This window comes from Carassius carassius, chromosome 35 (assembly GCF_963082965.1).
Source record: "Carassius carassius chromosome 35, fCarCar2.1, whole genome shotgun sequence".
Classification (NCBI taxonomy): Eukaryota; Metazoa; Chordata; class Actinopteri; order Cypriniformes; family Cyprinidae; genus Carassius; species Carassius carassius.
Window position 1 is genome coordinate 12,447,320 of NC_081789.1, and position 120,087 is coordinate 12,567,406.

A 120,087-nucleotide genomic window follows, 5' to 3' on the forward strand; every position below is an offset into this window, starting at 1 on the left:
ACAAACTAATACAGTGGGAGAACACTGACAAATTTGAAACTCTGAAAAATTCTTTGCGCAACATCGTACATTTTTTTTTTTCAGCTCTGAAGAAGGAAATCTCAAAAACAACAATGTTTGCAGAGATATTTTTATTTTTTTACATTTTGCAAGCTTGCAAATCTTATTTTTCGATCTTGCAAAACTTTTTTTTGTAAGATTTAGAGTTTTCGAACATTTAGTTTCAACCTTTCAGAACTTTATTTTCAGTTTTAAATCATGGCAGGATTTAAATCCCATAGGTGGAATGATGTTTCGCTAAAAGCCGTATTCCAGAGAAGCCTCAACACGGATCTCCAGGCAGAGCTCGTATGTAAAGGAGAAAATTAATTGTTTACTGACTTCGTCACGCTTGCAATCAAGATGGATAATTTGATGAGACAGACTCCGTGAGGAAGGTATGTGAAGGAGATACCGCCTGTTATCCTGACTGTAATTAAAACGCCCGAAGAACCCATGCAAGTCAACATTTTGGTAAATATGGAACACTTGTCGATCCCAAATAACCAATCCTTCAAACTTCCTCTTACCTTAAAAACTGAAGAACTGTCCATCTCATTGACAGCAATGATCAACTACGGAGCAGCATTAAATCTCATTCATGAAGATATCGTCAAGAAGTATAACTTACCTGTCCAACCATGTAACCCACCCATTAAGATCAAGGCCATCAACGACACAGCAATCGAAACTGGCATAATTCAACAAACTTAGACTTTTCACCAGGAGTCCATATCTTTCTATGTTGTTAATTCTCCTAAGCACTAAGTCATCCTCGGATTCCCATGGCTGTCCATACACGACCCTGTCCTGTCCTGGCATCAGGGTGAGTTGACCAAGTGGTAAGCTTTCTGTGAAAATAACTGTTTCTCGTCAGTGCCCCAGCCTTGCTGTATCACTAGTGTTGAAAGCCCTTCAAGCACCAAGACTGTCAATATTCCCCCGTTACGATGACCTAGCAGAGGTATTTAGCAAAACTAAGGCAACACAACTACCACCTCATCGTCCCTGGGACTGTAATATTGATTTACTGCCCAATGCCATGCCTCCCAAGAGTCATGTATATCCCCTGTCTCGTACAGAATCCCAGGCCATGGAGGATTATATTGAGGAGGCCCTAAGTTCTGGACTCATCCGACCTTCCACTTCTCCAGCTGCAGCAGAAAAGGATGGAGGACTCAGGCCCTGTATTGATTATCGGGGATTAAACAACGTCACAATAAAATTCCGCTACCCTTTACCATTGGTCCCTTCAGCTTTGGAACAGCTCCGTGAAGCAAGGATTTACACCAAATTAGACTTACGAAGTGCATACAACCTCATTCGCATCAAGGAGGGCGACGAGTGGAAGACTGCCTTCCTCACCACTAGAGGGCACTATGAGTATCAGGTCATGCTGTATGGACTTGCCAACGCACCTGCTGTCTTCCAGTCTTTCATAAACGAGATCTTCCGGGACCTGCTTAACCAGTATGTAATTGCTTACATTGATGACATTCTCATCTACTCCAAGTCTGAGGCAGAACACGTTAACCATGTCAAGACTGTCCTCACTCGGCTCCTGAAAAATCACCTGTACGTCAAGGCAGAGAAATGTGAGTTTCACGTCGAGCAGACATCATTCCTGGGTGGAGTGAGGAGGCTAGTCAAGCATTCAATGTCTTAAAAGTTAAATTTACCACGGCTCCTATCCTCAAGCATCCAACTTACCATTCATCGTGGAAGTAGATGCCTCGGACTCAGGCATTGGGGCCGTACTCTCTCAGCGCCATGGTCAACCGGGTAAACTGTACCCTTGTGCTTTATTTTCCAGGAAGTTAACGGCAGCCGAACAAAACTATGATGTAGGGAATAAAGAACTCCTGTCTATGAAAGCAGTACATTAAAGGTGCAAAATGACTCAACCCTCGCCAAGCTCGATGGTCCCTCTTCTTCACTCGCTTCCAATTCTCAGTTGGACTTATCGCCCAGGAAGTAAAAACAGTAAGGCAGATGCTCTATCCAGGGAGTATGATCTCCTCATTGACAACAAAACCCCAGAATACATTCTTCCCCCATCAGTAATCATTGCCCCAATTACTTGGGATATCATGGAGGAGATTCAACGGGAACAGATCCAAGATCCAGCTCCTACCAACTGCCCTCCTAACCTCCATTACGTTCCACAAAGTCTGCGCCCCAGAGTCATTCAGTGGGTCCACTCCTCAGTCAGCTCCGGCCACCCAGGTATCTCTCGCACTCTACACCTGGTACGTAACTCATTCTGGTGGCCTTCAATGTCCAAGGACGTCACTAATCACGTCAAAGCTTGTCAGATTTGTGCTCAATCTAAGACCCCCAAGGAATTACCCTCTGGACTCCTACAACCTCTGCCCATTCCACAACGTCCCTGGTCTCATCTCTCAATAGACTTTGTTACCGATTTACCGCTGTCCCAGGGTTTCACGACAATCCTTGTTATCATTGACAGATTCTCCAAGTCCTGCCGGTTAGTCCCCTTGAAAGGAGTCCCCACCGCCATGGAGACGGCACAGGCTATGTTCCACCACGTGTTAAGGAATTATGGAATCCCGGAGGATATAGTCAGTGACAGAGGTACCCAGTTTGCATCCCAAGTATGGAGAGCTTTCTGCAAACAGCTGGATATACACGTCAGTCTCACTTCTGGTTATTATCCCCAAGCCAATGGTCAGATGGAACGCTTGAATCAGGAACTAGGCAGATACCTACGGTCCTATTGCAGCAGAGAACAGCATTGATGGTCAGAATTCCTCCCCTGGGCAGAGTATGCACAGAACTCACTGACTCATTCGTCAACAGGCCTAACCCCTTTCCAGTGTGTCCTTGGATACCCACCTCCTATGTTCCCGTGGTCTGGCGAACCATCATCAGTCCCCGCTGTGGATGACTGGAGTCGTCGTAGCGAGAGGGTGTGGGACAGTGCTCACCTCCGCCTACAACGAGCTGTCAGAGTACAGGAACTCCAGGCTAACAAGCAACGTCGACCACATCCATCCTACCAACCAGGACAACGGGTCTGGCTCTCAACACGGGATCTCAAGTTGCGGCTACCAAGCAGGAAGCTCAGTCCAAGGTACGTTGGCCCTTTCAAAATTCTACGAAGAATCAATGAAGTCACGTACCAATTAGAGCTTCCTGCTAACTACCGTATCTCTCCCTCCTTCCATGTCTCACTGCTGAAACCGGTCCACACGGATACTGACCCCAATCATGAGGCTCAAGAGCCACCACCGCCACTGGACATTGATGGAGCACCGGCCTACATGGTCAAGGAATTACTGGACTCGAGAAGGAGAGGGGGTCAGCTCCAATATTTTGTGGACTGGGAGGGCTATGGACCTGAGGAGAGGTCATGGGTAGCCGCCAGCGAGATTCTGGATCTGTCTCTCACAGAGGACTTCCATCGAGCCAGACCCGATCTACCAGCGCAACGATCATGGGGACGTACGCGCCGAGTGCCAGGAGGCACTCCTAGGAAGGGGGATTCTGTAACGCCACACCAACCCAACAGAGGGAGCCCTCATCGGAGTATTGACTGTTCACCACTCCCTCTGCTTCTACAGTCATTTCCTGTTTGGAACTATTTAACATGTGCTAGCATGTCACTTCACTGCGAAGTATTGCCAGTTAACCTGCCTTACCAAGCGTTTTCCTTGTGAGTATTCTGACTGCCTGTTTGATCACGATTCTGCTTGTTATCTCGTTCACGTCTCTTGGATTGCCCCTTTGGATATATTGCTTGATTGGACTGATGTTTGTGTTTGACCTGTTCGCCTGCCTACTCGTCTCTGCCTACTGGATAACCCCTGTGTATGTTGAAAGATCGGACTGCCCTTACGGTACTTACACATTGCCTGGTAACACGACTCTGTTTGTACGATCTTCCTTTAATAAACTCCTGCAAATGGATTCACATTCTTCCTCAGCCTCTTCGTTACAATTAGGTACAAAGTATCTGTGTTTCACAGCTGAGTAACCACACTAAAACACAAGCCATGTTGCTTTTAAAAAAACAACAGGTATATGTTTTCATTATTAGCAGAGTTTGCCAGGTCACACATTTTTGTATTTATTTTACTTGTACTTATTTAACATGCATGTAAATAGTGTATGTGTGTAGTGTTGAGCTTGGACAGATCTGTCACACAATGCCACTTCCCCTCCTCTTACAGCTTGTCTTGTGCAGATTATCCTTGCTCACGACCGCTTACACAAATCTCTGTCCTGTGTGTGTGTGTGTGTGTGTGTGTGTTGGGGGGTGGAAATGAGTGCTGCACAAATATCACAAACCAAAACATGGATGTCGGGAAAGTTAGATGACAATGACCTCATCAACACTGGAACAATTAAAAAAAGACTGCCTCCCTATTTTGCCTTATTAGGAATGAATTCAAAATTTAAAAACAAATATTTGATGTTCTGCACCAAATGGCACAATTTTCCAGCAAACATGCATTTAAATGAATTTACAGCTGTCTCTCTTTAGATTTATTGAAAATATAAAATGTTTTCCCTACACAAGAAAACTGCAGGGAAAAAAGCCCCACAGTCTGTTGTAACTTGAAAAACTCACAAGATCACTTCAGTCAAGCCTTCCTAAGGGTGTTTATTAGCGGTTTTGTAATAAAGTTTTTGCAAGTTAGAGTGTGGGGATTTCTTTTAAAGTTTTCTTCTAAGGCCTGCAGAAAGTCCTTGACTGAAAGCTTTTTGCAATAAAGTTGTGGCTAGGCCGGATTCATGAAAATCTTAAGGAACAAGTTAAGAAGTTCTTATTCTGAGTTCTTAAATTTCCAAATTCTAAGTCTGTAAGAACATTCTAAAGTGCAATTCTTGGTAAGTTGGAATACAAAACATTCTTAAATGTATTATTAAATAAAAAAAAAGGGGTCATTTTTAAGTTTCTTGAATCTGGCCCCAGGTACTTTTTGTATACACCTCCAATTTTGGCTGTTCTTTAAAAACATTTAATAACATTTCTTCATATAAAAATTCTTAAAAACTGGTCAATGCAGGAGAGCTGAACAAGAGTTATGTCATATATAAAATACGTTGCTTTTGACCTGTATCTTTTGTTTCTGCCCTGCTTCAAACATAACTTGTTGTCATGTTCCTCTCTAAGAGTTAAATGAATTAAGTGCCTGCGGTTCTACCAGGGCTACAGAAGAACAAGTCAGGGAAGAGAACCTCCACTTCATCAATTATTCAATGTTCTTTTTTCATAAATCTCACATGAACTGTACTTTCCTACTTACAGAGAAAAATACCTTAAGAGGTTCTGGGAATTAGTGGGACATCAACCCACAAAGCGACAGAGCGGCACCACTTTTTAAAGATGCAAATGAACATCAATGCACAACTTGACAATACTGTCTTGTTCTCTCTCTCATATCCACATAAAAGCTGAGCTAAGGCGAGCAGACACTGCTGACTGTTCAGCTGGACTGAAATATCTTCTCAGCTCATCAGCATTTGTATGTCATCATTAATATGCTGTCACTTCCTTCTTTCCTCTTATTGAATAATGCTGCCTTTTTGCATGGGAGATGCCTGGTTTTCTGACACACTCGTGGTCATACTTTTGTGGCTGACTTTATGTGTGTATGGGTGTGTTTGAGTGCACAATAGGCTATATTAAAGATTAATGGCTTAAATATATGACTGTAAGTCAACTAGAAAAATCGCCCTAACAGGTACAGTACTACATGCAAACTCAAACAGTAGGCCTAAGTAATGAAATCGATGTTCATTCAGTGAAGGATTCATCAAGACTGACTCTAATTTACGGGTTTGTGAGTTTTCTGAATGATTAAAAAGAACAGTATTCTGTTATATCTTCTATATGTATGTACAGTATGTTTTTGCATGCAGCCCACAAGGCCAACTCAATATGTGCTGCCTTCCCATTATTCTACAGTATACATTGTATTTTTTTCCATCTCATCACATTTAATTCAGACAGCAAAATCAGATTCAAAACTCAAGTAAAATATGGTTTTCTTTTGCACGCTGCTGCTGAAGATCTATGCATGCAAATATAAAGATTTATATGTTTTATTAAGAATTAAGGACTTAATGAGTCCTGAGACAAAGCTTTGCACGGTATGACATTTTATTATTTTCAAAGTTTCTCTCTCGCTCTCTCTTGCTGTGTTTGATTGTATATGTGTTACAGTAGTCACAGATCAGGGCTGTGAGGCTGCCGAGTCATGCCAGATAATTTCAAAGAAGGCTGCCTTGTAGTCACGTGTCTGTGTGTAAAATCACATTCATTAGCACCCAGTGAGTCCACTGAAGTGAAATGATGGCAGTGCATGTATGTCTTCTCCAAGTTATTCCTGTCTGTTTAAATTCCCTCACACACCATGCTTTACACACACATAGTAAATATAACCACTGGCTTGCTTAAAGGATGAAGTGCATGCTCAATGATGCTGACAGTTGAAGATGAAGATGAATATAAAACACACACGCATCAGCTTTTATGTTCTAGACACAATGTTCAAAATCTCAGCAATTAACATTAGCATTGTTTACAATAACAACAATACAGACAATTAATAGATTGTAAAAGTAAAAGATAATCATGTCATGGTCATAAACCTACCATTTCAAATATATACGCTTCACTGCTCTGACATTTAAATGTCCCTACAAATGTACACCATGTGGGTCGCTCACATCATCACGTGTTCTATACTCTCCAGGCCACATGTCCAACAAAACTAGTCTACATTTATTTTAAGTTTAGCAATGTCGGTTTGTCAGTTACTTGGTTTCTATTTCTGTTTGCTGGATAGCTTCGCCCACAGTGAGATCTCATTGGTCCAAAATTCTGCTCCATATAGCTGAATGTTAAACATTGAATATGTTCTTGTTGTGTTATTTCACTTAGCATCTTCACCTTTATTGTACATAATATTCTTGCTAGTATGCTTTTATGTCAGGTGTGTCCAAAATTAGTCATGGAGGATCACTGTCCTGAATTTAGCTCCAATTTTCCCTAATCTTCCCTAATCTAAAGTGTTACCCAAACCTCATTTCCATTCATACAGATTGATTTCACATTGCATTATTTTCTTTAAACATACAATTGCAGTGAATGCTTTTAAGGTGCCATGTTAAGTTAAAAGCCATTAAACTTTTAATATAAAGTTTTAGTTGTTTAGTTAGTTGAAAAATACTTGCCTATACAAACATTGTTTTTTTTTAATTATTTTAACATTTGGTAAAACTTTATTGTAGTGTGTTCTTGTTCTACATTTTAGATGTACCTACTATTATAATAACAAAAGATTATACATAATTACATGCAAGTACACCTAAGCCAAAACCTAACCCTAACTAATAACAATAAGTACATGTAGTTAATTTTTTACAAAATACTAAATTATTAATAAAAAAAATACACAGAAATATAAAAAATATTGTTATAATATTAAATCAAGAGGTCGTATGAACAAATATTTGTAATGTTACTTTTATTATTTGAAGATGAAGATCCATACTGTCCCATTTCTTCCTGCTCAGCACTTAAGCATGTTTAAACATTTCCATTAAAAGACTCATTTTAAAAACTGGTAAAACGTTTTATCATGTCAGTGCATTTTCTTCTTCTATCAATTAAACAAAACAAAAACTAGTCTCCCAAATGTAATTTTTTTGGTTCTTACAGGGTTCTGGAACCCCGACCCCCCCTTAATAAGAATGCTTCTGCATCACATGCATACTGATTTTGTTCCTCCTCTTTCTCCTATATCATTTTCCATCACCTTTCACTTTCCTGTCTAATAAAAGTCTAAAACGGTTGATCCTAATTCCCATCAGTGAGTTCTTAGCCTCAGCATTCAAAGCCTCACTTGTCCTTTATTACACCATTTCCAAATTCTCCTCCATCATTCTGAAATAAGAGACTGATGGCTGCTCAGATGGCCTCCCTTGGGCAGCAGAAGAGAACACTGAAGGAAAAATGGATGTGGGAAGGCTGAGAGAGGATCCCGGCTGCCAGTGTCTTCATGGCTCCAGAGCTCAGCTGCAGGGCCCTACAAAACTGAATTGTATTTCTCAGCTGTGATAAAGGGCTCTAAACTTCTGATTTGATACTGTGCTGAAATGGATGATTAGTGCATGAATTTACCACCCAATAGGCATGAAGTACACACTTCTGATAAAGGGCTTGACATCTTATTTGAAGTACACACTGCAGCGTAAAGGAGCTCGAATGAGATCTGCCCTAAGGCAGGGGCTACGCAGCGACTAAAGTACAGTAAAGGCTGTCAGTGTAGCCGCAGGCTCTGTGAAGATGAAGAACAATCACAAGGCACAAGACTACACACACTGTTACATTTATTCAATACTACACTTAAAAAAAAAAAAGTTGCAAATAAAGATTACAGGTGGACTTTTTACTTTAAGAAACTATTTACTATTTCAGTCAATCCAATTATTCATGTTTAATTCAATGTGACAATTTCTTTGTAATTATTTGTTAAATGTACAAGCAATTCAGAGAGTCTCATTACTGCCAAGTGCCACAGAGATGCACCAATCAGTAAAACATTCATTATTGATGGCCATGCCTGCAGGCAACCAGCTGAACGCTCAGATAGACAGATAGAGAGACAGCCGGACAGGCAGATAGATACTGTAGATAGATGTACCTACATAGATAGACCCCCCCCCACACACACACACACACACACATGTACATTTATGAAAGAAAAAAAAGGATTAATTTACTCAAGCAGATGGCCATTCATGTGGTGCATTACAAATAATAAACAAATGAAATATTTAAAGGGTTAGTTTACCGGAGAATGAAAATTCGTCCATCCTCTGCTCACTCTCGAGGCATCCTAGGTGTATGTGACTTTCCTCTTTCAGGATAATCCAACCGAAGTTATATTAAAAAATGTCCTTGCTCTTCCAAGCCTTTCAATGGGGCTAAGCGATTGTTTGCTGTCAACTGTTCAGAAGACGTGAAATAAAGTGCACTCATCTGTAATAAAACATCCCTCACACGGCTCCGGGGCGTGAATAAAGGCCTCCTGTAGCGAATCCATGTACTTTTGTAAGATAAATATCCAGATTTCAAACATAATAAATACTTTTTTTTCTAACATCTGCTGACTGTTGGGAACTGGAAGACGTGCAGGCGGATGTTGTAGTTCATCAGTGCTCCGTGGTTAGTGACGAGTGCGGAAAGAGAACAAAACAAACGCTGGTCACGAATTAGAAGCACAAAAAGAGGTTTGTAAAGAAAAACGTCGGAGGATTTCGAAATAAGCCAAGAGGAGACTGGTTTTCCTTTGCTAAAGTAAGGAAACTCTGTTTCCTTTGCTCCTACATTTCCTAGAGGTGCGCACATGACGCATACATCTTCCGGTTCCCAACATTCAGCAAAAGTGAGAAAAAAAGCGTTTAATACATTTGAAATCTGGATGATTATCTTACAAAAATGCATGGATTCACTACAGAGGGCCTTTATTCACCCCCCGAAACCATGTGAGGGATGTTTTAATACAGATGTGCGCACATTATTTCACGTCTTCTGAACTGTTGACAACAAACACCCGCTTACCCTCATTGAAAGGCTTGGACGCGCAAGGACAATTTTTTATATAACTTTGATTGGATTATTATGAAAGAGGAAAGTCACATACATCTAGGATGCCTCGAGGGTGAGCAGAAGATGGACGAATCTTCATTCTCGAGTGAACTTACCCTTTAAGCATTTTTCAGTATGAAGTATAAGTCAGTTCTATAGAGCTGAACTGGCCACCTATTACCACTCATACTGAATAAGAGGGGAAATATTTGATTAATGCTCAGTGTGTTTTGGCTGACAGATGAAGTGATGAGGAGAAAGAGTGTGACAGTCAGCCTGGCAGCTACAGATATGCAAGCAGCCTAATAATGAAGAATATGCAGCAGTGTGGACCGAGGACGTAGAAGAATCTCTCTCTCGTACACAAACACACACAGCTCTATGATTTGAATAAAATGACTGTTGAGTATAAATAGGTACCTAATGTAAGGGAGCAGCCAACAGTCTCCATTAGGAAAAGACTTAGATGTCTATGTCTATTTAGACTAAATGTCTTAATAAAAATGTACAAATGCAAAATGATTTGTGTGAGGGTCATGTTTAGGGTTAGGTCATAAAAAATAAATATTGTTGCTGGAAACAATGAAACGCTTTTTTGTCAACCTGTCACATATTTTATTTATTAACTTCTTCATTTTCTTTTTTTGACTTCCATTTCTATTACAAAGTAGAATCTTAATAATGAACCATCCATACTGAATACACATAATAATAAGAAATGAAACCAATGAAATCTTAAACATAAAAATTTATTCTTAAATCCACACATTTATAGAGCTAAAATCGTATTCCAGACTCAAAGACGTTTCACTAAGAACATGCCACATACTTCATTAATACTTTATGTGTGTGTGTGTGTGTGTGTGTATTTTATATTATATATAAATAAACTCATGGGAGTTTTAGATTTTTGGTCACAAAGAATATTTTGCCTCAAAAATTATATTGTATCATTAATACATTGACTTGTTAAATACAAATATTCTCTTTAAATATAAGGTCACTCATTCATTATATAAAAAAGAAATGTACATGAAAAATGTCATGCATTTTTATACATATACATATTTATTTAATAGTAGGATATGGTAATGTAAACAGGTTTTTAATACAGGGTTTTTATCTATTAATTTTCCTATAGTTACAAACATTGTTTTACAGTGAGTGTTGCACTAAGATGTGTCAATATAAAACGAAAGGATTACAGAACACAAGCAGTTCTATGTACTTCACCTTCACGTAAACCTTTCCGCGCGGCTGTCATGCAGTTACACCACATGACGTCATAACTGCATGAGTCCTATACAATTAATGAAAACAAAGAGAACGATTTATTTATTATGACGCGTTTTGCCTTTGCACTTGCATTTAATGGCGCGTAATAACTTCTCCGTTTCCACATCCCTATATCTTTAATCTCCAAAAGCGTAGACATATAAAACACTTTAAAGTCAATCTGTGTAACACACATTACACTCATAAGGTTCTCCCGTTCTACTTCTAAAATTCAACGATGAGACTGAAACAGTCTCACAATCAACAGTTCACTGACGCTCCTTATGGTCACTTGAGTACGGTCCAAATTCCCCGCAGCCGTAGGATCGATTGCAGTGACATGTTGAGAATTAAACCGATTCCCACCAGATAAAACAGTGAGAGATGAGAAAATAACACATAATGACACCACTGACACATGCTTTCATCTACGCACTGGAAATCATCGTTGTAGCCTGCGTCCAAACCAGTGCGCGAGCTGAGCAACGTACACACACCGCTTCCAACATGAAACTAAGCTGTCAATTACATGCACGCTCCTTACCTCGAGAGTTTCACCGCGCAGAAAAATACAGTACTTTCGGGAAAACAGCTTGTTAAAAACATTAAATCCGTGAGCGTGCAGGTTGAGTGGATCTCAGCGGTGGACTCTGATGGGGTCTCGCAGTACTGTGAACGGAATTAAAGCCCGGGCTGCGGTGGATAGGAGGTCCCCCTACTATGGCGAGTGGTTCGTGCCACGGATTACCTGCTGAAGGAGACAATCGTGTACTTTTAATGTGTGAGACACGTGACAGACACGTGATAAGTACGTCGCCTCAACAGAGCGACGCTGCATTAGACAGTAATAAAGATGAACACGTTTATTTATAATCCAGTAATATAATAAGTAATATCTTAAAGGGGTCATATGATACGATTTAAATTTTTCCTCTCTCTTTGGAGTGTTACAAGCTCTCTGTGAATAAAGAAGATCTGTAAAGTTGCAAAGACTAAAGTCTCAAATCCACTCCCACAGCTCATTCTAACGCCCTCACCTGTCTACTTCACAATGTGGGAAGATTTGCATAACACCACCCAAATGTTGCAAAGAAAGGAGGTGTAACTTTGATTCTTGCTGTAGTATTGTTGCTGTCTCCGCTACTGTTGTGGAGATGCTGTGTGTTTCATTGTGAAAGCGAAAATCCTTTGCAAGGACAGTCTGGCGCATCCGGTAAGTGTGTTTTTTTATATTTAAAGAATTTGCCACTGATGATTCAAGTGCGAGTTTTGAGCAGTGTAGAGTGCTTGTTGTTTGTCGTTTCTCCAGACATTGTTTTATATTTACACAGCATGATACGCAATGAATAAGACAGTATAAGTCATTATAATCAGTAGTTATGTCCCACTGGATGCAACGAATGCCTCGTTTGTAATGGGTTTTATCATTTTTGTCTTGTTGCGCAGATTAAGGGGATTTCCATCACGCGCTTGAGGTATTCAGCCAATCACAATGCACTGGATAGCTGGCCAAACAGCATACACCTCGCTTTTCAGAACAATGAGCTTTGTAAAAATCGATGGGCTTCAGAAGGAAGGACATAGAGGAGCAACAATAATGTACATTATGTGGAAAATACCGCATTAACACACTGCATTACACAAAATACACACTATAATGTTCTTTTTAGCAACGTCATATGACCACTTTAAGTATATTTAGATGCTTATAGTCTTGTATTTTATTTTACTTTTAAAGGGATGTATTTGTATTTTACTTAAAGGGATAAGGGTTCTCCAAAATCGAAAACTTTAAAACCAAGTGATCACTGAGTAATCATTTACTCATCTTCATATTGTTCCAAACCTGTTTGATTTTCTTTCTTTTGTGAAACATAAAAGTTATCAAACATAAAAGTTAGACTTTTCCTATTATGCAAGTGTCATGTCCCTCAAAGATATGATTTTTGGCTTCCTTGTGATAAGCACTATAAGCACTGGCTAATTTCACTGAACTTTACAAAAACTATCAACACTAATAATATTTATAATACATATCATATATTTATCCATATATGATAAGTATTATTTATTTTTGTTTTCTTCTCGTGCAAAAAGTATTCTCTTGCCTTCAAAACGTTATGGTTGAACCACTGACGGCAGATGGAATATTCTGACGATGCTTTTCATACTTTTCTGGAACTTTCTTATTAAAAAAAGGTTTATTTTACTTGGCAGTCTATGGGACAGTCACAAGCCTCCCGGTTTTCATCCAATATATCTTAAATTGTGTTCTGAAGACAGAAACAACATGTTTGAAACAACATGGGGGTAAGTGATTAATAACAAAATTTTTGGGGTGAAGTATCCTTTTTAACCTTATAACCACACAGCAGAACTGTTGAAATGTGTGGTTTTGTATAACTTTAATTTGCTAATCATTCAGAGTATGATATGCCTGCTGTTGGCCCTGATTGAAGTAATGAAAGGTGTTAAATTGATTGCACACACATGCATGAAGGGCTCAAAAGCATGCACACAATGGTTTAAATAACAATCTAGCCATTAAAATGTATGAAATATAACAGCATTCAGTCATGTGTGCCAAGACATTTGAATGCTACTGTTTGTATTTGTCCCTTTCACATTCCTGTTGGACTTTCTTTTGTACACACACACATAGAAATGTGTGAGGCCACTTCATCATCATTATGAGTGTGTCAAGCTGGCTGGCCAGGGTGGGTGTAGTGGTGGCCAGGCTGATTTAAGGGGCGACTGGGGACACAAGAAACATCTTTCCTGGGGGAGATGATAAATGAGCTTGCCTCATTTTTGAAAAAAGACAGAAAAGTGCAAAATTCACCATCAAGCACAGCAAAAGATTTACTAAAAGTATTGTAATGTATCACAATTCTTATATACTTCTTTTGATATCATTTATCATTTAGGTATAAATATTTTTACTGCACTTTAAATTTATTTTTTAATGTAACCATTAATTTTACAGACATTTCTCTTAACTCTAAAAAACAATGCAATGACGTATGAAATGCTAAATACTGTAAAACACCTGTAAAAAAAGAAGAATTCCTTCAAATTATACAGTATATTTTGCCCTATTTGTACAGATTTGTTTAGAGTGTATGCAAAAAGAAAAAAAAATTAAAGGAACACTTGAATCAAACATCTAGGCATGTTCCTAATGAGATGTACAGGAGTATCTCCTGTCAGATCTGGATCAGGGCATCACTGAGTTTTACTGAGCCTGGATAGTCTTGTTGGCTTCGGATGCTCTGTTACATAATATCCCGAGGTGCTCAATTGGATTTATGTCTGGAGGATGTAAGGGCCAGTCAATGGCATCAATGCCTTCATCATCCAGAAACTGGCTAGTCACTCTGGCTACATTAGGCCAGGTATTGCCATGCACCAGGAGGAACCCAGGGCCCTGCACCAGTGGTAATGTCTGACAATGGTTTGGAGGATCACTAAAAAGGTACCATTTTTAGGTATAGCAGTAAAGAGCAGGTGAAGGTCTGTGAGACTCTCCAAAAATATTCCTCTCAGTACCATCACTGACCCAACGCCAAACTGCTCATGCTGGATGATGATGCAGGCAGCATAACATTCCCCACGGCATTTCCAGACTCTTTCATGTCTGTCACATGTGCTCACTGTGAACCTCCTCTCATCCGTGAAGAGAACGGAGCACCAATGGCAGACCTGTCAATTCTAGCATTCTCTGCCAAATGCCAATCGAGCTGGATGGTACTGGGTTGTGAGCACAGGTCCCAATATGGGATGTTGGGCCCTCATGCCACTCTCATGGAGTCTGTTTCTGACATCTTGAAATATACCGGTCCTGCTGCTGGGTTTTTGCCCTTCTACGGTCTTGTCCACCTCTCCTTGTATAATGGTGCATCTCCTGGTATCTCCTCCATGCTCTTGAAAGTGTGCCTGGAGTACTAGTGAGAAGTACCCTAGTACTGATAAGTAGTGAGAAAGACCCTAACACAACAACAACAACAACAAAAAACTAGAGACAAATCAGTCAGGAAGGATGAGTAGAGAGCAACTGACTGTGGCGACAACTTGCACAAACTTTTTTTTTCCTCTCCACTACAAGTTTAGTTGCTTTCTTTTACACACAAAACAAGTTAACCTGATTCACAATCTTCATAAATGGACAGAATTATATCCTTGAATTCCTAAGGATAACTAACAAGTGACTAACAAGTGTTCCCTAATTTTATTTTTCAGTGTATTTTAGGTATGTTACTATGCTGCAATAACCATTTGTGAGCCCGGACCATAAAACCAGTCTTAAGTCACTGTAAACAGCATGTTGCATGAAGATATTTTGTTAATAGATATTAAGATATTATAAGATATTTTGTTAATAGATATATAAGATATTATTAAAGATATTAAGTTTACTACTGTATGAATATCATTTGGAAAACTTTAAAGGCGGTTTTCTTAATATTTAGATTTTTTTTTTTTTGCACCCTCAGATTCCTGATTTTCAAATATTCAAATATTTCACATTTTTTATTAAGACATATGAATTGATCAACTGGAGTCATGTGGATTACTTGTGGATTATTGCGATGTATAAACTGTTTAAACTCTAATTCTGACGGCATCCATTCACTACAGAGGATCCATTTGTGAGCAAGCGATGCAATACAAAATTTCTCTAGATCTGTTCTGATGAAGAAACAAACTCATCTACATTTTGGATAGCCTGAGAGTGAGTGAATGTTCAGCAAATTTTTATTTTTCAGCAATGTTTCTGTGTCAGCTCTCTTCGGCAAGAAATCAGAACAATTATTTAATTTCTCTAATAACAACACTGAAAATAACAAATATGACGCTTATAAAGCCTGGAAGTGATGTACTGCAAGAATCGGGGGGGGTTAAATGCATTTTTATTTTTTATGTATTTCTTTCAAGCAAAACATTTTTTTTTAATTCTTTTCCTTGTGTAACCGAAGCTGAAGGCAGTAATGCAGTAAACAGAGAAATAAGAAGGGCTGTATAATGTCTAATGGCACCGATTGAGCATGGTGCATTTTAAATATTAGGACTGACAGTTGACTGGCCATCCTGTGAATGAGAGACAGTGGCTCAATCACAGACCTTCTCCTTGGTCTGTTCTCCACATAGACAACCATTGTGTAATTGGTGAATGTGTGTGTGCACTGTGCGCTATATCCTCCTTATTATGCTTATTATGTCTATAATTGCTTTAACGGTGTGACCAATAGATGTTGAATCCATTCATCTGCCTGTCCACTTGAGGTCATTTTAATCTGACATTCTGCCCCTTGTCGACCAACAGTAACAATTTTATGTGAGATGCTAAAGATTCCATAAATCAAACAATATTATTTTTATATTAGTTTCTATACGTGTTTTTGCTGAGTATCATATATGCTCATCTGGTGGAGGTAGTGTTATGCTCTGGGCAGTGTTCTGCTGGTAAACCTTGGGTCCTGGCATTCATGACTTCTTTATTTAGACATCACCTAAAGATTGCTGCAGACGACATACACCCCTTCATGGCAATGGTGTTTCCTGATGGAAGCGGACTTTTGGAAGTGGCGTTAATTCATAATTTAAATAAATTAGTTATAGACATTATTTTGGCAATATGAGTCAACTTGCTTTTCATTCATGTAGTCTAGTACAAAGACAGCCAACGAGGAACTGTTCTGTCTGACATTAGAGGGCGCTGTTGTATTTGTTATGGGCTCCTCTAGCTCGAATAGATTTTGTTTCTCTTCTTTCTTTTTTTTCTTTTCTTTTCTTTTTTTTTTTTTTTTTTTTTTTTTTGTTGCAGCGTTTACTTCAGTTCCATGATTCTCTTTCTGATTTCCTGAAATTTTTAGTTTTAGACACGATAACAATGATAGGTTGACCCCTTAATGCTTAAGTTGAAACCTTAATGCTAGGATCACCTTAAATAGATTTAAACTATAATAAAGCAAATCCAAGACAGCTGCAAATAGTACATCTTTCTATCAGATTATTAATTATTTATTTATTTGTATTTTTTTAAAGGGGAATGCTGAGTAGATCAATAGCCTATGCAATATTACTTGCAAACTGTTAATAATAGGCTATAATGTGTGTTGCGCATTATAAGAACTTTACACTTAAAGGGACAGTTCACCTAAAATGAAAATTCTGTCATCATTTATTCCCCCTCAAGTTGTTCCAAACCTATGAATTTCTTTCTTCTGCTGAATATAAATGAATATAGTTTGAAGAATGTTGGTAACCAAACAGTTGCAAGCGTCATTGACTTCCATAGTAATGGAAAGTGTTTTTTAAAAAGTTTTCTTTTCTTTTATTTGTAAACTATACCTTTAGGCAAAAAGTCGTGGACCGCTCTGTGGATGGCTTTCATTTTGATAGACCCTTTTTGTAATTGTATTATAGTAGCAGTGAACTTTAACCCTAAAGCAAAGAGTAAGAAATCCATCTCAGCAACAAAGCAAAATCTTCCACGAAATTCAGAAGGTAAAGAAAAAAAGTAACAAAAACTTTGATTCACATATGTTCATAAAGCAAAAAAATAATGAAACAAAATACAACCAAACTAGCCAAGGTAAATAAGTGAAAACAATGCCATCTAGTGGCTGTTAGGTTTAAACTAAACAACTAAAAGTTCCTTCTTTAAACAAACAGCAAATATGCAAATGTTCATAATGTTTACAGTTACTAATTTTATTTATATCTAAATATGTACAAATAACAATAATACTGCACATTATAGTAAATGAAGGTCCAATGTATGTTATGATTTGATTTATAACATTTATTTACAAGTGCATAAACGTATTGCATAGCTGAAATTTATATTGTCAGGCAGATTATGAAGCTTTACTAAAAAAAAAAAAGATATTTAATCCATTAGTTATGTCAGCGTGTATTGCGAAGTGAATGTAGAGGATGAGATCATTTGAATGTATTGAAAAGTGATATTTATCTATTTATGTAAAATAACCACATGCAATCTTCCAGTGAGTCCCCTATGTTTCTCCTGAGCTCTTCTCTTAATATCTATACATTTCTGAACTCTTTTTTTTTGTTTAGTTTGTTTGTTTCCCAGTTTCTTTTCCTTTCTCAATCACGAAGTCTATATGTCTTAAAGAGGATTTGAATGTTGATTTTAATGCATCTTCAGCATACTGTTTTTTTTTTTTTTTCTTCAACAGGGACTACACCATGAGAAATCTTTGGCCCACCAGCATCCAGCATAGTGACAGTTCTCCTGACAGATAGTGTAGTGAAGTTCGCCTGAGTTGTCAAGTGCCCTCATGATGCATCTATTTTGACTTTTGCTTTGTAGGTTCATCAAATGCATATTCAAAGTTCTTTGTTCTGCTCTTCTCTGAAATCTCCCCACAACCTTTAAGCTGTTTTTGCTTGCTCCAGTTTTTTTGAGGTCTGCCAGCACAATTCTGGAGTCCTGCATCCAGTGGTTTTCGGGCTCTAAGCACACCTTCAGTCATATAAGCTTTATGGGTTTATTCCATTCAGATAATCAAAACTGCACAAAGCTTTCAGTTCCACGATCCCAGGATGCTTTGTAACTCTCTCTGTCTTCCTCATCAAAGTTCACACTTTGACAGTTGTTCAATTTGAAATAAATTGATGAAGGTGGCCTTCTCTGTTCCTGTTTCTTTTTTTTTTCCTTTTCTTGTCCAATTCATTCTTTTATCAGTAATTCTCCTTAACTTAAGACTGTTGTGTTGAGTACATATTTAGTATTGGGTGCTTTTTTTGATTTACTGTTTTTAAGAACTTCACCCTGTAGTTCTTCCACTGGTGGGTCACAGTCTTCCTTCCCGCATAAATGATCTTTTCATTATATTCTGTAACCTTTTAAATACTGATAGACATTAGTATTTCCAGAGGGCAGAAACTGTCATGCACTAGTGCTACATTTACACATTTCACTAATTTAAAAATAAAGGTTTTTATTGTCATCTATGCTTCCATGAAGGACATTTAACATTCATGGAAACTTTCCATCGCACAAAAGGTTCCTTATAGTGGAATGACCAATGAAGTTTTATATATATATATATGTGTGTGTGTGTGTGTGTGTGTGTGTGTGTGTGTGTGTTATGTACCTGCAAGCTCAAGTTGAAAACAACAAATCACTGTAGAAGTTATATACAAAGTTGTGTTGATGAGTTTGCACTTTGCAGGCTTGTTTAGTAAAAAGAAAAAACACAGCAAACACTGAAATTAAAAATTTGGGACATATACATTGTAGGGGTTGAACTACTTCTGAAAAACGCAACATAATCAAATGTAAACTTTAACTTTAACAACAGACGTCAGTGAAGAAAATTTCTAAGACCCACTCTTATATATGTTTCCTACACCGACCAAATTAAAAACACTCAGGACAAGATCAATAACTCATCATTAGATTTACAGGAAAGCCCAACTTATGAAAATCATATGAATTATAAAAAAAGCTTGGGGTTTTGTTTGTGTAATATTTTCTATTTTTTATTTTGTAGCACACAATGAGAAGGTTTTATATAAGAGGACAGATCATATTTATTAACAAAATGTCAAATCCTTTATTAATAGTGGCACTTGCCAAGTAAGTTAACATTATTCGTCTTAGTATTACTCTTTGACAAAACTGGCATTGAAGAAAAATAAGAAATACACACTGAATAGCAGGTGTTTAATCTTCAATAAAATATCTGAAGATCTTCAAATATATTTTGGATGTGTGGGCTTTTTTGTTTTATTCATTCAATTTATTTATTTGTTTTCCTGTATTTCGCTAGTACTAATGTTAATGTAGAAAATACACAGATGCAAAATTCACATAATTCACAAGGAATTGTTTTTGTTGTTGTTGTTTTCTGTAGCGGCACACAATAAGAGAAAAATATGGAGAGGACAGTTACGTGAGACATCTTTAGAACAAAACATCCAATCATAGATCTTTGAAAATAATAACAGGGAGGGACCCTTTTCATATTTACAGGGCTCTAGCATCCTGGCAAACCCACAGATGGTGAGCAGTTTGAAGAATGGATGAAAATTCTAAATTAACTTAAAGGTATATTTCACCCCAAAATTAAAATTCTGTCATCGTTTACTCTCTCCTTAAGTTGTTTCAAACCTGTATGAATTCCAAAAGTAGATATTTGGAACAATATTGGTAACCACACAGTTTTTGGACCCCACTGACTTATAGTATTATTATTTTTAATACAATGGAATATTCAAACAATATACAATGTCCCATTACTCACACTTTAAAATGTACATATTTTATTGTGCATTTATCTGTAATCAGAATATGACAGAAGTGGCAGAATGTGCATATCAGTTTTAAGACAAATATAATGTTTAAACCTTTAAAAATATATATTTGTTGATCATATTTGACAGTAATGGCACTTATTTATCTTATGTGTGCTGTTAAGTTATTGGTAGGTGTCCCTGGCCTTAATAAATAAATAAATGAATGAATAAATAATGTAATGAATTAATTAATAAAAAGCAATCCTTAAAAGAGGCAAATACAAATTAAAGACTCATTTTGAAATGTTCCAGTTTTTAATAAAACGGTTATCTTTTTTTTTATTTTAACAGTTGTAAGGCATCATGCATGAAAAAGGCATACAAAAGCATATGTACCTCCTTCCTAAATAAAAGGTTGAATTACGTTGTGCAGATTAAAAATATAATTCATTACAAATATATGGAAGAGCTGACAGTCAATCCAAATAAAAGGATCTTATGGCGAAACACAACCTGCTCTCACAGTGTTTCATTGTAAACATGAATTCAGCCAAATTAAGAAACATTAGTTCATGCTTCGACATTAAGGAGGTTTATCAAAAAGCATGCAACGGAGTAGTAATATGATTTTCACAATGTCAACATCCCTTAAACACAGAGTGAGAGTGAAATTACAATTCTTTCAATAATGGTTAAGATCATAAAGAAATATGATATGACTACTAACAGACAAACAGACAGACAGACAGACAGACAGAATAAAGAGTCATGAAGATCCCGTCCCCGTGTCGTCCTGTAGAGGATAGTGTTGACTAGTCTCTGCTGCAGACCGCACGGGGAGGGACATTTGGTGTTTGGCACAGGAGAGTGCAGGCGTGCTTGTGCTGTGCTGTGCTATACCACGTTGAAGACCATTGAGAGATACTGCTCGTATGACACCTGGATCCAGCCGTCCTGATCTGTGTCATATCGCCGGAACACGTCAGTTAACCTCTGTTCAAAAGAAAATACACAATCAGTATTAGCTGTAAATCACTTCATAATGATTGACCTTTCCAAACCCATAGACTTTTGTTCATAAGTTGAACACTATTCAGGTCACGCTTTAACATTTAATTACAATGAATGGGAACTTAAGATTTTTAACTTCAGTAAAGACAAAAGCACCATGAAAATATAGAAATAAAAATGTATATGTGTCATTTATGTGTCACAGTTAAGCAATTTATTACAAATCTTCTGAAGTCCAATTATAGCTTTATTAGGAACAGGTCAAAATGTAGGTTTATTCGCTGAAAATCTTCGCCTCCAGTAAACTGAACCACTATAACTGGAACACTAAATCAGTGAGCTTAATTCAAGAACCAGCTCAGAACGATTCATGAACAAATGGTCTGTAATCTGTAACCAAGTAAAAATAATTTTACCCCAAAACCCTTTTTCAGTTATGCACAAAAGCTATTTCAGTTTGCAGTAAAAACATAGTGGGCCCTATTTTAACAATCTAAGTGCATGGTCTAAACAGGTGCCAATTCTCTTAATGAGTAATGGGTGTTTTTTGGGAGTAACATGCAATAAACAGGGTTTCCACCACTGATGTAATATAGAATATATAGATCAGTGATTTCCACTCCAATTTCCAAATCTCTCAGTAGATTTCTGTAGAGCTTCTAGAAATGCTTCTAAATGGTGTAATTACTTAGTTTGTCCAGCAGAGCACGTGTTTGTTGTTCACCACATTACAGTTATCAATGTATGTATATATTCGGTTTATGTATATACTGTATTCTATATACAGTATCAATAAAAAGTTGACACTTGAATGGGAAGTGTGTCCAAACTTTTGACTATACTGTACTCTTATTCAATTCAATTCAATTTAAATTTATTTGTATAGCGCTTTTTACAATACAAATCGTTACAAAGCAACTTTACAGAAAATTATGTTTCTACAATATTTAGTAATAGCTTATAAGTGGTGACTGTCAGTTTGTGCACGTATGAAAGGATTTGTAGAAAAATTAATACAAGATGTAGTCAGCCAGATGATGAACATTATTAATAATTAATAATTATTATATGATGCAGTCACACTTGTAGCAATATTAGTTGGTTCTGTTGTTGATTCAGGGTTAGCATCATCTCTTATATAGCTTACACATAAAGAATATCGGCATCTATAAATATTTTTATTTTTTCATGGGTTTTTTTCATTGATATTTTTGCTAGAAACATACAAGAGAACATACAGAGACCTTAAATTATATATATATATATATATATATATATATATTTATATATATAAACAGACTTTTGCATGAAAACAAGAAACTTTTTTGTGCCCTCAAGAAACTATTCACATGTACATGGGAATTTTTTTAATGCTTACACGATTTCTAGTTTTATATAACTCATTTCCTTTGTGCATCACTGCCATCTTGCCATAAATAAAGTAATAGCATGGATGCACATAAATTTATAGAGATCTACTTGCTCAAAAATTGGCTTTCCTTATAGTAGCACCTCTAATATCAAGGCCTAATGTCCAATTTAACCTCTGCTGCGGTGGAAAATCCATGAAACGAAATGGGCTGATGGCATAATATTGTGTCTAGTTCAAGAGTCTATAAAAAAAAATTGTTTTATAAAAAAACAAAAAAGGGGTTCAAAATGTGGCTTAGGGCACTATGTCATATTTCAAGGCCTTAGGTCTCTTTAATGCATATTCTATGGTGGCCAAAAAAACACTGCAGAATGGGCTGATGACACAATAGGTGCTAAGTGTAATGGTTTCTTGTGCACATAAAAGTCTGTATATTTTTTATTTTTGCAGATGTCCTTGAGATATTGTGAGATGAAACCCAAAATGCAAAATGAAAAAATGCACTTTGCACCAAGTACACCAGTCGAGTTTGACTCTAAAGAATCACTAAAGAATCACTAAACAGCTGCCACTTTTTATATGATAAATGTATTTTCATTAAATTGTAAAATTTCTATTATGAAAAAATACTAACACGTTCTTTAAATAACGAAGAAAAAATATTGCGCCAGACTTTAGACCAGGTTTGAGTTGGTCTATGGCGCAGTCTATTTTCAGTTCCTCAAATTAGCAACACGCCAAACAATGCGCCTGCCCCGGCCTGAACACACCTCTTTTTTAGACCAGCACGTCCAAGGGTGCACAAATGGGCACAAATGCATTCGCTAATTAAACAACACGGTGCAGGACGGGTTAAATGAGAACTGTGTCGGGCTGAAACTAGCAAAAACACTTGCACCGCTCCTTGCTCCACATTGCGCCGGGTGTCAATTCCAACTATGCTATGTTGTGCCAAAAAGCAAAAAAAAAAAAAAAAGATTAGAAATTGCTGTTATCAGTTGTATAGTTTCTTTTCGCTTCCTTTCCCCTCACTCATAAGCAGATGCTCTCCAGGAGCAAGGTTGGAGATCCCTGGTCTGATGAAGTCTGAAGACAAGTGGTCACAAGAGATGCATTTAAAATGCATGTTATGATCTTTTTTTTTACATTCCCCTATTGTATAGTTGTATCTACATTTTATATTTTTATCTCGATTTTTAGGCTTTAATGTTAATGTTATCTTTGTGCACCGGGGGTCTGAGAGTAACGCAATTTCAATTCTCTGTATGTATGTACTGTACATGTGGAAGAATTGACAATAAAGCAGACTTGAACTTGAATGTGAAATTGGTGAAGCCTATGATTGGATCTCTGAAAACGCATGCCTTTTTGTGCTATCGGAAACTTCCCACTTCTGAAGTTTTAATTATGAATTTTTCATGTTCAAGTGTTTTGTTTTCGGTATGAACAGAAATAATGGTGGACAGCCTATTAATTTTTACATCTTCCCTGGTGACATTTTATTAAAGCCAAAAGGTGTAGATTAGAAGATACTTAGCCAATATCCTACGGATTTTAGATATAATATAGCATCCCAATTATTTGTAGCCATACAAATAATGATTCCTAAATTTATTTCAAATAAATGAAATTTTTGCTATTCGAACCGAATCTCAAAACACACTTGTAACCAATCAGCAGTAAGGGGCGTGTCTTGTAATGGTAGAAAGAAGAAGCGAGTGCTCAATTAGAGTGCACAGGAGGGATATTAGCAGTTCGACCATAGATAGAGAGATGGCAGATAATAAAAAAAAAGGGAAATTAAAAAGAAGGGTGATAATCAAATATCGGAGCAGCTTGCCAGTGGTGGAAATAACTCATGGAACAGGAAGGCCCTGCATCGGACTCCGAGGTTCTGTAGTTTTTCTTTTTGATAGGTGAGTGACGTTGATTTTGGTTTATCTGTGTTGGCTTATCTATGAATATGCTTGTGTGTCATCGTCATTATGTCAGGGTTGTGTACGTAAGTGTGGGGCGGAGATATCAAAATCCTGTTGGGGTATGGGCATGTTTTTCAAGCCCCTTTCACACTGCCATTCCGGAAAATACACGGGTAATATGTGCCGGCAATTGTTCCCGGGTCGCTAGATTTTGCACTTTCACAATGCCAGTGATTACCCGGAAAATGTGCGTACATTCACACACAACCCGTAAAGGTCCCATAAAGACACGTGACATCAGGGCGTGACGTGTAATGTACAAGTCAAAAACGCTAGGCACGTTAACTTTCAATTAAGCTGGTGAACGATCTCAATCCAGGGACTTGTTTGCTTTCACACAGAAGGCGACCCGGCAATGTTCCGGCAAATTTCCGGGTCCAACGTGCAGTGTGAAAGGGGTTTTATATACATCAATAAACATGACTGTAATGACAGAAGAAAGCAATGCAGAAAAACTATTAAAACTTTACAGTTCTACTGTATTATTTAAGCTTGACAGCCCCAGTATTTACTTTCTTTATATTAAAAAGAGTTGCCAGGGCATTGAAAATTCTCCTTTTTTGTTCCACAGAAGAAAGAAAATTATCGGATTGGAACAACCCAATGAATACCGGCCGATTTCTGGGTGAAATATCCCTTTACAGAAATTGCAAATGTTGCATCTAATGTAGATCATTACCTGTAGTACAATACAGCACTGAATGAAGTCATCAAAAGCCACTTGGCTCCTCTTCTGACGGTCAAATTTCTCTATCAGTGTGTTGTAGAACTGATCTGAAAGACGATAACCTGTGCAAAGAGAGAAGCATTTGAAGTTCAGTGTTTTCCTCAAGGGTAACGTTAATATTTTTCCATCAGTGGTTCCTTCAGTTTATTTGTCCTTCCTCTAATTGGTTTTGTGCATCAGTGCCCCTGCCTCTCATTCCTGCAGGACTTTCTTTAAACACCTCACCAAAGGCATCTATCACCTCTGGCTTTCCATTTGTAGCAGTCAATAAGCAAGCATTACAAACTCACCAAAGCCGGTAAGAGCCTGTTTGAGCTCGTTCTTGTCGATAAACCCTGAGTTGTCCCTGTCGAAGGTGCGGAAGATGTTCTGCCAGTCTGTGATGTACTTCCAAACGCCGGCAAATTCATTGAAGTTAACCCCGCCTTTGTTCTCCCGATCAAACATAGCTGAAAAGAAAGAATTGTGGGAAGCTTTGGTCACATCTAATCCTCAAATTCACACTTAATTGACATTTTATTGATGCTTGGATTTATTGTGTTACTTAGTATTATAAAGTGACTGGTCTATCAAAAACATGTATAATGTTAACAAAGATTGACGATGTTTGAGATGGTCAAAAACTTTTGAAAATCTATAGTTCACAATTGATAAGTCATTTTGGTCATGTGTATCCACCTGAAATGAGCCGAAAGTGATCACCTTATACTGGAGTTAGGAATCATTACACTTAGTCAATTATTATTGACTAAATTTCTCAAGAAAAGCTCTGCAGATTTCCACGTTCTGAGCTACTTTTCAGGCAGATGACAGCTACATTTTTTCCAGTTTGAGCTGAAACAACTGAACCTTTCTTAGCTAAGTGTGCTAATAGGAAACATTGCAGGTTGTCATGGAGCTCACAAACAAACAGAGGATAATGGGACATGGGAGGTTTTTGTGAATGCAAGAAAATAACAATACTCACATATAATTGATCTGACAGTCACAGGGTTGAAAGGTGTCCATGTACCTTCGGATGATACAAAAACAGATAACGATATAAAATTAAATGATTAAAACATCAAGCAGAAGCTTGACTCATATGCCATCATTCCTGCAAGCAAAATGTTGTTATGTCATGTTTCAGTTAAAAACCAACATGAAATGATCTCCGCAAAGCATTTAATGCATTTCTGCAGTGTGACATATATTAGCAAAATAGAATTTTCAATGAAATAATGAAGAACAGAAATTGATTTTAGATATTAAATACATAAAATCTAAATTTTTCATGTTTGTGTCACTAAAAGTAAATCTTTTTCTAATATTTCCATTTATTAGGTAGATGTTTGCCAGTGCTTGATTATTTTTGGTAGGCTGTTAAAACAGACTTTTTCCACTGTGTGCGGTCTCTGACATCAATGGAGCTTTGGAATGCTTTTTTTTTTTGAGGTTTTATTAATTCACTTTTTTTTATATATATAATTTATATACATTATGTGACATTCTATATGAATGAATGATCGTGATAGTGTAATATAATAGTGGTTAGATTAACAAACAAAGAGCACTGCTCAAACTTTAATGGGCCTCTGTTGCACAAATAAGAATTTAGAGTTACTTTATTAAGGATGTTACAGTGCATTTAAATATATTTAATTAAACACATGCACTTACTAGGGTTCGAGTTAAGATAAGGGTTAGTTGGCTTAGGATTACATTTATTACTATATTATGTACATGTAATGTGTAACAACGACACTGAAAAATACACAGTGTAAAAATGTGTCACTATAATATCAATTAACAACGTGTACTTACTATGGTTTTAAGTTAAGAGTTGCTTTGCATTAGTTACTTGTAATGATGCATAATTACCCTTATTACTATTGTAGATACATGTAACAAGTATAACAAGGAACCAGGGTTACCAAAAGGTCCTGCACCTTTTGAAAGCACAATTTAACAAAAAAAAGTTATGAACAAACTCTTAAGAATAAAACGCACTGAGCAGTCATACACAGTAAAACCAGCAAAACTAGTATTTCATATCATTTTAAGAGAGCCAGAGGTAACAACACAGCAGTATAGATTGTATTTTTTCCTTCTTTGTGGCATTATGGTCATAACACGAGGTAGTAAAAAAGACATTTCAGGTACGCTTCAATAGACACCCTTCTCTGACCTTGAGGAACACACTTTATAGTCTAAATAGGTCATTCTCTCATTCCAGCTCAGTGAACCCTCCTTTTCTGCTTTGGCTGATATAACACCATCATTTGTTTGAGCGGGCTTATCTTAGCACACCTACAACACACAGTGGGCACATTGGGGGAAACAACATCAGAAGACACAGGACTGAAACGTACAGCTGTGAAATAAAGCCATTCTTCTTAGCAATGCTGAGTCACGGCCTGACACACACTCACAGAGAGAGAGGAAGGACTTGCACTGGTGATGTAGAATCAGGGAGTAATCACGATGCTCCTCTAGTTGGTGGGATGGGGATAGTCTAGCTCCAGGAAGCAGGAAGAACAGAATGGGAAAAAAAAAAACATTTGTAATGTTTTTTAAAAAGGAGTGCGTTCCTGCCAAACAAGACCACCAAGGTCACCCTGACCTTATTAGATAGGCTGTTGGAAATAGAGTGAATAACGTGGTGCCATCTTAGAGAGAGAACGGCTGCTAGTGGCAAGGACTGGAGAGGAGGCGGGTCTGAATTCAGGCACAAAGACGCCCCTATGTGCTGCACACTGGCTCCTGTCACAGCACTGCCTACTCCGGGAGGAATCATGGAAAAACAGCAACATTCACATCACTCCACTAGACAAGTACACAGCAGTCTGCCGCATACAACAACACTGCACATGTTAACACAAGGACTTCTTTTTATATCATATTCGAGAGTCAAACACAGCTGATAAAACAGCATTTTATGTTATCCGTTATGAGACTAAGCTTGAAAAAGGTACTATATTAACCTAAATCCAAATTTGTGCTACCCCTGCAAGCGGTGAGAGAATTATAAAAAAAAATTAAAAATAAATAAATACTGGATGTAAATATTTCTTACAGGTCACAAGACCGTATTTTGTATAAAAAGTAACTTTTTTTTTTTTTACAGAAGTTAATACTTTCATTCAGCAAAGGCTTATTAGACTGCTCAAAAGTGACATTTATGTGATACAGATATTTATAATGTTCTTTTGAACTTTCTATTTATCAAAGAGTTCTTTAAAAAAAGAATCAGGATCAGTTTCCACAGTTTTAATCACGACAACAGATTCAAACATTAACAAGAGATATTTCTTGAGCAGCAAATCAGCATTCGGGGGAAGTAGTGGCCTGATGATTATAGATTTGGACCCATACTCCAAAGGTTGTGGGTTCGAGTCTCGGGCCGGCAGGAATTGTAGCTGGGGGAAATGTACAGCGCTCTCTCCACCTTCAATACCATGACTCAGAAACCCCCCAACTGCTCCCCGGGCGCCGCAGCATGCCCACTGCTCCAGGTGTGTGTTCACGGTGAGTGTGTGTGCACTTAAGATGGGATAAATGCAGAGCATGAATCGTGAGTATGGGTCACCTCACTTTCATTTCATTCTTTTATATTAGAATGATTTCTGAAGGATCATGTGACACTAAGACAGGAGTAATGGTTGCTGAAAATTCAGCTTTTCTCTAACTGAAATAAGTGACATTTTAAAATATATTCCAATAGAAAACGGTTATTTTAAATTATAACAATATTAAACAATATTACAGTTTTTACTGTAGTTTTTATTTTAAATGAAATAAATGTATAAATAAAATAAAAATAAAAGTCTTGCTGAACTTGCTGAGATTCTTTTCTTTCATAACATTTTCCCGACAAGACATATTGCTTTTATATTTTCATTTTGGAGGCCTAATGTGAGGAATTTTCTTCCTAAATGTCACTGTGTCATCACATGGAGATCTGAAAAAGAATAAACTTCAGGGTTCCTACATAACCTTCTTATGATACATTTTCCTCAAAGGTCAAAATTGATAAATGTTAGAATAAGAGTGGTATTTTGACAGTTTGAATTGGATCATAATTTTTCTTATTTCAGTGATGGTCAAACTTTCATTTTTAAAATTCAGTTTAAACCATGTAAAGTTGCATTTCTATATACAGTAACCGCCGACTTTCTTTTCAGGTGACCACTGATAAGTCTTAATTTAGGACTAGTAAACTCAAAACACCCGATTCAATCTGAACTCTGATGCCATTAACACCACAAGCAACACTGCAAACTATCCTAAAACAGGCAGCAGTTCACTTCTGAGTGAAATAAGTGAAATAGTCCTATGAAACAGTCAACCAAGGCTAAACATGCATAGCCTTTCCAAGCCCTGACAGCGAGTTTGAATGCTTTCATTTCCATTTATGCTTTTTGAGCCAAATTAATTATGCCCTGGTCACAGGAGTGAAATGATAATGCAACAAGGCTGGAGCCAGTGAACTGAATGGCTGTGACACAGTAAATCAAAGCTGCCCACTGCCACTGCTTCACTTACAGTAATGACCTCTGATATAAATCTATGTGAACAGCATTACTCCAGCAAATGCCTAGAGAAGCATCTGAGAAAATCAAGAGTGCGTAAATATGTTGAGCCAGCTAAATGACAGCGCTGAGAGGAGAGCACTTTTACTGTAAGACAATCAAATAAAATCAGACACCCTGAACAACAATAATAATAAGATAGAGAGAGAGACCGAATCTATGGTCACTGTTGTCAATAGAGAAGACATAAAATAACAATACAAAATTTAATTGTATAATAAAACTTGTATATTTTAATTAGTAAATATCTTTGAGTAAATACTGCGTAAAACGAGCATCAACTTGTCAATTCATGTCCCATTTGTCAACAGTTGCTTTTTATGTATATCAGCATCTGTCATCCTGCTCAGTAGATATAGTTTTTCATGTATTAACAATGTTAGATATACACAGCAATATTGATTTACTAATGTATTTATTATATTGTTTTATACATAAGCAAATTATTCTGAAGCCATTTTATGTGTGGAAGAAATGACTTAATAGATTAACTTGCTTTAATATATTAACAAACATTAATATGGAGATATAAGGTTGAAAATTATTGAATGATACATAAACTGCAGTCATATAGAGCCATATTCAGCACATTAGCACCGAGGTCAGATGCCTGGAGCAATTGATGTGTCTCTGAGGTGCATTCAGAGACTCAGAACAGAGTAATGGACTTTAGCAGTGCTGAAAGCATTAACACTTTAATGTCTGTACCCTCCCTTAAACCAGTGGTTTTACTCTGTTTTACCACAGAGGAAATTGCATTTTACTTTTTTTTTCACTTTACATACAACCTTACAATCCTAATAATTGTGACTTAAGAAATAAAACCATGGAGGAGTCGTACACTATTGTTCAAAAGGTTAATTACATTGATCAAAAGTGAATTTTACAATTTGAAAGCCAAGTGCACTGACAGAAACAGATAAAAGGTAGCAAACATGTTCGATAGGTTTTGTCAGTTCAGTGTGTCAGCATCTGTTGGTGTTACTCGTTGCTTATTTATTTTTGCTGACTTGAACATGTTGAAGCGCCATTTCTGAGGTTTTAGAATATATGAACAGTGACATACTGTAATTGGTTGCCCGTTTACAATGGTCTGCATGTTCCGGTCTAAATTAGCACTTACAATATTTCCATTTCAAATAAATGCTGTTCATTTGAACTTTCTATTCATCAGAAAATTTAAGAACAGTGAAAAACTGTATCACAATTTTCAGAAAAAAAAAACAAGGCACAATTGTTTTCAACATTCATAATAATAATAAATGTTTCTTGAGCACCAAATCGGCATATAAGAATGATTTCTGAGTGACACTAAAGACTGGAGTAATGGCTCAAATACATGCAGCCTTGGTGAACATTAAAAAAAAAAATCATATTTTCAAATTTTACCCCCCCCCCCCCAATCTCTCTCAGTTTTTGATTGTTGACTGCACTAATGAAAATAATTTTCAAGTAAATGTTAAACATTATTCTTTGATTGGTGATTATCTATAATAACAGACCAATATTTTTTCCTGAACTAGCCAGTCCCTATTGCTTTATTTAGGATAAATATTACCCATTCTTGCGTAGTTTGTTTATTTGATGAATATTTCTAAAAATAGCAATCATTCCAATTTAAACTGTATTTGAAAGATTATGGTAAAGGTGGCATAAAAGGCATACAAATCTTTAGAAAATTTGTAGAAAATAGCAAAATAATATTTTGTTTTACATTTTCAAGTTCCTTTTACAGATCATTTGTCGAAAAAATAAAAAATAAAAGTAATGTTTAACTGCTTCAGGCCATATTTTGTACTCTATACATGGAAAACGCAGTGATAATTATTTGAAATTTCCAATAGTCATCTATAAACTGGTATCAATGGTGGTTATGGCTTGGTATTTCATGAACAAGAACATTTAGCAATAACAAATCAATGTGGGCATTTATCATTTAGCAACAATACTGTTAACATCTTTATGCACAACCATCTTAAAAGAGCATCATCAGAAAGAAACAAAGCAATGATCTTTTTAGTGGAACAAAATTAAAGAATATTTTCATATGGAAATATCAGTCTGGAACATGTAAATTGTGCTATTGCCAAAACAATAGTGTTGATAAAACCATCATATGACTGTTAAAGGAAAACACTTACTGTTTGTACAAGAAACATGTTTTTCTGCTTTAAGGAAACCTGGTTCCCTTTATTAATAGTCTGATATTCAAAAATGAAAGTTGTTTGATGGAAACCCCACACAATAATTATACTTGAGGGCCTTTGCTGAACATTTATCTTTAAATCAGTTGGAATATGTTTATTAATGACTTAAAATAAATAAATAAATAAATAAAAATAAAACATACCATTTGATAATGCCTGCTGAAGCTCTGTGTCTGATATTGCCCCGCTCCTGTCTTTATCTACCCTGGAGGAAACAGAAAAATTATGAATTATTTGCTAGCCAAAATAATGTAATTCATGTTTTTAAAAAACTTTTGTTTGATAGTGAATGACTTAAACACCATAACAGTGTCTAGAACTATAATGGGACAAATAGGAAACAGTCTCGGGATGTAAGCCTTGTCAAACGAAACTGAAAGTGAAAGCTTGTATAGAGAACGATTCAGAGACCTCGTGTTTCAATTGTAACACAGAAAAAGGTCCATTCATTTACATCTAAACAGTTTTCTTTTCCTTTGAGTTTACATATGATGCATTTTAGAAGCCAGATGATTTGTTCTTTTATATCCTCACATATTCATTCATTGGTTCACTGATGTTGTGAAGGCGCGGCCCCATGCTGACATTTTTATGATTCATTTCAGTCAAGACGTCAGCAATGGCTTTAAAAGAGGGAAAGTATGTCTCACGCAGAGCCGGTTGGCTATTTCTGCTTTAGGGAGTGTCTTTTCCATTACACATATGCCATAAATCATAAAAAGGACACGTTTCCATTACAGGCCTTCTGAGCTGAATTTAAAAGAATGTCATTCCATGTGGAAATTAGTCTGTTTTGTAATAAAGAGATTATGGTAGGAAGGGATTGAGTTTTACAAAATCATGTGCTACATTATTATGAAACAAGCACGAAGCAATATGCCTTAGCACACCAACAAAACCCCTGTATTTCTAGGCAGCTACTGAAAAAAAACATTGAAAAACAGAAGTGACGGGCTAGAGAGAGGCCTTCTCGATAATTTGGACACCTAAAACTTTGAAAGAGAATCTAGTCTAGGCCATAACCACATCAAACTGTGAAAGGAATGTCTTGTTGGCTTGTTTATCTAACAAGACCCTGCCCAACCAGGCAATATTTGAACTTGTGACTCTTAACAACCATCAACCATTTTGAAACAACCATCCACTCTAATCAGGCTATGTGTAGTGAATTATGATAAGACATGGTTTGAGATCATTTGATCTAATTTACTAGCTGGACTGACTAAACCACAATTTCCATTTAAGGAAAGCATGATCAGGAACATCTGGGTCACTTTTTCCTAAAAGAAAAAAAAAAAGAAATTAAGTCTATATTTATCCCACTTTCACTGAGTTTAGAGTGACTGACTTTGGTTTTCCCAATGTTTCATAACTGTAGGCTCTCAGATTGAGCTTTCCCCCCTAAATTCTCTATTATATCACAGCGATCAGGCTGAATAACAATCGTACCACTGTAAGTTTATAGGGTTTCAAACTGGGATCCAGGGACCCTCAGGATGCCACAAGACTGTCTTTAGATCTGTCTTTATATCTTTATACACTATATATATATATATATATATATATATATATGTGTGTGTGTATATATATATATAGTTTTTTTTTACACATAGGATAGAGGGGTACCTCGCATGAAGAATATCATATTTAGGGGTCTCTATTATTTTTTATTTTATTTTTATTTTTTATTGAAAACCCAATGCAACCTCTTACTGGTTATATTTACTAAAAGTAATCATAATCCAGCCATAATACTACAAAGTTCACCTTGCATTTCAAGATTGTCTTGGAAACCCTTAAGTAATAAACATACTCACATATGATTCATATGTAATGCACAGATCAACGCTGGTGACTCACTAACAGTCTTTAGACATTCCCGAGTCATATGACCAAGGGACAATCCTTCATTTGATATTGAAAATATTAGAATATAACAGGAATGTTGCTGGGTTTAGTTGTTTGAGTTGTATATAGCCTATTTCTGCGTTTTGGCGGCAGTGTAATTCTATAAGGGGCGTTTAACGAGTTCTTGAGTTCAAAACGAAAGTTGAACTAATTTTAACTTGACAGGGCATCTTAAAAACAGAAACGTAACGCTTGTAAACATTGACAACATAGCGTCGCGACGGTCCGATACGTCGTCGTCAGTATGTGTATTTAAATCAATATTAACATAATAATAATAAATAGTGCACCTGAAACATAAGAAGATCGCGTCCCTTGTGAACGGCCCTAAAGATTCAGTCTTCTGCAGTATTACATAATTTATTACTATAAAGACGAGTAACTTAGTTAAACCAAAACAACTCACTCTCTGCTCACTTATACACGTAAAAATAAGATCATGTGGCATTCGAAACTGATAAAAACGACGCACATGTGTAACGTTATTCATCTCAAACGCTTAGTCGCAGTAGAAACTAAGTTAACGTGAACTGTGTTGAATGTCGTAATGATGAAAGTCAGACGAGAAGAGTCTGCTATCAGCTGAAAAGCAATCGAAAAACGGCGGAAGTAACGTTAACTACAAAATATTACAGACATTTGCTTATGTGAGCTATACAATCCTCTACTAGTTTCCCAATGCATTTCGTATCTTCTTGTACGTGACTTGCAAGAACAAGCAAGCTCTTTCCTGCAGCGCTTGTCAAATCGACAGGCGTTCAAATGCGGAATCCGTGGCCGTGTTTCACTCACCTCTGAAATATATTCCATAGAAAGCCCTGATCTGGCGGCGCGTTGTTATAATGTGGTGGTCTATACTGATTATGGTAGGCCATATCCTCTGCTTGCCCCGCCAAAAGATAAAATGCGCTCTATGAGCAGCGAATTTCAACTTGCTTAAAATCTGACTCTAAAAAATTCTTCACGCAGAGGCGTGGCGTGAAACTCCCCACTTCCCATTAAAAATTAGCGAACGTCACGAGGGACCGCCCCCTTCGAATTCTCAGGGGACTTTCCGCTGTTTTCATTGGCTCGTCTCATGACAGCGCGGACTGTTTGCGCTAAATGGGCGGGGCCAACAGTCTGACAAATGGAAAATGTGAAATGTTCTTAAATTAAATATTTCTCTTTGACAGATTTTGACAGGATAAATTTATTTTCCCCACAAATAGCGAGGGTATTTATGCCCAAAGTGATCAATGTTATGGCGTTTGTAGGGTAACATAATTTATTAGACATTCTGATTGTCACACAAATAAATAATTTATCAATGAGTCACTTTAAACCATAAACCATACGTTTGTAAAATCTAAAATGGGTTTTGATCTGAGCGTTTTTTCTTTAGTCATTTATGTCCTATCAGAGACAAATTATAATTAAAGGACTTTGGTCATATGCAGAGAAATATTTAAAAAATATTACAATTATCTAGACCATCGAATGTGTGTCAAAACATAAGCTGCCTACCAAGACAGCACTGTAGAGCCTCAAAACCTGTTTTTATACAGTCTATGCTCAAAACGCGCCAAAATGCTCTCTAAGCTCTCTAAGCTTTGAGACGCAGCCCACGTCATCTGTCAATCATTCCTTACAGAAATAACTGACTGAAAAACATTAACGTTACCCCATTGATTTAGTATCTGAGGAAATACACATTATCTCTTCGTGTTTTTGGCAAAAGTAACGTTAAAGTGCGACCAAAGGTTATCAGATTAGATTTTAAATTAGATATCGATTGGGTTGAGATTTGTGTAAAACCGAACTCTGAGGTAAAATGTTTTATTATCCAAACGTGCTTCAACGTCACACTGGCTGCTTCTCTACTATTTGGTAAGTTAACGTTACTTTAATTTAGTGTAAAAAATTATAATTAAAAATAATTAAACTATAATTAAAACTAACGTGAAATACTGGCCGATTTTTAAATAAATTAATAACGGGATCATTTTTTCTATGCTACTAACGTTAACCACGCTGAGGTAAAGTTTTTTGACACCTAACGTTAACGTTAGCTAACTTTTTAAGTTAGTCAAATGTAAGTCTATAAAATGTGCAAAGTTAAAATAAACTCCATAGAAGGTGCACAGTTATACCGAACCTACAATTAGACACACTATTATTTGATTCAACAGAACATTTAAAAAGAGAGGATAATGTCAAAACATTGAGTGAAGTTTTGTTTGTTGAACTTTGTTTGTTTTGTTTTCAGGTTGGCAGCTACTAAAGGCATCAGAATTTCCAGAAGAGATTATCTCAAGGTCAACGTCAGGCGAACATGGTCAGAGAAATGTTTCTCGTTCAAAATAACGTTATCACAATATCAAAGTAGATGATAACGAGTGGTATTGTTTCTTTCATGGGTGTTTTGTTCTTTTTGTCATAATTGTAAAATGTTTATCAGTAGGTTATGTTTGTGTGTATATTTAGTGAGGACATTGTGGATTACGTGATGGTTCAGGTTCCTCCAGTCCATCCCAGTCTTCCCCGGCCCCGTTTCTCTCTGTACCTGTCCTCTCAGCTTCAGTATGGTGTAGTCATCGTCTACCATCGCCAGTGTGCTTTTCTGCTGGGTGAGATAGTCATCATGACTGTAGAAGCATTGACCAGTGTAGATAGTACTGCTTCGCTTCACATTTATGAACATTTCTACAACATGCCACTTATTTCAGTCCAACCAAAACTGATCAAAGCAACATGTACAAAAAAACTAAGGACACTTTATAGCATAATATTTAAAAAGAGTACTTATTATGAAAATACGATACTTTTGAAAAGAATATACTTGAGTGCAAAATGAATGTAATATTTTTGGACACTTAAATAATGTTTTTTGCAATTAAATTAATAATTTGTTCACCTTAGCATTGTTCCAAACCTGTATTTTAGACTTTCTTCTGTGGAACACAAAGGAAGATATTTTTTAAGAATGTTGGTAACCAAAAATTATTTTTCACATTCTATATATTATATTTTTTGATTGGAACTCAAACCGTTTGGTTACTAACATTCTTTAAACTTCTTTAAAACATGACAAAGTATTAAAATATAATGATTTAAATTGTATTTTATTGTAAAACTTTTAATTTGACGTTATTACAAACTGCTTGTTTTTAAAATGTACTTCAGCATGTTAAGAAACATAAGTTATGAAAGTGTACTCTAAGTACATTTAAGTGGCCTTTTATTATATTAATATTGTATACTATGCAAGAATAGAATATACTTTTAAGATTTACACTGTACACTGTACACTGCTAGTGCACTTTGAATATGATTAAGCACACTTCTATTTCACTGGGGATGTGCAATGCAAGACCAACAAAACATGTAAAACATGCACATTGCCAAGCATTGAGTGTGTTCAGAGATTAGCATGGAACCGATAAGCACCCGTTAATCAGAGAACAATTCAAGTAGGCTAAGACTGAAAGTATTAATCAAAATGACATGATCTCAGAAAATCGCAGACAGAAATTAAGACACATGTAAAGAGGAGCAAACAGATGCATTTTGCTTTAATAAGGTATCATCTCAAAATAGACAAGCTGAACAAACCGCTTAGAGGTGTTTAATTTATGAGCAGGACAAAATTGAACAGAATTCATTTGAATATCAAATGACCTTAAAATGATGTTTGGACAACAATATTTTCCACTGTGAAGACCAATTCCAACTCCAGTCCACCCAAATCATTTATCAAAACTTAACTGCAAAAACAGGCAGGAAATCATCAGGGTTATGATATCAAAATGAGAACATTAACATATGATTTACATTTAATATTCATAAAATGTCCCAACCTGAAAAGTGTTAAATATGTCAGTACACAGAATAATTATTACAGAGGTCAAATGGGTATGAAAGTCTTCAAGGTACAGTATTTTTTTTATTAAATTATTTTATCTTTTATTTTATTTAAGGATAATAGAGAGGTTGTAAAAGTTTATAATTAATTGAATTACTACATTAATAAGAAATAAAAATGTTAGCGCAAGAATCCTTGGTTTACATTATAATCAAATGAAATCAATATTCAAACAAATGAATACAGTCTTAATATTCCATTACATTGTCTGCAAATGTGCTTTAATATACAGAAATAAACTAAAAAATGTTCTGTTTCATTTCCCCGCAGAGGAGGTCCAGCAGACCATCGAGCGTTTGCTTCGCTCAAAGAGACACTTGAACATTGACATGCCAGACACCGATAGGTCAGAATCAGGGTCGTCACTGTCATGTTGTGTCACTAATGTTATTCATTCTGACACAAACGTTCATATTGTTCCCATACACCCGTGACAGCTGTTTATAGGAGTGCTGTTGCTATGATTCCCCCTGAGAAGCTGTTCTGGGATCTTGTTTTCTTCTAGGTTGGTGCTGAATGTCCCAGACACTCTGTTCCAGCTGGAGGAGGCAGAGTGGGCACTGGAGCCATTTTTTGGAGTGATGGGGGTCGACTGTGAGCCGCCTAGTCCTTGCTTGTCATCTCAGGTGATGATCTGCATGATATACATACAGTCTGCGTGAATTATTCATTGGAGTCACATCTAGAGACCAGAATATCTCGGATCCACGAAGCATCTGTATAGCAACTGATAAAAACCTCAGACTTTAGAGTTCATAATAGTGAATTTAACTAATACATCACATTAATCTCATCCCTAACCTTTTTGAGCCATTAAGCCATGAATTTATTGTTTATCATCAAAGCAGTTTACAGAGGGTTCATCTCCTCTGGTGGCCAGAAAGGAAATTACATCACCTAAAGGTGAGATTTTGAAATATTGCAGCTGATGTTGATCAAAGAGTTGCTTTTTATGGTTTTCACCCAATCTCTGCCTGTCTTTCCCTTTCAAGGCCTCATTGCTTCTTCTGAATCAATCACTATCAAAGACGCTGAGCTGGTGCCTGTGCTAGCAGCCGAGGTGATCTACATGCCTCGCACTCCTCCATACTGGCAATAGAAAATGGATAGAGATCTATATTTGAGTCTGTGTCCGCAGCCTTTACTAACACCAAACACATGACGCTACTTCTGTACCATTTGCCCCCACAAAATTCATACAGCTCTATGTGAAGTTTTGGATGAAAACAGATCATCTACCCACATGAAGCTTAGTCACGGATAACACCAGATGATATTATTCATTCCTTTTAATCTGTGTTTATTGTACCACACAATTCATATGTTGTTTCCCAATCTCGTGTTCCTGATTATATTCCAGTTTGGTGGTGCAGAGTTACCTGAAGCCACGGCTCTGGAGATCGACATGCTAATGGAACAGCAAGATCAGTTCCATCTTGGTGGTGAGATTGATAGAAACTGATAGATAGACACCTAAATGAATATTGATCTCAATTAATAGAGCTAATGTGTCATTATTAGCCATTCACAGGCCCACACAGAATTCTTGCCCACAGAAGTCTGCAGAATGCTTCGACAGACCACATCTCCCGCACCTTGTGTGTTCGTTTATTAAATATTTTGGCTAATTTGATGAATGCATTAAGTGTAGTACTCTCAGCTACATTTAATACATTTACCATTTCCATCCCAATAGGAAAAATACAATATTTTTACAATATTACAATACATGATAAATACAGTAAAAACAGTAATATTATGAAATATCACTATTTAAAATAACAGTTTTAATATATTTAAAATGTAATTTATTCCTAAATATTCAGCATTTTTATTATTATAAATGTTGTGCTGCTTTATTATTTTTTGTGGAAACTGACATGTTTTTTTTTTTTTCTCGTTTTTTTTTTCAGGATTCTTTAATTAATAGTTTACGGATCAAATAAATAATTCTTTATAAAAAAATAGTTATCTCTTAAAATCCATCACAGAAAATGGCAAAAATATATGCCTGCACTCATTTGTAACCTGATCACTTAGATCACTTAGACTGTAACTGCCTGCTACAAATAGCGTTAACTATAAGTCTTTTCTGAATGCTCTTTCAGATGAGGAAGATAAGGAGAGAGAGAGGGCGACAGAAGTGGAGAAATCAGGAGATCTGGATCCTGCTATGGTCTCCATAGAACAGTGAGTAACACTGAGGGAAATAGAGATAAGAAGGTTAAAGGTTTATTTCACCCAAAAATGAAAATTAGCTTGTGTTTTACTCACCCTCGAGGCATCCGAGTTGTATATGACTTTCTTCTTTGAGACGAATCTAGTCGGAGTTATATAAAAAATTGTCCTGGCTATTCCAAGCTCTATCATTGCAGTCAGCGGTTGTTGCAGTATGGAACTAGACTGTCTGCACTGTAATTTTGCAAGATCTGCTTGTTCAGACAGTGTAGTCAATAACTGTAATAATAATAATAATAATATCTATTTAATGGTAATGACATAAGCTTCAGGACAATGTTAATGGTTTTTACAAGAACTGAGAGTGTCATTGTGAAAATTATGCATTTCTTCATGCCCATCATGACATCTTGCTGCAGTGCTGAACTCGTGGAGTGCAACATAAAAGCATTGATGTATTTTAATAAATGATGCACTCATTCACTGCACAGTAGATGCCACAGTTCACGGTATAAGGAAAGAGAGCGCAAACATAGTAATTTGAACATTACTGAGCATTTTCTACAATATTACATACACGTTGAAACTTAAATGACCTAAACTACTTTAAATCCAGTCCAAATCCTTTTTAGGTTGAAGTATATTTCATTTAATTTCATACATTCATTCATAAATAAATGAATAAGATTTTGATCAGATTTTAAACCACGTCAATGTGGTTTTGTTTTCACTTCATGGAAAATACTTATGGATTTATGGACTTACTTAATACTTTTATGGATTTTCATGCTTTTTGATTTGTTTTGTTTTGAAAATTGAGCAGTCAGGCAGACTCTTGATTTGGTTGAGACCCAAGAAAACATCAATTTAGATGCCAGCTGTTGGGCCAAATGTCTTTGAATTAAATATATCTAAAATAAAGAATCTGCTTGACTGCACAGTTTAATGGAGCCTGTAATGTTGGCCTGAACTGGCTGCTTGTGTTTACCGGGTTCTCGTGGTTTTCAACCATCACTGAATGCATGTGTTCAGACTGAAGAACAGCGAGTGCATCGTGGATGAGGGGAATGGGCGTCCCATGGAAGTCACCTTAGATAGGGTGGCTATGGAGATGACCCCTCCTCCAATCACCATGCCACCAACCACAGAAGCCAGTGAGAGAGATGTGGCGATGGAGCGCTCCAGTGAGGTTTGTGTGTGTAGCCATGTCCACATTTTCTTGCACATTATGCTCTAGTGTTATATAATCCATATGTGTTTTGAAGCGTGAATGCTTTTGTAGCAGAGGCAGTTACATTGGCCTGAATCCACAACAGTGTGCTCAGTGTCTTAATAACCTCTCGCTCTTTCATTCTTTCTCTTGTTTTGTCCCTTATTCTCAGACACTCCTAGTGGAGCAGGCTGTGCCTCCAAAGAGACGGGGTCGCAAACGGCAACTGACCTTCGCTGACCAAAACACACAGATTTCCCAGGATGCAATGAGGCAACAAATCAACAACCCTCTGATTGAAACTCAATCTCTGGTGGGAGCTCTGTGATAGATAACTAATCTAATCAGTAGTGCTGGAAATCTTTAGACACCTCATGATTTGATTGGATGTAGTTTCAGGGAGTCACGGTGTGATTACAACTCTAACTCTTAATTCAGTCATTTCCAAAATAAGAAGCAATTGCAATAAATAAAATAATTTAATACATACTTTTAGTAATGTTTGTAATACGTACTGTACAAAAGTTTTTAGTCGACAAGATTGTTTTGATGTTGCTTGAAAGAAGTCTTGTGTGCTCATCAAGGCTGCATTTATTTGATAAAAAATACAATAAAACAGTAATTAATAATATAATATGACAATTTTAAATAACCGTTTTCTATTTAATATATTTAAAAATGTTATGTATTCTTGTGATAGCGAAGCTGAATTTTCAGCAGCATTTACTCCAGTCGTCAGTGTCACATGATCCTTCAGAAATCATTCTTATATGATGGTTTGCTTCTTAAGAAACATTTATTATTGTTAATGATGAAAACATTTGTGCTGCTTAATATTTTTTTATTATGGAAACTGTGATGCATTCTATTCATTCATAGATGAATAAAAAGTTCAAAAGATTAGCAATTACTTTTAAATGGTATAAAAGTATTTAATCAGTGTCCCTGCTGAATAAAAGTATTAATAAATATTACATTTTTACTTACCCCGAACTTTTAAACTGTAGTATGTATTGCAGTATGATAATGTATGTACATTTAATATTTTAAATATTTTTGTAATATTTTCTTTTAGAAATGGCAAAGCATCTGTTTGCTGTTTAATCTTTTATTTTTTAACTCTATAAAATAATTTGCTTGTGTGATAAATATGTGATTCTCTTTATCTAATTCTGCCCATCTGTCTCCAACTTTCTTTCTTATTTTTCTCTAGTCTGAGACTCTCCTAAGTATTCCTGCCTCTCGCAAGTCATCAGCAGCAGTTCTGCTCAGCACACCGTGTAACTGTATGTTGTGTCACACTGTGGCCCAGCACCACTCATAAATACTTGCTCATATATATATATATATATATATATTTTTAATATCATTGGACATAAAGTAATAAACATAATGTATAATTTTTTTATTTGATCACGTAAACAACACAAATATTTATCAACAAACTGAAACTACTGCATCAGCTCCTTTAACTTGCACTGAACAGTTTAGCAAATCACAATAATGAAACCACTGGACCATCAAAAGGCTCAGCAGTTTTATTAGAAATCAGGAAGCACACTCCACTCTTATAACCACTGACATGCCTCCCCTCCTTGCATTGCAGTGCTCATCCACCCTGACCTCCAGGCACTATGGAAATGCTGCAGTGTTTTTTCTGTGCTCCCCCGTTCCTCCAGGAAACGGCAGGTGCAAGAGGAGAGTGAGCTGTGGGAGATGGAGAAAGAAAGAGGAACGGAGAGGAGCCGGGAGTCTAGCAGAGAGGTGAAGAAGTCTTAAGTTGCTCATCTGCTCATGTCAGCCTCAGAACCAATGACATGATCTGGTGGATACATTTTTACTAACATATACACTATTGGTTCACCCAAAGATGGAAATCATTTTATCATATACTCATGTGATAACTGATTATATACTTATCCACATGACACAAGGTTTTTAAAAATGATATCAGAATAATCATTTATGGGAGAACTACCCTTTTAAAGCCCTTGTGAAAAAGAAGTGCACTTCATTGTATTGAACATGCACTGGTGGTGTACTTCAAACCTTACAATAATAATAAAAAAACTGTACAGATATTATCATTCTAATGAAATACTCCATTTAAGTGTACTTTACAAGTGTACTTTTACAACTTTGTTTCCAAGCTAGCACACTTAAAAGGGATAGCTCACCCAATGAAAATTACCCCATGATTTACACACCCTCAACCCTAGGAGTATTTCTTCTTCCAGTTACATATTAAAATGCCCTAGCTCTTCTTAGCTTTATAATGGCAGTGAATGGGTGTTGAGATTTTGAAGTACAAAAAAGTGCATCCATTAAGGATGTAACGATTAACCGCGAGCCAGTTGAAAATCGATCCAAATGTGATGATTCAAATTGGTTGAGATGCTAAACAAATCGTGATTCATTTAGGGGTAGGAGTTTATATGAATGTATGTCTGAGGGGAATTTATTGTATTGAGAAAAAAATTGATAGTATTTTTTATTTCCATCTTGCCTCTGTATAATGCAGATTAAAGTTTAGAAGTGCTTTGCTTTGTTTACAGAGGTAACAAGAAAAAGCTTTAAACGCCACCTGCTGGCAAAGAGTGAATCTGCGTCAAACCACTGTGTTTTAGCTTCAGATTTTGAAATTATACATGTACATGTATAGCCTGGTTAAAACCAGACCCTTTTCAGTTGAAACTGAGTTAGGGTCTGGCAAAGCCTATTAGACATCTCGTTTCTAAAGGGGCGTCACCGACGGACCTCGTTCAAATGCCTCTGGGCGCAATAGGATAGACCTAAAACCAATCAGAGCGATGAAGGAGATGACGTATGCAGACTTGAAGGCTTCAAGTGTTGTTCTTTGCTCGGGTTTTAACGCAAAGTTAAAGTTTAAATCACTTAAAACAGACGCGATAGCAGTTTCGAACGAATGTTCCTCTGCAGCATCCATCTTTGTAATGTACAAAATCTGCTTTACCGTCGTTGCGCTGTCGTCATCGTGTAAACCCCGCCTCAACGTTTCTGATTGGTGCCACGATTTCGGCGGCACAGAAACGAGCTAGATAGTCCTCTTTGCCAGACTATTCTGTAGAGAGAATTGAAATTCGCCGGAAGTAGTCTGGGTTTTCCCAGGCTAGTACATGTATGCAGCATCTTTGTTTGGATCATAATTAAAATGTAGTGGTTGCCTCTAATTTTAAATGGAAAGAGCACAGACAAAGCCTTATTTTGTTTATATGAAGAGATTTATTTTTTGTGTGTTATTTATTTGATTTGGGGCTAGTTTTAAAATTTCTATTTAGTTTTATTTACATTTACATTATATTTAAATTTTGTTAGGGTTAGGGTTAGAGTTTAATTTTTTATCCAAAAATGACTTACAAATGAGGATAATAGAAGCCATCAAAACCAACAAAAGAGCACATGCACATTTAATTTAGAATTTGTCTTAAATCTAATTTTGACAAAACAAAAAATTGTGAATAGAATAGAATCATGAAATCGAAATCATGAATCGAATCATGAGTTGAGTGAATCGGTACATCCCTAGCATCCATTTATCATAAAAAGCGCCCCACATGACTGGGAATTTAATAAAGGCTTTCTGAAGTAAATCGAAGTGAATTTGTGTAAAAATCCATCCATATTATACTATCCATATTTAAAACTTTATAAATAATAATCTCTTGCTTCCACAAACTGTCGTACATGTGTTCGCAATAGAACACCATTCCAGCAGTCGACGTAAGATGTAGGCATACTGTAAGCTCCAGTAAGAAGTGACGAATGCGGAAAGCGCAATGGAAAGAACAAAAACACTGTTCACAAATTAGAAATACAAAACAACAATTTGTTAAAAAAAAAAAAATGTTGGGAGTATTTTGATTTAAGCCAAGAGGAGATTGTTTTTCCTTTGCTGTTAACAAAATTTGGTTCTCATGAAACTAGCATATTCTCACAGGAGCTTACACTCCACCTACATTCTACATCATCCACTCTACAATATTAATATTTTTCTTACACAGCCTCTTTGCTTTTCTTAAAGGGTACGTATTATGCAAAATCCACTTTTACATGGTGTTTAGACATAAATCTGTGTTGGCAGTGTGTGAAATCCACCCACTCCTTATGTTTGAATAATAACTCCCAGAGCCATTTGGAGCACTTTTTTTGATAGATGGATGCACTTATGGGACTTCAAAATCACACACACTGATCAGACTGGTTGCCCACTGAAGCTAAGCAGGGTTAAGCCTGGTCAGTACCTGGGTGGGAGACATGTGGGAAAACTAGGTTGCTGCTGGAAGAGTAAAAGTGTTAGTGAGGCCAGCAGGGGGTGCTCACCCTGGGGTCTGTGTGGGTCCTAGCGCCCCAGTATAGTGACAGGGATACTATACTGTCAGAAAAGCACTGTCTTTTGGATGATACATTAAACCAAGGTCCTGACTCTTTGTGGTCATTTAAAATCACATGACACTTCTCATGAGGAAGTCGTGGCCTAGTGGTTAGAGAGTTTGACTAAAAAGGTTGTGGGTTCGTGTCTCTTGAGCAAGGCACTGCTCCCCTCGCTGCAGCATAAATGGCTGCCCTCTGTGTGTGTGTGTGTGTGTGTGTGTGTGTGTGCGCGCGCACAAACTTTGGATCGGTTAAATTCAGAGCACGAATTCTGAGTATGGGTCGCCATACTTGGCTGTATGTCACATCACTAAAGAGTAGGGGTGTTTCGCCAGTGTCCTTGCCAATTTGCCCCCCAGGCCACTGTCAATCATGGGAGTCATTTTTATTTTGGTGTGAACTATCCCTTTAAGTACACTATTAAAAGTAAGTGCGTTTTTAAAAGCTTTTACTTTATAGTACATTTTAAATTATTGTTATAACCATCTGTTTTCGGGCTTTACATAAGCTTTTATTAAAATCTAAAAAACAAGCCATACTGAAAAAGTCTCTCAACTAACAAGAACTAGAACAGTGAAAGCAACTACCTTGCTATAAGTTTTAAATGTTTTTTAAAATTGTGTGTGTGTGTGTGTGTGTGTGTGTGTGTGTGTAGAACTACTGTTTGCAAGCATCAACATTTTTTCTTCTTTTTTTGGCTTATGATGGCATTTTCTGATTTATTGAAATAGAAAAGATATCCAGAATCGCCTCTGTGGAAACCATTAATATGTCAACAAAATGAAACAAGAATTTTAAACTTGGGCTTTATCCAATGTTCAGATTTTTGTTTAGGAAATGTATGCAAATTAAAGAATATTTTAATAGAAAGTGCCTCATTTGTGTATTTAAGTGCCTGGAAACATTCCATTCACGTATGCTTTTAAAATATCTGATTGGTAGCAAGTGCTCCTAATAAAAGTATGCTAAAGTGTACTTTTTTCTCTCTAGAGATTCCTTAACCCACTTCCCTTTCTGTGTGTTTTGTGGATGTTTAGGTGCTCAGGGAATCTGGTGCAGCTGCTCTGGCTCTGTCTGAGCTCTCAGGTGAAAACTAATAAAATCAATGAGATTTCATTGTGAAATCACACCTGTTTTTTTTTGTTTGTTTTATGGATATAAAACACAATGTCAAAGCACTTTCTGAATTACTTTAGCCTCAAAGTTTAAATCAATGTGTGTGTGTGTGTGTGTGTGTCCAGCTGGTTCAGACGTGCCGTTGGATGTGTCTAAAGGAGACAAGTCTCAGAGTGACCTCATCACTCCCACCAGCAGATGGTGAGACATATTAAAAGAAAAACGCAAAATGCATTCTTAAAAAAGAAGCCGTTACTAAACACTGAATGCAGAACATGCGTTATACCCAGGACTGCAGTTTTAAGTCATACGATCTTACTGGCTCATGCATTCATTGTGATAAGAACACTGCAGGTTCAAGTCAGCATGAAATCCTGTGAAATAAACATTGTGTAAATAGGTCTCCTATAGAAGAGGCTCCTGTTTCTATGGAGGTGATATTAGAGGAGCATGTAGAACTGCCACAGGGAGAGGCAGAGCCTGAGATGGATGTTATCACCACTGCCGAACTTCTCCGGTTCGTTGAGAAACTAGTATCTGAACATGTCTTTGTGTGCATAACTGTCTGGTGTGATCCAAACGTCCATCAGATCTTTTTTCAGTCATTCGTTCTGTCATACAGACTGATCAACAGCTTCATCAAACGCTTTGGAAAGGTTTGCTTTCACTCACTGCTGCCCCCAGAGGCCGAGCGCAGCACTACAGCTCATCTGTTCTACAAAATACTGGGTAATCTAGTTTGCACTGAAGGAAATGTCTGTTTTTACTGTTTCACTTCACAGTATATATATGTGATGTGATCTGTTTGTTCTACAGAGATGCTGTGCAGTCTGAAGTTAAGTGCATGTCAGACTGAAGCATTTGGAGTCATCACCCTTACCATGAACCATTGAACACACACCTAAGTGCAAACACACGTGCTCTCAAACATGTTGAACTGTTAGATTGTTTTAAACTTTTTCTGAGTGTACACACACTGTTATGATGAGATATATTAAGCCAGTTCAGATATCAGTTTAAATACGCAGTTTGTAGTCTTGTATTCATAACAAATATAGAAATGGTTATAATATTTCTGATTATGAATTATCAGTTACTGTGATTATTATGTTAACAGTTACATGGTTTTAGATGTAGAGTGAATTGAATTTGTTTAGTGTTTTAACTTTTTATGATGGTTAATGTGTTCATTTTTAACTTTTTATATTATGTTTTTTACTTTTTATATTTAAGTCAATTAGCTGTTCTCAAGTTATGAAAAAATAATAATTTTACAGAATATGAAATGTATATATTTTAGTTTATGAAGTTTTTAGCTGCGCTCAAGTTGTGGAATACATATGCTGAATGAGTTTGTCTCAATGCCAATTGCAATATAATACATTAAAATTTAATACAATTACTGTTTGTGTATATATACATAAAATATATTTTCTATGGGGTAAAAAATGAGAATTTCTCAACTGTCAAATTGGTTTACATACACTGCTTTATATTACTTCATACAAATTACTGTTCTTATAGACCTACAGACCTGCCTAGTATTTACACTGTATAAATAATATTGTACATTTAAACAACTTTACCACATCTAAGGTAAAGATAAATCCTTAAAGTCACAATGTAACAAAAGTAGAGATAGATTTTGTGCTTGATTCTGTCTGTCTGTTGTTGATTGGATGGAGACAATCTGAATGTGAACTTGCAGTCGATTGTAAATAATGTTCAGGGTTTAAGCAGACTGAATGTTTGGAGACCAGACAGAAATCTGTCGTTTCACCAAAAGATCAAGTTATGATGTGTTAATGAGTTCAATTACCCCTATCAGTTTTAGTCCATAGGGGAACACTGCATAACCACTGCAGCATTGAACTTTGTTGACAGTGATCTCACACAGGTCATGATCTCATGCCTGACTTACCTCACGCTGTTAAACTAGTGCCGTGAAGCAGTTATCACAAATGTAACACCAGCCGGCAACAACGACAGAGGACCCGAGCAGCACACTGAACACAACAAAACCCATGCCAACCTTTCTGCTCCGCCGATTACAAAATGTGAGGAGTGACGTATGCAAATCAGACAAATATGATTAAGCAATAGCTAGCATATAGATGAGGAGTCACGGTAAAACTATGAACGGTCAACAACAGCTTCACACCGTCCTCAGACAACCACCATCCCACCCCATAGCACAGACACTGGGAATTTTAGATGATCTGTGAGAAATCATTTAATATTTGGTTTTCTCATGATCAAGGGAATCCCAATACGTTTTGACATAAATGGCTTCATATAGATATTAAGAATTTAACATCACAGTTATGCACACAATCAGAATAAACGTTAAAGGGTGTAATTAATTATTGGCAAGAGCACAAAATTTAAATTTAGATTAATATTTACTGTAGAATTTAGTGAGCACAGCATACTGGAATGTTGCAAACAGCGTATTACTGGAAAAAGAGAACAGAGGTTCAGAGGCCACACTGTGACTCGTGCCACAGGACCATGAACATGCAGAGTTATGAGGTGACATGTTTTCTGAAGGCATTAAAATGTGGCACTTTACTGTAAGCACACAGTAAATCGCTCATTTCAAGTAATCACCTGTCACCCGGGGGGGGGGGGGGGGGCTTACATGCTTAATGTAGTTGGGTTAGGATCCCTTGAGTTAAATCTCTCCCAGACACAGGAAACTACCAAGCTTCAAGTATAGGATGATTCAAAACTTTTCATAACTCTAACACTTACCCATTTGGTGTGAAAAGATTTGTAAGAATATTGGTATATTTAAATAGCTGTGACATTTAAAGGGTTAGTTCACCCAAAAATGAAAATTAGTCTGTTTTACCTCGAGCCATCCTATGCGTATATTACTTTATTCTTTCAGACGAATCCAGTCAGAGTTATATTAAAAATTATCTTTGATCTTTCTAGGTCTGTCGTTGCAGTCATCGGGTGTTGCATTGCTTCAGTCCAAAAGATGTGAAATAAAAAAGCGCCCCTCCTTAAAAAAGGGGTGTTGGGGAGGGCGGTGGTGGGGTGGGGAGGGCGGTAAACAAAGGCCTCTAGCGATTTGATGTGTTTTTTAAAGAAACATTTCCATATTCAAAACACAATAATCACTTGAATCTAGCTTGTGCTCACAGTTTTGAACAGAAGCAGTTCTGGGGGAATGACGTATGAGGTCAGCTTGCGCTGCTCAGAAGTGACGGACATGGAAACGCATCCAAGAAATCAAAACTAAACAACAGTCACTAAGTACAAAACGAGGATTTGTAAATAAAGAATGTCGGAGGATTTCAATATAAGCCAAGAGGAGACTGGTTTTCCTTTGCTAAAGTAAGGAAACTTATAAACAAACTTGTAATGTTGGTTTTCATGAGACTCCGGAGCATGCGCAAAGCTGACCTCATACATCATCAGCCCGGAGCTGCTTCCATGTACAACTGCTGCCTCAAACTACATTAAAGTTATTAATTCGTTTTGAATATGGATATGTTTCTTACAAAAGAGCTGGAGCTGTGTGAGACACTTTTTTTTATGGAAGGGCGCTTTTTATATCGCTTTTGCACTGAAGAAATGCAACACCCGCTGACTGCAACGAAAGAGTTTGAAAGATCAAAGACAGTTTTTATTATAATTCAGACTGGATTCACCTTAAAGAAAAAAGTCACACCTAGGATGCCTCGGGGATGAGTAAAATGCAGTCTAAGGCACTGTCCACAAAAACACGGTTATTTTTAAAACCGCAGCTATTTATACGTGGTTTGGTTGTTCGTCCACACAGTCTCTGGTCCACATGTAAATGCAGCACCAGGATCACTGAAACCGAACATTTTTGAAAACTCCTGCCAGGGTGAGGATATTCAAAAACTCTGGTTGCAATGTTATTATGCAGACAGCAAAACCAGAGTTTTGGGCTTTTTACGTCAGAGCCTGCATCTCCGCCTACTTGAAACTTTTTCAGGATTCTGATTGGCCAACATGGCTTTACGGTTGAGGTTATATCTCTGCCTGGTTTGCCATGCGTGCATTTGTGTTTTCATGTGGATGGAGTTTTTTTTTTTTAAACAGAAGAAGGAAAAAATCAACCGTGTACGTGTGGACATGGCTTAATTTTCATTTTTGGGTGAACTAACCATTTAAAAGTGCTGTATGTAGGATTGACATCAAGTGGTGGAACTAGGTATTGCAGTCCAAATTAAAAATATTTGAGAGGGTTTTTTTCACCCGGCCCATCCTCCTCAGACTTGACACAAATGCAGGTTGCCAGATTTCCAACACCAAACAAGAACAAGTGCACTTGACAATGAATTAAGTGAAATATGCTGTGTTTTCCATTAACTGACAACCCTGGGTACCGAAATACAGTTGGGTCAGCTGGCAGCAGGCAGGTTTTCAAACCAAAACAGAGACCAACATTCCAGCATTTTCAAAGTAGAATAACTGACTAGCATTGTTTTTCAGAAACAAGTAGGCTATGTTGACTATGCATGTTTCTTAAATATCTGCAAACATATTATGGTATTTTTATGCTTTAGTAGAGTAATTTTTTTTTTTTATATTGGGTGCGACAAGCTCTTGGTGCATAAAGAAGAACTGTAAAATTGCAAAGACTAAAGTCTCAAATCCAAAGAGATATTCTTTCTAAAAGTTAAGACTTGTCCACGCCCTCCTAAAACACCTTGTTTAAAACATGACCCACGTGTCTACGTCACTGTGTGGAAAGATTTGCAAAACACCACCCAAATGTTCATGCAAAGAAAGAAAGTGTAACTTTTATTCTCGCTGTAGTATTGTTGTTACCGTCGCCATGTTGTGGAGTGCTGGTCGCTGTGGAAATACATCAACTTCACATTGTGGATCGCTGGATTGGCTTTCACCGTGAAGCGGAATCCAGCATGGGGTCTTCACATGTGGTTACCACAAGCCAGCTAGACACTTCTTCGTCCAATCTGCCGGTCGTTCCTCCCTCAAGCCCACCGCGTGTGACTAATTTTATGGAGGACTGTTTCCTAAACCTACAGAGTAGCCTACAATGGGTCTGCGTTCAAAGGCTATTCTATAGTCTGGCTGTTCTGACTCACAGCCTGTAAGTACATTTTTTATATCGAAAAACACTGATGATTCAAACGCAAGTTTTGAGCAGTGTAGAGTAGCGCTTATTGTTTGTCATTTCTCTGATCACAAATGCAGACATGCATCACAGTACAGTAAGGGGCGTAGCATTTCCATCAAAACACTTGAGGTATTCAGCCAATCACAACGCACTGGATAGCTGGCAAATCAGCGTACACGTTGCTTTTCAGACCAATGAGCTTTGTAAAAATCTACACGTTTCAGAAAGCCGGAGCAATAGAGTAGCAACAATAATGTACATTAGGTGGAAAATAATTTTAATAATTTTAGTTTTTACCTTAAACCGCATTAACACACTGCATTACACCAAATACACAACATGTTATTTCTAGCAATGTCATATGACCCCTTTAATAATTGAAGCCTTAACTAACCTTATTTAGTTAGATAACATTTATATCAATGTTGTTAAGATAAAATAACATTTATATCAACATTATATGAGGGGAACACACAAATTTTGTTAGCTGGTTTGTACAAATGTTAATAAAGCGAGGCTCCTGTGTGTTAGTCTTAGTTAGTTAATCAAAATCATTAGCATCAACATAGTTTGTTAATATTTGGTGCAAAATTTCATGAAGTGAAACCACACAATTTTAATTAGTTGATTTGAGCAAATGTTAGTAACCTGAGGTAGATCTTTTTTAGTTAGATAATCATTATTTGTTTTATTTTTATTTCCACATCAGATGCAAAAAAAATTAAAATAATGAAGGGAACCACCGACGAATTTAGCTGGTTTGTGCAAATGTAAATAAAGTGAAGCCCCAATGGATTTGTTAGTTAAATAATATAATTAAATTAATCATAACTAATTATTTTACAATTGAAGTATTTACAACATTTCATGAAGGGAAACCTCACATTTATTTAGTCTGTACAAAGTTCTTTACTTACTACAACTTGTTAGTTATGTACTACCTTTAAAAGCAATATTGTTTTTTTTATTACAAAATTTGGTGCAAAATTTCAGGAAGGGAAAGAGGCATTAAGCAAGCCTCACAGAGCTAGTTAGTTTGTTCACAGAATAAACTTAAGTTGCATACACAAACACTGGAGAGGGAAAAGATGATTTAATAATATAAACAACACTCCAGTCCATACTGTAATTCGTCAGCCTCTGACAGACTAATAAACCTCACACGTCAGCGCCACATTACACACATTCACACAAACCATTTAAATCTCCACTGGACCTCGGAACGTTCCCCAATGTCTCACACCACCTAAATCCAACAGCACAGAGAGAAGACTCGAGTCTACATCTGCTTTAATTGGATCTCAAATTTGGAAAACAACAGCTGACTTGAGGAGATCAGGGTTATCATTTCAACCAGGGAGGAATCAAAGGAATCAAGTCAATGATTCTAGACGACAGGAAAGAAAACAAAGAGGAGCGACAGCTGCCAGTTAAGCTGGCAGGCCAGGACAAAGAGGCCCATCATGGGGTCAAGCCCCAGGAGAAACAGGTGAATGGTAAAGGCCACTTAAACTCCCCAAACAATCACAAAATGGTAAGAGCAGAGCTGGACTGGACGGTACCCATGTGTGTGCACCTACCCATTGAAGTTCTCAGCCCTGACCAGGCGTTTCCCTTCTTGAACACCACACTCGCTGACCTGGGCATCGAAGAGTGAGTTCAGATTTACAGATGAATTTATGCATTTTTGGGTTAAATATTGCTTTATTGTCTTGATATGTCCATGTGTACCCAGATCAGCAGTGAAGGAGCGTGTGGTGTGGGTGGACACCAAGCGCACCCGTGTGAAGGGCAAGTCTGGGAAGCTGAAGGAGAAGGAGGTGACCGTTCTGGAGGTGCGTGTGAAAGCGCAGCACCCTGGAGAGCGTCAGTGTCAGGAGGTCCTCTACAGCACCGAGTCCCACACCGATCGCTCCTTCTGCAGAAGCGGGGTGGACATCATCCCGTGGAGACACACACAGCCAGGTGGGGACATGGCAAACAACATTCAATTTGACCATTATTCGGGAGTAAATGAGCTGATAAAGTTGATATCAAGCTAAGACTTAGGTAGGCTTATTATAATCATCTAAAATAATATACATATTTGAATTCTATATTCAGTAAAGCAATGGTGTTAACTTGGAGCCTCACTTTTACATTTGCACAAAATAGCTAACTAAATTAATTTTGAAACTAAACGAAGTACTAAAATTAAAAAATAAATAAAAATAAAGCAAAATAGCAATAAAAAGACTAAACAAAACTACTAAAAATTAAGTTAAAAAAAGAAAACTGAAAATACAAAAAATACATAGCTAGTTAAAATGATTAATAAATACTTCAATAGTATAAACATAATAGTTAAATAACATTTCTGCATATGCAGCCCAATAAGAAGTGACTTCTGGATTTTGCAGTTGAAAGCTTATTGAGATGATGTGTTCTGCAGTGGCTTTTGGCTGCCCAGGTTGATTTGTTCTGGCATGTGGATAAGAGTTTAATTTAGAATATGTTTTTGAGAAATAAAGTTCCGCACACATGAAACCTGCCAAATATACACTGAAAAATCAACATTAACACTGAATAATCAAGAAAGAGTAACCATGTACATAAAGACCCAGTTAAATGGAACCAAACAGATTTCACAGTATACTGTTGTTGCTGATGTTCCTTGCACAAATACTTCATCTCCACACTTAATCACAACTGGTATTACTACAGTCCAGTTGAAGTGAATTCTGTCAGCATTTTGTTCAGGCGGTCAGTTCGCATTAGGCACAGTGTCAAGGCTTGCAGTAATATAACGCTCCATTCCTGACATTTAGCTAACAGATGACATCTGCAGATCAGTGAGGTGAGCTAACAGAACGCTCACGGCTGCGGAGTAAGTGTGTTTGGTATTCGCACGCTCAGCACTCTCTCCTGTGGGTCTGTTGAGCGTTTGAGGTTCACTCTCTCCCTAAACATACCTCTTTTCCAACCTCAAAGTCTTCCGGGTTCGTGTGTGGAATTTGTCATGGAAATCTGATGAGTAATAAAATTTCCTATCTAAACATGGTAAAGAACATTCTTGTGTTTCCCTCCCTCCCCCACAGCTGAAAATGAACTCCAGCCGGTGGAAATGACTCTGGCTGTGGACACACTGTCAGAGACCAAGTCCAAATGGCAGAAGACAGAAGAAAAACGAGACTTGCCAAGCGAGGAATGAGTGGTAGACGTTGGAAAGCTAGGCTAAAGCAATCTAACACCTCAGATGACACTTTCAGGCGTTTAAAACTGGTGCACAACAGTCTAAATTCTGTGCTATGCTGTAATTGAAGGATACGTTTTACTTATTTTAAGTGACAGTATAACTAAAGTTTTGTCTAATGTTCTACAAAAAGAGGTTTCAATCAGTTTTTTTGTATTTTAGAATATTCATAAATTTCATCAGGGACAGCTTTAAACTACACACAATGTATCTTCATATGAAATAAATCTTTATTACTCCTCACTAAAACTAACGTTCAATAGTTGTGGGTCAGTAACTTCTTTTTATTTATAAATGCAGCCTTTAAAACCTAAAATAAAAGGGTACACACCCCAAACTTCTGAACAGTTTTTTCATGGTTTCATTTGCTCATGCATAAAAGGGTGCATTAATGATGCAATAAAGAGTTAAAATAAACTCATTCTGCAACATAAAACCCTGTACTTAAAATCTGCACTTTTCTATAATAATAAAAATTTGCTTTTTCAGAAACATTGTGGATTCCTAAACTAATTCTGGATACGTTTTTGCAAATTCATAGCTTTTCAGAAAACACTCTTATCAGAAATACAGGAACGACAATGAACAATTCATAGAAATATATTTCTTTCACTGCAAGAACAATTTAAAGCTTCACACTTGAATATTAAGCCAGAATTTCATGGAATATTCAATACAGATGGGATGGCAGAAGATACATTGAGACGTACAGAAAAATAATAAATGAGAAAAGACAACTCGGTAAAATAAAGTAAAAGTGACAAAAGGCACTGCAAGTGAACACTGCAATAAATTAAGAGAATGTAGTCTCAACGTCTGCAATACAGAGAGCTGGGAACACCAGTGAGGGAACTGAATCAGCCCATTTCTAATATAATAAAATATCGGTTATCAATTTGACTGGCTTTCACAAGAGTGGAAGGCTTTGTGAACGGGATACTTAGGATAAAGGGCGGGTGCTATGATTGAGTGACAGCCATGGTCATTTTGTTTCTCTGTTCATCAGGAAGAGACATTACCGCACTCTCAAATTCCTTGGTGTGATGCTGTGCTAGACCTCTGAGCAGCACGAGAAGGGTGTTTTGTGTTTCTAAAAAGAATAAATATACGCAAATATAAAAAATGATGAACTATTAAATGTCATTTGAAATATAAAATAAAAATATTGCAATCAAATAAACACTTTCTTACCATTATCAACATCCTTCATGCCCAACAGATGAGCAGCAGCAGATATTATTGGCTTGAGATGACTTACCACCTGGAGTGAGAAATAAAACACAGTCAATCCATTGACAGGACACCATTAAATAAGGTGCTGTGAGCGGAGCATGCTGGGAGTGAAAATGAGCTTGTACCAGCACAGGGTTGTGCGAGTAGAGGAAGGTCAGGCAGCTGTAGATGGTTTTGTTCTCCTCCATGTCCTCTTTCAGAGGGAGACAAGCCACGAGAGCAGGAAAGACCTGAGAGAAAAGGGTAAAAATGGGTATTATGACCTGATATAACATTGTTAATAAATACACAGTACATTAAATATTAAGCAATACATCCAACAGTACATTAAATAGTGTAGATACTAAAGGCTCTGATATACTTCAAATGAAGGGTGGAACTGGTGTGACATGAATTAAACATTAACACACTAGAGAGCCGCTTTTTGTTTAATACTGTAAATCTGCTTACTTTATAGCTATCTATTGTTTAAACTGCTATATAAATAAACATGAAGTGATTTTGCATGAGTGCTGAATTAAAGAGTTAGACCAGGTGCTTTCTTAACTGCTGCTTTCTCACTGCGTGTTTGCTTTGTTATTGAGAGGAAAGCATGCAACATTTATATATTTAACTAAACGCCACTCACAGCTGCATGGTTTGTGTCAGGATGTTTCTAACAGTATAAACGTTGCATTCAACATGACTAATAAACACACAACTTTGCATAGCTTGTCAGAGAACTACGGCTCGGTGTAGTAAATGCTGTTCCACCTGAAAGCAGGTGATAAAGATTTACTGCTAATTACAGAACCGGCTTTACTGACTAAATGCGAATGACAATCGTGATTAATCGCATTCGATTAATCATGCAGCCCTACTTTCTCTAGTAAAAAAGTAATTTTGTCTGAATCACGAGAAAAATATGCACCAATCAAGCACCATTTACAAATGATAACGGTGCAAAACGGCTCTAAACAGTGTGTGTTATTGCTTATGTTATTGATGTTGGTACATTTGTTATGCTGCTTTACCTGTATTGCCCATAACAGATTTCAAATAAAAAATATAAATGCATAAACATATGTTGTTGGATTTTGATGTGATGTGATGTGTTTCTTTTTCACTGGAGGAAGCTTTATTTTTTATTTTGGTCAGAAGCGAGGGTTTAAAGTTTTTGCATCTTATAGCTTTTCAATTTACAAAATGTTAATTTAGTCATGGAAATATGTGGATTACTTGTGGATTATTGTGTTGCTTCTATCAGCTGTTCAGACTCTACTTCTGATTGCACCCACTCACTGCAGAGGATCCATTGGTGAGCAAGTGATATAAAACACATTTTCTAAATGTGTTGTGAAGAAGAAGAAAAAAACTCCTCTGTATCCTGGATGGCCCGAGAGTTGGTAAATTTCCAGCAAATATTTATTTTTGTTTTGAACCATTCCTTAAAGATGGAGAAAGAAGTAACCTGCTCGAGTGGGACCCCCTCGATGTGGCTCATGATCATCCTGCACAGGGCAGCGCAGAGGTTGTCAATCACTCTTAGGTCAGATTCTTTAGAAAGTAGGTTGGAGAAAAGGGAGAGCATCATTGGGTAATCACTGAAGCACAGGAGTTAAGGTTCACAGAGTCGAGGAGATCAGAGAACAGGCTCACAAACACACAGGGATCTTTAAAGGATACGAGGCAACGACGGGTCCAGCAGCCTGTGCTAGAGCTCCCAGTGCAAACACACTGTTATTGCGCACCTCTGCATCACTGTCCCTTACTCCAGACACAAGCACTGGCAGCAGCCGATTGGACAGCCGGCCAGCAACCGCCCTACCTCCAGCAACACTCACCAATGAGTGCAAGGTTTCTCCAATCGTACCAATGGAGAAGGAGCGGTCTGCCTCTGTGCATGAGGGTTTCTACAAAACAGCAGAGAGTAACCATGGAAATGCTCATGAAATACAAGGCAATAATGGCAACACATTTTTATTTATTAAAAATGACTTTGATTTTTACCATCGAAGACAACATGATGATGAATCCAACATTTAAAAACACACATAAACATGCTACAGTTGAAAACTTTGGGGTCAATAAGATTTAAGAAATTATTAATTTTATTCAGCAAGGATGCATTAAACAGATCAAAAGTGACATTTATAATGTTATATACCATTGCTTTCTCAACTTAAATACTGTTCTTTTGCTCTTTCTATTCAACGAAGAATTAGAAAAGAAACCACAAAAATATTAGTCAGCATAGCAGTTTTCAACACTGATTTTAGAATGTTTATGAATGTTTTTAGAGTGAATATTAGAAAGACTGGAGTGATGACCATCAAAGAAATAAATTACATTTCAAAATATATTAAAATAGATGATAATCATAAGTAAAATTCCTTCAAAAACATACAAAACATATCTTGGTGGTAATATATAAAGTTGAACTGTAATGTATGCAAGATACATTTTTGGTTCTTTCATTGGAATTTTTCATTTCAAATTAATAGCCACTGTTGTCAATTCAATTTCAATTTAGACCGATACTACAGATTTAAATCAATTTGACAAGATTAAATATTGAAGAAAAGAAAAAAACTCACCTTGGCAACAAGTCAAAAACATTACTAAAGTTTAATTATCTAATTATCTATAGGCCTATCTATTAATCCATCTATAGGTTACATTACAGCAATAGGTTTTATCTAGCATTAAAGCATGCAGTGTGTTTTGCCTTAATTCAGGTTAGAAACCACTTCTAATATGAAAGTTGTATAATGCTGTGTGCCATTATGCTCTTGATCTAAATAGGCCTTCTTCATCAGTGATCGGTGAATGAAAGACTCACAGCTTTGCTCATGATGAGGGGCAGCAGGTCATTGAGGTGAGGGTAGAAAGTTTCAGCTGGAAGAGCCGCGGCTAAAACAGGAATCCCTTCACCGGCAAACTCCAGCAGCATTGCATCATATTCCGCCTGAGACACAAACGCTCAGTTATTCCAATCGGTCACAGTCTTTTTAGGTTAATTGTGTCATTGCTGACATAGAACTGTGACTAAATCATAAAAACTGTGAAATCATCTTAAACACCTGCTGCTCGTCATCGTCTGCTTCATCCCCACCTACATCCTGACACACGGTCTGAGCCAGACAGAGAGAGAAAATAAGATCACAAGCGTAAGAAACATCCATCCACCCCCTTATGACTGCAGACTTACATAACACCTTGAAGAAGTGAGAATAAGCTGCTGCTTGAATGCGTTTGATTATTCAATACCAATTTTCTTGATACAGTATAAGCCTTGTGCTTGGCTTAAAAGGATAACTGTATGCAGTCTTTAAAGAGACAGTTCATCCACGAATGAAAACTGTCATCACTTACTCACCCTCAAAAGCTGTATGAATTTCTTCTTCACACAAGATGATATCTTGATGAATATGGTTAACCAAAAAATCGACTTCCATTGTAAGGACAAAAACATACCATGAAAGTCAACAAGGACCATCAATTTTCATTTTCATCATTTTCAAAATACCTTTTTTTGTGTTGCGCAAAGGTGAAACATTAATAGCGAATTGTAACAACAGGCGAGTGAGTAAATGACAGAATTTTCATTTTTGGGTGGATTCTCTCTTTATACTGCCTTTTACATCCTTTGCTTATACTTTTTTTGGTTCTCACAATACAAAATGACTATTTAAAATGATGTCATCTCAGCTGGTCCAGACAAAAAATATTATATGAATTATATTGAATTTTAGGGCTTGGTACTAAAACTGGGTCTTAAATTTAAATCCTGACCTTTTTCTTCAGTACATCTTTGATGGCGTTACTTATTTGGGCCAGTATCCCTGGAGCCTGCAGTGCTTCCCCCTGACAGGACTTGATGACAGCATTCATGGACTCCAGTATGGCCATCACCACCTGTCTTTCTCGGTCCTGTCTCACCGCCTCCAGAAAACAAGGCAAAACCACCTGCAACAGCTTATGCAGAGCTGGAGAGATATAAAGAGAGATACGCAGGAGTTGATCAAAGGATTCAGAGTAATTAAAAACAATTCACACTGAATGCTTCTCATTTAACTAAAGAAGTGAGTGGAAAGGAAACGATAGGGAGTGAGTGAATGAATGACTGACTGACAGGGCTGTAATGTGTTCTGCATCAGTAAAGACAGGGTTTAAGGTTAATCTTTTTGTCAAATGAAGCTCCACCGAATTCTTGCTGGGAGACATCACTAATGAGACAGAATAGATAAAAGGAAGCAGAGTGAATGATAGGAATATAAACAAGTGCTAATGAAATATCAGAGAGATGTGGATATGTAATAGAGGTGAGTGATTTGAGCAAAGCCTTGTTATGATAACAGTAAATTTATCACTAAATAGCTATTTGGTTCTGGTAATTCAACTCCTAAATGTTTCATAAAATAAACTGCATCGTTATGCAAATTATCTAGCTTAATGCATCACATTTTTCTGGAAGAGTTTCATTGGAATGAAATAATGTACTTTGGTTTGTGTCAATGACAGTCAAACAATATATCCAAAATATTTCAGAGAGAGAAAAAGAGAAGATATTTTATTGGAGAAATGGTCACTGTATTTTTTTTTCTATACATTACTTATCAATTGTAAAATGTAATTATTCTGGACAACATAAATGTATCCAAATAAAACAAAGCAAATTCATAAAATAAAAATTAAACAATAAAAATACCAGAACTCACGTCTTTAAATAGTAGTAAAAGGCATATTATAATTATTAAAATTAGAATGGTACCATTTCTGTTCAGACGCTTGGGGTTGGAAAAATACTGTATATACAGCAAAAACAGCAATATTGAGAAATATTATTACCTTTTAAAATAACTTTTCTATGTTAACAGACCTGCCAACCTCAGTTTAGTTCATTTTTATTTATTTATGCTAGGCCTATTTAATACGTCACATTTATTATCCAACTACAAATATTTCAGTCATTAAATTATATATATTATATTTTAGTCAGAGTTATTCCACTCCTATTTCATTGAGCTCTGTCGTTCCATGCGTGCCGGCGCTCGTTCTAAATGAAGTCTGTGGAGTTTAGCGGAGAATCGCAAAGCAAAAGCTCATGCACTTCTGACCGCAAAATGGAAATATTTCCAATGTTTATTTTTACATTTACAGATGGAGAATAGACCTGTGAAATGTAAGTTATGCATTAAGGAAAACAGCACATCTCAAACACATTAAACAGCGCGTCTCCGTCAGCCTCACACGGAGCATTTCTGTCAGAGTATTTATCAGCACGAGTGCGAGGTGCTTTTAACTGAAACTTTAAACTATAAGAGCGTTACTAAACTACTTTGAGAGAAATAAAACGCAGAAATAAAAAAGAAAAAGCTCTGATTGGTTGACCTCTTCATCTTTTTCGGTTGCTTGTTTTGAATACTGGATCACTAGATATCTTTGCGTAGTTTTGAGCGACAAATCATACCAACATACTTTGAGGTCAAAATGCGTAGCTGCTAAGCAAATTGCAAACAGGTTGGTATATATCTGTTAAAGGGTTAGTTCACCCAGATAGCAAAATTATGTCATTAATAACTCACCCTCATGTTGTTCCAAATCCGAAAGACCTCCGTTTATCTTCGGAACAGAGTTTCAGATACTTTAGATTTAGTCCGAGAGCTCTCAGTCCCTCCATTGAAGCTGTGTGAACTGTATACTGTCCATGTCCAGAAAGGTAAGAAAAACATCATCAAAGTAGTCCATGTGACATCAGAGGGTCAGTTAGAATTTTTTGAAGCATCGAAAATACATTTTGGTCCAAAAATAGCAAAAACTACGACTTTATTCAGCATTGTCTTCTCTTCCGTGTCTGTTGTGAGAGAGTTCAAAACAAAGCAGTCTGGATATCCGGTTCGCGAACGAATCATTCAGTTCACCAAATCGAACTGAATGGTTTTAAACGGTTCGCATCTCCAATATGCATTAATCCACAAATGACTTAAGCTGTTAACTTATTTAATGTGGCTGACACTCCCTCTGAGTTCAAACAAACCAATATCCCGGAGTAATTCATTTACTCAAACAGTACACTGACTGAACTACTGTGAAGAGAGAACTGAAGATGAACACTGAGCCGAGCCAGATAATGAACAAAAGACTGACTCGTTCACGAGTCAAGAACTGATTGCATCGGTTTTCGGATCACCAGTAGTTCTTTCGGACAGTTCGATTCAATAAACCAGTTGAAGAAAACGGTTCACCGGTTCTTTTGCGCTCGGCGTAATGGCGTCATTTGCGATGATTGCCCTTGATTGAGCCTTCGGTTTACCTGGGCTCATAACATTAGCACAGAATCCGTTCAGAATCAATCACCAAAAGAATCAGTTCGGTTCAGACGCTCTGTGTGTCGGTCTGCTTCACGCTGAATCACACATGCGCAGTATCATCAGCTCCTCGATTCTTCTTATCTGGCTCGGCTCAGTGTTCATCTTCAGTTCTCTCTTCACAGCAGTTCAGTCAGTGTACTGTTTGAGTGCATGCATTACTCCGGGATATTGGTTTGTTTTAACTCAGAGGGAGTGTCAGCCACATTAAAAAAGTTAACAGCTTAAGTCATTTGTGGATTAATGCGTATTAGAGATACGAACCGTTTAAAACGATTCAGTTCGATTTGGTGAACTGAATGATTCGTTCGCGAACCGGATATCCAGACTGCTTTGTTTTGAACTCTCTCTCACAACAGACATGGAAGGGAAGACAATGCTGAATAAAGTCGTCGTTTTTGCTATTTTTGGACCAAAATGTATTTTCGATGCTTCAAAAAATTCTAACTGACCCTCTGATGTCACATGGAATACTTTGATGATGTTTTTCTTACCTTTCTGGACATGGACAGTATACCGTACAAACAGTTTCAATGGAGGGACTGAGAGCTCTCGGACTAAATCTAAAATATCTTAAACTGTGTTCCAAAGATAAATGGAGGTCTTACAGGTTTGAAAAAACATGAGGGTAAGTTATTAATTACATAATTTTGCTATCTGGGTGAACTAACCCTTTAATATGGTTTAAAATTTAATTTATTCAAGAGATCGCAAAACTCAATTTTTAACAGCCATTACTCAAGTCTTAAGTGAAAAAAATATCTTACTAACCCCATATTTTTGAGCAGTATTGTATTTCTTTTAATTATAATTAAAAGAACATGAGATTTAGAGTCTTATTTTGGAGAAGAGGACAATAACAACAATAGAGTTAATTAACACTTATTTGATTCATTAATTGTTAATTTCTAATCACAATTGATTATTTATGAAAATTTTAAATTATCCATGAAAATAATCCTGAAAATCGTGTTATAATCAACTGAGGTATTAAAACTGGCAACCTTGTAAGTATAGACTATAGTTTTAGCATCACTGAGGTATAAACAGCAGAGCAGAATCTCTACTAGCTGACACATCTCTACTATCACATGCTATGCTGTCATACCACCCTGACCTATTGTGTACAGTCGGTGTGAATGTACCCTGGTGGTTGGCCTCCGTTGGGTTTTCCTTCCACACTTTGTGCTGAGCTCGGCAGAACTGGCCCATGGCACCAAAGGCAGCTCTCCTCACATCCTCATGTGGGAACTGATGGATCCCCATTCACAAAAGAGTACAGACATCAGTAACACATCAGCATTACACACAATCACTCATGAAACCACACACGGAGCCAGTCACTCACCTCGTGGAGCTCATACACCTGCTGGAAGCTGGACTCCAGGAAAGGCTGGAATGCCACTCTGAGAGAGAAAAATAGAACAAAAATCAGCTAGATTGTAAAGACTGTGTGTTTTGCAACAAAGGTGTGTGTGTGTGGGGGGGGGGGGGGTGTATTAACAAATAATATTTAAAAAGTTAAAATCGAGCCCACATTATATCTTAAAATAGTGTGCCTTGTTGTGAACGCTGTCTTTAATGCAGTCAAACCAGTCAAGAGAAACAAAGCATTACATCAGTTCAAAGTTTAGGGTCTGCAAGAGGAAATATTTTTGTAAGAAATCTGTTATGCTCACCAAGGCTGCATTTATTTGATTAAAGTAGAAATATTACAATTTTAAATAACTGTTAAAAATCTATTTTATTATACTTTAAAATGTAATGTTATTTCCTGTGATGGCAAAGCCAAATTTCCAACAGCCATGTGTCATATGATCTTTAATAAATCATTCGAATATGCTGATTTGATGCTCCAGAAACATTTATACTTATTATTATCAATATTTAAAACAGTCATGCTGCTTAATATCTCAGTGGAAACCATTATACATTTTCAGGATTCTTTGATGAATAAAAAGTTCAAAACAACAGCGTTTATTTAAGACGGAATCTTTTGTAACTCAATAAATGTCTTTACCATCCTTTTTGATCAATGTAATATATCCTTGCTGAACAAAAGTATTAATTTCTTTAAAAAATACATGAAAATCTGACTGACCCCAGACTTTTGCACGGTAGCGTATATTTACCTAACATAACCCTCAAACACAAGAATGTTTATCCAATATTTAAAAGATGCCTCATTACCCTGTGTTGAAGGCGATCTCTCCCAAAGCATCACAAGCATCTTCTTTCTCATCTATGTAAGCATTTTCCACACTGAATCTGAGAGAATGGACAGAATCCTGATTAGTGCTCTTACAAGAGAAAATGAAAGAGAGAGGATGAAAGAAAGAGACAGAGACGTACCCTGCAACATCTCCATCATCAACCTCAGTCTCAGACTCTTCATCCAAATTAACATCGCCCTCTTCACCTTCATCAGCATCGTCATCATCCAGGAGCACAAACTGTTTATCTTCATCTAAATGAGCCTGTAAAGTAGACAAGAATACTGTAATACTTGTAATGTTTGGTGGAGTACTGAAGATCTAATAGAGAAGTCCTCACTGACCGTCACACCCTCTGTGGATCTGAGTGACAGAAGCATCACTGTGGTGATGGGAGTGAGGTGAGGGGCCAGACATTCAGGACTCACATCAGACACAGCAGAGAATAAGCTATACCTGGAATGAGAGAGAAATTCGAAATGCAATCGGTTTAAAATGCAGTTTCAATATTTAAAAACTTCATGCATTAGTATGCAGGTAAGCTATTTTAATAGGGAAAGACAAAAATTCCAGTTAAATTACAGCAATAAATAAATATAAATAGTAATAAAGATAGTAATCTGACAACAATGGTATCATAATTTAAACTCAAATAAAATTAAAATGCAAATAAAATCTAGCTATGAATAAATAAGCAAGCAAACAAATACAATTTTGTTTGGTCCATCAAACATGCATGTGCAAACGAATCTGACAACAATGATCGTAATTTAAACTCAAATCATGCTTAAATAAACAGAGACTAAATAAAAACAAAAACAAATAAATAAAAACTAATAAAAAACTAACTATAAATAATTAGCCAAATAAATAAAACATTTGTTTGGTCCATCAAACATGATTGTGCATACTAATCTGACAACAATGATTATTATAATTTAAATTTAAGTCATGCTTTAAGAAAACAAACAAAACCCAAATAAAAACAAAAGAAATAAAAACAAATAATGTAGTAAATGAAACAAAAACAGTTTAGCAAATAAAATAGATTTGAATTTTGAGGTTGATCTTTAAAACATGCATGTGCTCTTAACAGAGAAACAGAGCTTCCATTTCATACAGCCAACAAAATTAAGTTTTACAATATTTCCATTACTCTTTCCTAACTATTCAGTCTCCCTCTCTTTTTATGTTGTCACTGCATATGTATACATAAGTAAGGCCATACGTGCAGCGCCGCAGGTCTGGATCATCCACTGCATCAGTGAGGTTCAAACCTAACTGCACACACTCCGCTGCCAACGGACTAAACACTTCCTTCCCAACAGTACGGGCCAACACAGAAAGTGTGTCTACAAAAGAGGTACAGAGAAAGACAAGTTATTAAATTAGAATAGGCTATATGCCTCCAAATGCATGATGTGTGGAAGATGTTGGATCATTGTTTTTACCTAGTGCCTGCGTCTGCAGAGTCCTCATCTCCTCGCTTGTGTCTGTCAGGAATCCCTTCAGACTCTCAATAATTGGAGGAAAGTAAGGCACTAGCATCTCCTTGGCTGCGTTAGCTGAAAAAGAGAGACTTGTAAGTCTGAGTATAACTATAACATTACAAAATACAGTGTTAATGAAAGAAATATGTTACCGATTGCTCCAATTGCACTGACAGCAAGCTCTTTGAGCTTAAGGTTTTCTGCACTGTTAAGGGCTGACAACATGGTTTCCATTAGAGTGGGCAGATATGGCTCAATTTCTGGACCTGATCACGAGAAGAGTGCGGTGTTATTTTATTACCATTTTACAATATACTATTATTTATTTAAGTAATATAACTTCAACCAAAAAGTCAGAAATGCTGTAGTGAAAAAAAAAAACCTATGTTTGTTGGTTATGTTTTTTTAAATAATAACCCTGGAAAGTTTAAAAGTAGCAAAAAAAAGAGTGGTAGCTGAAAAGATAAATGATAAACAACAACAATTATATAAACAATAAATATTATAACCAATAAATAAATAATAATTTATATTGATAAAGCATTGGGTTTATAATAAAAAGGTACACATTAATAGTGTCTTCATTCTAACCTAAGTTCTCTAAGAAGTTCTCCAAGGCATAGAAGGCCTTTGTCATGTGTCCGATTTTGGTCTGATTCACTGCAGACAAGTATCCATGCAACAGTGGCATCAGCTCAGCATGGAATTTACTGACATCAGGCTATAAGGAGACAAATCAACCAATTAAAAATTTTAAGCATGCTACTGAACAATCATAAAAGGCATAATATTGAGAAAAAAAGGTCTTTGAATTTCAGTCTGACCTGCAGGTGTTCGGAAAACTGTCCGAGGGCAAAGAGTGCAGCACTACGGACCACCTGGTTATTATCCGACAGACTGCGACACACAGTCTGAAGCATGGATGACAACATCCTAAACACACATACACAAGGATAAAGCATTGGACAGGCTGTTTGTACATGAGTTTGGAAATTAAAGAGAAAGGCTTACTTGGTGCGGATGTGATCTGCACAGCCCTCGGCCAGCACAGCCATACACAAGAGACCTCCCTTGCGCTCATATGGATTCTCACTGGACAAACAAGCCTGAGTGAAAGGCAACTGCAGGATCCGAAAAACACAGACAGGTAAACATGATACATTTAAACATCATTGGGCCACTGGAATGTTATAGTCTATTTTCTTATTATGGCCAATCCATAAAATGTGTTTTCGTTTACTAACCAGCTGGTTGAAGAGTTTTTCAGGTGGCATATGAAGAGCCATGGTGTCAATGACCTGCAGGGGAACACATATCATATATTAGTTTGAGAGAGGGTGAGATGGGTACACAGAGAGTTAGTGAAAGCAGTGAACCAGGTGAAGATACCAACCTGAATAGCAATGTGCTTGGGATTCTCACTGTCACCATCAGTGTCACTTTCATCATCCTCTGGGTCCTCTTCTCCAGGAGGGGGCGCTGCGCTCAAGATAGGAAACACTACTTGCAGGATCGGCTGTAGGAGTTTATGCTTTAATACAGCCTTCAGAAGATAAAAAAAGACAAGTGTTTATTAGTAGTAATAATTTAAATCATCTTGTGTATGGTAATAGCATAGTCTCAGATGGCATGCCTATGGAGCCCCACAGACAAAAAAAGGCAAGTCCTGAATCTCCAGATCTAATTTGATATGCTCTGATTTTAGGCCACTTAAAAAGGTAGACAGGTTTATATGCTAAAATAGAAATAAAAAAAAATCTAATAAGATAAAAACAGATAAAACAAAATCTGAAATTGTAAATCTATTGATTTACTTTGACAAATGTTTACATACAGTACGATGACCATGCAAAGGTTTAAACCAGGGATTCCCAAAGTGTGGTGCACGTACCCACCAGGGGGTGCGCGGGAGGAAAAATTTAATGGCGGTCAGTTTTTTTTAAGTGGGATTTTTTCATACAATAAAAAACATGAACCGTAAACATTTCCTTTGTAATTGCTTTAATTTTAAATAAAAAACTATAATTTATTAGTTTTCGATGGAAACGTTGAAGACAGATGCTGTCTTCTACGCACTGTTCTTCTTTTATGTACTGCAGGCTAATATGCGTGCCAACTCATTTCATTCATTCCATAATATATATTATAAATATGCTTAACTGGCTGAAATCAGAGAAACGGTCAAGTCGGACATCTTATGATAAAGTTGTTAGTCAGGAGGAGAGGGGCCAAGAAAGAGTGAGGATTTGGAGGCAACAGAGATGAGAATAGAGAAAGAAAATGAGTGAAGAAAAAATCCTGAGGAAATCTCTCTCTCGCTGCAGGCTGAGCGACTTTTGCGCTGCACTTGAAAAGTTCCAGATGCATACTCTTTCATTTTATTTTATGTTTGAGCCTATGCTCTTTGCAACTTAATTATGTTGTGGATCGTGTGTAGGCTAATTTTATTGTCGCACTTGAAAAGTTTCAGATTGATCCTCGTTTTTATTTATTTTATCTATTTCGGAGCTTATTCTCTTTAATGATGTGGATCGTTTGTAACTTCATTGCAATTTAATTCAATGTACTGTCGTTCTAATTTCCATAACCGTTGTGTTATAGTGGTTCTCAACCTTTTTTCCCACTGGGCCGCACTTTGGTCCAAGTCCAAGTGCAAGCGGATTGCACAAGTTCGAGTAGCAATGGGCTTCTTCACACTGCCTCCACATGTGCAACTGTGCTTTTGAAGCCTACTGACCATGCGCACCTGTCCGCGCGGTCATAAAAAATGGGAGGTACGCGTTCGTCCTCTCAGAGCCTCCGCACACACTCTCCCATGACGATGTTTACGTCACGCCTACCTAGCGGACTCCCCGCGGAAAGTTTAACATAGGCTTAAGATGCAGTCTGTAAGACGCGCACGGAAGCATTACTTGACGCGACATTGCAGAAAATGTGCGTTCACAAATGTAGCATATGTTGATCCAAATATGGAAAGCACATGCGAATTTAATATGAGGTTCTCTCCAGAGATGTTTTGCCACATTTCTTCAATTAAGGATGATTGCTACGTAATATATGGTGTTCCCATTTGCCTGAACTTCTTCAACTAAGTTGAAGAATTGTTTGAATTGAAAGTTTGAATTGAATTCTGCCAAAGTGGGCGCTTGTATGTGTTCGTTAAATGCGTAATGTTATGTGAGTAGGTCTGCTCATGTCTGAAAATAATATATGAAACACAAAATAATTCAACATAAGAAATATAAGCTATAGCCTAATGTTTTTTAAGTAAATGTTTAAATTAATGTAAAAAAATAATAATAATAATTGTAAAACTGAAAAAAAAAAGAATTGTGTTCAGCATGGTGGGACGCATTTGAATTCGTGGCAATGTTTCTTTTACGCGGCTGAAAATAACCGTGCTTTCTGTTACTGAGCCTGTCTGTCACTCGTCCTCTTAAAAGTGGAAGCTTGTGCGTAGCTTTGTTGCATTATATTGAAACTTTGTATATGTTTTTATTGTCATGCGTGTTCTGGTTATATGCGCATGATTAAACATGACTCTTTATATGGCAATAAAACGCTTTGTTGCGTTTTTTTTTAAGTGGGGATTGGGGGTGCGCCAACCCGGTTGGGACATAGAAGGGGGTGCGCAGGAAAAAAGTTTGGGAACCGCTGGTTTAAACTTTTGTACTTTTTCAAAAAGCACCTCTTCATAGATGATGAATATTATTTTTAAAGTAATAAATAACCATATGCATTAACACAAAAGAAGCATACTGACTTAACACTATAATACACTACAATGTCTTCTATTAATTCTAAATTGTTAATAAAAATCTATTTACAACTAAAATAAATGAATTATAAATAAATTTTAGACTTAATTACACTGATTTTACACAACTTACAGGCATACAGGGGTTTTTTAATGAAAAAAAAAAAGTAAAAAGAAAGCACACCACAAATTAAAAAAATTAAAATAAAACCAGATAAAACAAGGTGAAACCAAATCATTAGTTTCACAAATGAAAAAGCACATTTCATTAATACAGTTCTGTGCTTTAGAAGGAAAAACAGAAGGCAAGGAAATACTGTTACCTTGCTTTTAAGTCTGATGAGAACAGCGATACATGACAGAGCCTTTACACGCAGAGAATCACTAAGGGAGACATCTGCACTGATCTAGAAGAAACAAAATAAATCTTATTACACAATAATTCCAAATCAACACGATCACTATTAAGATGTGTAAACAAACCTCCAGGCAAAACCGGACAATCTCAGCAATGTGTGGGACAACAATGGACACCTCGCTTTCCATCAGCTCATCAAAAACTTCCATCGCCTCACTGGCTTGGTCCTTAATAGAATAAAAAACACACACTAGAACTTATGCGATAAAAAGACGGCCAAAGCCATTGAGCCACTTAAATCATAAAGACTCATACAGGCAAATAGATCAATCAAGCGCTGCAACTCACAGTGCTTAGCACACCATTGAGGAACGTAATGAAAACAGTGATTGGAGCATTAGCATATGAACACAGCAAGCCTGTATCAAAGTGTCCTCACCTGGTCTGCCGTAATGAGGCATTTAAGAGCAATGAGCAGTTTGGGGATCAGAGATCGCATCAGGTTCTGAAAGAGAGAAAAACAACATTTTGAATATGCCGGCTGTGAAATTAAACACTAAATCAGCCAAAAGAAGCATAACAGACCAACTCCTCTGTGCCGGTGTAAGCCGTGATGGCAGTAAGAGTGAGGATGCAGTAGTAGAGAGCTGTGGGATTGTTTACGTCTTGGAGAACAGTCCCAAACAGCTGGAGAAGTTGCTTGTAGTGGGGCTTAAAGGGCTCCGGGTTCGATCCAACCACTTTGCTAAGCAATAAAAGACCCACCTGAACAGAATTTAAAGTAGATATGTGAGAACAGTGTAATAATAATAAAAAAAAAAACATCTCTATTTATTCACTTCATAACCACAGGGTCTTTTTACTTACTAATATTGTGTTTATTCTGTTTGTTGAGCTTTAAATTCATATTTTTGTTTTGTTTTATTTATATTTTTTCTAATAATAATAATAATAATAAATAGATATATACATTAATGCACATTAAAATGTTATATTGATACACTTATAATAATTTATGTAATTGTATATATTTAATATATTTACTAAAAATGTAATCATTTTTTAAAAATGGTAAATAGTAATGAATTTACAACTAAAATTCAGTTAATTAGAAAATCAATGAACTATTAATAAATATTATAAGAGTCTTTTTAGTCACTGACAAAATGTTTAAAAAGTTTAAAAAGTTTTTTTTTTGATATGGCAGTATGGTATTCTTATTTATATTCTTATTATGTAAAAACCTTCTGATTTAACCATGATTTATGATTATGGTAATGATCTCATACCATACATATTCCACGATAGTGTCTGAGACATTTCTTGTAACAAGTTAACCATGGTTACCTGTCTATCCTGTGGGTTATTGCTTTTAGTAGACTGGTTTAATAGAGCTAGAAGAGCAGGCCAGCGATCTGGGGTCTCATGCTTCACCAGGACGGCGCACAGCTGAGAGAGAGAGTGGCGAACTGTGTGTCTGAGAAACAGAAATAAAAGAAAAATGTTTAAAACCTGAAGCAAAATGCATAGCCTATACCATGGTTATTAGTAATCTCTAGTATTACCATAGTCACTGTAGCTCTAATGAATATAGTATTCTACATTAGGAGTACAATGGAGATGTAAATAATCATCATTCAGTCTGATGATCATGGTTTATGTTATTATTATGTTATCACTGTTCAACATGCAGTCAGACTTACTCAGTTTCATTTTGTAAAGCCTGCAGCACCACCGCCTTCAGACTGAGGGAGCGGGATGAAAACACAATTAGAAAGTACACAGCAAAAAAGCAGAGGAAACTATCCTTTATTTAAGTAAACAAGTCCCAAACCTTTCTCTGTGGTCTGGACTGATTTTCTTCCAGTGTTTTCTGACTCTCATCCTGAGCATTACTGCTGCCGACTGACGGACCTGAAGTAAGAATTATATGCTTTAAATATACAGGACTATGGGAACAAACATAAAGACTGAAATAAATGACAATACCTGTGGGTTCTGGGATCCAGTCATAACCGCACACAAAGCAGGGATGATAGCTGGATCTTTAAATGCCTGTTTCAGCTCAGCTGTGGCCTGATAAGAGACATTACATTCACGGGTGCAGAAATTATGTTAAAAACAATAAAGCAAATAATGTTACTTAACCCAAAAGCCACGTATGAATTAAACTTTTATTTTCAGCTAACGTTATAAGCTGAAAACGTCTTATTACTCAAATAACCAACATTAAATCAATTGAATATATCAGGATGGCAGTTTCATGAAAGTATCTAACTTACCTGCTGAATAACAGCGTTGTCTGGCTCTGACAGACGCACCAGGATGCGCTCGAGCTCCTCTGACATAATCATTTTCACCCTTAAACCGTTATTTATTCAAAATTATCAAATGAACTAACGTTACACCGGCCAGAAGACCAAAGCTGATGACAGGCAAAAGACAAGCTGACAGAGTTCAGATCAGATTTGGATCATAGGGATCTCATAAGACTTTATCGATGTCGGTCTAACATATATAAACTATCACAGGGAAAAATTCTTCATATACACACGAGCGCTTAAGAGCGGACTTTCTAAAGTTACCACGCGGGACAGAAGGAGAAAACGCCGCATGAGCGGATAGTTAAAGGGGCCACAGCCCAATAAAACAATCACGTGATGAAGAGAAGCTATGAGCGCTGCTATAAGAACAGCGCCAGCTGTGGCTACGGAGGTCGAAATTCACTGTGTACATGTCTATGAACAAAAATACAAATCATAAGAAACTATTTATGTGTCGTTCGAGGAGTAAAGTCTTTAAGGTTGTCCGTATTATGTTTCTGTTTGTTTTGAAGTGGATCGTGTTGAGGCAGATGCTCGCTAATATGAAGTGCTAATGGGCTATATGCATTTGAATCTCCATTAAAGAGATGTTCTGCAGATGACAAACATCTATCACCATTATTGCAAATCAAACTACACCACAGAAAAACAAGCCTAACGACTAGCTTCTGTTTGCGTTACAAAAAATAAACAAATAAATTAATACTAATAAATAAGGGAAGTGCATGAAATAAGCCAATAGTTTGTACAAAAAAAAAAAAAATTATATAGATAGATATACCATGATTGTAAAAGTTTGTGCTTTAAATTTTATAAAGCTGCTTATTTGGTCTAACCTGGTGAATTGGTAAAGTGCAAAAAGGCAGATACATTGCTGCCACCGTCTCCCAACTCATTCACACCTCTTTCCCATATAAACAGATCTGTCTCTCCAATCACTCCATGATTATCACATATTTTCACCTCATCCAGAAATATTTCCATTCTAATGCAGCAGGCAGGGTGGACTACAAACACACCTATTCAGGTGGTAATTTAAGGCAAACCTGTTTAAGGCATTCAAACAGTCCTGCCAGTAAATGCATTCCATACTCCACAGACATTTTATGCATGAAAGCTTTAGATTATCACACTTCTATCGTTCTAAAACATGTTCACATGAAGCTTTGTCTTGCTTTTGTAGGATTAATCAAGGTAATCTAAAGAAATGATGCAAGCTTGCAGTACCACTGAAAGAAACTGTGCTAAACATTTAAAACAGACAATAGATTACAGAGAAAGAAAGTCTGCACTAATTATGTTCGAAAATGTAACCTACTTTTAGGTTTACAGTGCTAAAACAAATACCAAAATCAGATGCATTTTACAAAATAAATAAATAAATAAATTACAATAATAATAATTTGTTAAATGAAATAACTTGTTGGACACATTTAAGTGACTTAAGTGAGCGAAGAAACTTTATATAAAAAAATCATGTAGCCTACCATTTTGAGTTGCTAAAGTATGTCAATATAACTAAATTATAAATATTTAAAAAATAATAGTTCTCTGTTTTAGAGAAAAAAAGACATAAAAGCAAGTTTTATTTAAATTTAATTCTTAATAATGAATAATACATTTTTAAAAAGTTGTGGGTAAAAAGGTTTAAGTAAAAATGTAACTTTTTTATTTTATTTTCAGCGTCATTTTCTTAATATGTAGGCCAAACAGTAATAATGCAGTTAAAAATGTAAAACCTAAAACGATGCATGAATATAAGCATGTATAATAGTAATAAATGTGGTCCAGGTAAAAGCGTAACGAGGGTGTGGCTGCCGCCTGTCAGAACTTGCACCTGATTGGTCAGAGCATCTCGTCGCAGTTCCGCCCCGCCCACTCCCGCTCACCTGGCTTTATAAATCAGCTTCTCCCCGCGTCTTCATCAGGTCATGTCAAGGGGTATGTTTGCGGTGCTATGAGGAGAGCTGTTACTGTCATTCGTTTTCGAGGGTAGTCGAACCCTTTGGGTTTTTGTAGTCGGGTGTTGTTAATTAGGCCATTAATTTATTCAACTCTGCACGTTTGCTTTCTGCTCTACGTTCATCTGACGAAAGAATGGCGGATTGGAAGATGCCAGTAAGTTACAACTTCAACCCGTCTTATCATGCGTATGCGTACGGGCTCGTGTACCCGCAAGCGTCTGAGCACGGCCACCCGAATCTCAGCTGGGCCGAGACCGCATACACTCATTCCGGCGGAGTCACAGCGACCTATTACTCCGCGCAAGCCGCACAGCAGTCGCCGCCCTGGAGCCCGGAGAACGGCAGTGCCAGCGCGTACGGCCACTACCCGAGCCACGCGCAGAACGGGCGGCTCTTCCTCTCCTACAGTAAGACAGAGCCCGACCCGAAGCCGAAAGACGCAGAGCAGGCCGACAGCGAGACACCCAGTGATTCAGAGGCTCATACGCCAGGTAACCCTTCTCTGCCACCCCAAAGCCTCACTAATGAAAGCATTTTAATCTCCACCAATGATCCCCAACCAAGGCGCTATTTATAATTTCTACAATTAAAATTATACCTCTTAATTTAACATTTTAATTCTACTTTTTATTTACTTCTATTTTTCCCTTTGTGTGCTTCATACATAGCCCAACGAAATACAAATTTAACTTTTTATTTTTTTATAAATTAATGCATGTTAAACTCGTCACAAATAAAATGTTTATTTGTATGGATCTATTGTATTTAATGTGATTTTAAATATATTTTGAATGTTATTTTATATTAGTTTAAGCTTTTAATTTTGTAATGGGTTTTATTTAAAAAATTTTGGCATGCCAATTTAAATTTATTTCAGTTACCAATGCAAAAAAACGCACACAGACTTGGATATGCCACACACACACATATATATCTCAAACCACTTTATATGCATTTAAATGTCTCCTCAAATTGTTTCAAATGTAGTGGTCTACCATGTGGTTTCTGCCCTCTTCATTTGAGTAGATTCCTGGAGCTCAGGCAGCAGTCGTGAGGGTGGTGCTCTGACCAACCTCAATCTTCAGGCCTGGGGAGATCGGGACTATGAGACGGACGGTGGCAGTCCTGACTGTGGAGATCAGATCTCAAACCCCGTCTCTGCAGCGAAACCGGAGCCAGTGAGTCTGAATCTTGGGATGGAAGCCTTTCCTCCGCTGCCTTTATTGACCACATCTCCAGCCCGACCTCCAACCCAGACCCGCAAGACCCGGGCTGCCTTTTCTGAGGAGCAGATGAACGCTCTGATCCACCGGTTCAATATCCAGAGATACCTCACGCCTGCAGAGATGAAGATGCTTGCTGGAGCAACAGGTCTAACGTACAAACAGGTTTGTGATTGTGATAAAGAGAATGCTGAAATGGTTGAAGTTTTAGTAGATTGTCATCATAATGATCAACTCTTTCTTTCTGAAGGTGAAAACATGGTTTCAAAACCGTAGGATGAAACTCAAGAGGCATCAGAGAGACAGTAGTTGGATGACTGAGAGGTATGTCGTCAATGCCGTGCCCAGCACACCAGCTCCTCACTCTCAGGTGAGTCTAGTTTCACATCAAACAATGTAATTCCATATCGGTGTAATTTTTTAAATGTATTTTTTTAGAAGGATGTTTTAAGTTTGTATTGAGGGTGTGACCATAGTTTGTCCTGAGAGATTGCAGTACAAAAATGCAGCCATTTATTCTGAATTGTGACCGCATGTATCTGTTTAAGATCAATTACATTTTAAATTTTAGTTTTTTTTTTTTTCTTTTACATTTAAAAAATTGGAATGTTACTTTAAATTTGTAATGTATTACAATATTTTAATCTTGACATCTAAGCTTTTTTTCCTTTTTTTTTTTTTTTTAAATGCATTTAACTTGGCATATGTGTGTAGCAACCTGTAATTCTTTTTTTATTATTATTTTTTCTTAGGTAAACACTAATAGGTTATAAACTGATTTATTAAAAGTAGTGATTTTAACCCCCCCCCCCCCATATATATCTTTGTGGAGCAAGTCACTGGTTTTAAATGTCTACGTTGTTGCCGGTTCTGTTTTGATGGTAGCAGATCTGATCGATGTGGACATAGAGCAAGTTATCATCTACAAAGGAGGCATTTCAGTAGTTTGGTTTATGTCTTAAAGGCACGATGATACAAATGACCCATGTTTGGTTGTGGTGTTTGTGTGCATTTATACAGGTGCTGGTCATATAATTAGAATATCATCAAAAAGTTGATTTAATTTCACTAATTCAATTCAAAAAGTGAAACTTGTATATTGTATTCATTACACACAGACTGATATTTCAAATGTTTATTTCTTTTAATTTTAATCAGTGAAAAATAAACTTTTTGATGATATTCTAATTCTATGACCAGTACCTGTATATTAAAAGGGGAAAAAAAGCATTCTAAAAACCCATCTCTTAGTTTCAGACTGAAACCCCTCGAGCAACCCAAGACCCCTACAGTAACCCTCAGATGAGAGAGCCTGTGTTCAAGAGGAGTCCTCCACAAACGCCCTTCTACCCCAGCTACCCTCAGCCACACTCCCCTACTCAGGCCACCGCAAAACCCCCGGGAAGCTGGCCTGTTCCCCCAGCTGTGACGCACTATGAGTTCCCCAGCCCTGCTAGCTACATGCAAGCCCGGGATGGCAGCAATGTGGCCAACAAAGAAGGCAGTCCTACTCGAGTGGCATCCATGCCTACTGCTGACCAGTGGACAACGAAAGGAATGACTCTGCTGTGAGTCCGGCTGCTTGTGTATATTCACGTTCAGCCCCGCAGCCTGGGCATTCGCCGTTTTTGTAAATATGTTTGTATTTTTTGCAACCAACTCTTGGATTATTTTAAGGCAGTGATGTTATGGGTTGCCATTTAGGGTCAAATGAGACATGTCTCAAGATTTTTGATATTTGTAAAGTTAGGCTTTTTTTTTTTTTTTTTTTTTTTTTTTTTTTTTTACTCCGCATGTTTTAAACCAAGATCTATTTTTATAACTTCATTGTACCTTTCAGAGTATTTAATATCATGATCCTTTGCCCTTCCAGGTGCTAGTTTGCTTTTTGGAGTTAGTCAGGACAAGCTGATTTCGTGTTACATGAATATGCAAATATGCAAGGCACTGCTCTAGATCTGATGTGTATGGGAGAAGATTGTCTGTACTGCACTGTTTTGTTCTGTATCTTTCACCGCTTCTGTATATGTGATCTGTTACATTTCTGCATTTTCTTATAGAAAATTCTTGCTCTCTGTACCTGGTCAGTACTAATGGAACAATGCATTGTAATTGCCACTCATTTAGGCTTGTTCTTACAAAGTACTCCTTACCCACCCTTCATTTTGACACGTTGAACAATAAATTTTATCAAGTTCTTCAGCTTGAGCCATATCTTTTTATAAAAACATTTTTCTGCCTTTGTCTAAAGGTGCACCATGCAATTTTTGCCAAATGTTGAAATTTGAAAGCAGCGAAGCAAACATGTCCATCAGGACCCTGCCCCAATTTTGAACTCTCCGCCCCATACATAGATACACATCAGGAAACGAGTGAAAATGACACGCAAGGAGATAAAAAAAAAAGTTGTGTATAAAGCAATCAAAGTTACCGTACTTCTCTATGATACAAAGCAACCTCTGAGTCTGATCCGAGCCCTTCCTTACTCCATGAGCTCTCTTTAATTTAATGTTGGTCTCTTCCACACTCTCTGCCCTGAGGTGAATGTCACATAATGTAATTTACAGTATACTAGCTTCACCATAAATGTAGGGTGAATCCAACATTTATGCTGATGTTACTCTCAAAACTTTGCAACGTACATGTGGCTGTTGGCCCTCTTAACAGCATGAAGAACAACACTTTTATTGATTATAAATAGTGAAGAATGCTTGCAAAGAGTGCTCCCTTCATGACTACAAAGCTGACTAGAATTCATGGCAATCTGACAATGTTGTCTACACTGCAAGTTGAATTTCTTCTTTACATCGTGACTATACTGTTACAATTGAGGATTCATGAGCATATACAGAACTCAATAAAAAAAAAAACTTTGGCGTTTCGATTTAGTGAATACTAACTTAAATGCCTCTGACTGGCCATTGCGTTCAAGAAATCAACAGATATGTCCATTATTGGTTATATTGCTCAATATATTTACGTTATAGTGGATACTTGTTACTGTATTTTTGATCAAATAAATAGAGCCTTGGTTAAAGATATTTCTTTCAAAAACATGAAACATTTCAACAAAAGCGTGTAAGAACGTACATCAAAAGTGCAAGCAATTTCAGAGAGTGAGCTTCAAATCAATTTACACATTTTCAATAGACACCACCATTGTTGCTTTTTACCCACATTTATTTCTCTTACCGTAATAAAAGTGACTATTTAAAACAGTATATTTACATTGCAACAGATCACAGCTGATGGCGACTTTAGAGCATGGTATTGCTTCCACAATCAATTCTTCATTTCTTCAGCTTGCCTGTGTTAAACCTTCCTTCCAAAACTACTTTTTTGGTCTAAATGTGTATACTGCACCCTCTGTAAACAATATGACACATCTCTTTACCTCAAAGATTAGAATATCCTTCCATAAAACCAAAATCCACCTTTAATCATCAAGTAAACCCACCTACAGTACATACAAATGCTTCATCTCCTCAATAGTTTTATGAAACATAGATAAGTATGAAGGCCTCTGATTTTGTTCCCCTTATGTTTTGAAACTGACATTTAATCATTCACTACATAAACAAAATCCGAAACAGAACTTTCAAGTATTGGATACTTGGTAAGCAACATTTAAAATATGAAAAGCGGTTCCATTCAGCACAAACGATGTTATACGTCTGTATTTAATGTGCATATTATCTAGCAACTATATATAGCTATGTGAATTAAGTATCAGGGTGTTGGTGAGCAAAATAAAATATTAAATTAGTCTGTAGTCAGTCACATTGTCTGTTCCCTATTCCTTGTAAGATTGGCATCAATAGTTTTGATAGTTTAACATACTTCAGCATCACAAAACCTGCTCATGCAGGGCTCCATGAGGACCTGGTCCACGAGTCTCTTCCCCATATGAGGAAACTTGAGAAGAAACAAACTCAGTCCATCTTAAGGCTACGGTAGATGTAACGAATAAAAGCCAGAGAAGCCCAGAAGGAGACCGTTCCCAGCATGAGCGAGAACACAAACGCAGTGAGCAAGGAATATCCGAAGAATTCGACGCTCTGCACAAGGCCGCTCATGTTGGAGCGATTGTGGTAGTAGAAGAGTGAGTAAACAAATATGAAGATGCCAGTGGAGCCGGTGCTAAGAACACTTCTCCACCACCAGCGGTAGTCCTCGCCTGATAGCAGGAAGTAGGTGAGGGCCACAGAGATGCAGGCGCCCACCGAGAGCAGGATGGCAAAGACGCACAACAGAATGCCGTAGAGTGTGTAGTGTTCACGACCCCACGCCGTGGCAAAGATGTAGTACAGCTCTACTGAGATGGCACTGCAAAGTCCAGCAGAAAAAAGGAAAAGTGAGCAATAATATAAAAAGAAATACATAAATCATATATGCAGTCAAAATAAAAATTATTTATACACCAGATATCATTTTTTATATTTTTTTACTAGTGGGTGCTGGACAATGTAGATCATTTATGTATGTGGGGATAGCTGACATATTTTACCCAAAAATTCTTCATACAGTGTATTACCAGTAAAACGGATACAAATTTGGGACATCAAATTATTCAGACATTTTGACCTGTCACCTGACCATATTTTGCTTACGCGTGTTATATTCTTATATTGCTAATGCAACCTTGTTATACAACAGACTAAACAAAATTAAGCATTGGTGGTAATTGGTTAACCTAATGATATTTTCTGATTGTGTACTTCAATTTAACAGCTTTCTATCAAAGTTATCTGATATTTTCAAGATTAATTTGTTATGAAACAGTTTCACTCCAAGTTCGTCATTTTTTTTTTACCATTTTCTAAAATATAGTGAATAAACTGTGATAATGTGAAAATGTTGCCGTGTCTGAATAAAATTTGGTTTTACTGTATTTCTATTATATATAAAATATTTGTAAACATTATATTATATATAACAGCATACAACAGAGGCACACTGTGTGACTAAAATAATATAATATAATATAATCACATATCAACATATTATATTATTGTAGGTCTCTTACATAATTTGTAAAAAATGTTTTCTCATGTAATATTATATTGAAATGTTTAGTATTTATATTAAATATATAAGAAATACATTTTTTATATTATATACATTTACTTGCATGTTTTCAATAATGCATAATCTATAATTAATATTATATTATTAATTATATTAACATCATATTTAATATATATATATATATGTGTGTGTGTGTGTGTGTGTTTATTTATTTTTTAATAATGTAAGACAGTACAAAGTGTTTTTAATCCTTAAACACACAAAACTCTGTATAGCCATCTCTGTGAAGACATATGTTGACAGAATGCAATCTCTAGCTTCTAACCCTTAAACTACCCATCAGAACCCTCAGTGCCTCACCCTTACCCTAAACCTAACCTTTAACTAATTATAACCTGACCCCTAAAAAAACATTCATCTTTTGCATCTCTCCTGTGTCTGAAAAACCCAATTCAGATCTTGGATTCTCTACTAATGAGCTGATGATCTGAATCAGGTGTGTTTGATGAAGGTGACATGGAAAACATGCAGTGTTGGGGGGCCTCCAGGAACGTGGTTGGGAACCACTGCTTTAATAAAGGGGTCAGCCCAAAGATCCTCACTTTACAAATTTGTCCTCACTCCGATGGTCTAAAATTCAAACCAGCCCTCACAAAGATAGCTGTACAAGTACACACACACACACACACTTGTTGTAGACCGAATTATTAAAGGGCTGGTTGACTGTTTTTTTTTCTTTCTAAGTTTGATAGTGTTTAAGGGGTGCAGTCTAACATGTTAATATTTAGTTTTTTTTTTATACAAGTAATTTTTCACATAATGTACCTTTATTCCACACTCAGCCCCTTCTCCTTTAAACAACTCTTCCTGTTGTCTAAAAAAAATAAATAAAACGCACTAGCCCCCTTTGTTGCACGTTCCTGGGGGCGGAGTCTATGTAAATTTCTGGGAAGTAACTCGTTGTGGTCCCTACAAGCCGTTTTTGTAGGCATTTAACTGCCAGAATTTTAAATTTGCATTGAACTTTCAGCATCGTAACAGATATCGCAGATATCGTTTATGCTCAAACAGCAACATTACAGATGAACTAGCTTTAAAAGAGAGACATCATAATCAAAAACCCCTTTAAAGAAAAGATTCCATTGTCTGGAAACCTTCTGCAGAGATGCACAGCTCTTACCTGAAAGGCAGGAAGCCTCCGATGGCCATGTGCACGGCTGTGTGTTTGTACCAGGGCTGCTGGGGGATCTGGCGAGCTATGTTACGTGTGCGACACGGCGCCTGGAAGTTGCCTGCTCTGTTCTTTCCAACAATCCCACCAATAACGGTGAGAGGGAAACCCACCAGCACCCAGGCACCAAGCAGCAGGAGCACGGTGGTGGCAGGAAGGGCCTGAGTCGATCCACTCCACCAGTGAACAGAGTTCACCACGCTCCAGGTGAAAAACAGAGGGGCTAAACGCATCAGAGAGAGAGATAAAAATGACAAGAGAGTGGGCGAAATGTCAGTTACTTCTGCTTATGAAAGCTTTGTTATTATGACAAGCTTTATTTGGAATACAATACTAGCATTCTGTTCAATATGTACAATGAGTCAGGTAAGAGATTAACCTTTAACATTAAAATACACCAGAAATGAAAAAATCATACTGAGCAGCACATTGCACAGATGCAGAAGAGTGATGTGTCTCACCAGAGAAGAGCGCTGAGGTGAGGATAATATTCCAGACCCAGCGCTGGCCCTGGATCTGTGTGTAGAAGCTGCAGGAACAGTAACCTGACACACAGCTGGTCAGAGCGTACAATACAATCGCTGCCGAGTTTATGGCACCATGACGATGGACATTAAACATCCCCAGCAGAGCCATGACAATGATTCCTAAAGAAACCAGGAAAGAGGATCCGGAAATGAGGGTGTTACCTGAATGTCATGTTCTTCCTATCTGCAGCTCTCTTCTCATTTTCATCCCAGTTCTCAACTGCTTCCACCTCTCAGTTCAAATATTTAAGCACTTCATTGCTACAATTGCTTCAGATAAATATTGCAAAATCATCTAAACAAATCTGACCCTAGACCACAAAACCAATCTTAAGTCGCATGGGTATATTTGTAGAAATAGCCAACAATACATTGTCTGGGTCAGAATGATTGACTTTTCTTTTATGCCAAGAATCATTAGGATATTAAGCAAAGATCATATTCCATGAAGATATTTTGTACATTTCCTAAATATATAAAAACTTAATTTTTGAATAACTCAGATTCCAGATGTTCAAATAGTTGTATCTCGGCCAAATATTGTCCTATCCTAACAAACCATACATCAATGGAAAGCTTATTTATTAAGATTTCAGATGGTGTAGACATCGTATTTTACAAACATTGGCCTTTATGACTGGTTTTTGTGGTGCAGGGTCACAAATAACAGAAAAAAAAATATTATTAAAGAGGTCATGAACTTCCTTTATAAGTGGACCTCAGAGAACAGTACAGAATAATAAAGTTAGCATTTACATCCAAAAAACAAAACAAAAGATAAACATAATAATTTAGAAGTAATAGGCTAAATTCTGTCCTGTTTAGGCCCCTTTTTCTGAACATTCGTAGCTGTAGCGGATTGTAGACTCAGAATTAATAGCTGTGTATGTTTGACATCCTACATCCTTCACAGATGGACGCTGATGAATAAATGCATAAATGCTCAGAACACATCAACTAACGACTAATGAGAGAGATTTGACTTCGGAAACTTACAGGATGTTTTTATAGTACATTGACCTCTTACATGTCAAAAGATCAAGGGGATTTTGATTTCTTAGTTCATGACCACTTTAATATGATTAATAGTAAAATTATTTAAAATGACAAATTCATTAATAACATTAAACAATATTATTAACAATACAATACAATACAATCGTTATTTTAGTATTATATTATTTTATGTTATTTAGGAATTGAACATTTTTATTAATAAAGTTTTGAAATGGAGAAGCAATTCTAAAATGTATATAATAAAACAAAAATATTCAAATAGTGTGCCCATATAAAAAATTTGTATTCATTTTTTATATTCTATAATGTAGTGTGTCATACCTGTGGCCAGAGTCAGAAACTGCGCCCCGACCCCTAGCACGGCACACAGGAGACTCTTATACTGTGGGAAGCGAAAGACATCCGTGTGGATGATTTTCCATCCGTTATCCCCCTGATCCAGGTCGTCACAGCTGCCATCTTCCTCCACATTATACCTGTACACACACAGCGAACGTTAATCATTAATGATTTCTGGGTAATAGGTGCTGATCCCTCCTCTTCCCCTATATGGATAATTTATTGTGAAAAATACTTTTTCATTGCTACTTATCATAGAGTTACTATGCTAATAAATTAACATATCAACAATTAAAGTATGCAGTTTAAGGCTGCCAAGCAAAATAACAAATTGCAAATACCCATGTGATCAAGTGACCTGTTTGGAAAGGTGACTTCAGATACACCCTCACCTGGCGAAGTCATTCTTCAGCACCCTCATGAGGATGATGATGACGAAGCCCAGCAGCAGCACCACCAGCACTAGTGAGTTGATGATGGACAGCCAGTGGATCTCCAGAGTCTTAGGAAAGAAGGAATAGTCTCGAAGGCGCTCCGCCCTGCGGGAATGGGGCAGAGTGCTCTCAAACCAGCGCACGCTGTAGGTGTGAGTGACCGTCAGACCACCGCTGCTGACACCATGGCCTGCCCCTCCCACGCCTTCCTCTAACGGCTCCGGCTTCACGTCCTTCACAGACACGTTGGCGAAGATCACGGAGTCGCCGTTGTACTCTATATTGAAGTCCAAGTGTGTCCACAACCCCACCTGTTGTACCAAAACAGTGAATAAATAAACTTTTTGTTACTTGAAATTAAATAAAATATTACAAAGAAAAACTTCAAACTTATCACAATTTAGCTAGTTCCCAAGGAAACATTTTTCATTTTCATTTAGTTTAACTTGTACTAAAATAACTAACTCTAAAACTGCAATAAAAACAGTTAGTGGACAATTCATGTAAATAGTAATATTATAACTTTAATATACACTTCTATTCAAATGTTTTGAATACAGTCAAACAATTTAAATTAGAATTTAAAATAACTGCTTTCTATTTTAACATATTTTTACTTGAAATGTTTATTCCTGTAATGCAAAGGTGAATTTTCAGCGGCCATTACTGCAGTCTTCAGTGTCACATGATCCTTCGGAAATCATTCTGATTCGCTGCTCAAAAAAACATTTATTATTATCAATGTTGAAAACAGCTGCACTGCTTAACCTTTTTTTGGAAACGGTGAACAGTCTTCATAATGATTATTTAATGAACAGAAATTTCAAAAGAACATAATTTATTTGATATTTATGTCACATTATTAATGTGACATAAATATCAAACTTTATGACACTAATGTAGTAACACTTCTTCTAACTAATGTAATGAGAAACATGCATTTTTATTTGTGTCTAAGCACTTTTTGTGTGACTAACAGAGACATAAAGACCTTGTGGCTGTGAGGCAGGAATCCACTCTCTTCCATGTATCCCACAAAACCCAAGATGGGAATGTCATCTAGGACAAACTCGAAGTAATACAGCTCCTCGATTGCCTCTCGCAGCTGATCCACCTGTTGTTTCAAAAATGTATAAAATTTGAGACATTAGAAAGAATTCCATTCCCCTAAGTCTCTGCCGTTTCCTCTTTCACAGCATGAAAATTTGATAAATCCTGCCCACGGATGAGCTGGCTTCCTACAGAGTTTAGCGCCAACCCTTTAACACACCCTTTACTATCATTCTCAACTGAACCTGAAAACCTTGACTAGCTGGTTCAGCCGTGTTTGATTAGAGCTGGAGCAGGATGGAGAATCCCTGCCATAAATGTATACAGTGTTTGGTTTTTTCATAATTCCCCATTTCCAACTGCACAAATAAACAGACAAATAAATCCTAAACATCTCTGATGAAAACATTCGAATAGGATTGCATTGCTACCTCTTTCTCGGAGAGAGTGAGCTTGCATAGTGTCTGTCTCTCAGAGTTTTCCTTGAAGTGGATGTTGTAAAGAGATTCAGCCATGCGGTCTCCATCTAACACCTCTCCCAGACTCAAGGCTTTATGACGAACCTGCAAACATGTCAATCTAATAGTTAATCATAACAACTTGTATTGGACCATAAGGTCATAAAGCATGCACACTAAAATATCAAGATAACGCTGATTAGTGTAGTTCACACGCTCACCTCTTTAGGTCTACAGACTGGCAGGGTGTAATAGTGATAGGTTTCCTGGGGGTTATGATACGGACCAACTTTGTTAACGTACAGGATCACCGGATCGCCTTGCTTGTAACTGACTGTCCAGCCGAAGTGAGGCAGCAAGCACAGGACCAGCACACAGAGCCTCATGGATCGACCAGCGACACACGGGCCTGAACATTCGAGTCTTGCTGTCATGACAACACCTGTCAGAGTATAAAAGGGGTCAGCAACTAAGCAAACAACATAAAAACATTTGCATAATTACTTTAAGTGGTTGAAAATTCCTGCACTCTGACTCCATTTAGATCTATTTTTTATTATTTTTACTTGACTGAATTTAGAGACTATGTGAAATATCAACAAAAACACAATCATGATTTTTCATTTTAGGATGAACTAATAATTTAATAGGAAATGGCCACAGCACCTAAAATAAACAATCTCTCTTAATCATTTATATACATTTAATAATTTACATTTTTACAATTCATGCAAATATATACTACATGCTAGACTTATTAAAACATATAAAATCATTTTAAATGGCTAATAACATTACTATTATTAGGCCTTTTTTTTTTTTGCTTAATCATGTAGTAACTAGATAAAATATTGCTGTTATAAAATTCAGATGTGTTGGAAAATGTGTGGGGGAAAAAATCTGAATTTAATTTTGAGAAGAACGATCCCTTTAAGAGAAAATAATTATTTATATTAATTTATTAGTTTTAAAATTTCAATATTGTAAAAAAAAAAAAGCACATAATAGATCAAGTACATGTAAGACTTCACTGATACAATTAAATAAATAAGCCCGGAGTTAAATTAACAACATATACTTATTATAGTGTTGGGGTGTGGTTTAGTTGCTTGTAATTATGCATAATTAACCGTTATTACTAGAGAAAGCAGTCCACTGTAAAATAAAGTGCTACTTAAATCAGATTTTGTTGAGTGCAACAAATAGAACCATCTCTCCAACGTCTTAAATAAACAGATATAGTTTGTATCTTTCAGGCATAAAGAAATGATACACAAATCAATCAGTCTGCAGTCTGATTTAAAAGCACTATAAATCCTTTTCGCCTGTGAGATGCTTGAAACACTTCCGCATCAGAGAAACGCAACAGACCTGTTTCGGAGGCTTCCTCGGAAGCGCTTCTTTCTTTTCAAAATCCAGTCAACAGCACTCTCGTATGTGTAATATCATATCTGGACATCGCCAGGGTTAGAAGATATCCGAACTTTGCTTTTACGCGATGAAACAGCAGAGAGGTCGAGATCTTCAACGGCGCACAGCGAATCCACGTCACCTTAAAAAATAAAAACACCCTTCTTTTGATCTTCCGGGGTGGGCGGGGCTACAACGCTATACCTGCACATGCTTCGACAAGTCTCTGCATCATTAATTAACTGATGTAAGTGAGATTTCAATGAGATAAAACGTTTATCGTGCATTTTAAGAGGTGATAAGCGTTACCGGGAAATTTATTCGCTCTCATTGATGTCTTGCCAGTCCTGACTAATCGATCGAGATTGCACGTTCTGTTGGTCTCCCTTGCGAAGGCTGAACTAGACAATTTTGAGAAATCGATTCTATCGTCTGCCACATGAATTTGACTATTCATGCCTGAATTAGATTCGCGCGAAATTGATAACAGTTTTTGGCGCGGTTGTGTTTGTGTCTATGACTGAAAGGCAAAGAGCTGAAACGTTTTTTTGGTAAGTGGTTTTTGTTTTTACGTTTTGCAGTTTGTAAACTGCTTGTGCAAATATGGGGCGCGTGTAAGCCGCTTTATCATACACGTGAGGGTTTTTACATTTTAGATGCTTGTGGTTTTCTTCATTCTTTACTATTCACACTTGATGTATGAGCTGCTCTGTGTTTTTTTCTTTCTAACTTACCATTAACTGTGTCAACTTACGTCATGCATTTAATTTCTATGGATTTTAATTATTTCAGATTTCTGATAATTACTTTATCACAATGGGAATCCATGGACTTGCAAAGCTCATTGCAGATCACGCGCCTTCAGCCATCAAGGAGCAAGATATTAAAAACTACTTTGGTGAGGCTTCATATTATTTAAACATTATTCTTTGGATGATTGTAACGGAGAAAATCAAATGTAGCATATTTAAGTGTTTACACCATGTATTTATGTATTTTATTGTATGTATGCGTGCAGGCAGGAAAATTGCTATTGATGCGTCCATGTGCATCTACCAGTTCTTAATCGCGGTCAGACAGGACGGGAATGTGTTGCAGAATGAAGATGGAGAGACCACTAGGTATGTCACGTTAGAGTTGTTTGCTATCATTTGAACAAGTCTGCATGAAAACACGACTGATTGAGTTCAAAGTGTATTCTTTGATTTTCTAACCTTGTGCCAGATCACATTTGCATGTTCCTAATATTGGCACGTCCTCTGTCTCTCCAGCCACCTCATGGGGATGTTCTACAGGACCATCCGAATGCTGGAGAGCGGCATCAAGCCAGTTTATGTGTTTGATGGCAAGCCACCTCAGCTGAAGTCAGGAGAAGTGCGTCAGAAACGGTCATTCTGATGAAATATCTCAACTGAAATAAGCAGCGACTCTGACCTGGAAACAGCATTCCTTAAATCACAAATAAAATTTATGTAATTTTGCATGACGGCTAAAAAATGCAGCTGTGCCAGACATTCACTGTTAATACATTGAGGCAGTTTTTCAGATATTGCAGGATATTAGTTTGACTTGCAATGCAACCGTATATTTTATTTACTGATGTACTCTCATGTTAATATACCAAACTACTTAAACTACCGAAATCAGCTTTTTACTCTAATTATAAACATCCGGTATTATAGAAAGCCACATAATGAATGCGTTTGTCATAAGTTGCCTGTCTATAAAACATGACCTTGTATATCCCAGTGAGACAATAATACTAAAATAATACAATAGAAATTAACTAAATGACAAATGAAACACAAATCTTACTGAACACTACAGTTAATAATAAGAGGATACAATTATTTACACTAGTCAACATTTGAAGTGGATCAAAGCCTTCATAATCGTTGTCCTACAACTTAAAACCAAAATGCGTTCTTGTTTTAAGACAATTTTGAACTTTTTATATCCACAACAAATGTAGACTATATATAAAATAATTGTATGCGAGATGTCATTCAGGAATTTATGGGAATGTCCTTTTACACTTTTTCTCTGTAAATTAGTTACATTTACCTATCTTTACAGTATAGAGGCATAAAATGCAGTGAAAACATTTTTAAGTTTTAGATGAAGTAACTTGGTTAACTAATAGATTTTCTGCTGTTTATAAGAAGAGATCTTTTTATTCGAACCCCTACAGCTGGAGAAGAGAGGCGAGAGACGAGCAGAGGCTGAGAAACTTCTAGCTCAGGCACAAGAAGCAGGTACAGACACTTTCAAGAAGACATGCTTTTTTTAAAAATAATTCTTTAACATGGATCCTAATTCTAAGATTTCTCCCAGGTGAACAGGAGAACATTGACAAGTTCAGTAAGCGACTAGTGAAGGTTACCAAACAACACAATGACGAGTGCAAGAGGTTACTGACTCTAATGGGAGTCCCTTACATTGAGGTACTGCCACAGTCACTGACAGCAAAATGCACAGAATTATCTTTGATCATGGATGTAAGCAAAAATGTTTACCTTGCATGTTAAGGCTCCATGTGAGGCCGAGGCGAGCTGTGCTGCTCTGGTGAAATCAGGGAAGGTTTATGCCACAGCGACAGAAGATATGGACGGTCTGACGTTTGGAACAACAGTCCTGTTGAGGCATCTAACAGCCAGTGAAGCCAAGTATGTATAGATACACTTAACATCTAAAAATATTTGTTGATGTAGACATTTGGATATATTATAGTCATGGAGAATTGAGGGCTTTTTATTTCTTCTTCCTAGAAAACTCCCTATCCAAGAGTTTCATTTCAGTCGTATTCTACAGGAAATGGGTCTGACACATCAACAGGTAAGACATTCACTTTTGTATGTAAATTTCTGCCTAATTATAGATGTGTCAGTTCTTTCTAATTGCCGTTTATGTTTGAATGTCTTCCTCAGTTCATTGACCTGTGTATCCTCCTGGGCTGTGACTACTGTGGCACTATAAAAGGAATCGGACCCAAGAGGGCCATTGATCTCATTAAACAGCACGGCTCCATTGAAGAGATCCTTGAGAATATTGACCCAAATGTGCGTTTATTTACATTAAGGGATTTGCTTACTGTCAAAATGTTGCAGTCTCATCCAGGATCATGTACTTGCATAATTGTGCCCTCTGGTGGCAGATAGTGTATTGCTTAGTCAGAAAATATATTTGTGTATTGGCAATTTACTGGCCATAAAATTGTGCCAATTTATATGTTTCATTATATATTTATTTTTGAACATCATTTTACTGTATCTTACATAATTGAAATATGTAGCTGTATTTTTTTTTTTTTGTAAAATAAGATAACCCTTTTGGATCTTGGCTAAAATGCTAACCAAAACGTATTTGTGTGCTTGAATAGATGGTCTTTACAATGTGATATTTCTTGTTTTGTGTTGCAGAAGCACCCGGCTCCAGAGGACTGGCTGTATAAAGAGGCTCGGGGTCTCTTCTTGGAGCCCGAGGTCATTGACGGCCCCTCAGTTGATCTGAAGTGGAATGAACCTGACGAGGATGGACTGATTCAGTTCATGTGTGCTGAGAAACAGTTCAGGTACAAAGCAACCAAAGATTAATCAGTCTTAAACTAGAAACCACTAATGTCAGAAAAGTCAAGTCTAAAATAAAATTATTTGATTTACAAATCGATTTACAAATGTACAAACTTGTTGTGCTGTGAGAAGGAGCAAATAGAAAGGAAGTTGTTCTCTTGTATTCGTGGTTCTCACAGCAGCAGAATGTTTTTCAGATGTGTTAAAATTGTGTGTTGCCAGTGAGGATCGTATCCGTAACGGCTGTAAGAAAATCATGAAGAGTAGACAAGGGAGCACCCAGGGAAGACTGGACACATTCTTCACTGTAACTGGATCAATCTCCTCCAAGCGTAAGGTAGGAGGAAGAAATAACTTAAACCAACTGTTGTATTAATATTGAAAACTAATACAGGAATATATATATAATATAGGAATTGTGCATGTCTGTCTTCATTAATCAGTGATTGGTTGATCTGTTTAAAGAGAAACAGTAATTTAGATTTTTTTTTTTTATATTACAGGAGCCTGAAATAAAGGGATCTGCTAAAAAGAAGCAGAAGACGCCAGGCAAATTCAAGAAAGGCAAATGAAAGTGATTTCAGCTAGAGGAGTCCAGAGCTTGTAGTGTCATTAACAGTCAAAACATGTCTGATTAAGGAAAAAACACAAGAACAGTTAAAAATGTTTTAAATGCCCTATTTTCGTTTTCTATATTATCTTAAATAAAGATAAATATTTAATCATACAAGAGTTTTTTGTTTTCATTTGGTTGCAGAAACGCAGTCTGAATTAAAGCACTTTTCTTTGTGTTAAGGTATGTAAATAGGCTGTTTACCTGAATATTTTTTTATTTGTTCCTGGCCATACTGCAGGTTAAACCTGTAAAATATGTTACCTGCCCAGATCTGTAAGCACTATGCTACAACACTTCATTATTTCAGAACTTAATACTGAAGCTTCTCTGTTCTCTGTGGTTGGGCTGATGAACAGATTTGCACAAGGAAGTACAACAGACCATTGTTTAAGGTAGAAAAACTTGCATGATATTCTACTGTTGAAGTACAGAAGTGATTTGATAGTTTAGAAGTATGTTTTACAGACTTTGGTGACTGGTTCATTTTAGTGTGGTAATGCTTCACCTGTTAAAAGAACATGTTTGAAGTCTTGGAAAGAGTGAACCTCTGCGTCATGACAGTCTAAAAAAACAAAAAAACAGCCAGGTTAACTAAAAACAGTTCTGAAAGTGGACTTCTGTTTTACGCAGATAAATTATGGACTGTAACGCTGTAGGTAAGGCATTTGTCATTTTATTGTCTCGGAGCACATTTCAGACTTTATCTAATGTGGAAAGGTTCATATTTAAATTTGCTGTCCAATGATTAATGACGATAAAAAGTTTTCGTTGACATAATGTGTGTGAACTGTGTTTATAATGTATGTGTAAATACACATGCATGCATATATTTACGAAAAAAATTTCAGTTATATTTGTATATAGTATAAAATATATGAAAATAAAATGTATATATACAAACCCAATACCAAAACTGTACAGAAACTGTAAAAAGGGACGGTGGAAGAGGAAGATGCTACAAAGAAGACCTAAGACAGTTGAGCAACTAGAAGCCTGTATTAGACAAGAATGGGACAACATTCCTATTCCTAAACTAGAGCACCTTGTCTCCTCAGTCCTCAGTCCCCAGACGTTTGCAGAGTGTTAAAAAAAGAAGAGGGGATGCCACACAGTGGTAAACATGGCCTTGTCCCAACTTTGAGATGTGTTGATGCCATGAAATTTAAAATCAACTTATTTTCCCCTTAAAATGATACATTTTCTCAGTTGAAACTTTTGATATGTCATCTGTTGTATTCTGAACAAAATATTGAAATTTGATACTTCCACATTGCATTTTGTTTTTATTCACAATTTGTACAGTGTCCCAACTTCGGAATCGTGTTTGTATAAATATATACAGAATATACACATGTAAACTAAAACTTTTATTTTGGTTGGGATTTAATTGTTTGACAGCACTAAAAATATAATCCAGATAATATAACATCAGTGTTCAGTCTTTTTCAAAAGAAGGAAAAAAAAGGATGACACCCATGGGAAGTGCGTTTGTAGATTGAAAATAACATTTTAATGTTTGTACCTACAGCACCCAAGATGTTTTTTTTTCATGGTTTTTCTATTCTTACCAGTACAAGTTCAAATGGAAAGTGAGTCAGTTCCCTCTAATTAAAAAGCTGAGATAAGAAAGCTTTAGTGTTACACTTATCATTTAAACAAAATATTTTAAAGTGTGATTGTTTATATTCTCTGTTTTCAGATCCTGAACAGAATAATGGTACTGAGGGGCTCTTGTGTGCAGGTACCTTGTACATTTAATAACCCAGACAATAGGTTGAAGCATGCTGAAAGTATATTTGGCTGTTTGTTAAAGAAGAACCATGCTTTTCTCCAGCCAGATAGTTTGGTGGTTTTTAATGGAAGTACAAACATCAACAAAGGATTCAGGCGTATAGAGATACTTGGAAATCTTAGTCAAAGTGGATGTACCACTGTTTTCTATGATGTTATAAACAATCATACAGACAATTACTACTGGGTGGAAATGAAAAAATCCAATTCAATCCATTGGAAGCACACATAGCAATACAATCCCATCTACATTTCTGTCTCCAGTGGGATCTTCACTGTAAACTATATCGTTCTTTTATATGAAATTACTCTGATTGTGATTTATAATCGGTGACTATTTCATGGGTTCGTCACCAACTTGTAACCTTTTTTGCATCTTTTAAGCAAGCAGCCATTAGTTGCTGTTAGTGAGGCCAGCAGGGGGTGCTCACTCTGTAGTCTGTGTGGGTCCAACCAAGGTTATTATAGTTTTGCAGTTTTTATTATTTCGTTTTGACTTTTTGTTTTCAAATTCAGTTTAGTTTTAATTAGTTTTTAAAGTGGATTTGCTATTTTAGTTTATTTTCTAGTTTTTTAATGCTTAATTTTAGTTTAGTTTTTATTAGTTTTATTCTTTTTGGGTTATTTGTCAGGGGCAAGATTCAAAAAGGTCAGATAAAGTATTGTGTAATAATAACTCAACAAAAACATCATATAATTTGAGAAAATATTCATTCAAAAATAAAACCAGTACATAAAATGTACATATGGGCACAGATATGTAAACAGTCTCAACACTCCACAGTAAGTGCAGAATGTGTAAGTGACGTGTGCCAGTAAAAAACCTAAAGAGCCAACAGACTAAAGAAGACATACATGAACCACATGAATTCAACCCATTCTTGAGCCACAACTACACTTTTCTGTCAGATTGTCAGGGAGCTCAATCTGAGAAAAGAACATGACAAATAACTAATAATAATAATAATAAAAATTAAATACAATTTTTTTTTGTGTGTGTGTGCCGTGGGTGTGTGCATGGGTGAGAGAGAGAGAGATGGATTTACTTCATTCAAGCAATAATTTTCTATACAGAATTCACACCCTATACAAATATCACAGCTTAGGAAAATATCATATCACGGTTTCTTTTAGAAATATCACGATTTTATCACGATTCTGTGTCATGTTGGTTTTACTATTTTGTCTGAGCATTACAGCCAAACTAATTTCCCTATTATAGAGACAAAACATTTCAAGGTAAAAAAAAAAAGACAAAAAAATGGCAGATATTTAGGCCAAAGAGGGTGAAAATAAAAATCTTTGTTCTCATTTTTTAATGACAAAGATACACATTACAACTACACCTAATATAGAAATAAAACAAACAGTGCTTTACTTTCAGGTACAATAGGTGTATTAAGCAGGAGCATTCAAGAAATTGAATGAACAAATATAACACAAAAATAAAACCCTATATAAACTGATTTCTAAAGTATACAACAGTATTCTAACTGACCCTCTGATGTCACATGGACTACTTTGATGATGTTTTTCTTACCTTTCTGGACATGGACAGTAGACCGTACACACAGCTTCAATAGAGGGACTGAGAGCTCTCGGACTAAATCTAAAACATCTTAAACTCTGTTCCAAAGATAAACGGAGGACTCACAGGTTTGGAACGACATGAGGGTGAGTTATTAATGACATCATTTTGATTTTTGGGTGAACTAACCCTTTAAATTAGCTTATTGATTGTTTTTCTGTGTGCCTGTAATCAATCAAGCAAAACATAACAGACAATTTATCATATTACACAAACTATCCATTGTTTTTCGCACGGTTGCAGTTAATGCTAATAAATGCTTAACATTGACATTTCGTTACCTGTTCAAAATAATCCATTAAAACAAGTAGGGATTTGAGGAGCGTGCACTGATATTTTCAGTTCAATTCGTTTGCACGTTGTTTCAAGGACAAGCCCACAATAAGGGAACTAATGAATATTCATGTTAACTCCACCCACGTGAACAGTTTTTCACGGGAACCAAATATTAAACAACACCGGCAATACCATGACTTAGGTGCCCTGGAGCAAGGCACCGAACCCCCAACTGCTCCCCGGGCGCCGCAGCATAAATGGCTGCCCACTGCTCTGGGTGTGTGTTCACAGTGTGTGTGTGTGTTCAGTGCTGTGTGTGTGTGCACTTTGGATGGGTTAAATGCAGAGCACGAATTCTGAGTATGGGTCACCATACTTGGCTGAATGTCACTTCACTTATCAGGTAAAGCAATACCTTTCCCTTTCTCTCACAATACTATGTAACTAACATAATTGAGAACTAAAAATACTAAAAATTAACTAAAATGTATTATTTATTTATTTGTTTTCTGTAGATTCACCACAACTTCCTGAACTTAAACCCAATGATCTGACAGTGATGGAGGAAACTACAGTCAATCTGAGCTGCTCTGCTGAAGCCCCCTGCCCCAAACAACTTCCAATATCCTGGTCTAACATCCCTAAATCTGCCAACATTACAACACTGTTACAGGAGAAACCTGATAAAACCCAGTTAATGTTTTCATACATGACCTTCACAGCTTCATACAAAGATCACAGGAAGAAAATCACCAGCACTGTTACATATCCAAGAAATACACCTGATGCCTTAAATGTAGAGAGCACTGTGATCCTACGAGTCCTGTGTAAGAGATGTGACTGCTTTTCATTTAACAGAGCCCTATGTGTTGATTCACAAAGTGCTTTTTAAACAATCAGATATTTCACTACCCAGAAATGTCTAATCACATGTGTTTTGGTGTTTCTCCCATGTATGTTCTTGTGTTTCTGTCAAAGTGCTTCTAACAAAAACTCACATCACCATCAATGCATCAATCTCTGTAGGCGCTAATGTGACTTTGAAAACACTGAATAAATATAGTAGTCAGACAACAGCAGAGATCCAGCTCACAACTCAAGGTGAGTTTATACAGTCTAAATGTAAAATAACAAGGACATTTAATCTAAAGCTGGCCTAAAGCAAGGTCATCTATATCTAAAGCAATGAAGATTATTTGAAATACATTCTGGTCTAGTTACAGGCATTTCACATGACATAGGACAAGATGGACACTCTATAAACGAAGGAGTATAGGACAAAGATCAAGACACACAGGAGACAATTTTGGAGAAAAAGATTCCTTAAGGCAGGTATGTGCACTTTCCATAGGTTTTTAGGTTCAGTGGACTAATGGCTGTTTATTTCACCGTTAAAAACTCTTTAATCTAATGCAAACTGTCTTAATTTCCCACACATTTAGAAGAGTAAAGCAGATGCTAAAAACTGAAGTGTGTTATCTAGTCAGCAAAAAATAAACCAGCTATTTTCATTTCTGCTTTATATGCTATATGAAGTGCAGTTTGTTTCCCCACCAGTCATTTCACACCACTGACTGAACCACCACAAAGTGTTTTTAAGTTCACTATCATTGCTTCAAAAGAGTGGCTCTCAATTCTGGTCCTGCACATTTCGTATGTCTTGCCTAATAATAACTTTCTAATAAGTCATTATTCATAACAAATAAAAAATATATATAATATAATATAAAAAAATACACTTCTAATATCCAAATAATGTTTATTTTTATATAAAAACATCATAAAAGACATTTATCATTCAATTTAACATTATTTGTGACCCTGGACCACAAAACCAGTCATATACAGTCATGGGTATATTATAGCTTTTCATCACCTGCCAATGGCCGTTGGCGTGATAAAATTTACTGACCAAGATTTTTTTTTACTGGCCATGAAACAGGCATTTATTCATACTATAAAGATGGAGCAGGCCATCGTGTTACACCTGTTTCACACATACTCTGTTTGCTGAGCGTTTGTGGTGCGTATATTATTCCACATCCATGTAAACAGAATAAAGCAGGGCTATTCGGTTAGCTTCATCTGAGGGCCGGATTACTGAACATTTGAAGGGGACCAAGGGGGTGGAGGCCATCCCGATCTCTTTCTGGGGGGAACTATAAAATTAGAAATTAAATTGAAATCTAAAATCTATAAAAGGTTTACATTAGTGCTCTGTCAATCGATTAAAAAAGTAGTCACACATTTTTCTGTCATTAATCATGATTAATAACATTTATATTGTCATAATTGTACTTTGAACCTCCATAACATAAAGTGTGACATTCAGCCAAGTATGGTGACCCATACACAGAATTCTTGCTCTGCTTTTAACCCATCCAAAGTGCACACACACAGTGTGAACACACACCAGGAGCAGTGGGCAGCCATTTGACTTAAGGACTTTTCCGTAACAATGATTCGATTGGCAATATTTACATCTTGTCTTCTAATTGGGTTTTTCGATATTGTGATTCCTAAATATTTTACTTCTTGAACAACTTTAATATTACTAATGGTAGAATCCACACTTGAACTGGAAGTAATTCACATTTATTTAAATTAAGAGTTAAGCCAGAAGCTTTAGAGAAAGTTTGAATGATATTAGTTGTTTTTTCAACCATAGATTTGTCTTTTAAAAAAATAGATGTATCATCAGCAAATTGGCTTAACCTAAACTCTTTATCAAATATAATAATACCTTGTAAATCATGTGAATTATTAATAAGTAATGTTAATAACTGAGTAGTCAAAATGAAAAGTTTTGGAGAAATGGGGCAACCTTGTCTTATTCCTCTTGACACTATAAAACTAGAAGTCATACCAGAATTTAATGAGACATAGCTACTAATATCAGTGTAAAACATTTTGATAATGCTACAAAATTCCTCTCCAAAACCAAGAAAACGTAAAGATTCTAAAAGGAAGGGATGTTCAATAGTGTCAAATGCCTTAAAAAAGTCCAAAAACATAATATAACTGTCTGTGTTAATAAAGTCACTATAGTCTAAAAAAATCCAGTATTAATCTAGTATGGTTATGAATATTTCTACCTTTTATAAAGGCAGATTGACATTCATCAATAATTTTAGCCAAACCTTTATCCAGCCTTCTCGAATAAACATGAGCTAATAATTTGTAGTCATTACATAACAGAGTTATGGGTCTCCAGTTGTCCAGCAGCAAATGATCTTTATTGGGTTTAGGGATTAATGTAATGATGCCTCTTTTCATGGAAGGTGAAAGGTTGCCACTAGAAATACATTCTAAAAAATCATTATAATTTAACATTAAATTTAAACCATTCCCATTTACTCAGGGGTGACATTTCCATTGCATTAACATCTTTTAAAGCTTCTTTAACCTTTTCACAGAAACCCTCATTTTCAAGAAGACCGTTATTAAACTTCCAAATGACACTGCGCTCACAACCTGATTTAAGGAAGGAAAAGGATAGCAAAACTGCACAATGATCGGTTAAGGGAGAAACTGAAATGTCACATTTCGATACGTTGTTAATTAAATTATTAGATAGCAACCAGTAGTCAAGTCTTGAGCATTGGGCCTTATTAGAAGAACTGAACCATGTAAATTGTGATTTATGAGGATTACTCCATCTCCAATAATCTGTTAAGTGTAAATCTGAAATCAAATCTGAAATAACTTCCTCATAACAATGACAATTTGCTTTTGGAGGAGAACGATCGACCCAAAGATTTAAATTATCTTAGCCCCCTACAATTTAAAGAAAGAAATGAGAACACCATTAAATCGAACCTCAATAAACCAAACAATAAGGACGATGCGCAGGAACGAGAAGAATATGTTCCTTTAAATTCTCAGCAACAAAGAAGATGCAACAAACCAGAAAAGCACTTGTCATCAAGTCAAACATTACCTCAGACTACAAGGCATTAAATCAGTCATTCGGGGTCCACACGCCGGTTATCAATCAAAGCGTAACCTTCTTTAAGGAACGCTCGCGTCCCCCTCTTCCGAGCCTCTTGAACCAACGGCCATAACTTTGCCCGAGCTTCCCTGTCTTCTTTGGAAAAGTACTCCTTGAACCGAATATGCATTTCTTTGCAAACTCTCGCGTCCTTGGACTTTCTCCACATCATCACGTACATTTCTCATTCCGAACTGAATGATGATGGGCCTTGGCGTGCCATCACTTCTCTTGATCCCCAAACGGTGAACAACATCCACCATGTCTCGTAGCCGATCAACAGAAAGCGGAACCACTCTGGTTAAAATCCCAATCACCAATTCTCTTGCATCCTCTCCGTCTTTTTCTTGTAGACCAATCATCCTCAGATTCCATCTTCGTTTGTAGCGAGCTTGTTCCTCGTGGGCTTTCTTGAGAGAGCTGTTCACTATCTGTAATTCGGCGACTTTCTTCTGCAACACGGAGATTTCTGCCTTGTTCTCAGAGATGGCGCCCTTGTTAACTTCAATACGCTTATCAAAGCCTTTCAACAGCTCGGTCTGCTCTTTTTGGTTAACAGTTGTAAGGCACTGAGAATAGCCATACTAGTTTCACCTTCTTCCACAGATCTCAACCTTTTTGGGAGCGGGCTATCAATCGGCGTGTGAGTAGGATTGGTAGATTTTGAGCTGGCTACAACCATGCTTTCTAAATCACTTTCGTCGCAAGCCTCGCCCTCGTGCAGGGCTAACAGATTATAGTTGTGAACAGACATCTTCACAAAACTAAAAAAAAACCTTCAGTGCGAGTGATAAATACTCCAAAAGTATTAAAACAATACTTCCAATGAAAATTATATTTGCTGCATCTTTGAATGTCAAAATCTGGGAACTAAATAACAACTATACAGAGCCCGCAAAAGTTAGACCTCTCATTCCGCCATCTCTCGCTTTTAGTATCTCTTGCCATGTGCCAGTTTGAGGAAACTAATTTATATATATTCATTAGAACAAAATTGGTCTTAATTAGACTTTTCTTCATTATAAAAGTCCAAGTTCCATGTTGAGATTTGAAAAAAAATTCTAATTGTTCATGGATTGCCACAGTTGTTCATATATGAGTCTTGGAAGCATAGCTATTTGGTTCCTTTTATCTGAAACTTTTACCCTTGATCAGGATTTCTCCACAGGAAAACTGGAAATTACAAGAAATTAAATTAATGAAACGTACTCGGTTTCTAAACGTAACCTCGGTTCTCTCTAGAAGAGCGAACGAGTACTGCGTCTTAGCTAAGACGCTACGGGAAAAGTCTCTTTTCACGAAATACTGAAGCAAAAAATTATCCTTAATTTTGTATTTTTGTAAAGCGCATTTGCAGCAGTACACAGCCATAGGCGAGACAGCTCGTTCGCTCATTGGCTTGTTCTGCGGCAACTGCACAGCCTATCGAGCGCAGGCTGATGCAACATCAGACCAATAAGGGCGCTTCGCGCCCTTCTTGCCACTTCCCGCCGAAACGGGTGTGGCCCAACCTATAAAAGGAGCTCAAAGAGGCTGACTCACCTGATTTATTTAATCGCCGAAGCGAACCAGAGTGAATCGTACGCACGGCAGAGAACGCAGTACTCGTTCGCTCTTCTAGAGAGAACCGAGGTTACGTTTAGTAACCGAGTACGTTCTCTTACGAGAGCTCTCTCGTACTGCGTCTTAGCTAAGACGCTACGGGAACCCAATGTAAAACGCCGTGCACGCAGGGATCACACACCAATAAACCTGATATTAGCTAATAGCTAACGCTATGGCGTCAACTATCCATCTGGATAGAGTCTGTCTCGAAACAGCCATTCCCTTGGAACGTCCACCGAACAAGACAAACAGCTGCTCCGTCTGCCGAAAGGCAGCAGAGCGAGACACATAAGCTCTTAAAACCCTGACAGGGCAAAGAAGACTCGAGTCTCCATCCTCCCCTGACACCGGCAGGGCAAACAGGGCAATAACCTGAGCCCGAAACGGTGTGTTGAGGGATTTCGGCACATAACCGTGCCTAGGTTTGAGTATGACACTTGAGTCATTGGGCCCAAACTCCAAGCACGACTGGCTCACCGAGAGCGCGTGCAAATCACCCACACGCTTCACCGAAGCGAGAGCCAACAAGAATACTGTCTTGAATGAAAGATGCTGAAGGCTAACCGATTGGATAGGCTCAAAAGGGGGACCCTTCAAGGCCTCCAAAACCGCCGCGAGGTCCCACATAGGGACTGACGGAGGTCTGGGAGGATTCAGCCTCCTAGCTCCTCTGAGGAACCGGATGACTAAATCGTTCCTTCCTATTGACTGACCGGACGCCGTTTCAGAAAATGCCACATAAACTTTGAGCGTGGATGGGGCTCTGCCCTTATCCAACAGCTCCTGTAGGAAGGAGAGGACCTCCGTCACCTCACAACTAAGGGGTGAATAACCTCGAGCTGTGCACCAGCTGGAGAACACCGACCACTTCGAGGCATACAGACGTCGTGTCGACGGAGCTCTAGCCTGAGTGATGGTATTTAGCACTCCCACTGCGAGATCAGCGGGTAACCGTTGAGCGCCCACACATGGAGGGACCACAACTCCGGTTGAGGGTGCCAAATCGAGCCCCTGGCCTGCGAGAGGAGGTCCCTCCTCAACGGTACCGGCCACGGGGCGACATCTGCTAACTGCATCAAATCTGGGAACCATGGTTGGTTCTTCCAAAGGTGCTACAAGCAGTATTGAACATTTCGTTTCTCTCACCAGTTCTATCACCTGCGGAAGGAGGGAGACGGGAGGGAAAGCATAAAGCGGGCAGCACGGCCATCTCCGTGACAGCGCGCTTTCGTTCTTGGAAAAGAACGCGGGGCAGTGAGCGTTTTCGTGGGACGCGAAGAGGTCCACCTCCGCCCTGCCAAATCTCTCCCACAACAGCCGGACTGTTTGCGGGTGTAGAGACCATTCGCCCGTAGGAACATTGCCTCTGGACAGCCTGTCTGGACCCAGATTCTGCAGCCCAGGCACATGCACTGCTCTCAGCGAGCGCACGAAGCGCTGAGCCAAAACCAGGAGGCGTTCCGTCAGCCTGCACAGGTTTCGAGACCCGAGACCGCCCTGGCGATTTATGTAGGACACCACGGACATGTTCACATTCGGGGAAGTCCCCAGGCTTACACCTGATCGGTACCAGCCGTTCGCTGTCCAAGGTGCTAGAGCCGTAACACAGCTCTGATCGACCTTGAAATGCAGCCGGCCAGACGCCCACGCTCTGCGCGGCACCCGAGCCTTCAGCCAGAACTGTAGGGGGCGCATGCGGAGCAGAGCCGGAGATGCTGAGGCCATGAGGCCCAGCATCTTTTGACAGTGTTTGAGCGACACAGTCACGCCGCAGCGGAAAGAACTCGCTGCGCGCTGAATGCCCATCACGCGCTGTAGTGACAGCCGCGCCGTCATGGAACACGAGTTCAGAACTATACCCAGAAACAGGATCGTCTGACTGGGGTTCAGCGAACTCTTCGCCCAATTGACACTGAGGCCGAGCTTCTCGAGGTGATCGAGTAAAACGGCCCTGTGGACCACGAGCTCCGCTCGTGATTGGGCCAGAACCAGCCAGTCGTCCAAATAATTCAGCACTCGTATGCCTCTGAGTCTGAGAGGAGCGAGCACTGCATCCATGCACCTCGTAAACGTACGAGAAGCTACGGACAAACCGAATGGCAGGACTGTAAACTGGTATGCCTGGCCCTCGAAGGCGAATCTCAAATATCGCCTGTGGTTTGACGCTATCTGTATTTGAAAATACGCGTCCTTCAGATCTATTGACATGAACCAGTCCCCTCTGCGAATCTGCGCGAAGAGCTTCCTGGTCATGAGCATTTTGAAACTGCGTTCCATCAATGCCTTGTTCAGCTGTCTTAGATCCAGTATGGGCCTGAGACCCCTGTCTCTCTTGGGCACCAGAAAGTATCTGCTGTACAGCCCCCCCTCGCTTTGAGCTTGAGACACAGGCTCTACAGCCCCTTTGCTCAACAGTTTTGATATTTCGGCCCGAAGTATGTGTGCTTCTTCTGTTTTGACTGTAGTTTCGACGCGCACTGAAAAGCGCGGTGGGCGTCGAGAAAACTGTAGCAAGTAGCCTCTCTATATAATGCCTAGCACCCAATCCGAAACCCCTGGAAGCGCTGATCATGCATCTGCATGAATGGCTAAGGGCTAGATGCGAAGCGCGCTCTGTTGACTGGGCAACGGCGGCGCTCGAGTGTGCTGCGCATCTGAGGCGGGGAGCGCGCTGATCACAGCGGGCAGATCGCTCTTCCTCGACCCCGTCCCGGCGCTTAACCGACTGGGGGGAGGCTGAGCGGGTCCCGTGGGAATCGATATATCTGCGAGTAACCGTGGGCTGCATGTGTGCACATTTACCACTTTCAACTCGCTGTCTGCCTGTGCAGAATGTACGTGCACGGGCCTCGTTTTTACAGAAACCCCGCGCCATATGTGACATAGTGTATGTGGGCACTGGGAAGTGGGCACGTTTACTATGCGACGCGCTCGACCGATCTGTGTCGATCTTATGTGCGCTAGCCCTGTGTGCATGTGGAGATGGGCACTGAGTAGTGGGCATCGTCACTGCATTTATAGCACCATCGGCCGTGGCCGGAAGAGCGTGCACGGGTTTCGTTTTTACAGAAACCACATGACGCGTGTGACATAGTAATTGTGGGCACTGAGGGGTGGGCACGTTTACTATGCAGTGTGCGCGACTGACTTGAGTCGTCATTATGGGCGCATGCCCTGTGTGCAGGGCTGTGCTTACATGTGGAGATGGGCACTGAGGAGTGGGCATCGTCACTACATTTATAGCACCATCGGCCGTGGCCGGAACACCAGAAAAAACACTCTTTTTGTGAAACATCTGGGTAGCCGTGATAACGGCTTTTGTGTGCAGGCAAGCGGGCACTCGTGCAGGCTTGCGCATTGCAGAGGACACTGAGGCAGTCACAACTCTTGGAACTGCAACAGCGGCGCGCTTGGGTGAGAGCTCGGCCGCAGCGAAACTCGAATACCGGCGCTTTCCCAGCAGTGTTAGGATGCTTTCGGGGCTTCTGGCTTCACCGCAATCCTCTGCCGCGGCTCCCGCGGCGTGGGGCGACAGCTTGAAGAGCGAGAACGGGGTCCCGAGCTGCGTTGCTAACGCTGTCGCGATGACGCAGCAGGAGGCGGTGGGCATGACTGAGAGCTCTGTGGGGCCGGTCTAGAGCGGCTAGCTGCAGAACTGGAGGGCTTCGGCAAAAAGGGCTTGAACGCCTGCGAAGCTTTCTGGTCCTCAGCGAATCTCTCCACAAACTCGTTGACGGAGGATCCGAAGAGGCCGGCAGGAGTTAGCGGCGCGTCAAGGAACTGTAGCGTAGCCATGGTGTGTAGCGCAGACGCAGCCTGCCCAGCAGCAGAGAATATCCGTGCGAGCAGCGATGACGTCATGCGGCAGGCTTTGGATGGCAACGCCGCCTTAGTCCGCCGTCCAGCAGAGGGTGGGCAAAGGTGTGCTGCTATAGCCTGTTCCACCGGCGGAAGTGACAGGTAGCCTCTGTTCTTAGCACCGTCCAGTGTGGAGAATGCTGGCGAAACAGATGAGCGGATTCTCGCCGAGAATGGAGCGTCCCAAGCTTTTGCCACTTCTTCGTGAAGCTCAGGAAGAAAAGGGGCGTGCTTTGAGCTTGAGGAAGAGCGCTCATCCGGAAGATAGCTACCATCCAGCCGGGAACGTGAAGGGGCGCTGGTGCAGACCACTCGAGGCCGAGGCTCGCCGCGGCCAGCGAGAGTACACGCATCAGCTCCTTATTGATATCCCCCCGTCTGCTGGGCCTCTGAGCAGCGGGCGCGAGATCCATGGAGCTCGCCCAACCCTCACTGCCCGAAGCAAGCAGAGAGCACATGTCTTCTTCCTCCGACGCGGGCCTGAGATCCACTTCCTCAGATGACGCGTCGGCAAGCAGCGGACGCTGAACATCGGGAAGCGATGCAGGGGAGGCCGGCGAAGCGGAGGGAACCGGCGAGCTCGGCCGAGCTGGAGGCGGTTCTGGTAGGCGCTGCGAGCGGCGCTTCTTACGGCGCTGCGGCGCAGCGGATGATGCAGGCTTCGAGAAGGATGCCAGGCGAGTCCTCAGAGTCACCATAGGCATTAACTCGCAATGAGGGCATCCGCCGTCAGCGAGCGCGAGCGCTGCATGGTCCTCACCCAGACAGGAGATGCAGATGACGTGACGATCTCCTTCGCTGAGCGGGGCTCTGCACGAGCCGCACGAGGGCATCTTTAAAAAGACGCAGCTCTTTTGTGAATGTGCGTCGCAGGGCGAACACACACACAGGATATAACAGATAAAGGATGTAAAGGATATGGGCGCCGGATAGCGCAGCAGGAACGGCAGTGGAAGGCGGCGATGCCAGCAGCTTCAGAATGGCTCGTCCTGCTGATATGCTCTTTCAGACGGCGCTTGCTTCCTCCGTGATCCAGCGATGCGTGAGCTTCGCTGAAGAGATGAAAAATCAGGTGAGTCAGCCTTTTCGAGCTCCTTTTATAGGTTGGGCCACACCCGTTTCGGCGGGAAGTGGCAAGAAGGGCGCGAAGCGCCCTTATTGGTCTGATGTTGCATCAGCCTGCGCTCGATAGGCTATGCAGTTGCCGCAGAACAAGCCAATGAGCGAACGAGCCGTCTCGCCTATGGCTGTGTACTGCTGCAAATGCGCTTTACAAAAGTACAAAATTAAGGATAATTTTTTGGCTATGACGCAGTACGAGAGAGCTCTCGTAAGAGAACTGAAGTACAGAGTAGCATACAGAACAGGTTGAGATTAAATTATCAACTGCTATTCCAAATACTTTACATTGTTTATAAAATGTTTATAAAATTAACATTTCCAGTGGTCTCCAATTGTATCCGTCATGTGACCTCGTCAACAATGTTTTACGGTATACTTAGAGATAGTTCACCCAAAAATAAATTATGAAATAAAAACATAAAAAATATCTCAATTCGTGTTCTCAAGATGAACAGAGGTCTTAAAAGTTTGGAACAACATGAGGGTGAGTAATTAATGACAGAATTTAATTTTTGGGGTGAACTAACCCTTTGATTATTTTCAACTAAAAAAGCAACACAAAAGGTTTATACACCGTTTCATTACATATGTTCCTCACATTTGTATGAATTCCAGCATAGTTGCCATCTCATCTGGATGTTTTATGTTAAAAATAAAATGAAGAGAATGTATAGCTGAGCCATAATGGGGGAGTAAATAACTTCTTGAATGAAAGGGTAACACTTTATAATAACTGTCTGTTATAAGTCATTTATAAATTATTAGTTAATGATGAACTAATCATTTACAAAACATGACTATACTTTCATAAATGATTAATAAGTAATAAGTTAACATTTTAGTAATGTTTTATTAATTCAGTTATAAGTCACTTGTAAGTTATTAGTTATAGATGAACGAATCATTTACAAAGCATGACTATATGTTCATAAATGATTAATGAGTGGTATGCTAATGATTTACAAATGTGTTATGTTATCTTAAAAAAAGTTGAAATCATGAAATAAATCAAACTGATCATTAGTAGATGGTTTATAAGTTATTAGTTGATACATTATTTATCACTTATAAATCACTGAAGTATTTATGTCAAAATTGTTTTGTACAATTATCTCAATAAACAATTGTTAATCATGCACAAATGATGAATAAACCATTAGTAAATGATCAGTATATGATTTGTGGGCAAATTTGTTAGCTGGTCTTTGTTCAAAAGCACAAACATGCAGGTATGCTAAAGCACTATTTTTAAGAAGTGTAACTCATTTGTTTTAAAGTGGATACACATTTATAAAAGCCTTAGTCAGGTGATTCCAGTGGCTTGTGTTAAATCTTTTCACTCATCAGCACAGACTTCTGTTCTGTGTGTGGGATCTAGTGATGAAGTGAACCTCTCAACAGGTTTTACTTTCCACTGAAGCTCACATCAGGTGCACAGAGTTAAAGACAGCTGCCTATACCCTCACCAGTCAGTACTTAGTACACACTACAAAGTGTTCAACACCTGTTATAGATTATGTGTAAACCCATGAATAAATAATTTATAACACTTTCTGCATCCCCTAATCTAAAGTGAAAACTATTCATCACTTATAAATGTATTAAATATCGTTTGCAGATCTTTATAAATTGTGTATAAACTGCAGTTTGTAAATGTACCATGTATTTGCCATATGCAAAGGTTCTTGTATACCTTTCAGTTACAGGATATACAAATCTATACAAATACCTTATATGATATTTAACTTATAAATATTTTTTGTGCATATATATTTTACTATTATATAGATATCTTTGAGCCTCTAACTCACTTCTTATATACACCTTTTTAGCCACTTCACAAAAATAAAACTCAATAAGTGTTACAGACTTGTAAACAATGTCAAGTAATGTCACATTTACCTCAGAAATAAACATATTCGGTGACCATAAACTCATTAGTCAGATAGAAAAATAATTGTAGAGAGGGCATTTTGCTAAATATATGAACCATATAACATATTCGTTTTAATTTTGTCACAAACAAACCAGAAACACTGAGAATGCAGGGAAACAGTGGGGTTTGACAGTGTGATACTGCGTGAAATGTGGAGATAGTTGGGATCTGGTGAGTGTCGAAGGAGGTGACTGTGTTGACGTGAGTGACTGTGATGACCTGATGTTACCCCCTCCTCCAGGGTAGGCTCCTGACATCCCCATGCAGCGACAAGGGTGATGGCGATCATGGGGTGCCGGATGGTTAGGATTGTTGTGGTGAAATTCTTCCAGCAGTGATGGGTCCAGTACATCGTCGTCGTCCACCCAGGACCTTTACTCCATTCCGTATCCCTCCCAGTCGACTAGGTAATGCAACCCGCTGCCCCATCGCCAGGAATGATGACCTGACAATGACATGGGCCAGAAAGGTCTGACACTGGCAGGCAGGAATGTAAATTTTCCCTTTTAGGCAGCCCAGCGGAGCAGGTTCGGGGCGAGTGGCTTAATGGTTGTCCTGGTTGATCTTCCACTGTATGGGGCTGATGATCAGGGCTGGCGGGAGAATGGGTTCTGGTTCAGATGGCTTGTCTGGAGAGTGTAGTGGGGATAGAGCATCAGCCTTGCAGTTGTGATTTCCGGGTTAGTAAGTGATTGTGAACTGGAACGTTGTGAAGAACAAAGATCAAGATGTAGACGATCACAAACTTATTGAGGTGGAACACCTCGTTCATTAAGCCTTGAAAGACTGGGAGTTTGACAGACCTTTCGGTATAACCCGGTATTCATAGTGTCCTGTGTGGGTAATGAATGCCGTCTTCCAATCCTCGCCTTCCTGGATACAAACAAGGTTGTAAGCGTTTCGCTGGTCCAGTTTGGAGAAGATTTGGGCTCCCCCGAAGTACCTCCAGGATGGCTGAGACCAGGGGAAGTGGATACGGTAGCTTCACAGTCTCGGAATTCAGCATGCGGTAGTCAATGCACAGCCTCAAGCCGGGAGAAGGATGGAAGGATAAAATCTTGCTTAAGAGCCTCCTGGATGTAATCCTCCATGGCCTGGGATGAACAGGAGGTACACTCTACCCTTAGGGAGTTTAGCCCCAGGCAGCAAGTAGATGACACAGTCCCATGGCCAATGCGGTGGAAGATGAGTGGTTGCATGCTTATTAAAGACATCCTGGAACACTGCATAGTCAGATGGGACGATGGGTGTTTCTTGAGGCCCAGGACTTTCAACTAGGGTGGAAGCAACTTGTGCCACAGTAAAGACAGAGTATGGCCGCTAAGCGGCAAGCGTGCTAGGCGTGAGTAAGTAGGGTAATATCTCTATAATACCACTTGCATGGACTCTGGTACTGAGGAACAGCTGGTGGACGCGGAGGGCTGGTGGGCAGCTTCGTGGGGCTGACAGGCTGATAACCTTTGCGAGAGGGGCATTGCATGAAACCTTTTAGTCCGATGTTGTCATTGTAGATGGCCATTTGAGTGCAAATGCGAGGATTCAAACCTTGACGGTAGGCACTGAGGAGAGCAGCTTCATTCCAGCCACTAGTTGCTGCTAGTGTACGAAATTGCAGTGTGTAATCAATGGTGGTGGATGAGCCTTAACCCAGGCGAAGAAGTTGATTGGACATGGAAAGTTCTCCAGTAGCAGAGCCAAACAGTTCCTTGAAATTATTAATGAAAGCACCATATGAATTGATTATGGTACTGTTAGCGTTCTAAATTGGAAATTAAGAAGGCTACCTTTGAACAATCCATTGTGATTTCTGCAGCTGCAACTCAAACAGTACCACTTGCAGAAGGAAGCCACCGCACTCAGCAATGTCACCAGCATATGAAGAATACAGGACCATGGGACTTATAGAGGCAGATAATCACGGGCGTCGCACCCGTGGGGGATGTGGGTGTTTTAACACCCACACTTTTCCTGGTGAGAGGGTTCAACACCCGCACGTTTTCTGCAGTTTTTCCACAGTTTTGCACAAACGCCTTACTACAGTCGCTCCTCCGTTTCTCTGGTCGCTCTGTGTCTGCGTTCGCTGCGGCTGCCTTCTCCCCCCCTCCCTCTCAAACATGACACCGGCTTTGAGTGTGACCGGCTGATAATTGGCTGTTCTGCCTTAAGTCCCGCCTCTCTTGGGGTGTTATCGGTCAGCTTGTGCTGAGGAGGCGGGAACTTATGGTTATGGTTATTTACATCTCCCTTTTCCAGGTACTTTGAATGAGTGTTTAAGCTTTTGAGGTTTTTAAATAAGCTTGATATGTGTTTGGGAAGATGTTCTGTTTAGGGGTGCTCCGATCACGATCGGCCGATCGTTAATGCGCATCTCGTCAGTAAAGCCGGTTCTCTAATCAGCGGTTAATTCCATCAGGTGCGTGATTTCACATAGAGCAGCTGTTACTGCACAGAGCCGTTGTTAACTGAGAAGATGCGCCAATAAACGCTGAAAATGAACGTGGATTTGCGCATCTTCTCAGTTAACAATGGCTCTGTGTAGTAACAGCTGCTCTATGTGAAATCACGCACCTGATGGAATTAACCGCTGATTAGAGAACCGGCTTTACTGACGAGATGCGCATAACGATCGGCCGATCGTGATCGGAGCACCCCTTGTTCTGTTATCGTTTTGTTGACATGTCGAGTGTTTTCGGTATTATATTTAGTTTTTTAGACTAATGCTAATTGCTATTATTGGGATATTGTTCAGCAGCTATTGTTTGCATACCTGTTGAAGAACTATCAAAAAAAAGTGTATATTATTTTAATGTTTAAAAACAGTAAATTGTTACATTATTTATACCACCAGAGAAAAAGTTTTGTGTGGGCGTTTTTTTTCTCCCCTTTTCTGATTTTTTTTTTTTTAATGTAGGATTTTTTTTTTCCCAGCCAAACGCTGCAAGCCGGAAATCTGGCACAGTGCCGGAGAACTTTAAGCCCTGCATTTTGTACCCCTCTGTCACTGTATTCATCATTTTTATTGTTTATAAACAAACCACATCCATCCCCCACACTTTTGAAAAGCTTGCTACGCCCCTGCAGATGATGGGGTAGTGACAGGCATGAGAGAGGTCCGGAGGGTGTTGACCAGTTTCTCCAGGACCTCAGTGGTTGCTGGAAAACGGGGATCCATGGAGGTGTTGGTTCCTGGTCCGGTCTTTTGTCACAAACTAGCCAGAGACATGGAGAATCCAGGAAAACAGTGGGGTTTATTGACAATGCAAAGTGAAGAAGTCTGAGGCAGGTGAGGATGAGAGGATATTGAGAGTTCTGGAGTTCTTACCTCTTGGTAATAGTTGATTTGGTTTGTTGCAGGAATCCTGGGGACGATCGGGTGTGGAGGAGACTTGGGATCACGGAGACATCGAGGAATACTGGAGGTAAGGAGGCAACAGGTAATTATTCAGGTATGTAGTCGGGTTTAGCTTAGGTTAGTGAACAGTAGACCAGAACAGTGTGATACTAATTGGAGTGTGGAGATATAGCTGGCTTGACTGCAGATGCGGGTGATTAAAATTACAGTTATTGGGATCTGGTGAGTGTTGAAGGAGGTGACTTGTTGACGTGAGTGACTGTGATGACCTGCATTTTTTAAATTTAATGTTTAATTTATGTTTGTATGAATCCATAATTTTTTTTTATGACAGTCACCAATTAAATTTGTATATTTAAAAAAATAATTGAAGTAGAAATATTATGTAATTGTAACTTTATTATTTAAAAAACTTCATTGTGTAGTTTTAACAGTTATATGCTATAGCTTACAAATCAGTCAATTTTAACCTTCAATATTATAGAAATGTAGTATAGTATACCAATATATAGTATACTACATGATATTTATAGCATTCCTTGAGAAAATTTGGCAAGTACTTTACCTGATATATATCCAAAATAATTGATATTGAGTCAAATCTAATCTAACTGCATATTGAATCAAATCAAATGGTGACATTGTCACGTCCCCGGGCTGATTTGTCTGTTTTCCTATAGTGTGTGTGGTTATTATCTTGTTATTGGTCACCATCACCTGCTCTGCATCATGATAATCACTCCTTCTCTATTTAGTCTCCTCATGTGTGCTGTCTGTTGTCAGATCTTCGTTTTCTCGTCCATGTCTCAGCTTTGTCCACATCTCCTGTTTAGCCTGCACAGAGATCGTGCCCGTTTTGTTTTCATTCACTAGTTTGTTTTTTCCCTCTTCCTCCTGCTTTCAGGCAGCGCTACTCTCCTCTTCTTCACCGCGCCACCAGTTCTCCGCCTCAACAGCACCCCCGCCTCCCTGTCAGCTTATCTGGGCATTGCATCAGTGGATTTCCTAGTGGAATTTGTCCAGGAGGCTCCTTGGATCTGCTCCAGACTGCCCTGTTTCTGGAAAGTTTTTGTTTGTTAACTTTTTATTTTTATTTTTTGTCCTTTGAAATTAAAGCCAATCTAATAAACTGACCTTTTTGAGCACCTGCAACTGAGTCCCAGTCTCGCCTTGACAGAAGGATCTGACCACCATGGACTCAGCAGGTGCAGATCCCCTCAGATCAGCTGTCACCCAGCAGGGCATTCTCTTGGGCCAGCATGCCCAGCTAACATCCACGTCCCGGGAGGTTGAGTTCCTTAATGCCAAGTTGTCGGAGGTGATTGCCCAGCTCCAGGAACTTCGCAGACAGACATCTGCCAGATCGGAGGACCCCACTAGCCTTTCCTCTACCCGTCATGACGCTGAGCCTCATGCCAACAACCCACCTCCCTATGATGGGAACCCTAACTCCTGCAGAGCCTTCTTGTCTCAGTGCTACCTAGTCTTCGCCCTCCAGCCCCGCCGGTATGACCAGGAAGAGACTAAGATGGCTTATGTTTTGACCCTCCTCACAGGCAGGGCCCGTGACTGGGGAACTTCAGTATGGGAGGCCCGGGCTCCCTTTTGTGCTTCTTTTGAGTCCTTTCAACAGGAGATGGTGAAATTATTTGATCATTCTGCTCGGGGTGATGAGGCACCCAGCTGGCACGGCTACGGCAAGGAGGCCGTTCAGTGACTGAGTTTGCCATTGAATTCAAGACCTTAGCAGCGGCCTGTGACTGGAATGAGGGGGCTTGCAGAGCTGTATTCCGTGCTGGTCTTGACGAGGAGATCCAAGACAAGATTGCCATCCAAGAGCTTCCACGCAGTTTTGATGAGCTGGTCGACTTGGCTCTCCGTGTTGAGAGCCGCCTTCGCCTTCGTCACCAACAATTGTCTGCTCGCACTTCTTGGCGGGTGGGAGAAATGACCAGCGAATCCACCCCGGTCCTGCCTCTGCCATCTCCTGCTGACCCTGAAACTATGCAGGTGGGACGTCTGCGTCTCACCCCCCAGCAGAAGCAAGAGAGACTCACCCGGGGCTTATGTCTCTACTGTGGGAGGGCCGGACACTTCGTCGGAAAATGCCCGCTAAAAGCCAGGGCCCATCAGTAACCAGGGGGATTCTGGTGGGCACATCTCCTCTTAATTTCCCCCACTCTTCCCGCATGCTACTTCCCGTGGGTGTCCAGTTCGGAGGTTCTACTCACTCCTATTCGGCCCTGGTGGATTCTGGGGCTGGTGGCAGTTTCATGGACACGGCACTGGCCAAGCAGTGGGGAATTCCTGCCATTCCCCTCTCTACTCCTATCTCTGTTCGGTCTCTTGATGATTCCCCTATCACCACCATCACTCACCTCACCCCTCCTGTAAGTCTTATCGTTTCTGGCAATCACCATGAGATAACCGAGCTGTACCTTCTTGACTCCCCGAGTGCTCCCGTGGTTCTGGGACACCCGTGGTTGGTGCAGCACGGCCCTCATGTGGATTGGGCCAGAAACTCATTTTTTGTCTTGGAAGCAGTCTTGTCTTGAGTCTTGTTTGGGTTCTGCCTCTTTTCCTGGTGCTGTGTTTCCTGTTGTGCAGGTGGATGATGCTGATCTGTCCGGGGTGCCGGAGGAGTACTGCGATCTGCGGCAGGTCTTCAGCAAGTCCCGGGCTGTGTCCCTGCCTCCTCACCGGCCTTATGATTGTGCCATCAACCTCCTCCCAGGCACTTCTCCGCCCAGGGGTCGGTTATATTCCCTGTCTTGTCCAGAAAGAGAGGCTATGGACAAATATATTTGTGAGTCCCTTGATGCCGGTCTCATCCGTCCCTCCTCGTCTCCTGCTGGCGCAGGATTTTTCTTTGTTAAGAAGAAGGATGGCTCCTTGCGCCCTTGTATTGATTACAGAGGTTTGAATGACATTACCATTAAGAATAGGTACCCCCTGCCCTTAATGTCGTCCGCCTTTGAACTCTTGCAGGGAGCCAAGGTCTTCAGTAAGTTGGACCTCCGTAATGCTTATCACCTGGTTCGGATTCAAGAGGGGGATGAGTGGAAGACAGCATTCATCACTCCTTCGGGACATTATGAGTACCGGGTGCTACCCTTTGGCCTGACAAATGCCCCAGCTGTCTTCCAGGCCCTGGTTAATGACGTGTTGCGAGACATGGTTAACAAGTTTGTCTTTGTGTACCTTGATGACATTCTTATTTTTTCTCCTTCACTTCAGGTACACACCCAACACGTGCGCCAGGTGCTACAATGGCTGCTGGAGAACCAGCTATATATTAAAGCGGAGAAGTGCGTTTTCCACTCCAAGTCAGTTCCCTTCCTGGGCTATATCATTTCGGTGGAGGGAATCAAAGCAGATCCCGCTAAGGTAAGGGCTGTAGCCGAGTGGCCACCTCCAGACTCACGCAAGGCACTGCAGCGGTTTCTGGGATTTGCCAACTTCTACAGGCGCTTCATCAGAAACTTTAATCAGGTTGCTGCACCCTTTGACTGCTCTTACCTCCACTAAGGTACCGCTTAGGTGGAATTTGAAGGCTCAGGAGGCCTTTAATGACCTAAAGTCCCGGTTCATTTCTGCTCCTGTTCTTTCGTTTCCAGACCCTGAACGTCAGTTTATTGTGGAGGTGGATGCTTCTGAGATTGGAGTAGGTGCGGTCCTTTCTCAGAGATCCCCCAGAGATGGGAAGGTACATCCCTCTGCCTACTACTCTCACCGCCTGAGCCCAGCAGAACGGAATTATGACGTAGGGAACTGGGAGCTGTTGGCGGTCAGACTGGCCTTGGGTGAGTGGCGTCACTGGTTGGAGGGGTCAGCGCAGCCCTTCTTGGTTTGGACGGACCATAAGAATTTGGAATACGTCCGTTCGGCCAAGAGGGTGAGTTCACGCCAGGCTCGATGGGCACTCTTCTTTGGCCGGTTCAACTTCTCTCTCTCGTATCGCCCAGGCTCCAAAAATGTAAAACCTGATGCCCTCTCCCGTCTTTACAGGGATACTAAGAGAACCGGTTCATCTACTGAAACCATTATAACTAAAGAAATTGTGGTGGGGTCCCTCTCCTGGGACGTGAAGAGGAGAGTGCTGGAAGCCATACGAGAGAGAGAGGTACCAAGGGGGTGCCCGGAGGGTAGGCTCTTTGTGCCAGCTGTGCTGCGCCCTGAAGTCCTCCGGTGGGGGCATTCATCCAAGTTAGTCTGTCATCCTGGGGTTCGGAGATCTCTTGCTGCCATCCGCCAGCGATTTTGGTGGCCATCCATGGCCCAGGACGTCAGGCAGTTTGTGTTTGCCTGCTCAATTTGAGCCCAGAACAAGAGTTCGAATCAGCCTCCTGTTGGTCTGCTACACCCATTACCCATCCCCTCTCGCCCCTGGTCACACATAGCCCTTGACTTTGTCACTGGTCTTCCACCATCGAGGGGTAACACCGTAGTATTGACGGTGGTTGATCGCTTTTTTTCCAAAGAAGCCCATTTCATCCCCTTTCCCAAACTGCCTTCAGCTAAGGAGACCGCTCAAGTGGTGTTGACCACATCTTCCGGATTCATGGCCTTCTGGTGGACGTGGTTTCTGATAGGGGGCCACAGTTTGTCTCCCGGTTCTGGAAGGAGTTCTGTTGACAGATCGGGGCCTCTACGAGTCTGTCGTCAGGTTTTCACCCTCAGACCAAAGGGCAGTCCGAGCGGGCAAACCAGGTTCTGGAACAAGCTCTCCGCTGCCTGACGTCCCATAATCCGAGTTCCTGGAGCCAACAGTTATCCTGGATTGAATATGCCCATAACTCCTTGCCAGTGGCGGCCACAGGTATGTCTCCATTCCAGTGCTCCATTGGTTTTCAACCTCCTATGTTCCCCTCACAGGAGCCCAATGCTGCTGTTCCGTCTGCCTTAGCCTTCGTCCACAGGTGTCGCCGCACCTGGAGGAGGGCTGAGGAAACCTTGGCTCGGGTTTCCAGACGAACCAAAGCAGCGGCTGACCGTCACCGTATTCCTGCTCCCCGCTACGTATGTGGTCAGAGAGTATGGCTGTCAACCAAGGACCTTCCTCTCCGGGTGGCTTCTCGCAAGTTAGCCCCCAGGTTCATGGGGCCATATCAGATCACCAAGGTATTGATTCCGGTGGCGGTAAAGCTCAAGTTACCTCCCATACTTGGTCGGGTACACCCAGTCTTTCATGTTTCTCGGGTCAAGCCTGTGTTTCATTCTCGGCTTAACCCATGTGCTACTAACCCTCCCCCCCCTCCCCGTCTAGTGGATGGTTCCCCAGCCTTCACTGTCAGGAGGTTGCTGGATGTCAGACGTCGAGGTCGGGGATTTCAGTATCTGGTGGACTGGGAGGGATATGGTCCGGATGAGAGGAGGTGGGTCCCGGCTCGGGATATTCTGGATCGGTCGCTGATTGAGGACTTCAACCGGCAGCGTGGTGGTTCCTTCCCTGGAGCGCCAGGGGGCGCTCCTGTGGAGGGGGGTAATGTCATGTCCCCGGGCTGATCTGTCTGTTTTCCTATAGTGTGTGTGGTTGTTTACACTTACCATGTGCTTCTATGTCACCTTGGTGCCCGTCTCCGCCCTCTTGTTTCATTATTATCTTGTTATTGGTCACCATCACCTGCTCTGGATCATGATAATCACTCCTTCTCTATTTAGTCTCCTCATGTGTGCTGTCTGTTGTCAGATCTTCGTGTTCTCGTCCATGTCTCAGCTTTGTCCACATCTCCTGTTTAGCCTGCACAGAGATCGTGCCCGTTTTGTTTTCATTCTCTAGTTTGTTTTTTCCCTCTTCCTCCTGCTTTCAGGCAGCGCTACTCTCCAGCCTTCCGTGCTAGCGATCATTGCATCAGTGGATTTCCTAGTGGAATTCGTCCAGGAGGCTCTTTGGATCTGCTCCAGACTGCCCTGTTCCTGGATAGTTTTTGTTTGTTAACTTTTTATTTTTATTTTTTGTCCTTTGAAATTAAAGCCAATCTAATAAACTGACCTTTTTGAGCACCTGCAACTGAGTCCCAGTCTCGCCTTGACAGACATTTGTGTAAGAACCCAGCCCTATTAGATATGTTTAACATGTCAGAGTAAAAACTGTAGCAAAATTATTTAAATGCTGTTTTTACTAAATGCATTTAGACTTAGGGGTAGGTCACTTTGGATTTCATTTTCATTGTTACACTGTGTGATATTTGTAGCAAAATGCAGTGAAAATTTCAGAATGCATTCTGAGCCAAAGGTGCAGCAAAAGGGTAGCATAATGCTGATTTTAATGTCTTTAATTTTTCTTATATGTTGTTGCATATAAGTTCTGGAAAAGGTGGCCATCTTGGTTTGTATTGCCCATGCTGCAGCCATCTAGATGGCACATACCTTCCCTCCTCTCACGATGCCACACCAGGTATGTGTTGCCACATTCTGGGGTTATAAAAAAGCGAAAAAGTTAAACTTCCAAAATGAAACAGCAATATCTTTGCAGGTAAAAGTTATTAGAACCATATCTATAGACAAGCTGGCCATCACACTGCTCTGACCTTATCAGCCCATTTGTATCCTATTATTTGATTCGCTCTTGACGCTTTTGACTGAACAGCTAGTCTTGAGTATATTTTCTTTGGAAAATATTATTTTTGTCAGAAATAGTGAATCTCTTTAAAAACTGTCGGTTGTTGTCAAGCCAATGGACTGTCCTTGTATTCTTGTGATGTGTTTTACACCCAATGTGCTCCCCATGACCCAGTTTCTCCCATGTCTAATCAATGCCCATATTTGGTTCTTCCTGTTCCTGTTCCCATTGAGTTCTATTTGAGTCAGCTGTGTCTTCTTTATTTTCTTGTTTATTTGTTTATTTCCTTTGTCTAGTGTCCAGTGCTAAACATCAATAAAGACTGTTATTATGTTGATTCTACTACATGCTCCTCGTTCCTCGCTCCAACACAGTAGCAACCATGACAGTTAAATACACTATATTGCATTTTTATATTTCATTAAAGTTTTACCCACCAACTGGTGACTGACGAGTGTTAATTTTAGGCCCTGTTGGTAGCAATAGCCACCAAAACATTGCATGGGTCAAAATTATTGACTTTTCTTTTATGCCAAATATCATTATGATCTTAAGTAAAGATCATGCTGCATGAAGATATTTTGTAAATTTCCTACAATAAATATCAAAACCTAATTTTTGATTAGTAAAATGCATGGCTAAGAACTTCATTTGAACAACTTTAAAAGCTATTTTCTCAATATTTAGATTTTGTTTTCACCCTCAGATTCCAGATTTTCAAATAGTTGTATCTTGGCCAAACATAAAAAAAACTATGATATTTGTTTGTTTTATTACCTGCGGTAATTGAGTGAAACATCACGCCATCATTGTGTATGAAACAGTGGCACCTTGAGGAAAAAACATTTCAAATATAGTTACACAGGAAAATATACTTACATATGTACATACCTTGGCAATCTTTTATATTTTACTATTTTCTTGTTATATTGTTTATAATGAATAGATTGAGGAATACTACATAAGTTAATGTCTAACTTAAAAAAATTAAGGAGGGAAAGGATAAGAATGATGTCCTGGTTCGCATAAGACCAGAGGTATGCATTTAAGGGTTAACATGCTACACCTGTTGGGGGAGTTGAAATGCTTGTATATATTAAATATTTGTGTGTACGTTTTCTAGGCACAGGAATTCCGACAGAAATTCCACATATTCTACTGTTCTCACCACCCAACCAGGACAACAAGATCTCTGATGATCAAAGTGTGCCTGACTGTAATAATGAGTTCAATACTCAGATCAACCACATTACAGAGAAAGGTTCAACATAAGAAGACAACAATGAAAATGTTCAAATGTAGTATATGCGCTGCCTTGGGGACATTTATACTCAGATGAAAAAATAAAATAGCCTCAAAATAAAACAAAATAATTGTCTTATTTTGCTTGCTGTCACTTTAAACTATTTTTCTCCTTATTAAAAATGTACATTTAGAATGCTTGTTTTCCAATATAATTCTGAAATTATTTGTTGGGCTATATTTGAATTCTTACTTATTGCTATTTAAATCTTCTGCTGTGAAAAAAAAGTTGTACTGCAAGAGTAATATGAAAAGAATAGTTCACAAAAGTTGATGAAATAGTAAACAAAATGAAAATTCTGAAATGTACGCACTCTCAAGTCCCTTCAAACCCATATGACCTTTTTATCACATCTTGGTGAAGGTTAGAGAATGGTTAGAGGGTTGGACTTGTAACCCAAAAATTGCGGGTTCGAGTCTCATGCAGCGGCAGGGATTGTTGATGGGGGAGTGAATGTACAGCACTCTCTCCACCCTCAATACCCAAGGCACCGAACCCCCGACTGCTCCCCAGGTGCCACGGCAAAAAATGGCTGCCCACTGCTCCGGTTGTGTGTTCATGGTGTGTGTTCACTGCTGTGTGTGTGCACTTAGGATGGGATAAATTCAGAGCTCTAATTCCGAATATGGGTCACCATACTTGGCCACATGTCACTTCACATCAGTGATATAGGGATGAGTATGGCAGGCTGATTAAACATTTCTATTTTAATGTTACTAGTATGTATTTTTAGTTACTAGTATCTATTCCATTAGGTACTAGTACTTATTGTTTAGACCCTACTATCTTTTATAAAGAGTTCTTATTTTATATTTACTAGGAGGATTCATTGCACAATAGAGCCGAGTGCCAGAGTCTAACAAATGTCTCATCTTAAAGCGCAATAGCTAATTAGAAAGTGAAATTATATAATATATATATATATATATAATTTTTATTTATGTTTAATTTGTGGAAAGGAGTTCAGTAAG

The 120,087-nt window shown here is 38.4% G+C and overlaps 8 protein-coding genes across 13 annotated transcripts in view; 4 read left to right on the top strand and 4 right to left on the bottom strand.

Moving 5' to 3' along the window:
* LOC132115980 (disks large-associated protein 1-like) overlaps positions 1-11,740 on the bottom strand; it is a 142,078-nt gene extending 130,338 nt beyond the window's left edge. For 2 of the 3 annotated variants that reach the window (XM_059524456.1, XM_059524454.1), the window contains exon 1: positions 11,484-11,739. The gene's annotated coding sequence lies outside the window, so the exon portion shown is untranslated. Of the gene's footprint in view, positions 1-11,483 lie in introns of all 3 variants that reach the window. The other variant, XM_059524457.1, reaches the window with a different exon arrangement.
* An 8,762-nt stretch (positions 11,741-20,502) lies between these two features.
* Positions 20,503-34,959, bottom strand: pdcd6 (programmed cell death 6). Its single transcript, XM_059524459.1, has 6 exons — positions 34,777-34,959; positions 32,220-32,281; positions 26,266-26,310; positions 25,589-25,747; positions 25,251-25,360; positions 20,503-21,202 (listed from the first exon to the last, which is right to left on the bottom strand). The coding sequence occupies exons 1-6, from the start codon at positions 34,857-34,859 to the stop codon at positions 21,104-21,106; spliced, it is 558 nt and encodes a 185-aa protein (XP_059380442.1). The 5' UTR covers positions 34,860-34,959; the 3' UTR covers positions 20,503-21,103.
* Positions 34,960-35,588: 629 nt separating this feature from the next.
* On the top strand, positions 35,589-47,929 carry rec8b (REC8 meiotic recombination protein b). Of its 2 annotated transcripts, none has more exons than XM_059524105.1 (18): positions 35,589-35,853; positions 36,233-36,301; positions 36,451-36,593; positions 38,159-38,234; positions 38,394-38,514; positions 38,734-38,791; positions 38,881-38,948; positions 39,249-39,330; positions 39,997-40,078; positions 41,099-41,255; positions 41,449-41,589; positions 42,490-42,562; positions 42,883-43,040; positions 46,706-46,754; positions 46,910-46,985; positions 47,185-47,301; positions 47,407-47,513; positions 47,601-47,929. In XM_059524105.1, the coding sequence occupies exons 1-18, from the start codon at positions 35,798-35,800 to the stop codon at positions 47,675-47,677; spliced, it is 1,710 nt and encodes a 569-aa protein (XP_059380088.1). In that variant the 5' UTR covers positions 35,589-35,797; the 3' UTR covers positions 47,678-47,929. The 2 variants fall into 2 exon arrangements, with proteins under 2 accessions (XP_059380088.1, XP_059380089.1); XM_059524106.1 differs by having other exon boundaries at positions 38,737-38,791.
* Positions 47,930-52,942: 5,013 nt separating this feature from the next.
* Positions 52,943-55,484, top strand: si:ch211-196f5.2 (uncharacterized protein LOC556372 homolog). Its single transcript, XM_059524461.1, has 3 exons — positions 52,943-53,562; positions 53,645-53,874; positions 54,987-55,484. The coding sequence occupies exons 1-3, from the start codon at positions 53,291-53,293 to the stop codon at positions 55,097-55,099; spliced, it is 615 nt and encodes a 204-aa protein (XP_059380444.1). The 5' UTR covers positions 52,943-53,290; the 3' UTR covers positions 55,100-55,484.
* Positions 55,485-55,725: 241 nt separating this feature from the next.
* Positions 55,726-73,183, bottom strand: ipo4 (importin 4). Its single transcript, XM_059524460.1, has 30 exons — positions 72,825-73,183; positions 72,532-72,618; positions 72,377-72,456; positions 72,246-72,287; positions 71,890-72,019; positions 71,128-71,307; positions 70,982-71,047; positions 70,668-70,769; positions 70,508-70,591; positions 67,821-67,970; positions 67,672-67,725; positions 67,439-67,548; positions 67,252-67,360; positions 67,019-67,148; positions 66,580-66,693; positions 66,389-66,502; positions 66,166-66,289; positions 65,282-65,393; positions 65,077-65,201; positions 64,915-64,992; positions 64,073-64,130; positions 63,870-63,975; positions 60,149-60,342; positions 59,437-59,487; positions 59,196-59,321; positions 58,040-58,266; positions 57,825-57,957; positions 56,500-56,604; positions 56,333-56,402; positions 55,726-56,231 (listed from the first exon to the last, which is right to left on the bottom strand). Exons 1-30 carry the CDS (start codon positions 72,894-72,896, stop codon positions 56,101-56,103), a joined length of 3,264 nt encoding a protein of 1,087 aa, XP_059380443.1. The 5' UTR covers positions 72,897-73,183; the 3' UTR covers positions 55,726-56,100.
* Positions 73,184-74,788: 1,605 nt separating this feature from the next.
* On the top strand, positions 74,789-78,212 carry nanog (nanog homeobox). Its single transcript, XM_059524463.1, has 4 exons — positions 74,789-75,321; positions 75,857-76,218; positions 76,304-76,423; positions 77,305-78,212. Exons 1-4 carry the CDS (start codon positions 74,964-74,966, stop codon positions 77,623-77,625), a joined length of 1,161 nt encoding a protein of 386 aa, XP_059380446.1. The 5' UTR covers positions 74,789-74,963; the 3' UTR covers positions 77,626-78,212.
* A 1,008-nt stretch (positions 78,213-79,220) lies between these two features.
* tm9sf1 (transmembrane 9 superfamily member 1) lies at positions 79,221-87,647 on the bottom strand. Its single transcript, XM_059524464.1, has 9 exons — positions 87,509-87,647; positions 86,359-86,579; positions 86,111-86,242; positions 85,621-85,743; positions 84,588-84,940; positions 84,178-84,332; positions 82,774-82,959; positions 82,262-82,535; positions 79,221-80,379 (listed from the first exon to the last, which is right to left on the bottom strand). Exons 2-9 carry the CDS (start codon positions 86,569-86,571, stop codon positions 79,986-79,988), a joined length of 1,830 nt encoding a protein of 609 aa, XP_059380447.1. The 5' UTR covers positions 86,572-86,579; positions 87,509-87,647; the 3' UTR covers positions 79,221-79,985.
* Positions 87,648-87,677: 30 nt separating this feature from the next.
* Positions 87,678-91,846, top strand: fen1 (flap structure-specific endonuclease 1). Of its 3 annotated transcripts, none has more exons than XM_059524466.1 (12): positions 87,678-87,798; positions 88,340-88,445; positions 88,566-88,668; positions 88,819-88,921; positions 89,739-89,802; positions 89,882-89,991; positions 90,077-90,213; positions 90,316-90,382; positions 90,475-90,606; positions 90,967-91,118; positions 91,339-91,453; positions 91,620-91,846. In XM_059524466.1, the coding sequence occupies exons 2-12, from the start codon at positions 88,364-88,366 to the stop codon at positions 91,686-91,688; spliced, it is 1,134 nt and encodes a 377-aa protein (XP_059380449.1). In that variant the 5' UTR covers positions 87,678-87,798; positions 88,340-88,363; the 3' UTR covers positions 91,689-91,846. The 3 variants fall into 3 exon arrangements, with proteins under 3 accessions (XP_059380449.1, XP_059380448.1, XP_059380450.1); XM_059524465.1 differs by lacking the exon at positions 87,678-87,798 and adding an exon at positions 87,959-88,105; XM_059524467.1 differs by lacking the exon at positions 87,678-87,798 and adding an exon at positions 87,959-88,102.
* The last annotated feature ends 28,241 nt before the right edge of the window (positions 91,847-120,087 follow it).

Bases quoted from the DNA above. Each gene is read 5' to 3' on its own strand.
- ipo4 (XM_059524460.1), bottom strand. From the start codon at position 72,896: ATGATTATGTCAGAGGAGCTCGAGCGCATCCTGGTGCGTCTGTCAGAG. The intron at 72,288-72,376 runs GTTTGGGACTTG...CCGCTCCCTCAG, and splicing joins AGTCCAGACCACAGAGAAAG to TCTGAAGGCGGTGGTGCTGC. The intron at 67,149-67,251 runs GTCAGACTGAAA...GTCTCCTTATAG, and splicing joins AGTTTTCCGAACACCTGCAG to CCTGATGTCAGTAAATTCCA.
- nanog (XM_059524463.1), top strand. From the start codon at position 74,964: ATGGCGGATTGGAAGATGCCAGTAAGTTACAACTTCAACCCGTCTTAT. The intron at 76,219-76,303 runs GTTTGTGATTGT...TTCTTTCTGAAG, and splicing joins CAGGTCTAACGTACAAACAG to GTGAAAACATGGTTTCAAAA. The intron at 76,424-77,304 runs GTGAGTCTAGTT...CCCATCTCTTAG, and splicing joins CACCAGCTCCTCACTCTCAG to TTTCAGACTGAAACCCCTCG.
- fen1 (XM_059524466.1), top strand. From the start codon at position 88,364: ATGGGAATCCATGGACTTGCAAAGCTCATTGCAGATCACGCGCCTTCA. The intron at 89,803-89,881 runs GTACAGACACTT...GATTTCTCCCAG, and splicing joins AGCTCAGGCACAAGAAGCAG to GTGAACAGGAGAACATTGAC. The intron at 91,119-91,338 runs GTACAAAGCAAC...GTGTGTTGCCAG, and splicing joins TGTGCTGAGAAACAGTTCAG to TGAGGATCGTATCCGTAACG.
- pdcd6 (XM_059524459.1), bottom strand. From the start codon at position 34,859: ATGGCCTACCATAATCAGTATAGACCACCACATTATAACAACGCGCCG. The intron at 32,282-34,776 runs GTGAGTGAAACA...TGTTTCCTCCAG, and splicing joins CTATGGAATATATTTCAGAG to GGTAGATAAAGACAGGAGCG. The intron at 25,361-25,588 runs GTGAGTTTGTAA...CTCTTTGCACAG, and splicing joins ACAGGCTCTTACCGGCTTTG to GTTATCGTCTTTCAGATCAG.
- tm9sf1 (XM_059524464.1), bottom strand. From the start codon at position 86,571: ATGACAGCAAGACTCGAATGTTCAGGCCCGTGTGTCGCTGGTCGATCC. The intron at 84,941-85,620 runs GTCTTTATGTCT...TTGGTACAACAG, and splicing joins TCCTGCCTCACAGCCACAAG to GTGGGGTTGTGGACACACTT. The intron at 80,380-82,261 runs GTAAGAGCTGTG...TGGACTTTGCAG, and splicing joins GGAGGCTTCCTGCCTTTCAG to TGCCATCTCAGTAGAGCTGT.
- si:ch211-196f5.2 (XM_059524461.1), top strand. From the start codon at position 53,291: ATGATTCTAGACGACAGGAAAGAAAACAAAGAGGAGCGACAGCTGCCA. The intron at 53,563-53,644 runs GTGAGTTCAGAT...ATGTGTACCCAG, and splicing joins GCTGACCTGGGCATCGAAGA to ATCAGCAGTGAAGGAGCGTG. The intron at 53,875-54,986 runs GTGGGGACATGG...CCTCCCCCACAG, and splicing joins GTGGAGACACACACAGCCAG to CTGAAAATGAACTCCAGCCG.
- rec8b (XM_059524105.1), top strand. From the start codon at position 35,798: ATGTTTTATTATCCAAACGTGCTTCAACGTCACACTGGCTGCTTCTCT. The intron at 46,986-47,184 runs GTGAGACATATT...TTGTGTAAATAG, and splicing joins ATCACTCCCACCAGCAGATG to GTCTCCTATAGAAGAGGCTC. The intron at 47,514-47,600 runs GTAATCTAGTTT...TTTGTTCTACAG, and splicing joins TCTGTTCTACAAAATACTGG to AGATGCTGTGCAGTCTGAAG.